The sequence below is a fragment of the Chanodichthys erythropterus genome, chromosome 24, assembly GCF_024489055.1.
Source record: "Chanodichthys erythropterus isolate Z2021 chromosome 24, ASM2448905v1, whole genome shotgun sequence".
NCBI lineage: Eukaryota > Metazoa > Chordata > Actinopteri > Cypriniformes > Xenocyprididae > Chanodichthys > Chanodichthys erythropterus.
In genome coordinates this window covers 28008983-28153161 of record NC_090244.1, presented here as the reverse complement: position 1 = coordinate 28153161, position 144179 = coordinate 28008983, and the positions used below count along the sequence as shown (strand labels likewise).

The 144179-nt window shown below is 37.6% G+C and overlaps 7 protein-coding genes across 13 annotated transcripts; 3 read left to right on the top strand and 4 right to left on the bottom strand.

The window, feature by feature from the left end:
- The first annotated feature begins 910 nt into the window (after positions 1-910).
- On the top strand, positions 911-4578 carry LOC137015218 (GTPase IMAP family member 2-like). The gene is made up of 3 exons (XM_067380023.1): positions 911-1924; positions 2019-2075; positions 2672-4578. Exons 1-3 carry the CDS (start codon positions 1912-1914, stop codon positions 3490-3492), a joined length of 891 nt encoding a protein of 296 aa, XP_067236124.1. The 5' UTR covers positions 911-1911; the 3' UTR covers positions 3493-4578.
- Positions 4579-10636: 6058 nt separating this feature from the next.
- urahb (urate (5-hydroxyiso-) hydrolase b) lies at positions 10637-18668 on the bottom strand. 2 transcript variants are annotated; one of them, XM_067380025.1, is made up of 6 exons: positions 18473-18668; positions 17423-17523; positions 17194-17259; positions 16621-16768; positions 11062-11197; positions 10637-10979 (listed from the first exon to the last, which is right to left on the bottom strand). In XM_067380025.1, exons 4-6 carry the CDS (start codon positions 16755-16757, stop codon positions 10890-10892), a joined length of 363 nt encoding a protein of 120 aa, XP_067236126.1. In that variant the 5' UTR covers positions 16758-16768; positions 17194-17259; positions 17423-17523; positions 18473-18668; the 3' UTR covers positions 10637-10889. The 2 variants fall into 2 exon arrangements, with proteins under 2 accessions (XP_067236126.1, XP_067236125.1); XM_067380024.1 differs by lacking the exon at positions 18473-18668 and having other exon boundaries at positions 17423-17742.
- Positions 18669-33425: 14757 nt separating this feature from the next.
- On the bottom strand, positions 33426-66560 carry si:dkey-234i14.2 (RNA-binding Raly-like protein). Of its 3 annotated transcripts, none has more exons than XM_067380438.1 (8): positions 66484-66560; positions 65480-65697; positions 63250-63354; positions 49267-49430; positions 44199-44312; positions 43810-43949; positions 34319-34367; positions 33426-34232 (listed from the first exon to the last, which is right to left on the bottom strand). In XM_067380438.1, exons 3-7 carry the CDS (start codon positions 63315-63317, stop codon positions 34332-34334), a joined length of 522 nt encoding a protein of 173 aa, XP_067236539.1. In that variant the 5' UTR covers positions 63318-63354; positions 65480-65697; positions 66484-66560; the 3' UTR covers positions 33426-34232; positions 34319-34331. The 3 variants fall into 3 exon arrangements, with proteins under 3 accessions (XP_067236539.1, XP_067236537.1, XP_067236540.1); XM_067380436.1 differs by having other exon boundaries at positions 66320-66548; XM_067380439.1 differs by lacking the exon at positions 43810-43949 and having other exon boundaries at positions 66320-66548.
- A 121-nt stretch (positions 66561-66681) lies between these two features.
- Positions 66682-69258, top strand: LOC137014823 (fibulin-7-like). Its single transcript, XM_067379337.1, has 3 exons — positions 66682-66799; positions 68705-68864; positions 69005-69258. The coding sequence occupies exons 1-3, from the start codon at positions 66737-66739 to the stop codon at positions 69256-69258; spliced, it is 477 nt and encodes a 158-aa protein (XP_067235438.1). The 5' UTR covers positions 66682-66736.
- Positions 69259-70614: 1356 nt separating this feature from the next.
- Positions 70615-119326, bottom strand: glg1a (golgi glycoprotein 1a). 4 transcript variants are annotated; one of them, XM_067379142.1, is made up of 28 exons: positions 119006-119326; positions 110877-110906; positions 106424-106510; positions 106106-106321; positions 102373-102576; positions 102224-102295; positions 100469-100655; positions 100175-100386; positions 99151-99272; positions 98693-98794; positions 97293-97446; positions 97116-97160; positions 95367-95504; positions 92927-93013; positions 92715-92777; positions 92501-92614; positions 92328-92416; positions 92083-92200; positions 91904-91996; positions 91689-91826; positions 90554-90677; positions 88804-88946; positions 88617-88718; positions 88433-88540; positions 88216-88336; positions 88036-88142; positions 85691-85854; positions 70615-70732 (listed from the first exon to the last, which is right to left on the bottom strand). In XM_067379142.1, the coding sequence occupies exons 1-28, from the start codon at positions 119315-119317 to the stop codon at positions 70642-70644; spliced, it is 3543 nt and encodes a 1180-aa protein (XP_067235243.1). In that variant the 5' UTR covers positions 119318-119326; the 3' UTR covers positions 70615-70641. The 4 variants fall into 4 exon arrangements, with proteins under 4 accessions (XP_067235243.1, XP_067235246.1, XP_067235244.1 ...); XM_067379143.1 differs by lacking the exon at positions 70615-70732 and adding an exon at positions 83281-83921; XM_067379145.1 differs by lacking the exon at positions 97116-97160 and having other exon boundaries at positions 70616-70732.
- Positions 70739-76395, top strand: si:dkey-234i14.3 (fibulin-7-like). The gene is made up of 3 exons (XM_067379147.1): positions 70739-72252; positions 73838-73973; positions 74939-76395. Exons 1-3 carry the CDS (start codon positions 72102-72104, stop codon positions 75297-75299), a joined length of 648 nt encoding a protein of 215 aa, XP_067235248.1. The 5' UTR covers positions 70739-72101; the 3' UTR covers positions 75300-76395.
- A 1730-nt stretch (positions 119327-121056) lies between the features above and the next one.
- Positions 121057-137998, bottom strand: rfwd3 (ring finger and WD repeat domain 3). The gene is made up of 13 exons (XM_067379452.1): positions 137822-137998; positions 134765-134944; positions 134330-134541; positions 131558-131631; positions 131223-131435; positions 125858-125949; positions 125661-125775; positions 124693-124906; positions 124464-124614; positions 124191-124367; positions 123859-124073; positions 123360-123577; positions 121057-121460 (listed from the first exon to the last, which is right to left on the bottom strand). Exons 2-13 carry the CDS (start codon positions 134929-134931, stop codon positions 121317-121319), a joined length of 1992 nt encoding a protein of 663 aa, XP_067235553.1. The 5' UTR covers positions 134932-134944; positions 137822-137998; the 3' UTR covers positions 121057-121316.
- Positions 137999-144179: the final 6181 nt, after the last annotated feature.

The window sequence follows — 144179 nt, the reverse complement described above, 5'->3', positions numbered from 1 at the left end:
ATTATTTCTGAAAATAAACAGCAGCTGAATATAAAACCTCTGTTGTTAATTGTAATCTCTAATATTGTAGTGTACCAAATGAAAGGGTTCCCTGTATAGTTTGTTACTGTCACAGTTCCCTCGTCTCCAGAACTCCATTTCCCATGATCCTCTTGTCTCCTCACCACTTCCCTCGTCATCTCCTCATCATCACTGATCACCTGTTCCTGATCATCATCACTTCCTATATAATGGACTCACTCCCTTCACTCCTTGTCTGTCCTAAATGTTATATGGTAGTGTTTGCTTGTTGTCTCCTCGTTGTGTCAATAAAAACCCATCTATTGTGGAAATCTGTAAACGCCTCATCTCTACAACAGCAAACCGTAACAGTTACATTATTTAGGAGAGAATTTATTTTTTCCTTAAGAAAAACCAAACTATCGGTATCTGTATTGCTAGTTTTTGTGATATTTAGTACATCTTAGTCTCTATTTGTTTTTACAAATGTATTTTTTAATTTATTTGAAAAAGCAGCACTTTTTCTTCTCAGGTTGGAAAATATAGAAATCTGTATTTTCACATTCTTGCTTTAAAGGATTAGTTCATGTTCAAATAAAATTTTCCTGATAACTTACTCACCCCCCTGTCATCCAAGATGTCATTTCTTTTCGACTGAAGAAAGAAGGATATGGACATCTTGGATAACATGGGGGTGAGTAAATTATCAGGAAAATTTAATTTGAACATGAACTAATCATTTAACATCCCTGTTGTGACCTAGTCATTAAAAGAGTAATTTAGATAAATCCAAACCTTGACACACAATTTTATGAATGGAACTTTATTAAGTTTTTATTTATTATTTAAAGAACTTTGTATAAGATACAGATGCGTTCCCAAAGCATCATTGACACAGTGTCTCGTTCTTTTCACAGGGAACTATGGTTACAGTTGTAAACAGAGATGCTCTTCGTAAGTTGAATACAGAAGGCGGTCTGGCAGAAGATATTTTACTTCATAGCTTGTTAAATATGGATATTTTCTTACACAAACACATCGCGTCACTTCAGAAGGCCTTCATTAAGCCCCCGGAGCCGTGTGGATACGTTCATGATGGATGGAGGCACTTCAAAACATGCACTGCCATTATAAAGCTTGGGAGCATCAGGGTGATTATTAATATAACTCAGATTGTATTTGTCTGAAAGAAGAAAGTCATATACACCTAGATGGCTTGAGGGTGAGTAAATCATGGGGTAATTTTCATTTTTAAGTGAACTAATCCTTTAATGGATCCAGTAAACATTTAAGTTAACCTGTTGGATATAGTGTTTACTTCCTTTTTTTTTCAAAATAAATAAATAAATAAATATTTGTGAAAAATACTGTAATATGATTACAGAATGAAGAAGCTGCCATCTGTTTAATTTAGCGATTAGTTTTTAATTCATTTTCCTTTTTTTTTCTAATTTATAAAATATTAATTCGAATAAATATAAAGTATTTATATCGGCTTTAAATCTGCCATCGGCCATCAAAAAAAACATGCATGTGTTTTCTTCAGTTGCAGAACATTTTGCCATCATACTATTTGGGTTAAAAACAGGAACAAAAAGTTAACATACAGCCCTGACTTTGCCCCTGTCCTGTTTTCCCCTACGTGGTGGTTGTTGTTGCCATTTTTGTTTTATGTATTTATTTATTTTTTTATTTTGAATAAAATAGAGCCCATTACAAATTCTGCATTTCCTCACTCTCTCTGCGCCCACACCGGACACATCTGCTACTGTACTTCCTGTTGATATAATGAAACTAGACATTTTGACAGTAAGCTAGGGCAGAACATCGGTGAGCGTTTAACAAGATCTATAACATATTTGATTGACTGATCAACATTTACAACTGAAAAATCGCGAAAACAATTCCAAAATGAGTGATACAGGTAAATATTTTAAATTGTTCTTAAGTAACATGAAAATGCAATAATAATATTAATAATAATAAAAACTTTAAACAATGTTTTGTTTTTTTCTCAGAGGCATTACTGTCAAATGACAATTCCAGAAGGACATATTACTCAAATTTTAAATCCCGTAAGTACTTTAACTTTTCCCCCACATTTTGTTTCTGAAAGTGATATCAGCAAGTCTTAAAGCTTCTAACATGTTTCAGTTTGGTCGGACTTTCATTGTGCAATACTGTGTACAACAAGATATAGATTGACTCCACAAAACTGTACAAATTTCTTTGGTAATCTATTCTAAAGTCTGGTTATCAGTCAACATTTCAATTTCAGAAAAAATCAATTTCTGAAGAATATCTACTCTTAAACAACACTCATACAAAGTATTGACTTTTTAGTATTGAAATTGATTTTTTGGATTTGATTATTTTTTTTAGTATTCTTCCAGGATTATGAAAAATTGCTTTTCTCGTTTGTAAGTAGCTTTGGCTAAATGAAAAACTGTTGACACAGAAAAACATATGATAACCTTAATTATTAAGATCCTAAATTATATTAAAAAAAACAGCCTTTGTGCATTTTAAATAAAGCACTGTATTATTAATTGCTTTGATGCAACTTCGTAATTTTCCAAACTCTCCAAATAAGGCAAATGTGTCAACTTTCCACCTGCTGTTAGGGACAAATCCTATTTGAAATATATGATATGATATTCTTGATTTGCAGTGTCTGAGGTAAGGATTATTTTGATGGGTAAGACAGGAACAGGGAAGAGTGCGACAGGAAACACCATCCTGGGACAGAAAGCGTTTACGGCAGAGGCTTCACCTGAACAAGTTACAAGGATGCCCAGCAAAAAATCTGCAAATCGAGGAAGAAAGATCTATGTAATTGACATGCCAGGTTTTTGTGGATCAGTGACTAAAGAAGACATGCAGAACCAGACACAGAAGTGTGTTGAACTGTCTGTTCCTGGTCCTCATGTGTTTCTGCTGGTGATCAATCTGGGTACAAGATACACGGAGGAGGACGTGAACACGGTAAAACTGATTCAGGAGAACTTTGGAGAAGATGCTACACGTTACACCATCGTTCTGTTCACTCACGCTGATCAGCTGAAATGTAAAACTTTGCAACAGTATGTAGGAGAAAGCCAACATCTAAGGAAACTTACCAACAGCTGTGGTGGCAGATATCATGCATTCGATAATGAAGACACGATGAACCCCACTCAGGTCACTGAACTGATGAAGAAGATTGACACAATGATAGCGGAAAACGGAGGAGACCATTACACTAATAAAATGTTTGAAGAAGCTCAAAAAAAGATGAAAGCAGAAAAGATGAAAAAAACAGCAATAGATGTTGCAGCTGGAGTTGGATCAGTTGTAGGAACAGGAGCAGTAGTAGCAGGAGGTGTTGTCCTGGGAGTAACGGAGGCCGTGCTTGCACCTGTAGTTTTAATTGGAGCTGGAGCTGCTGTTGTGGGAATGGGTGTGAAACATGCTGTGAAAAAAATTCAACAAACCAGAAAGAAAATGAATTAGTTATTCCTGTTTTTATTATTGTTTTATTCTTTTAGTTTGAACATATCCACAAACAGGTATAATATAATATTTTTTTATTTGACTAATTGCTTATTATTAATTGTTATGATTTTGCTCTCCTGTGTTTATTATTAATAAGGAGGCATTTAAACTGTGAATTTATCTACAAGGACGTCAACAACTTTAATGAATCAAAAATAACCAAAACCTTAAGTCTATTATTACTAGTTTTCCAAGTGAGACACTTTTACAATTGCTTTCTCGCTTTCTTATGAACAATTCAGGTGTGTAATACAAGACTTGTTGCAGCTACTGTATTTAGTCTTTGTAAAATTAAGTATGTTTACTAATTATTACACATCATCTCTAGGTTATCATAAGCTAAATCATTTTAATAATGTTAGAATTTCAACATCAAATCTAGGTTGCTTAGGTGGTGCATCCAAAAGGCTCAATATTCATAATCATGCATTTTATTCATATTAATCATTTAATCGTTTATGGCTTATGATTGATCAATATTATCTTTGATTTCATATATTCATGTAATCCTACTTCAAATATTAATCATTATCATATATTCAAGTATTTACTCCTTATTGTTACTCATTTGTGTTTTTTTTTTTTTTTTTTTTAATTTTTCATCTTCTCAAGGTATTATTGTTTGAGAGTATGCTTGCTATATTCAGTAGTTCCAGTAGTTGTTTCAATGTGAAAAGTTGTTAACACGTTTGTGCTTAATATTGGACGCCTGTCAAGTACTGCAGAGAAGCGATAATGTTCTCAGAATTTGTTTGTCATTTGAACTTAACATACCTTTTTATCAAAATATGTCTGTTTTTCCATTTCTGCAGACATGAGATAATGCAAGATCTGCAATATTCTCTTAAAGGTGTCAAAACAACACCCTCTGTATCTATTTTCATCTGTCTTTGACATTTGACCAGCCACTTTTTTTGTTCTTTCTTTGATACTCTAATCTTCACAATCTTAATCTGTTAGATACAATACTAATATATAATGTTATTTTAAACTAGTGTTCACTTGATTAATTTGTTTGTCTCTATATTTTTTAATTTTTACTTAATAAATGAAATTATTCCTTATTCAAATTTGATCTCTGACATAATCATTGCTGGACTGCCTGGATCTCATTTCATCATTATATTTCTGTGACGAGCAGGGCGGGCGAGAGCCGTGAGGGAACGGCGCGAGGCCGGTGACGCGAGTGATAATGAGCGTCACCTGCGAGGCGTGCCGGCCTCGAGTCTCTCACGGAGGAGCTCCGGAGGCATAAAAGGAGGAGCGACATCAGTGAAGGACGAGAGAGGACCAGGCCTGGACTTTATTTTATGCCTCCGGAGCTCCTCCGTGAGAGACTCGAGGCCGGCACGCCTCGCAGGTGACGCTCATTATCACTCGCGTCACCGGCCTCGCGCCGTTCCCTCACGGCTCTCGCCCGCCCTGCTCGTCACAATTTCATTTTAAGTTTTATTATTTCTATATCTAATCAGCTTCTCGTCAGCCATTTGTGAAAAAAACAAAACAAACAAACAAAAAAACAGCAAGATCTTGTCTTTTGTCAGTTGTAGGTTTAGTTCTGTCATACAACAAGAAAATAAGGTTTGTCTATAACCTCTATAATTTCTCAGGTTGTTGTGCATGCAATAACCATGTAATGTTGTTTTTCTTTTAAACCCAAACAGAAAGTATACAGTAGTCTGAATTACAGGAACAGACCTGGTTTACAAGAAAGGGTGGTCTGCAGACCTCAAGGCAACCAATAAAAGAAAAACTGAAACCTCATTTAGGAAAGATATTTACATGTGTTCATGTTTGTCCACACAGAAATGATGAATGGTTTCTACATTGCATATTTGATTTTATATTAGTCTAATATAGCAAACATTTTCAGTAATTAAAAATTACATTAAAAATGAAAAGACAGCTTTACCAAAGATGCATTGTTGTTAAGTTTATTTTTTAACCTAATTGAATTAATTTATTACATGCGATAAACACAGAGACATATTTTAGTTATATATAAATTTGATAATTTCAGAATACTGCCTTAAACAAATGAGGCATAAAGATAACTCAATATATAATGAGTCATTAAATTGCTTGTAAAAATGTAGCCTATTACATCTATTTATGCCATTTTAATTGAGGTCTATAATTTATTAGCTGGCGATTGACTGTATTTTTAATTAGGCTACTTTCATTTCACAAATGTTTTGGTTCTCGTGCATAATGTTTTTTTGACACCATTTACAATTTGGATAAAATGGTGTTGTAGTACAATCAGAGTTCATGGGGAAGGAAGGGGACAGGGTCAGCTTTTAACTGCTGACTGAGCTTTATTCAATAAATCAAAAATGTCCAACAGAAAAACTGTGCAACGCACAACACCAAAAACAAATAATCCACAATGGGCTTCACTCCAGCAGTGTTGTCGTGCACCAGCGGCTCAGTCAGCAGTTCCCCTCTCTCTCACACACTCCTGCTTCTCGCTGCGTTTTATCCTGTCTCCGCGCCAATTACCGGAATGAGAAACAGGTGTTACTGCTGGACTCTTCTATTACTCCCATTTCAAGCATTGCCCCTAATTCCACCTGGACCACCTTTTTCTTGTGTTCAGGCAACCTATACGGCCGGCTGCGAACCACCACGCCCGGCTCCGTCTCGATGTGGTGCTGAATGAGGTCTGTACAACCCGGTAGGGGAGAAAACACGTCAGCAAACTCTGCTTGCAACTTAGTCAAATCAGTGAGCTGGGAGGGCGAGAGGTTGCATAATCTACAATGACTAATGCAAAGCGATGCCCTCTCGCTGATCGCTCTAATGGCCCGATGAGGTCCATACCAATTATTTTGAAGGGGACCTGCATTAATGGGAGTGGGCGCAAAGGCGCTTTTGGGGTGGCCGGTGGATTTACCAACTGACATTCACAACAAGACGCGCACCACCTGTACACATTCTGGTGAATGCCCGGCCAAAAAAATGAGGTCATGAGGCGATTTAGTGTTGCCGTTTGTCCTAAATGCCCAGCCATTGGATTAGAATGAGACACTTGGAAAAGCATTTCCCTGCGGCTCTTTGGAACTAACAATTGGGTCGTATCCTCCTTTGTCTGAGTGTCTTGGGTCACTCGATACAACCTATCTTTTATGATCGCAAAATATGGATAAGAAAACGGACGTCCAGGCTGGAGAGCATCGATGGTACTGACCTTTTCAAATGCGTGTTTTAGCATCTCGTCGTGAGACTGCTCCAGGAGATCCGAAAAATATCCGAAAGAATAAGCCTTCCGATTTCACTCTGTTCCCCTGAAGCTGAACTCACTGGCCCCTGATCAGTCTCTCCCACCTGCACTCACACCTCCTTATCCAGCGATTTTTTTCCCCAAGAGGCATCCGAGCATAAACACCCCAATAATTTATTAAATGCGGGCAAATTCCTTCCCAAAATTATCGGATGCCGGAGAATTGAATAATGATGGGCACTAACGGATATTTCACCACATCCCCGTGCGCACACCGCACCTTAAACAAGCGGCCTGTATCCAATGCCCCGGACGAAATCAGGCTTTGGTGAACAGAGGTTTGGTTATATCCTGAGTCCACCAAAGCCTGATAGGTACCCCCCTTGATACTCACAGGTATTTGGTACCAGCCAGCTTGACCAGGGGCAGCCTGCGGGTCGTCCGGGACCCGGATCATTGTCCCGACCTCCATCACTGGACACCTATCCACATTTCGGTGCTCTCATGTGCCGGTTGCATCTGGCTTCTGAAGTTGAGTTAAAGAAGAGAAAGTCGCAAATTACTGTATGAAGGCCCATTTTTATTTTTATACCTTGTTTAGCCCAGCCTATGTAAACCCTGTTCACTCAATCATTCTCTGTGAAGTCTTGAAGTCTTTGTGCACCACCACCACAACACACACACACATACACACACAAACACCAAGCTCCAATGGCCACGGTGCTTGGCTCAGCATGATTGCCAGCATGTCCTGTTCTGATGGTCGCAAGCCCTGTATTTTCTGTACCTTCCCATCCTGTGGTTTCCCTACCAGAGCCTGCTCACGACATGGCCGCTGCACCTGTGTCATCAGCCAAGATGGCCACCATGCCAGAGTCATCAGCCAAGATGACCGCCCCACCAGGGCCTCCAACTATTATGGCCGCCATGCCAAAGCCTCCAGCCACCATGGCCACCACACCAGAGTCTCCAGCCTTCACGGACACTACGCCAGAGTCTCCAGGCTTCACGGACACTACGCCAGAGTCTCCAGGCTTCACGGGTGCCCCGACCGAATCTTCAGCCATCATGGACGCCACGTCAGTTCTCCCGGTCATCATGAATGTTGTACATGAAGCTATTATGGCAGCTCCTAGGCATGAGACTGGCTTAGAGTCTACAGGACATACCGCTGATGTCGGTGCGAGGAGCTGGTATCTCTGCAGTGGTATCAAATCTGGTAGTCGCAGAGGTGGTCCCACTAGCAATTGCACTCCACATAACGGTGATGACTATTTGGTGTGTTTGGGCTGTGCACTGCATTGCAGTTCAAGAGTCCGCTCCAGCCCTTGAGTCTGCTCCAGAACCAGCTTCAGTCCATGAGTCCACTCCAGAGATTGCTCCTCTCCCAGAGCCGAGCCTCATGACCTATGAACTTCCTGTCTGCCTTGAAACAACCACAGAGGTCACCCCTGAGTTCCCTGTCTGCCCTGATGTGACCATAGAGGTCATCCCTGAGTTTCCTGCCTGCCTCGACGCGACCACAGAGGTCGTATCTGAACTTCCTGTCTGCCTCGACGTGACCGCAGAGGTCGTATCTGAACTTCCTGTCTGCCTCGACGTGACCGCAGAGGTCGTATATGAACTTCATGTTGCCCTGATGTGACCGCAGAGGTCGTACATGAACTTCCTGTCTGCCTTGACGTGACTGCAGAAGTTGAACATGAACTTCTGGTCAACTTCACCTCTGTGATTTGTGTTTAAGTCTTGTCTGATCAGCTGTGGTGGTCTCCAGTTCTGCCAGATCTGCCCTGGGGGTCTTCGGCTACACTGTGGTTGACATCAGCTCCACCTTGGTGGTCATCTGCTCCACCGTGGGGATCTTCAAGTCCATCTGCACTGCTGTGGTGGTTGTCTGCTCCGTCGTGGGGTCTTTATGCTCTTCTTTGCTGCTATGGTGGTCTCCAGCATCACTAAGGCGGTCTTCAGCCTGCGCCGCCATGGCATTTTCACTTCTTTTACTTCAATGAAAAGTTACATTTTTGTGATTTTTTTTTTTAAATAAAAGATTAAAGGGATAGTTCACCCAAAAATGAAAATTTGATGTTTATCTGCTTACCCCCAGGGCATCCAAGATGTAGAGGACTTTTTTTCTTCAGTCGAACGCAAATTATGATTTTTAACTGCAACCGCTGCCGTCTGTCAGTCAAACAATAGCAGTGATTGGGAACTTCAACTATAACAGTAAATAAAACTTGCTTAGACAAATCAAAATTAAACCCTGCGGCTCGTGACGACACATTAATGTCCTAAGACACGAAACGATCGGTTTGTGCGAGAAACCGAACATTATTTATATAATTTTTACCTCTAATACGCCACTATGTCCAACTGCGTTCAGCTTCCGGCTAGTGAGGTCTGATCGCGCTCTGACAACGGAAGTGATGTCTCGCGCTCATTGAAGTATATGGGCGAGACATCACTTCCGTCATCACAACGCGTTTTTTGACCTCACTAACAGGAAGCTATCCCTTTAAAAGGAGTAACAATGCAGATAAATTTTTACATGCTTCTTTGTTCACAGTTTCCTGCAGTTAAACAAACTTTACATTCCATTCCCTATATTTTAACTATATTTAAACCCAGACGCATAATAACATTCAAATGTGCATTAGGCCATCTTTCTGTCTTGTTTCTGCGAAGTAACTAATTTAAGTTAGCTGCGATTGTTAACTGATCCCTCTGGCATACATGGAAACTAAGAATAGTGTGATGAAGCTTAAAGGGAAAAATAAGAACTCAACCTCCAAGGTGATTACAGAAGAGATGGAATTTGATTATCCTTTCGCTGTTGATAATGGTTCTGATTCACATATCGAGGTAGACCATCAATATCACCAAAAACGTCCCGATATTACCCTGTCTGACAGCCCCAGTCTCAAAATTGTACATAACTCTGATCTAGATACGCCTGTGAAACCTCAACAAAATAATTATCTAGGTGAAATTTCCCCGATGGAATTGCAATCCAAAATTAAGGAAAATGGAAAAATGATTACCAGAAACACTGTGAGCTTTGAGGGCCTTAAGAAATCAATTGACTTTGTGTTTGAAGAAGTAAACACATTGAAAACAGACATGAAAAGCTGTACAACTACCGTGAACCTAAACAGCACAAAAATCCATGAATTTGCGCAAAGACTTAACGATGCTGAATGCTACCAGTGGAGATGGAACCTCCGTCTGTACAGAAATGCAATGTCACTGAAACTCTCAAGATCCAGAAGGGTACTAAAGACATATTTAAAACAGTTCATGCGACTGCAGTGGTTCAATATTAATATTATAGTGACGAGAATACTTTAGTGCACCAAAATAACAAAACAACGACTTTTCAACAATATAGTGATGGGCCGATTTCAAAACACTGCTTCAGAGCTTTGCGAATCTAATCAGTGATTCAGAGCACCAAAATCACGTGATTTCAGCAGTTTAGCCGTTTGATAGGAGATCCGAATCACTGATTCGATTCGTAAAGCGCTGAAGCAGTGTTTTACTATACAAGTCGTTATTTTGTTTTTGTTTTTTTGGCGCACCGAAAATATTTTTTTCGCTTTATACCATTGAACCACTGTACTCACATGAACGGATTTAAATATGTTTTTAGTACATTAAACGATCTTGAGAGAGGAAATGTCATTGCTCCCTATGGAGGCCTCACGGAGCCATCGGATTTCATCAAAAATATCTTAATTTATGTTCTGAAGATGAACGAAGGTCTTACAGGTGTGGAACGACATGAGGGAGAGTAATTAATGACAGAATTTTCATTTTTGGGTGAACTTACCCTTTAAAAAAAGTCATTTGAATATATTCAAACCTTGACACAACTAAAGGAATAGAATTTTATATTGTTTTTATTTCAGTTTTCTTTTTTTTTTTTTTTAAAGCACTGTGACAATAATAAAAATGTTTATTTTTGGTCATTCAAAAGAATATTGAACAAACAACAACAGTTTGAATTTCAGATAATTGCACTGGGGTGTTTAAGTCGAGGGCTGCTGCTTGAGGTGATTTCTTGTATCCATTCACATGCTTGAAACTCCAGCACAGTTTGGCGAGTGCAGTGTTAGTGTTTATCGGCGGCTGCTCTCTAGCTCCCTCTGTAGGTGCTGTACGAGTATCTGCTCACCAGCAGCGGCACATGAAAGCTCTGATCAGCATCGCTCACAGTGAAGACAATCTGAATGAAGAAGAAATAAAGACATTTCTTACATTTACACTGTGTAAATACAATCAGTTCACTATAAGTATTTCCTACAAACCTCAACATATGGGTAAAAGCTGGACTGTCCCAAACTCTCCCAGTACTGGCCCGTCTCGAAGCGAATCTTGTACATTCCTGGAGTGAAGGCATCGCTGGTTATTAGTCCTGGACAGCGGCCGTCCTCATTTGTGTTTCTGAAATAACCAATGACTCAGTATTTAACAATGACATATTTGCAGGGTTTCGTTTTTAAACCTCTCAAAATTTGACCCAAACAACTTTGGGCAGTTCCAATGGTAACAGATTTCACATCACTGTAACAATAATGTAAACATTTTTATATATTATATATATATATATATATATATATATATATATATATATATATATATATATATATATATATATATATATATATATATATATATATATATATATATATATATATATATATATAGAGAGAGAGAGAGAGAGAGAGAGAAGACTTGTTTATTTCAATGGAGTGTTAGCATTAGCATGTTAGCTAGGGTGACCAGACACCCCTGTTTTCTGCAGATAGTTCTGGTTTTTGGTGTCCTGTCCCGACTGAGCATGTCCCTGTCCCTGGAAACATCCTTGCTTTATAGTTCCACCCATTGTTTCTGGAAAACCTTTGAAAAGCCATCCATTTTACTCATCCTCCAAAGAAGAGAGACACATGGCATAAGAGGAAAGCACATTTTAGACAATGGCCCATTTTTCCCTTTCAAAGTAAAATTTCTATGATCAAGGTTTTTTGATTGTAGTGTCTGAACAATTATAGACAAGTTTGTAAACATTTTACACATGTTTCCTTGCTTTAGCAGGCTACACAATGAGTCTATACAGTTAGCATAATGTTAGCTCTTAACTGCTGGATCATGCTAGTTTTTCAAACTTGTGGGTCCGGGGTGATTTGTGCCAGAGGGCCTGGGTTAAGTTGGGTTAATCACCCTCACGTATGATTATTTTCAACATATTATTAATTTGTAATTGTACATTGTACTCTTACATTTTAGCAGTTAAACTATGTGACATGCTTGATTTTAGACCAAAACCCATCATGCCACACACTTATAAAACGCACTTTCTGAAGATGAAAAGCATGAAATGGTCCAATGTAGTGATGTGTCGTTCTTGAACGATTTGTTCATTTTGAACGAATCTTTAATGTGACTCGGGAAGAACGAGTCGTCTCGGGGGGTGATTCGTTCAGTCGCGCATGTGCAATATTCTACAGGTTATGTACTGCTAGTAGTAGTTCACCTGATGATTCAATTGATTAGTTCATTTCATGAGTCTTTTGGGTTTTGAGTCGTTCCTTAATCACGTGACAGACCCATACGCTATGCTGTGTGACCCAAGCACATTATATTTATTAGTAAATAACGTTAACTCTCCAGTTTTGTTTGAGTTTGTGTTACAACTGTTAAAGCTGAAGTTATCATAACCTTGATGTCTTAAACTAACATTAATAATTCAAATTCAAAATGTTATTTGCTTTTAATTTATGTCATTATGTCCTTTTTGAGCAATCTTCTTATACATATATTAGACTAATATGTCAAGTCTGACTAGGAAAAGCAATTATTATAACAGCAAACTCAAAATTGGAGTAAAAATGAACAAACTAGGCTATAAATACTTTGTATCGTAGGCTTGGATTATTATATTATTATATAGCCTAGTGTTTATTTACAGATAGACAGTCAAAAAGATAAATTAATCAATATGTTATTTATAACAGGGCTTTATTTATTTATAATAACACACCACAGATCCTCAAGAAACAGTAACAAAAACAGTGACAGAAATATCAGAAATAGCGTATGGGTCTGTCACGTGTTTAAGGAACGACTCAAAACCCGAAAGACTCATAAAAAAGAACTAATCAGTTCTCTTTCCGGCTCAGACTGCATTGGTTTAGCATGGGACTGCCTGTCACGTCATTAAGGAATGACTTAAACCCGAAGACTTGTCAGACAAGAGGTGAGGTGAGCTTAATCAGCTTGTCATAAACTGAAGACCCAGGTAAAGAATGAATTAATCATTTCTGAATCTTATAGCATTGTAGTTTTGTATTGTTTGTAGTGGGATCAACGTTTACATAAGTAGTAGATGTGTTGGGGAAGTAACACGTAACATTTTAATTACATTTTGCTAAAATGAACGAAATGACTCAAAAAAAGATTCGTTCATTTTGTTGAACGAGACTCAAAAGTCCGAGTCAGTAAAATGATCTGAACTTCCCATCACTAGTCCAATGTTGTGCAAAAGGCATGAAAACAACTAATATTATGTGAAAACTGAATGGAGATTATTGAATTATCATAAGATTTGTGAGTGATTTAGAGCACAGCAGAACTCGGTCAGATAAAGGCTTATTAATGAAAGTTCCTGTCAAAAAAAATGTATTGTTTTAAAAGGGCAGCTATAAAAAAGCCAGTGTTGAGCAGCAAAAAGGTATTTTCATCTTCAGAAAGATCTTTCTTCCTCCCCATATTGCATGATAACTGTGACTTGCTTAATAATGTGGAACAACCTCTAAGTAGGGTTTCCATAGATCTGGCAAACTATTTTGTCTGAGATTGATACCAGTTATAAGACATGGATAAATAAACAAACAAACATTTTCTTAGAAAAACTAAAATCTGAATGTTTATTCTACTGAAATATTACTGATATGTCACTTGCACAATAATTTGGAACGCAGTGAATGATTAATAAAAAGGCATTTAACACATTTTCTTATTGTATTGAACATTTAAATTTTCACAAAATTTGAAAATATTGTATAGGGGAAAGTGGGGTGAGTTGTGCCCGTTTTTACTCAAAGTGACTTTAAAGTGAGGCCATGGCAGTAATGCCTTCAACTTAAGAATGTACATATATTTCAGGATGTGGTGCATCCCTGAGAACAATAACTTTGGATCTGTGATAAATTGTTTCAGAAATATAGCTTTTGGAAAAAAAGTGGTCTCGTGGCACAACTTGCCCCTGGTGCTGGGTAAGTTGTGCCTTTGGGGAGAATACGTAAGTGTAATTTGTGCCAGTCATTTCTGAAGTAAAACAGAACATTTTAATGTTATGAACTGTAATGCTATATGAAATCAAGACAAATTCAATACAAAACTACTCATTTAAGGTTTATTTAGATATTGTCACCCTATTAAACTGTTGAAATAGGCTAAGTCATATTTTGTAGTTTTTGGGAAAACACAAAAAACTTAAATACACAATATATGATATTTGTGAACATTTCAGGCAGAAAGGCTTTGGCAATAGATGCCTGTTGACATAAATAGAACGCTGTCTGTCAGTAACATATAAGAATACGCCACGTTCCAAATTATTGTGCAAGTGACATATCAGTAAGATTTTAGTAGAATAAACATTCAGATTTTAGTTTTTCTAAGAAAATGTATGTTTGTTTGTTTATTTATCCATGTCTTTTTAGATATCAATCTCAGACAAAATAATTTGCCAGATCTATGGAAACCCTACTTAGAGGTTGTTCCACATTATTAAGCAAGTCACAGTTCTCATGCAATATGGGGAGGAAGAAATATCTTTCTGAAGATGAAAAGCATGAAATGGTCCAATGTTGTGCAAAAGGCATGAAAACAACTAATATTGTGTGAAACTGAATGGAGATTATTGAATTATCATAAAATTTGTGAGTGATTTAGAGCACAGCAGAACTCGGTTCTCAAACTCAAATTGCTGCACGCAAAAAAAATAAATCAATCAAATGCACATACAAAGTTTAAAAAATCTGTGTTTGTGTGTGTACAGTATGTGCGTACTCTTCTTATAATGAAATTAGTGTCTTGAGCTCTGTACGCTGACTCTCGCGTACGCGTAAAAAATGAAGTATACTTTGGCCTTCAGGCTGAAGGAGATGTAAATTCATGGCTGTACATTAGAGGGCACAGCTCAAACAAACCTGGACCACAGAAGAAGTAAGGTTAAATACATAAAGTATATTTCTGCATTAAAAATTTTTAACTGTTGCAGGTTTGCGTAATATTCTGAGATTGCATTTCACTGTTTTTATACATTTTGAGGAATACTGTGTTTTTGTGTAAGTGAGATGGGTAATGAGTTATTTTACTAGTTACTTAAAACAATCTGATTGTAACTGATCGTCACTTGTAATTTGTTACCACCAACTTGACTTGACTTGCCGATATTCGGTAATGCGATAAATCGCGATAATGAATATGCACGATATTGTAATCGTCGGCACTTCAGAATACCGTAAATAATAATTTATTACCAATTATTAATTTTTTATAAGGCAATTAAGAATATTTTACCCATCAATCGTATAAAATGCACAACACCACTGTATTCTGCGTCAAAAAGACACGCGCTCAGATGTAAACAATCCCAACGTGCACGAGAAGCACATGGCGGAACGAGTGAAGGGGACGAGCTGAATGAAAGTGCGCGTTCACTCTCTGACAGCAGAGGGCGCTGATGGAACAGCAGCATGCAGCGGTTACCACGGAAACTGTGCAAACAAAGTAACTGCGCTAGTGAAGTTTTTAAAATGCTTCAAACAGCCATTCATTTTTTTGTAATCTGTGTTGTTCATCAAAGCACCAAATACTGAATACTTAAAAAAGACTTAAAAGCATATTTATTTTCAAACCTAAACATTTTTATATTTTAATCTGGACTACAACATGCCCTAATGATTAGAAATGTTCTGATTATTTGTTATTATTCAGTAAAACTTTGAAAACATACAGCTTCATTAGTTAACATGTTAATTCATTATCACTAAACTGACAATAAAAATACTTATAAACTATTAATTATTATTAATTAATGTTAATTTCTTAGTTACTATTTAATAACATTACTAAAATCAAAATAACTTATTTAATAGATCTGAGATAAAACTAACAATGATCAGTTGTGTTTCTAAACTAACATTAACAAAAAATAACACTTTCTGTAACAAATGTAGTTATTGCTCAATCTTAGTTAATGCTTAAACAGAGTAAAGTGTTATCTGTTCTTTTGCATTTTAATTGTTTGAAAATTTCAGTCAGAGTTGTTTTTGTTTTATTACAAAAAGAGTTCTTAAACCTGTTAAACTGACAAAAATGGTTTTGCAACTTATTTTATTATCGTGATAATACCGTATACCGTGATAAAAGCTTAATCAATTAATCGCAACATGAAAATTTGATACCGTCACATGCCTACCCCCAACACTTTCTCTGTGCAGGATACAGGCAATGCTTTTTAATTATTTATTTATTTGGCCAAACATATTAGAGATTTGTAGCAGTTTTGACATCGGGAGCCACAACAAAGTAGTATTAATTGTATGAATGTTCAGTGGCTGTTTTAAAGGTGACGTGTAATTTTGACACCATAATACCACCAAACAGAATCACCAAAAATAATGACTGTTTTCGAACAGGTTTTCCGAACAAGAAAATCCCCCCCTTCTGCAATTGTTTGACCAAACAGCTAGTCCCGCCCCAGACTCACATCACTGGTTGAGCCAGTGTAACTGTGTCAGGCTGGTCGAGATGTTCAGACATTCAAAAACATCCAAAACTGACACGCGTCGACTCACCCCACGGTTATGAGGCTCCAGATGGTCATGCGGGGGTCCAGGCGGTGTAGACTGAGGGCCATTCGTGCCGCTGGGACCCCGTCCCCGGTGTTCAACACATGTGTAGTGAGGGGACCGCTGCCTTTCACTGAACCCATCGCTGTGAACCCTACAATACACAGGACAATGGCCCATTTGATTCATTTCAATTAAAAAAATTACACATTTACTATAATGTTATTTAAAAAATTAGAAAAAAGAAACAAACGCACTACCGTCTGAGGTGCCAGTCAGGAGAGATGAATTCAAATGTATATATATATATATATATATATAAAAAAAAATAATAATAAAAAAATAATAATAATAAATTATATATATATATATATATATATATATATATATATATATATATATATATATATATATTTTTTTTTTTTTATATATACATTTAAAAAATTCGACCATGTACTGGCAACTTCCACATCTTTACTTTGGAGATGTTAAATATGAAGCACGGTTAAAATGACACAACTCACTGCTTTCTTACATCAGTCTTTTCTAACAGAATCACAGAAGATAGTAAGATCTTACCTGTTATGAAGTCAGTGTCATCTGGCTGTGTGTCTCCGTTTATATGAGGATGATCTGAACTCGTCACTGTTTGATTAGTTTCAATGAGTTAATCAACAAAACAAACCAGAGTAAGCACACTCAGGGTTAATATTTAAGCGAAAGGGTCTTAAAAAGTTTCGGTATCACAAACCTTTGGATTATAAAGTACCAAAAAACAAAGACTAAATATCTGAATCTACAATCCTACCTTGAAGTCTTCTACATATACAGGAAAGGTGGAAGAACCGAGCTGAAATCCTGTTAGAGGGCAGATGGACTTTGACCTCTAGTAACTTGTTTGATTTGGTTCTTTAGATGAGTGGAAAAACAAGAAGGTTAACGCTAGCCACAATGACAAAACAGCTTGAATCGATGGGTTCAGTCTTTACAGACCCAGAGCTACACTTTATTCCAGTAAGAACATTACTTCAGGATTTAGCATTAAGCTTTGTATTAGAAGAATACCACTAGTATTTTCGAATTAGCGTGCTTTCCCCCTTCATATCAGCCCGAGATGAGAGATTTATGCATTTTTATTCTGTAAAAAAGCCTCCCATTACGCAAAAATCGTCATTTTGCGTCATCGGAGGCTTTTTTGGCCAGAGGCTTAAAACTACAGCCAGTAATAGCAAGTAGTTCCGCATTTTTTCACCACGCCCATACATATGTGCGTTTGAGGTTACTCACGGACCTAGATCAAAGATTTTATCAAAAGTGGGTGTCAATTATATTTTTAAGCTTATTAACATTATTTGTTATAGTCTGCACTACATCAGTGGTTCATCTCGCAAATTTATCGGTCTCTGCAGTCATCTCAACCAATACAGCAACAGGCTTTTGTGGTAACGTACGATACATTTAGACTAACTCAATTTTACAGAACAGAGGCTTTACTTTGATAACAGTCAACTTATATGCAACATATGTAATTGTCTATCTAACGTTACTTTGCAGTTTTACTGCTACCTACAACACGACATACCGTGTTATCAGTCTAGTATCAGCGAATACGCTTAGTACCAGATGCCCAGGCTGTTCGTCCTCTGGGAAAGTGAATATAGATGGTATCGCGGTGATTCTCTTCATTGCAAGGATATTTGGTTCGTCCTCGTGCTTGAAATGGAGACTACATATTCTGCGTTTTTTTATGTTTTCTATATAACGGTGTCATCTCCAAACTTCGGGTGTTTGATGGCCCGCAGCCACTGTTTACATCGCTCCACATCTTTAACTTAATCGGAAAATGATGGAAACTTACTTGTCCTTTCCTGGTTTTGGGAGTACATCCAGGTACAAAGCAATTTAGCACCATTTCGCTGTAAATGTATGAACTAACTCTATAGAATTAATATGTAACAAAGCAAGCCTAGTTGTTTGAATTTTCCTGGTAATAGAGACAGAGCGTCACGCGTCATAATCTGAAGACCACGCCCACCGGGGGGGAAAACAATCCAACCGTCTCCATTGAGTTTGTATTGCGTGAGGCTGCCTCTTTGTCTGACTTATTACAAAAAACAGAACAATGTCTAAAAGCTGCTGTGTGACAAGGTGCACAGCTAACAAGCTAAAAAACCCAGAAATAAGTTTCTATAAGCTGTCGATCCAAAAAAATTAAAGTTTAAGGACATAAAAGTGGATACATGCAGTGAGCGCAAATGGTCATAATTACTTTAAGAAATACACTGGAGGGGGTCGTAATCGGCGACAACATATGCTACACTAACAAAAACAAACCATTCATTATTTTTTACCATGTCAAAGAATTATTTCACCTGTCATCGATTACGTTCCCCTCCAATGCATTTCTTATAGTAATATGACCCGCTGCTCTCTGTCTCACTGCCTGTATCCACTTTTGTGTCCTTAAACATTCGTTTTTTGGGGTCGACAGCTTATAAAAACTTATTTCTGGGTTTTTTAAGTTTGTTAGCTGTACACCTTGTCACACAGCAGCTTTTAGACTGTGTTCTGTTTTTTGTAATAAGTCAGAAAAGACAAGGAGGCAGCCTCACGCAATACAAACTCAATGGAGACGGTTGGATTGTTTCCCCCCCGGTTGGCGTGGCTTTCAGAGTGACATAAATGCGCTCTGTCTCTATGCCGCCTGTAACCGATAGGCGTGGTTTGGGCGTGGCCTCGCAAGGGCAGCAAAACAAGTGCATTCTGGGAGTTGTTGTCTTTCATCCACATTATTGAAAAATACATTTTCTGCCTTTTGTCAGTCTAGAAAGCTCTAAATTCAAAAATAATTTCACATTTCTACTACATAAATGACCAATTTTAAATACACATTCATCTTTCCAGGGGTGAAGTACCCCTTTAACTAACATTATTACACTACAGAGTGCTCAACTACGGTGGCCCAGTAGTGCAGCAGAACGGAATTAAGCCACAACACAACGAAATCGCCACAACACAACGGAAACGAGCCACAAAACGACGAAATCGCCGCAACACAACGGAAATGCTCCCGACCATTAGTGGGCAGTTAGTTTCCGGAAACGGGCAATTGCTCGCATGCGTTTTCATCATAGACAGTAAAAGAAATGGAACTCATTGAGACAATTGAAGCCCATTTTTAGCGATTTTTAGCACTTCCGTTTCTGACGCGCAGACTCACACTAAGCATGATGACGTCCGCAACCTGTCTGACAGATGTAAATCTTCTAGTAGCTGTGCGTGCAAACTGCCATCGTTAATCGTGCAGAGACGGCGAGCTTGAGCGGGGAGTTCTTTGGCGTGAGTGAGCAGGAGTAAGTATTCTGATTAATTAGTTTGTATAGTATTTTTAAAATGTAACGCCAGTACGCCATATTAAGTTAATGCATACTATTGTCTGCGAGCTTCTCCTCCTGTCTGTACGGTTATTTCTCTACTGTGCGACAGAGAGTCGAGTGGTTATGATGCAATCGTTAGCCTACTTTTACAAAAACTGTTTCTACGGGGCCATAATGTAACATAGAAGGTAATGGAGCCCTTTATACATTGTCGTGTATCTTTAGAAATAAATAATGGACAAATGGAGTCTTTAAACGCCTCAGATGTAAAGTTATTCACTGTCAAAGTGACGCCAAAATGAATGGGAGTCAATGGGGATGCTAACGCAAGTGAAGTTCTGCTACAAGATGGCGGCACCCGGCCGACTTCAACTTCCGGTCGACTTCCTTGGGCACTGGTTTTCATGGGTCTGGATCGGTCTGGATGCTTTTAACACGGATACGAAGATACTGTGAATATGTAATCTTGAGGAAGACCGGAAAGAACCATTTTGTAGGGTGGTGAGTTACAGCAGCTATATTGTGAATGTAGTTGAATGGCTTCAGGATCTGAGTATGATGGTTGGGATCCCGAAAGGGATATGGAATGGCAGAAGTTAGCTAATAAGCGTAAGAAGAAAAAGAGTAATGGATCAGGAACAGAAACAGATGATACAGTGAAAAGAGTGAGAGGAAATGATATTGGAACATCTGTCTGTGATCCTCAATTCAAAGTGACTTTCGAAGCTAATTTTCATCTGACCTCGATGGCTAAGGCGATTGAAAAGGAGGTAGGAAAGGTCAAGTTTGCAAAGTACTTGAACAACAAACGAATTCTAATTCACGCTGTTAACAAAGTTCAGCAAGAGAAAATTCTTAAGATGCAAACGCTGGACCGGAAGAATGTTAAGACATACATCCCTGGAACAACAGCTAGACTAAGAGGAGTTATATCGGGAGTTCCATTATCTGTTACTATGGATGAAATCAAGTTGGAACTGAAAGGGGGAAAAGTTAAAGATGTAAAAAGACTAATCAATAAAAAGAATGGAAACAAAACTGAAACTCTGTCAGTCATGATTGAATTTGAAGATAAAATGCCAAGTAAAGTTATGCTGGGATTTTTCAGCTACTCAGTAAAAGATTATATTCCTCCAATTATACAATGTTTTAAATGTCAACGTCTGGGACACATTGCTAGCCAGTGTAAGGGTAAAGAAAGATGTGCTAGATGTGGAGGTCAACATGAATATGGGAAATGTGAGAAAGATACCCCTGTGAAATGCTGTAATTGTGGTGAACAACATAGTGCAGCTTACAAAGGAAGCAAGAAACAAATTCAGGCCAAAGAAGCTCAGAAAATTAAAATCTTGAATAATGTTTCTTTTGCAGAAGCTCTAAAGAAAGTATCAGATGTAACCAAGACTAAACAAAATGATGGTGACAAACCTGTAAAAGCAGGTAAAGAAAAAGAAAAGGTAACAGGAATTCAAGGGCCAATGGTAGAACAATCTCATCAATGCAAAATCAAAAAAGAGACACTGTTAGTGGATAGAACAAAGTTTGTTGCTTTCATATGTAAAGAAGTATATGTAGGAATCGAGCAGAATGACAGAGATGAAAGAATTGAAACAGTAATTGAAGCAGCAAAGAAATACTTAGGAATTTCTAGTATGGAAACTAAGACTATATTTGAAATGATGAACCCACTAAATTATGACTCAAGTAGTGAATAAAAGTGGAGCTGAGTACCTTACATTGGAACTCTAGGAGTCTAATTGCAAATGGACAGGAATTTAAAAAGTTTATATGTGATTTAGAAGAAAAACCTGATGTGATCTGTATAAAAGAGACTTGGTTAAGACCACAGTTAAACTTAGTTTTAATAGGATATAATTCAATCCGTCAAGACAGAGTTAATAAAAAAGGAGGGGGATGTGCTACATTTATAAAAGAAGGATTAGCTTTCAGGAGAATTTATTCTCCGGATAAGTTTGAATGTATAGTTATAGAAATATGCAATAAACAGAATTCAACTTTTATAATTAATCTTTATAATCCATGTAAAGAAATGATGGTTAATGGTTAATGCTCATAATAGTGTATGGGGTAGTGATCATACAGATAGTAATGGAGTAATAATAGAAGAATTAATGGATTCACGAAGATTGGTTTGTCTCAATGATGGAAAAGGTACTAGAATTGATATGTTAAGAAACAAAATGTCTAGGATAGACCTTACTTTGGTATCATCTCACTTTGCCAGTTCAAGTGAATGGAAAGTTTGCTCAGAAAATCTAGGTAGTGATCATTTTCCAATTTTATGTAAAGTCAATGTTGAAGTGTACAGACAAAAAGGTGATAATGTATATAAATGGTGTTTCTCTATAAAGCAAAATTGGATGATTTTAAAGAATGTTGCAGAAAAGAAGCTCAATTTTTGAGTGGTAGTGTAGATATTTGTGCAAATAAAGTAACTTCAATTCTTTTAAGTGCTGCAGCTGAATTCATTCCTAAAAAAGTAATAACTCAAAATAAGAAATTAGTTCCATGGTGGAATGATGAATGCTCTTTATCAATTAAAGAAAGAAATCAAGCATTCAAAAATTTCAGGAAAAATATGAGTTTAGATAATTTAGTAGAATATAAAAGGAAAGCAGCTATAGTGAGAAGAACTGTTAAATCAGCTAAAAGATATGCATGGAGAGACTTCTGTTCAATAGAGAAACAGACTAAGGTGAGGTATGGAATATGGTTAAGAAAATGTGTGGGAAAAGAGTTTATAAAACAATTCCAGTACTTTCGAACGGGGACGAAATTGCTGTTACAGAAAAGGAAAAAGCTGATTTACTAGGATAAGTTTTTCAGGAATACATAGTGGTAGTCACCTCACTGATTGTCATAAGGAAAAGAAAGTAGAAATGTTAAGAGAAAATAGGCAGTTACTTAATAAAAAGATAGATGGTAATTCCCCTATGGATTTGGAATTTAATATGATGGAACTAAAAAGAGCCATTATAGGAACAAAAAATTCAGCTCCAGGACAAGATCAACTGAGTTATATAATGTTTCATAATCTACCAGATGAGGTATTAAAGATCATTCTAGAACTATTCAACAAAATTTGGAGAGAAGGTGAAGTGCCTATATGTGGAAAAGAGCAATTATTATGCCAATTCAAAAACCAGGGAAGGATCCTGGAAATCCTGAAAACTATAGGCCAATTAGCCTTTCGCCGAGCCCCGCCCCCCTTAGTTACTGTTGCTTTGTCCGACAAGCCGTGGCGCTGTCACTCCACACAGAGTGGAAAATACATCGCGGAACAAAGAGGATACTGACCACACATCGACAGACAAGACAGAGCAGGTTACTTATGATATTAAACAAAGTCCCAGCTTTCAAACCGTGTAGTTATTAAAGAAATTCAAACAATAAAAACTGTTTTGTTGCTCTTTAATGTGTCGTGAACATGGTCGTGACAGATTGCTGTAGATCCTCAGCTCAACCGCTCGTAAAAACCGATCATCTCTTCATATTAGTCCATGGACATGAGAATGAATGTTGTTTCAAACGCGGAAAGACGTCAATACACACCATTTTTCAAGTTTAACTCCACCGAGGTTAATCTTTTAACTACTGGCTGCTTTGTCGGACAAAATGGCGGATGCAGCGTTCTGATTGGTTAGATCGCTTGTCAATCAAACTCTCGGCGAAAGGTCAATTGCGTTAACATCAAATCTTTGCAAATGGATGGAGAAAATGATAGTTAAAAGATTAAGGTATTTTCTAGAAAAAACAGGGATAATTAACAGAAATCAATGTGAATTTCGAAAAGGTAGGTCAACTACAGATGCTTTAGTTAAAATAAGCAATGAAATAGAAAAGACAATTAGTATGAAGGAAGTAATGATGACAGTGTATTTCGATATAGAAAAAGCATACGATACTATGTGGAGAGAAGGGTTATTAATAAAGATGAACAATCTAGGAATAAGTGGAAGACTCTTTAATTGGATAAAAAGTTTTTTAACAAATAGGTCGATTATGGTAAAAGTAGGATCTGAATTTTCTGATATTTTTAATATTAATAATGGTGTTCCTCAAGGTAGTGTGGTCAGTCCTATCCTATTCAATATTATGATTAATGATATGTTTAATGATACAGGATCGGGGATTCAATCAGCCCTTTATGCTGATGATGGAGTAATTTGGTAAAGAGGTAAAAATATTAAGTATGTTAATAACAAAGTGCAGGAAGAAGTCTTATAATTTTTAAAATTTCACAAACTAAATCATGCTATATGATATTCACAAAAAAGAAATTAAATTATGTAACAATATTGGAATTATATAATGAAAATATAGAAAAAGTTTAAAATTTTCAATATTTGGGATTATGGATGAAAAATATTCATGGAGGAAGCATATTGAAAATATTGAAACAAAGTGTAAAAAAGTTTTAAATCTTATGAGATGTTTATCTGGCATGGAATGGGGAGCAGAAAGGGAAGCTCTTTTAAGTATAGGGCTCTGTTGAGATCAACGTTAGATTATGGATGCATGATATATGGAGCTGCAGCCAAAACTAATTTAGAGAAATTAGACAGAATACAACATAGAGCATTAAGAATTAGTATAGGTGCAATGAAAACTCCTATTAATGCATTATTGGTGGAATGTAATGAAACTCCTTTAGACTTAAGACGGAATAAATTAGCCCTTGCTTATTGGTTACAAATACAGGATGAGAAACATTTTTCATCTTCAGTGATTAAAAAAATGTTGGGAGTATGAGTAGACTATAGGTAAAGGATTCGGTTGGAACATATGTAAGAAAGCTGTAGAGTATGATATTAACAAATTAGAGTTTATTACAGAAAATATTATAAGTAGAATTCCACCATGGGATATTCCCAGAGCCCATGGTTAACTTAGAATTAATTAAAAAGAAAAAGGAATGGTTAGAGAATGGAAAGGAAAATATTTGCAATGATTACATGAGTAAAAAATATTATGGATATTTAGGAATTTTTACAGATGGCTCTAAAGATCCAGGTAATGGGCATGTAGGAGTGGGCATTGATATTCCAGAACTCAAAGTAAAGATCAATAAAAGAATATCCAATCATGTCTGTGTGTATACAGCTGAACTAGTGGCAGTTTCTCTGGGTTCAATGGGAGGAGGAAGTTAAACCTGACAGAGTGATAATATATTCTGACTCAGCAGCAATATTACAGACTCTTATTACTAGTAAAACAACTAGAGAAGATATTTTAATAGAAATGTATACAGCATTGTTAAATTTAGAAAGATTGCAAATAGATGTCAGTTTTCTTGGATACCTGCACATAAAGGAATTTTAGGTAATGAGGAAGCTGATAAATTAGCAAAAAAAGCTCTAAATCTTACTGACAAAATTGAGATTTCTCTTGGAAAAAATGAAGGTAAAGCTATAATAAAAAGGAATATTGACAGAAAATGGCAAAAAAACATTGGATTTAGACAATAAAGGAAGAGAATATTACAGAGTTCAAAAATCAATTAAAGTTACAACATTTAATAGTAGAATTGAAGAGAGGAAATAATTTATCCAAGACTACGGTTGGGTCACACAAGACTTAATAATACATTATTTCTTATGAGTAAAATAAACTCAGATAAATGTGAGGTATGTAACTGTAAAGAAAATGTTGAACATGTTTTAATAAATTGTAGGGAATTTCAGGAAGAAAGGAGTAAATTTAAAGAATGTATTATTAAAATAGGGAGGGAATGGGATATAAGTAGTATTTTAGAAACGGGTATAGGTAAAAGAATTTAAAAAGATAATTGAAGCCATGAATTTACACACTCCAATGTAGTAGGTGGCAGTATGCACCTTAGCGATGGTCTGTAACGCGCCATAAAACTGAACGAAGAAGAAGAAGAAGACTGTGAATATGTAGAAAAAATATCAAATTGTATGTTTAATTTTAGCGCTGTTAATCACTTTAACACAACTATATTTGCCCTGTGCATTACCATATAAGTACTGTCTACATGCCAAGTAGTAAGTCACTGCAATTTTGTGTTGTTAAATTTTATTTCAGAAGAAATAAAATTCTGAGTCTGAATGCAGTTTCTGGTTCTTCCCTGAAGTTAGTGATTTTTTACAGATCCCAATGTATTGTCCATTTTGTGGCGCTACACTGGAAAGCTGTCCTGCTTTTTGCAGTGCATGTGGTAAAAACATAACATTTCTAAAAGATAAAGTTCCTGATGGAAATGAGCCAAGCACAAGTGCAGGTACATAGCGAGGCTGTTGCTATATTGTTTTGGAACAAAATATCTGCTTGGTGAACGAGTATAATGTGAGAGATTTCTATATGTCACTGTGTTCAAAGCAGGAAAATCAGAAAGAAATGCACTGGATTCCTTCATGAAGTTCAGAGAAAGAGAGGAAAACCTTCTTTACTAAGAAATGTCAGGAATCTAGGAAGGATTAAAAAAAAAAAAAACAGTGAAGGTATCTTCATACGCACAATAGGGGTGACTATTTCAACTTAAGTTACATTTCATAATTACTTTAAGTTAAAGGACAGTTAGCAACATTAGCACCTTGTTTCCTATGGGATTCAGTGCAGTTGCTAGGTATCAACTAGTTTCAAAACATGATTATTCATTTAATCTTTCAGTTTTATTTTCATAAAATAAAGTTTTTAATAAACATTTGTTAAATAGCCACATGCCCCAAGTTAAAGCCTATTTTAAAGCACATTTTTTTATTTAATCTTTTCATTTATGTTGCAGTTCTGTGGAGACATAATGGTGTTCTGAAGCCTATGAGAGGGAGGACCCTGCCTCTTGAAGTTCAACCTAATTGGTCATCTGAGCAACTGTTAACAGCTGCTGAAAAGAAAGTCAAAGATTTTAATCAGGACATGGGAGAGGGTCCCTGTGTTTTGCTGTACCCAGACGGTTCAGAGGTGAAAAACATTCCAGGAACAAACACCCCATTCAAACTACAGCTGTACAAAGAGGCACTTGGAAAGGCTTCCCAAAGAATAACACTGTTCGTCTGCACAGGTCAAGATTTTTCAGCCTTTAATTTAAAGTAAATCTTACAAAGACATATGTATAAAATACTGTTTACATGAATGGGTTTAAATCAAAGTGAATTGCTTACGTTCATATTGGTTTGAAGACTGTAGTGGAGATTCTTCTAGCGAAGACAGTGAAGTGCAAGTAAAATCTACTCAAACAGTCCACATTATGAGAGTGACACTTTGGTGGGCATGTCTCCTAACATAAATATAACATTTAATTGTAACTCATTTTAACATGTGGCTTGTGTTTTTTATGCAGATGTGGGATGATCCAGATGAAGCAAGCACACCAAAGGCAAGAAGCACATCAGACAGGTATTATTTTAGCATAGTTAACAGGGCATTCTTTGGAGGTTAGGAGTAGAGTAGTTTAAATTAATTTATTGTTGTTATTTTTCAGACCTTCTAATCTCTCTCTGCCTTTTTTTGGACAAAGTAAGTTTATAATTTATGTTCATACCATGCAGTTACTTTGTTAGAACAAATGAAAAATGTACTCTGTCTTATGGGTTTTGTTGAAGGTCAGTTATAGTGTTTTTGTTTGTTTGTTTGCTTTTTTAAATTTCTAACAAATCCAGGAAACAGGAAAATCAAATGTCCAAGAACACACACAAAAGTGCTACACATAAGCTTATTGTTTTATCTGATCTTGTTTGGCTTCCAGATTTAGGGATGGGCTTTCCACCTTAGATGTCATCCATGCCCTGGAATGACATCCAAGTGTATTCAGACCCTACATGAAACTAAAACCTGAATCATTGGAGGCTGTCTTCAAGGCTCAGCGAAGATGGTAGCACCAGACAACAAGAAGAAACTAGGATTCTAGGTTATTGGAGAGACTATCTGTTTGACTCTGGAGGTAAAGGATTGAACATCACTTTTTATTGTTGTTGTGTACATATTTCATAATATTCCATTTTTTCTTTTCTTTTTTCAGAACAAGAAACTGGAGTTTTCCTCCAGGACATCCTGATGTTTGCTACAGGACTGGATTCACTGCCTCCTTCAACAATTCTGCCTCAGCCCCGACTGAGTTTTGAGTGGACTTCTAAATTTCCCATTGCCAGCACCTGTGCCAAAAACTATGAAGAGTTCAAAAATGCAATGGACTTTGGTATCCAAAACTCACCTGGTTTTGGATTGCACTGAGCAGAGCAATGTAAATGTTAAGGGATATCTATCCCTTTAACAGTTTGTTCCAAATAACAAACGTTTCTGAACTAACCAGAGTTTAAATGCGGGCCATGTTCTTTAAAGTTATATAGTTCTCCACACCAGTTTCCCAAGTGTGAGGTGCAGTCAGATTTCTTTGAGCATGTAGTTCTTCAAAGTTTGCCTGAAGCTGTTCATCTCCACAAGTACTAATAGTCGGTTCAAGTGGTCCAAGTCTTCCTGTGAGACACGAAATCCACATTCTCTCCCATTAAACCTTTGAGAAAAAGAGGAAAATGTGTCTACCATTGTATTGTTTGGTGTGAAAATTCAAGGCACAGTACTGAGAGCAATAAAAGGTTAAATTGTATTAAATTCTGAATTTTATTTTTGGCTCAAAATAACACTGTACTAAACCTCATGTCAATCCAAAGTTGAATGACTTTCTTCTGTGGAATAGAATGTTAGCCCCAATCTCTTTTCACTTTACGGAAGAGCATTGAATAAAAGTAAAGTGTGAGTGAGACTAACAATATGTATATTATTTCTATTTTGTGTTACATGGAAGAAAGCAAGCCTCATGGCTTTTGAACAACATTAGGGTGAGTACATGATGGCAGATTTTGAGGTTTTGTGTCATTTTAACAATTCCATTGTAAAATGCAAGTAAGTTTAACATTTAATATAGTCATATACCAAGCTGTGTGGAAGAGCATACATTGCATCTGGTTTACCAGAAGGACAGCGAGACTGTTTAACTGTCCTAATGGTGAGTGTTCCAAATTTCTTTGCATTCATCAAGGTCCATCTGCAGCACACTTAAAAACACAAAACGCACAAAGCATATATGCTCATGACTGCCATTAAAGAGTTGTTTCTCTTTCAAGTCATTTAGAAGATCCATCCAGAACTGAGACCTGTGTAAATAATCCAACAATATTAACATCCCTTTTAGACATTTTAGGGCCTGGTTTCACAGACAGGGTTTAGATTAAGCCAGAATTAGGCCTTAGTTTAATTAGGACATTTAAGTAGAGACAAAACAATGGTACTGACATATTTTAAGATACTTCAGAGCCAGTTGCTTTCAATTAAAACAGCTCAAACATAAATTTGAGCCTGGAATTAGAACACGTTTTAATTGAACATTTCCAACTTTAAAATTCAGCAAGAAAAGTAATATTAAATATAACCCCAAAACATCATGACTGTAGACTATACCTTTGTTTTCTGAAGTATGACCACCAGCTTTCAATTCGTTGGTTTGTGGTTGAGGAGCCATACATATGGCTTGAAGCTCCTGCAAGGTCATCTGTGTGGATTGATCTCAGAGAACAGTGGATAGTTCCATTTTCAGTTCCACAGTCTGTGCGAAGAAGATTTGGTATGACCCCAAATTCAGTAGCACACTGTAGGTAATGATGAGCTATAATATCTGGGTTGTTATTGCTAGCTCCACAAACTAACCACATCACTTTGCGGGAGTAACCATCAATGCAGCCACTTATAGCCAAACCGTATGGTTTTAATTTGTCATAGCCATCAATATGCCAAACATGATTTGGCCCCAAAGAATGGTAAACCCTTCTCACAAATCTTCTTCTTGAGCGTTGTTCAATACCTAATGGGTCAAGGTCTGCCATCATAAGCATTACATCTTGCCTTCTCTTACCGTAAGATTGTGTTTTTGGCGTAGGGTCTGGCACATTGTGCGGTAACCATAATGCTGTCCAGAACCATTCAACTCTGCAATAATAGCTGTCCGGACATTGTCCAAAGGCAAGTAGTTTTTTCGTTTGTACAAAGACAGTCTGTTCAATTTTTTTTTTTCAGGGTACGAAGGCTCATTTTAATGTTGTGCTTCGATTCCAAGAAATCCACAATGACACTGTAACTGTGTCCATCTCCGAAGTACTTTAGAAGAAGATCATTCTCAGAAACATGGATTGATGACTCTAACCATCAATAAAGAATAAAACATAGCATTAATATGTTTTAAAGGACATAATGTAATTGGACACACTCAAGCTTTCAATACATAATAGAAAGGGTATTATTGAGTTAAAATTTTAACTGGTAGAACCACCTGCCTCAAAGAATTCAGTTAATAAAAAGTATGCTACAATAACATTAACTTATGTTTTAGATACACACTAGACTTTAGGTTGTAAATGTTCTAATATTTAATGATTATTTGTGCATTTGAGCCCAGTGTTCAAAACGTGTGTATAAATTACATCCGATCACATGATCAAGCTGAATTCATACACAGGTCTACTTACCACGTTGAACTTCAGCCAAAAACTGGACATTAGAACCACACGAGCCACAAAAGGCTATAATAATCCCCAGATCATTTCCACAAAATGGACAAAACATGCCAGCCTATAAAAACAACGGTTGAAATTAAACATTTATCTGACTATCAGGCATTAATGAAACAAAAGCAGATCTAAGTTGTCCAAATCGAAAGTAATTTATCTTTTGAATGTTTTATGAATCGATACATTAAGGTAATCAGGATATCCAAACATTCAATAAAACATATTTTGTTCATTTAAATATTATTACACATAGCCCTATTATGCTCACATTACTTACATAGAGAGAATCTCTTCGTGTCCTGGGGGGAGATCGGCTTTTCAGTCCCGACACTGCCCTCTAGTGGTCGGAGCATTTCCGTTGTGTTGCGACCTATGGTTGCGACTTCATTCCGTTGTGTTGTGGGGATTTCGTTTTGTTGTGGTGATTCCGTTGTGTTGCGACTTCATTCCGTTGTGTTGTGGGGATTTCGTTTTGTTATGGTGATTCCGTTGTGTTGTGAGGATTTTGTTGTGTTGCGACTTCATTCCGTTGTGTTGTGGGGATTCCGTTGTGTTGTGAGGATTTTGTTGTGTTGCGACTTCATTCCGTTGTGTTGTGGGGATTCCGTTGTGTTGTGGGAATTCCGTTGTGTTGTGAGGATTCCGTTGTGTTGCGACTTCATTCCGTTGTGTTGTGGGAATTCCGTTGTGTTGTGAGGATTTTGTTGTGTTGCGACTTCATTCCGTTGTGTTGTGGGGATTCCGTTGTGTTGTGGGAATTCCGTTGTGTTGTGAGGATTCCGTTGTGTTGTGGGGATTCCGTTGTGTTGTGGGAATTCCGTTGTGTTGTGGGAATTCCGTTGTGTTGTGGGAATTCCGTTGTGTTGTGAGGATTTCGTTGTGTTGCGACTTCATTCCGTTGTGTTGTGGGGATTCCGTTGTGTTGTGGGAATTCCGTTGTGTTGTGAGGATTTCGTTGTGTTGCGACTTCATTCCGTTGTGTTGTGGGGATTTGTTTGTGTTGCGACTTCATTCCGTTGTGTTGTGGGGATTCCGTTGTGTTGTGGGAATTCCGTTGTGTTGTGGGAATTCCGTTGTGTTGTGAGGATTTCGTTGTGTTGCGACTTCATTCCGTTGTGTTGTGGGGATTCCGTTGTGTTGTGGGAATTCCGTTGTGTTGTGAGGATTTCGTTGTGTTGCGACTTCATTCCGTTGTGTTGTGGGGATTCCGTTGTGTTGCGACTTCATTCCGTTGTGTTGTGGGGATTCCGTTGTGTTGTGGGGATTCCGTTGTGTTGTGGGGATTCCGTTGTGTTGTGAGGATTCCGTTGTGTTGTGGGGATTCCGTTGTGTTGTGGGAATTCCGTTGTGTTGTGGGAATTCCGTTGTGTTGTGGGGATTCCGTTGTGTTGTGAGGATTTCGTTGTGTTGTGAGGATTTCGTTGTGTTGTGGGGATTCCGTTGTGAGGATTTCGTTGTGTTGCGACTTCATTCCGTTGTGTTGTGGGGATTTGTTTGTGTTGCGACTTCATTCCGTTGTGTTGTGGGGATTCCGTTGTGTTGTGGGAATTACGTTGTGTTGTGAGGATTTCGTTGTGTTGCGACTTCATTCCGTTGTGGGGATTCCGTTGTGTTGTGGGAATTCCATTGTGTTGTGGGAATTCCGTTGTGTTGTGAGGATTTCGTTGTGTTGCGACTTCATTCCGTTGTGTTGTGGGGATTCCGTTGTGTTGCGACTTCATTCCGTTGTGTTGTGGGGATTCTGTTGTGTTGTGGGGATTCCGTTGTGTTGTGGGAATTCCGTTGTGTTGTGGGGATTCTGTTGTGTTGTGGGGATTCTGTTGTGTTGTGGGAATTCCGTTGTGTTGTGGGGATTCCGTTGTGTTGTGGGAATTCCGTTGTGTTGTGAGGATTTCGTTGTGTTGTGGGAATTCCGTTGTGTTGTGGGAATTCCGTTGTGAGGATTTTGTTGTGTTGCGACTTCATTCCGTTGTGTTGTGGGGATTCCGTTGTGTTGTGGGAATTCTGTTGTGTTGTGAGGATTCCGTTGTGTTGTGGGGAGTCCGTTGTGTTGTGGGAATTCCGTTGTGTTGTGGGAATTCCGTTGTGAGGATTTCGTTGTGTTGCGACTTAATTCCGTTGTGTTGTGGGAATTCCGTTGTGTTGTGAGGATTCCGTTGTGTTGTGGGGATTCCGTTGTGTTGTGGGAATTCCGTTGTGTTGTGGGAATTCCGTTGTGTTGTGAGGATTTCGTTGTGTTGCGACTTCATTCCGTTGTGTTGTGGGGATTCCGTTGTGTTGTGGGAATTCCGTTGTGTTGTGAGGATTCCGTTGTGTTGTGAGGATTCCGTTGTGTTGTGGGGATTCCGTTGTGTTGTGGGAATTCCGTTGTGTTGTGGGAATTCCGTTGTGTTGTGAGGATTTCGTTGTGTTGCGACTTCATTCCGTTGTGTTGTGGGGATTCCGTTGTGTTGCGACTTCATTCCGTTGTGTTGTGGGAATTCTGTTGTGGGGATTCTGTTGTGTTGTGGGGATTCTGTTGTGTTGTGGGAATTCCGTTGTGTTGTGAGGATTTCGTTGTGTTGTGAACTTATGTTTGCTTTTTTTAATTCCGTTGTGCTGTGCACTACTATGCCACCGTACTCAACAGATCATTAGCTAAAAAGTTAACAAGTAGTTAAAATGTAATGAAGATTGGAGTTATATCATCTCTTAGAGTGCCTTCAGGTGCAAAACCCTGAAAATTGTACAGATAATGGCTTTTAAAACTTTAAAAATAATTAAAACATTTTACTCATTAAAATTATATTCAGGCAAAAACAGTTTGAGTCTTTTAGACAGCATACTGTACATGAATGTATTTTTATTTGTTGGTGAATACATTCAGAATTGTGTGATACAAACAAATGTGGCATTCCATAATATTTTACGTAATCACAGATATATATTTAGAAAGATACACAAGCATGCAGCGGGAAACCGCTTTACCATGTTATGCCTTATTTCAAAGAAAGGTTTTGGTAAGAGCATGGATGTTGCTAGACTTTTACGCACAAAAAATTCATATGCTGACCATAAGGTCATAAAACTAAATTAGCCAGACTGATTAATGAGCAGATAATACATGACATTTGAGTTAAAATAAGTGTTTAATGTACATCTCGTTTTAAATCGTAAATCTCACATATGTCAAATAAATATACATAATTTAATTACTTTTAATATATCAGGGTCATCACTTCATATAGATATATTTAGATATCGTTATTGGCATCAGCCATTTAATAACCCATAACAATTGTGTACAACCATAAAATTATGTATGTAGGATATTTGCAATAACATGGTGTTTGTCTGTGTTTCCATCACCTTCAGGATCATCATATCAGTAATTGAAAAAAACATCATATGGTCAAATAAGTCATAAAATCATCTGCAGCATTTGACAACAAACATATTAGTTTAGACAGCTGCTCCTGAACTGGATTCAAACCAGATTCAAAGACTTCAAGCAGAAATCAATAATCGTGAATTGAGTTGCAGCATCAGTCATAACTGAACTACTGAACTCATAATGAAACAAGCTGATATCATTGAGTTTACAAGATGACCGTTTCAGCGGATCCAAGCATCTCTCCTTCTATTTCATGGCCCTTTTCTTTACACCATCATTATAGTTCCTGTGGCTTTCCCCAAAGATCTTGGCAACTGAATTTGGAGTCTGTGAGAAAGAGCAACAGAACACTTAGAAAAAACATCAGTTTCATACAGTTTATTTAAAACAAATAGTTACAGGTTCCAGCTTACCTGAAATCTGTCTTTACATGTAGAACAAATCTGGTTCATTGTCACTGACCTAGCAAACACACACATGAATACATGTTAAACAGATTACAAATAAATAAATGAATCAAAAACACTTAACCCATAAAAGTATAAAAGTTACATCTAAAAAAAAATCTGGATACTCAGGACATTCATTGCTTTTATTTTTAAATAATTTTGTTAGTATTATTTAAATACATGCTCTATACTTGGAAACACATGTAATTTACCTGTGCTCAGCATGAGGTCACAATGTAAAATTGCCAATCAAAGTGTTTTAAAATGCAACAAATTCAAAAATATATATTTAAATTTAAAGGCGGAGATCTGTAATATATCAAACAATACAAAAAAGTAAGTCTTGAATTATATTTTCCATTAAAAATTGCCTATCAAAGTGTGTGTCCTCACTTTGCGTCAACTCCGTCAGGATTTTAAATAATTCTGAATAAATCAGGCGATGTCATGGTCATCTTCAACTCTGAGGAGCACTATTACTGCTCACTGTGGATCTCACAGTAGGGCACATAGTCCTGGAAGTTTTATATATATATATTTTGTTTTATTTTATACATGTTGAAGTCTCTGCGGTCATAGCTTTAACATGTCAACTTCGTCAACCTGGTGGAATAGTATCTGTAAATAGTTGTGGGATAAATCTCACCATTTTTGATATGTTTATTAAGGCAGCTACATCTAAAAAAGAAAACAAAATTTATCCACTGTACAACATGTGGTTACGGTGGAAAAAAACTCAATTTTGTTAACTCCATCAGACGTCAACTCCGTCAGGTTTTATGTCTGATGGTTGACAAATGCTCTCAAAAAGTCTATATTATGTGATTTAATATGATTTTTTGGATATAGAGAATTCTTCTAAAGTTGTTTCATGATTCTATTTACATATACTGTATATTTGGCCCCAGCTGGACCTTTGTCAACTCCATCATTATTTGTCAACTCCATCATTGTCAACTCCATCAGTATTTGTCAACTCCATCATTATTGTCAACTCCATCATTACTGCCAACTCCTTCATTACTGCCAACTCCGTCAGTATTTTTCAACTCCTTCATTACTGTCAACTCCGTCATTACTTTCAACTCCATCAGTAATTGTCAACTCCTTAATTACTGCCAACTCCGTCAGTATTTGTCATCTTTGTCAGTGTGTGTCAACTCCTTCATTACTGTCAACTCCGTCAGTATTTGTCAACTCCGTCATTACTGTCAACTCCGTCAGTATTTGTCAACTCCGTCATTACTGTCAACTCCGTCAGTATTTGTCAACTCCGTCATTACTGTCAACTCCTTCATTACTGTCAACTCCGTCAGTATTTGTCAACTCCTTCATTACTGTCAACTTCGTCAGTATTTGTCAACTCCTTCATTACTGTCAACTCCGTCAGTATTTGTCAACTCCTTCATTACTGCCAACTCCATCAGTATTTGTCAACTCCTTCATTACTGCCAACTCCGTCTGTATTTGTCAACTCCATCATTACTGTCAACTCCATCAGTAGTTGTCAACTCCTTCATTACTGTCAACTTCATCAGTATTTGTCAACTCCTTCATTACTGCCAACTCCGTCAGTATTTGTCAACTCTGTCATTATTTGCCAACTCCGTCAGTATTTGTCAACTCCTTCATTACTGTCAACTCCGTCAGTATTTGTCAACTCCGTCATTACTGTCAACTCCTTCATTACTGTCAACTCCGTCATTACTGTCAACTCCGTCAGTATTTGTCAACTCCTTCATTACTGTCAACTCCATCAGTATTTGTCAACTCCATCATTACTGTCAACTCCGTCAGTATTTGTCAACTCCGTCATTATTGTCAACTCCGTCAGTATTTGTCAACTCCTTCATTACTGCCAACTCCGTCAGTATTTGTCAACTCTGTCATTATTGTCAACTCCATCATTACTGTCAACTCCGTCAGTATTTGTCAACTCCGTCATTATTGTCAACTCCATCATTACTGTCAACTCCATCAGTAGTTGTCAACTCCATCAGTATTTGTCAACTCCTTCGTTACTGCCAACTCCGTCATTACTGCCAACTCCGTCAGTATTTGTCAACTCCTTGATTACTGTCAACTCCATCAGTATTTGTCAACTCCTTCATTACTGCCAACTCCGTCAGTATTTGTCAACTCCGTCATTATTGTAAACTCCATCATTACTGTCAACTCCTTCATTACTGTCAACTCCATTAGTATTTGTCAACTCCTTCATTACTGCCAACTCCATCAGTATTTGTCAACTCCGTCATTATTGTCAACTCCATCAGTATTTGTCAACTCCTTCATTACTGCCAACTCCGTCAGTATTTGTCAACTCCGTCATTATTGTCAACTCCTTCATTACTGTCAACTCCGTCATTATTGTCAACTCCTTCATTACTGTCAACTCCATCAGTATTTGTCAACTCCTTCATTACTGCCAACTCCATCATTACTGTCAACTCCATCAGTATTTGTCAACTCCTTCATTACTGCCAACTCCGTCAGTATTTGTCAACTCTGTCATTATTGTCAACTCCATCATTACTGTCAACTCCATCAGTAGTTGTCAACTCCTTCATTACTGCCAACTCCGTCAGTATTTGTCAACTCTGTCATTATTGTCAACTCCATCATTACTGTCAACTCCATCAGTAGTTGTCAACTCCATCAGTATTTGTCAACTCCTTCATTACTGTCAACTCCATCAGTATTTGTCAACTCCTTCATTACTGTCAACTCCATCAGTATTTGTCAACTCCTTCATTACTGTCAACTCCGTCAGTATTTGTCAACTCCGTCATTATTGTCAACTCCATCAGTATTTGTCAACTCCTTCATTACTGTCAACTCCTTCATTACTGTCAACTCCTTCATTACTGCCAACTCCATCAGTATTTGTCAACTCCGTCATTATTGTCAACTCCATCAGTATTTGTCAACTCCTTCATTACTGTCAACTCCATCAGTATTTGTCAACTCCTTCATTACTGCCAACTCCGTCAGTATTTGTCAACTCCGTCATTATTGTCAACTCCATCATTACTGTCAACTCCGTCATTATTGTCAACTCCATCAGTATTTGTCAACTCCATCATTACTGTCAACTCCATCAGTATTTGTCAACTCCTTCATTACTGTCAACTCCGTCAGTATTTGTCAACTCCGTCATTATTGTCAACTCCGTCAGTATTTGTCAACTCCATCATTACTGTCAACTCCATCAGTAGTTGTCAACTCCATCAGTATTTGTCAACTCCTTCATTACTGCCAACTCCGTCATTACTGCCAACTCCGTCAGTATTTGTCAACTCCGTCATTACTGCCAACTCCGTCAGTATTTGTCAACTCCGTCATTATTGTCAACTCCTTCATTACTGTCAACTCCGTCATTATTGTCAACTCCTTGATTACTGTCAACTCCATCAGTATTTGTCAACTCCTTCATTACTGCCAACTCCGTCAGTATTTGTCAACTCCGTCATTATTGTAAACTCCATCATTACTGTCAACTCCATCAGTAGTCGTCAACTCCTTCATTACTGTCAACTCCATCAGTATTTGTCAACTCCTTCATTACTGCCAACTCCGTCAGTATTTGTCAACTCCGTCATTATTGTCAACTCCATCAGTATTTGTCAACTCCTTCATTACTGCCAACTCCGTCAGTATTTGTCAACTCCGTCATTATTGTCAACTCCATCATTACTGTCAACTCCATCAGTAGTTGTCAACTCCTTCATTACTGTCAACTCCATCAGTATTTGTCAACTCCTTCATTACTGTCAACTCCATCAGTATTTGTCAACTCCTTCATTACTGTCAACTCCATCAGTATTTGTCAACTCCTTCATTACTGTCAACTCCATCAGTATTTGTCAACTCCTTCATTACCGTCAACTCCGTCAGTATTTGTCAACTCCGTCATTATTGTCAACTCCATCAGTATTTGTCAACTCCATCATTACTGTCAACTCCGTCATTATTGTCAACTCCGTCAGTATTTGTCAACTCCGTCATTATTGTCAACTCCATCAGTATTTGTCAACTCCATCATTACTGTCAACTCCGTCATTATTGTCAACTCCATCATTATTGTCAACTCCATCAGTATTTGTCAACTCCTTCATTACCGTCAACTCCGTCATTATTGTCAACTCCATCAGTATTTGTCAACTCCATCATTACTGTCAACTCCGTCATTATTGTCAACTCCATCATTACTGTCAACTCCGTCAGTATTTGTCAACTCCGTCATTATTGTCAACTCCATCATTACTGTCAACTCCGTCAGTATTTGTCAACTCCGTCATTATTGTCAACTCCATCATTACTGTCAACTCCGTCAGTATTTGTCAACTCCTTCATTACTGCCAACTCCGTCAGTATTTGTCATCTTTGTCAGTGTTTGTCAACTCCATCATTACTGTCAACTCCGTCAGTATTTGTCAACTCCTTCATTATTGTCAACTCCATCATTACTGTCAACTCCGTCAGTATTTGTCAACTCCGTCATTATTGTCAACTCCATCAGTATTTGTCAACTCCATCATTACTGTCAACTCCGTCATTATTGTCAACTCCATCATTACTGTCAACTCCGTCAGTATTTGTCAACTCCGTCATTATTGTCAACTCCATCAGTATGTCAACTCCATCATTACTGTCAACTCCGTCAGTATTTGTCAACTCCGTCATTATTGTCAACTCCATCATTACTGTCAACTCCGTCAGTATTTGTCAACTCCTTCATTACTGCCAACTCCGTCAGTATTTGTCATCTTTGTCAGTGTTTGTCAACTCCATCATTACTGCCAACTCCGTCAGTATTTGTCAACTCTGTCATTATTGTCAACTCCATCATTACTGTCAACTCCGTCAGTATTTGTCAACTCCGTCATTATTGTCAACTCCATCATTACTGTCAACTCCATCAGTAGTTGTCAACTCCATCAGTATTTGTCAACTCCTTCATTACTGCCAACTCCGTCATTACTGCCAACTCCGTCAGTATTTGTCAACTCCGTCATTACTGCCAACTCCGTCAGTATTTGTCAACTCCGTCATTATTGTCAACTCCTTCATTACTGTCAACTCCGTCATTATTGTCAACTCCTTGATTACTGTCAACTCCATCAGTATTTGTCAACTCCTTCATTACTGCCAACTCCGTCAGTATTTGTCAACTCCGTCATTATTGTAAACTCCATCATTACTGTCAACTCCATCAGTAGTTGTCAACTCCTTCATTACTGTCAACTCCATCAGTATTTGTCAACTCCTTCATTACTGCCAACTCCGTCAGTATTTGTCAACTCCGTCATTATTGTCAACTCCATCAGTATTTGTCAACTCCTTCATTACTGCCAACTCCGTCATTGTTGTCAACTCCATCATTACTGTCAACTCCATCAGTAGTTGTCAACTCCTTCATTACTGTCAACTCCATCAGTATTTGTCAACTCCTTCATTACTGTCAACTCCATCAGTATTTGTCAACTCCTTCATTACTGTCAACTCCATCAGTATTTGTCAACTCCTTCATTACCGTCAACTCCGTCAGTATTTGTCAACTCCGTCATTATTGTCAACTCCATCAGTATTTGTCAACTCCATCATTACTGTCAACTCCGTCAGTATTGTCAACTCCGTCATTATTGTCAACTCCGTCAGTATTTGTCAACTCCGTCATTATTGTCAACTCCATCAGTATTTGTCAACTCCATCATTACTGTCAACTCCGTCAGTATTTGTCAACTCCGTCATTATTGTCAACTCCATCATTACTGTCAACTCCATCAGTATTTGTCAACTCCTTCATTACCGTCAACTCCGTCAGTATTTGTCAACTCCTTCATTACCGTCAACTCCGTCAGTATTTGTCAACTCCGTCATTCTTGTCAACTCCATCAGTATTTGTCAACTCCGTCAGTATTTGTCAACTCCGTCATTATTGTCAACTCCATCATTACTGTCAACTCCGTCAGTAGTTGTCAACTCCGTCATTATTGTCAACTCCATCAGTATTTGTCAACTCCATCATTACTGTCAACTCCGTCATTATTGTCAACTCCATCATTACTGTCAACTCCGTCAGTATTTGTCAACTCCGTCATTATTGTCAACTCCATCAGTATTTGTCAACTCCATCATTACTGTCAACTCCGTCAGTATTTGTCAACTCCGTCATTATTGTCAACTCCTTCATTACTGCCAACTCCGTCAGTATTTGTCAACTCTGTCATTATTGTCAACTCCGTCATTATTGTCAACTCCATCATTACTGTCAACTCCGTCAGTAGTTGTCAACTCCGTCATTATTGTCAACTCCATCAGTATTTGTCAACTCCATCATTACTGTCAACTCCGTCATTATTGTCAACTCCATCATTACTGTCAACTCCGTCAGTATTTGTCAACTCCGTCATTATTGTCAACTCCATCAGTATTTGTCAACTCCATCATTACTGTCAACTCCGTCAGTATTTGTCAACTCCGTCATTATTGTCAACTCCTTCATTACTGCCAACTCCGTCAGTATTTGTCAACTCTGTCATTATTGTCAACTCCATCATTACTGTCAACTCCGTCAGTATTTGTCAACTCCGTCATTACTGTCAACTCCGTCAGTATTTGTCAACTCCGTCATTATTGTCAACTCCATCATTACTGTCAACTCCGTCAGTATTTGTCAACTCCGTCATTACTGTCAACTCCGTCAGTATTTGTCAACTCCGTCATTATTGTCAACTCCATCATTACTGTCAACTCCGTCAGTATTTGTCAACTCCTTCATTACTGCCAACTCCGTCAGTATTTGTCAACTCTGTCATTATTGTCAACTCCATCATTACTGTCAACTCCGTCAGTATTTGTCAACTCCATCATTACTGTCAACTCCGTCAGTATTTGTCAACTCCGTCATTATTGTCAACTCCATCATTACTGTCAACTCCGTCAGTATTTGTCAACTCCTTCATTACTGCCAACTCCGTCAGTATTTGTCAACTCTGTCATTATTGTCAACTCCATCATTACTGTCAACTCCGTCAGTATTTGTCAACTCCGTCATTATTGTCAACTCCATCAGTATTTGTCAACTCCATCATTACTGTCAACTCCATCAGTATTTGTCAACTCCTTCATTACTGTCAACTCCGTCAGTATTTGTCAACTCCGTCATTATTGTCAACTCCATCAGTATTTGTCAACTCCATCATTACTGTCAACTCCGTCAGTATTTGTCAACTCCATCATTACTGTCAACTCCATCAGTATTTGTCAACTCCTTCATTACTGTCAACTCTGTCAGTATTTGTCAACTCCGTCATTATTGTCAACTCCATCAGTATTTGTCAACTCCATCATTACTGTCAACTCCGTCATTATTGTCAACTCCATCATTACTGTCAACTCCGTCATTATTGTCAACTCCTTAATTACTGCCAACTCCGTCAGTATTTGTCAACTCTGTCATTATTGTCAACTCCATCATTACTGTCAACTCCATCATTACTGTCAACTCCGTCAGTATTTGTCAACTCCTTCATTACTGCCAACTCCGTCAGTATTTGTCAACTCCGTCATTATTGTCAACTCCATCATTACTGTCAACTCTGTCAGTATTTGTCAACTCCTTCATTACTGTCAACTCCGTCAGTATTTGTCAACTCCGTCATTATTGTCAACTCCATCATTACTGTCAACTCTGTCAGTATTTGTCAACTCCGTCATTATTGTCAACTCCATCATTACTGTCAACTCTGTCAGTATTTGTCAACTCCTTCATTACTGTCAACTCCGTCAGTATTTGTCAACTCCTTCATTACTGCCAACTCTGTCAGTATTTAATCTAATCCTTTAATGTTCTTTCTACACCTGTAAAAAAATTAAATACTCCATATTTAAATATGAATCCTGCATGTCTGTGTGTCTCTGAAATGAATGATGCAGAAGTGCAGTTTCATTTATCTAACAAACACACACACACACACACACACACACACACACACACACACACACACACACACACACACACACACACACACACATTGTAGCACGTGTGATGCTTGCTGTGTTTTCATCCTGTTGCCTCACTATATGAGGACATGAATGCATTTAACCAGTTCATTTGAGAAAAACTATCGTCATATCATAAAGACACAGAAACTCAAAGCTCTCGGCAAGCCGTCAAAATAAAAGTTTGATTTAACTTGACAGAAACATATTACTGTTGTACAGTAGAATTTTGATGTTTCAATGTAATAATAAAACTAACACTAATAGACCTAATAATAATAATAAAAATATAGTTTTAATTAAGGAACAATCTCCTTTTTCTTTCATGTTTTAATTTTAACTGTAAACCTCTGTTTAATTTCATGAATAAGATAAATTAAATTAATGTTATGTATTTATTTTATTGCTAGAAAAATTTAAATTCACAACAGAATTTCTGAAACAACAAAACATTTCATAAAAATACATTTTCTAATTAATATATTTTGTTGTTTTTAAGAATTCAATTAATTAGACATTCTTTTTGTTTTGTTTTGTGAAACTTTTAATAAATTGTTGATGAATTGGATAAGTTTCATTATTTAAATTACTTAGACATGCTTTTTGATTACAAAAATGTATTTTAACCATTAAAATCGAGTCCAAAAATATTAAAATGGAAAAAAATTAATCCAGAAAAATTAAAACTGAAAAAAACAGAATTTGGAAAAAAATAAAATGGAATTTGAAAAATTTTTTTTTTAAATGGATTTCATATGGGACCTATTTATATTTTGTATTTTTGTATTGTATTTTTCTTTATTTCTATGGGTGTAAAAAAAACAACAACAACAACAAAAAAACATTATATTGTATTATTCTTTTTTCAATTCATTGTGTTAAAATATTAAAACATCAACTGAACTACATGATATCATGTCTGATTTACCTAAGAACATATGTGTTTAATATTAAAAAGGAGGGTAGAGAATTAAGGAATGTAGGAACTGGATTGTTCATCATAACCCTAACTCAAGAAAAAAAAAAAAAAAACTGAACACAATTACTACATAACTGAAAACTTTACACTGTTGTTGGATGGATCAAATTAAAATAGCATGCTTTTTAATGCGTCTGACGAGCTGACACAAATTAAGATCTGAAGTGAATAATTGTACATTTTTAGAAAAAAACATTTTCAGAAAAACCTTTTCCCTTACATGGTTCATTAGCTGAGACCTTTATCTACAAATATAACAGTTTAAAAATAATGAATTATTAAATAATAAAAACTAACTTCTAAAACAGGTTTTGTCCCTTATCTCAAGAATCTGTGAGTAAATTTATAAAAATGCAGATGAAATTTTGGGTATAATTGATTTAATCACATTGTTCCTCAGTGTCTGAGTAAGAGTTGAGCATCAGCTGTGTGCGAGTGTGTGAGAGTGTGCGTGTGTGTGTGTGTTTACATGCTGTCTGTCTTCATCACTGCTGTCTGCTGTCTGTGGGCTCTGCATCTCTCTGTCTGTCCTCGAGGGAGGGGAGCTACCAGACGAATCGTCCGCACTGCTCACAGAACCGTGGAGCGGAGAGAACGCCACACCGTCTCCTGAGATTCACACACACACACACACACACACACACACACACACACACACACACACACACACACACACACACACACACACACACACACACATAAGAGTGCTAAATGACATCAAACAGGATCAAGGACAGAGACAAGGTACCAGTCTCTTTGGACATCCCACTTGCCCAAACTTTGAGACATTACATCACAAATATGAGACAGTTCATGATCCACTATTGCACTCTTATGATGAAAGAATGAGTGTTTTACCGGACAGCTCTTGGTTTTGAGAGTCCATCTGCTCCAGACTGTCCAGCAGCTCGTCTATCTGTGATTTAATCACTGTCAGTTCTTTCTTAATGCACATCAGCTCCTCCATTCTTACTGTGGAGAGAGAAGGACAGGGTTACAGTTGGTCAGTTCAGCATATACAGTGAACTGAAAAATATGATGGAAAAAAAGAAAAGAAACTTAAAGTTGAAGTTTGATATTTCAAAAAAATAAAAATAATGGATTCAAGTCATTGGAGCCATCGGGTGCATTCACGTCATGCAGGAATAACTGTAATTATGACATTTCAGCTTATAAAATGAGTGTTCTGGAATTTTCGGAATGCTCCGACTTATACCACATGACTGCTGCAACATCGCAAATTGCAATGGCTTCAGCAATAAAGTGTAGTTAATATGTCTTTTTGATAATTCCAATAATTGACTATTGGCAATGCTTATTAATGCAATATTAATCTAAAATAAACAGTTTAAAATAGCCTCCACAGAGTTGGATAACTAATGTCCAATGTCCTGCTAAGCTAAATAAATGTTAACATTTTATTCAATAACATATTTGCATAATGACTGTTACTTGTATTGTGGTTTTGTTTACTGATTACTCAAATTATACAGATTCATTTTGGCATTAATAGTGTTAAAAACCTAAATGTCCTCATGTTAAGGACATAAACAGCACCAAGTGGAACTTCTGGGTTTGCAACTTGTATTTACATTAATTACGACATAGTGTGAATGAACCCATTGGTCTGACAAATGGTCCCTCTCCAAACTTAAGGCATTGGGAAGAAAACAGTTACACCAATATACACCAGGGCTGTAACCACCATAGGCATTGAAAGGGACATGTCCTGCCCAATATATGATATTTCTTAATGCAGCTCTCCATTACGCACTGCTCTATTTGTTGTTAGGATGCCAGACAGTTTAAAAAGTGAAATTTTTAAGCTGGTCTTCCTCAGCGCTCTAACAGCGCTTGTCAATGTAAAAAAAATGGCCAATTAAATCAAAGAAGGCGGGGCTTACTATTTACTGAAGACGAGTGCGAATTCCAACGCAACGCTTTTAGTTTTTACAGTGATAGAGCATGTGCATGATAAGATATAAGTAGCTAAACATTTTATATTTATATTATGTTTTACAATGGATATGTTGAATTGAATTTGGATTGAAAATATGGTATTTAAATGATGTCATTCATAACTAAATGTGACGAAACAAGAAATGTTTTTTTTTTTTTTAATATTAGACATACAAACTAGTGAATGTGTACATATTTTTCCAAATAAAATATTATTTGCAAACAGTTTAAATGGATTACTTACTGTACCACAACTATAGGCTACAGTGCTTCCCACAGGTTTGAAATATACTTGCGGTGGTAGCCGGTAAAAAATGATCCTATTATCCTAAAATGGTCAACTATATGTGACAAACAAATAAAGTGTGAATTTTAACAGTATTTTTATTTATTGAAATACTATGAAATGTATACTATTACATTTAATTACATACTAATATTATGCATTATTATGCATTGTAAATTATGCAAAATTACAGCATTTAAATGGTTCACCTTTTCCTATGTTCTCCTTGCTGTCATATCGTGTCTCTCTCAGTGAATGGGACACAGATTTTACTAGTATAATTTATATAATGAATGATATATGTGTCAAATAATGTTCTTAGTCTTTTCTTCCTGTGGGGGAGACTACCATAATTTACAATGAATTAAATCAAATTAAATACAATTTATTGTGTAACCAAAATACCAATAATGGCCAAAAGAAAAAGAAAAAACTTAGCGAAATTAAAACTGATAACTTTTAACTATAAAAAGGCCAGAATACACTGGGACTCTTATTTTGAAATGTCTGTACTATTGCAAGCTGGTCCTTCAGATTCTTACAACCGTATAAAACATTTTATATAAAGGCCATAAATAAGACTTTGTAATAATTCATTAACTTGAGTTCATTAGCAATCGCTTGGCATAAATCTGCGCTTTTCATTGATTGAGAATCACTTTGAAGCAGTTTTGCGCGAGCTTGTAGAATGTGCAACAGCGCCCCCTTGTGACTTTGCAAAATGCAGCGCCTGTGGGAATGTAAGCAGGAGTAACAGTTCTGATGCACACGTAACGAGCAGGTATGAAACGACTAGTAAATCGATCGCGGATGGTTTCATTATCTTGCACGGACATAAAAGTATAAGAGGATAAAAATAATAAAAGCAAAAATGTGTCTCTAAATATACTTGGGCAGCCGTTATTATTCCTGGGCGGCCCGCCCAAGTAAAGTCTATGGGTCTCATTCATGAAACATTCATAAATATACGAGTAAATATTTGAGTGATTTGCGCGTAAAGAGACTTTCCCGAAAACTCTTCTCCTGATTCACAAATACTTCGTAAACCTCAGAAGTGATAGTGAAATGTGTGTGTTAATGAATTCCAATCAGTCGTAAATGGGATGCACGTGCACGCTCATTCTCAATTACCATAAATCCCGCCCATTAAATCCGACTGACAACTATATATGGGCATCATATTATGACACCAAACGAAGGATTTTGGACATTTTATAGGAAACAATTTCCATAACAAATAAGGGGCCATTAGTTTGCCCAACCGTATTGAAATCTATCCATTATTTGATTAAAGTGCTCCGTTTGCAGATGCTATTACTGGCTCTCACAATAAAAGTAAAAAGAAAAAATGTATGTAATTACTATATATAATATTTTTTCAAAATGCTGTGTAAATATGTACCTTATTAAGGTGAATTAAAATGCAGCCATTAATGAGCAAAACGTTCAGATGTTAAACGCACTATTTACGCGTGACTGGGAGCAGGTGTAGATTTCTTTCGTACCAACTAACATTTGAAAAATACGAACCTTTTAATGAATCCAAAAATTTATGCCAGAACCACTTTACACACGATTTACACAAAGAATCGTTTTGCTCGTGTTTCATGAATGAGACCCAATGTGTGGAAAGCACTGGGCTATAAATAATGAATAATTGATTAAGTGTCCTGGAAAGGCGCTATATAAATACAACGTATTATTATTATTATTATAAATAGACCTGGAACTTTCTTTACCATTCTTATTTCTTCTTTATTTCCTTAAATCCCTTTTAATCTTTCAATTATTTAATTTCTTTAAATAAAATGTATAATATAATGTCATGGTTACGGCCTTGTGTCAGGCCAAACATACTGGCACCACTATTGAGCAGAAATTACATACCGCAGCTTTTAAATTAAGACATATAAGATGTAGCCTACCAGTTTAGTGCACATTTAAGCAATTATCCTAACTTCCACAAATCTATAAATTGGCTAAAAATCCACACAAAAGTATTATTCTTTACTTCTTACAGAGTCTAGGTCTTTCATAGAGACAGATATGATTTCTATTTGTGATATCTGTGAGTGACATCCCTCAGAATAGCATAAGGTGTTTTTTGTTTTGTTTTTATGATCAAGTGTATAATTTCTGTGCCAGTAGCAACAACAAACAAACTGCAAAGAGGTTTCCCAGCTGTCCTTTTCTGTCCCACCCCCCACCTGTCATTGGTTGGACAAACATGTAGCCCCGCCCCAAACTCACACTATTGGTTGGGCCACAATTGGAGTGTTTTTACTGTTTAGCATAAAAATAACTTACTTATATATAGTATATAAGTAGAGCCAAAGTCAAATGGCTGGACTTTCAAAAGACAAATAAGGAGATGTTTCAGGGATTAATTCATTCCCTGTACATGCCCAGATATCAGCAACTCTTCTAATGTCTCTAATGATGGAAACTTAGATTGGACCTCTTTTGCACAGCGTGATAATACTACACAAACACCCCTCCAATCCCAGCTGGATAAAAAAAACCTCATTCCAGCTCAGCAGCAGCCATTAAAAAGCGGTTTGACCTCCCAGCTACAAAGGCAAACTCATTCTACTGTGATCTGCTGGCAGTAAAAACTATTAGGGCTTGTAATAAAGCACTATAAACGCTTCTTATTGGTTATGCACTATTAATTTGCTATAATTGCTTTTTGTGATAGGCTAGGTTTGATTACTGAGGGAGTAGTCCTATATCGGAGGGAGGATTTTAATGAAGAAACCATCTGGAGTTCGACAGCAGAGGTCCATGCATGCATGTAGATATACACGCTCACAAAAACACACACGCGCACAATTATATATGCAACATATACCAATACAAAACACTGTAATCACTGCAGACATGCTGACATTATCATGAGATACGAATGCAGACACACTTGGCCAATGCATTGCAACTGTTGTGCCTTTTTACATAATGTGCATTCTTGCATTACAATGATAAACTCCAGTACTCAAGGGGGCGATGGAGTTGCCTTAAAATTGCAGAGCTTGCTATACTGACAGTTTAACTAACTTTGATTTGCTCAGCAAATCATCCATTTTACACCATGCTAGTGACTAGTTTAGACATGGCTGAATTCCTATCAAAACAGGAAGTTTAGATTGTGCATAACATAAACAGCCATTTAGATTTAGTATATGTTGCTATTATTAGTAAAATTCACATTCTTAAGAGCATGTTATTGGACATAAAATTGCATATTCCCCTTAGTGTGAGATGATGTCTTCAATATTTTCAGCCCTTTTTTCACAATATTCCTAATTTCAATAATTCATACGCAGATTAAAGGGGCAGGGCCTTGTTGAGTTAGTTGTGTCTTGAAACTGGCAGTTGGGGATGGGACATTTGCCAAGTATGCTAGAATCGCTTGACCAATCACAATATAGCTGTTCAGCTGACCAATCAGAGCATATTTAGCTTTTCAGAAGGAGGGGCTTCATAGAGACAGGAACTAAACTGAGCGTTACTGACAGATTGGGAAGAGAGGAGCTGCAAAAATGGAGAATATGAGGAATATAAGGAAAATAATAAACATCCAAGCATGAAAATCTGTTCTAGTAGAGCCCAAAAAACAACATCAAGACTTTGTAAAAGGGCATATGGCCTCTTTAAGCTTTGAAAGATGTCAGTGCTTCTTACGCTGGTTTCCTCTGCTCCTGGACTTGTGTTTGCTCTGAGGTTTTTCTCTGCTTTGCCGCAGGGCTGCGGAAGATGACGAGGGAGATGAACATGTCCGTCCAAATGGCGTAAAGTCACACGGGATGGTCGTCACAGAGATCGGAACATGTTGATAATCGAAAACCCTGAAAATGAAAACCAGATCAGTGAAACTGAAAGAAATAGTAAGATCGTGAAAAGATTTTCTTTCACGACGCTATAAATTCTGATTCACAAGGCATGGTTATTATTGGCAGGCCCTGGCCTACTTCCTGTTCTGTGACTCAGGAACATCACAGCTAATTATGCATGCCAGCCGCGGCCTCGGCATGATACATACATTAGCGGCATGCCACTTTACTGATCACTCTACGGCTCCAACTTCATACGCTCTGTCACATCCTCGGCATGCTGCGAACGTCTCCGGCAAAACTTGGCTACAAAGAGCTTTCTCAAAAATTGCAACGCTTTTATTTAAAGATTAGCAGTGTCTATGAAATAGGAGACTTTTCCCATTATGCCCTGGGGCCTAGCGGTTTGTGACCGGAGAGAGATATCAGCAGATGAGAGATTGGGAGAAATCTGCTGCTAGTGTCAAGAGCGTGATGGAGCATGCAATTAAGAAAACGGGGTAGGATAGAGCGAAAGATGAGACCAGACAGAAATAGAGACATAAGCAGGGCCACATGGAATCTGCAACTAAAGAAAATGTTGCAGATTTCAGCTGCAGAATCTCTTTTGTATAATAATCCATATTAATCCAGCATAATTACAAGAATACTTTCGACTGTGTTTTAAAGCGAAAAGAAGTAGCCCTTGAGAAACAAGAGGGAATGGAATTGGGACACAAAGCAGGCTGGAATCAAACCTCAGATTTCCATGTGAGCTTCACAGCTTGACCCGTCTGGAGCATGTGCGCTAACCAACCGCTAGGCCATGGATCCATAACTGCATATTGCTGAAGTGCTAATACATTCTGTTTTCTCCCTCTCTCTCAGTGAAGGAAATGGGATCACACGCCACACGGAGAGGTCTCTTAAAACTAATGAGATTTTGTTCTAAAGTGACAGGCTGATCTCTCAGACAAGCTTCATTATCCAGAGTTCAGTCGCTGTCTGACGGCTCACAGGGAGAGAGCGCGCGCCAGACGCATCTGAATCAAACGCTTCACTGTATGCCATTTTATCAACGCTCATTCATGTACATCTGGACAGATATCAGCTTTCATTTTATTGCAAAGCTGTTCAATAAATTGTAGAACAGCAGGAGCCATAAAGAAGGGCAATGATATCTCTCTTTATGAGTTTTAGCTTTATAAAAAAAAATTGAATTGGCACGAAACATTCTGATCTATTATTGTATCTTGCAGAAATTGTTTGCTGCAACATTAGCACATCTGTTTGTTGTTGACTAAATTTGCTATGTAAATCATTGCAGGAAAGAAGTTGTTAAATGGCGCACTGGGACAAATTCATTGAATGGACAGCGCTGGATATTGGGACGTGTTGTAAATGTGAAACTACTCACTTGTCCTTCATGTGTTTGACATGATTGATTCTCTCCCTGAGGTAATTCAGATTGATTAATTCAGATTGAGTGTGCACACAGGGGGAAAGAGGTTTCGCTGAAATGAATCGGGATCACAGAAGCGGGATGGAGGTTAATGGAGTGGAAGGAAATCTTTTGCTATTTCAGCACAGTTAAAAATCAAAACATGGCCATTTCAGATGAACAGGAAAATAATGACAAGCCCCAGAAGTGAAATACACTGCTGCATCCACATAACTGAAATCTGTAAACGCTATTGGATTTGGATGCATGAGCAGGCCTTACAATATGACCTGAGAGATCATAAATAATCATTTATATTAGTATCACAATATGGAGAATTGACTCAAACATTCCTGCTGAGCTTTGGTAATGTACCGACTGTACATGGATGAAAAACACATTTTGTTTTGAAGCAGATAAGGTACCAAATAGTTAAGCAATTCGTTAACAATTCACAATAATGTTCTATTTGTTAACATTAGTTAATGCAGTACCTAACATGAAATAACAATAAACTACTTAAGTACTTAATTTCTACAAATACTTTTTACATTTCATGTACAATTTAACTTTAATGTAAAGAAATATGAAATAACAATAAACAATATTATAATATAAGTAATAATATATAATATAAGTGTTATTAGCCATTCTTTATCAACATTCCTCTCTACAGAACATTGATTCTAAAACAGTAGAATGTGACGGATTGATGGGTTGGTTGGTGGTTGGCTGGCTGATTGAATGAATAGCCAGTAGGTTAATTGGTAGAGTGACCGAATGACTGATAGATTAATTGGTTGGTTGATTGGCTGGCTGGCTGGTAGTTTGAAAGAACAGGTTGATTGGTTGACTGACTGACTAATTGATTGGTTGGCTTTTTCTGGTTAGTTGGCTTGATGTTTGTCTGTCTGGCTGGCTGGTTGATAGAACAGTCAACATGTTGATTAGTAGACTGACTTACTAACAAATAGATTGATTGGTTAATTGGCTGGCTGGTTGGTTCATTGATAGAACAATCTGTATGTTGATTGGTAGACTGATTAATTGATTGGTTTGATAATTAGGGTCGTTCACGTGGCCTCATAATTCCTGTAGTTACGAGATTCTAGCTTGTAAAAAGCGTTCATGTCCTCGTACAGCTCGTAATTACAGCTTGTAAGCTAGGTGTTTTCTGTTAGCTCCCACATGTACCACGTGGCCGCTGTACCACCTGACCGCTGTAGATTCATTTAGGTGTTGATAGTGGTGCCATGGAAACACATAATTCCCAGTCCAAGGACAAGGCAGTGACAAGATGGAACTAAACCAGCCCATCACAGAGCAAATGGTACAAATGTAAAAATCTTGTAATGACTTGCATTAATTTCATATTTATCACTACAATATGCATACTCATATATGAACAATATAGAGCATTCCTGTTCGGTTTCTCTAGCAGAAAGTGTCAAAAAATTGCTTATAACGTTCATTAAGCCATTACATTTCATTAAGCCCTTTTTACATGTACACGAGGGTCAGCGTACAGTGTGACTCGTATGCGTACACAGGCGTTCAACGCATGCAGTTTTGAGCAATCTCTTGCCACGAGTTACAACCCATGTAAATATATTTGTATTCTTTCATGCTAGAGTTGTACAAATGAGGATACTTTCTAATCTCTTTGCACAATCTGTCACCTATGTAGGCCTCCATTTTCACTGTAGCTTGCATGTGTTCCGCTCTGTTCTGTTTATGCAGTTTTTCTGACTACCTTGACTACCATGTGCAAACTGTGCTTACAAAGTACACGCAGTTACAAAAATCTGGCGGTGTGCTAACAGTACGCGCATACTCTTCTGATGATGAAATTCATGTGATGCACACTGTACACTGACCCTCGCATACACGCAGGGACGGACTGGGACTAAAAAACGGCCCTGGACTTTGACTAGGCCCGGCCCAAAGCAATCGGCGTGCGGAAACTCAACAAAAAAAACAATAACGCCTGGCATGAGTGTCACAAGACTTTAATTGTGGCTCATGATACTATACCATCCAAATTATAGCAATAGCACTGATATTGACTAGATGTTGTGTTAAAAGCATATTAGATTAACTTGAATATTCATATAGCAGGGGTCTCAAACTCAAATTGTCGGGGGGCCGTTTCTGTGATTGACACCTCATAATGGCCATATTATCCTTCAAGCGCAAAAAAGCGCAACATTTCAGAAATTTTCATTTCCTTTGCATTATTTCTCATTTAGCCTACTTCAAATTTCATTAGGCCTACTAAAATATTTTTTATACCTATACTATAAATATCTTATTTACCATACTAAATGGAAACAGCAGTGTCTCTCTCATTGTTACAGAGTGTAATAAAATTATATAATACTATTACTAATATAATACTATTAATTGAAATAGTCTGGTACGACTTCTCACATCCAACAAGATATATGGAATAAAAAATCAGTAATTTAGGAACAAAACCAGCAACACTTGTGGCGTGGAGGGGTCAGAAATAAAAAAAACAAAAAACAAAACTGGAGCTAGCCTATATATCAACTTTATTTTGCCAAAATTGTTACATACATTATTAGTTTTATTAGTGGAAGTATTTTCCCTTACTTTATGTTAGCTTACATAACATTAAAATTTTGCACTGAACAACATTGTACTGAACAAATACAATCCCTGAATAAATTTGTACACTTTGTTTCTTGACAGACACCTGCAGCGCTTGTGCTCACACAGCTGGGCCACATTTGTCCAAGATGCCATTTGAGCATCGGACGTGTTTTGGTGGTTTAAATCGGCGCTCGTGACTTAAAGTCGAGTGCTTTTACTGTAATTTAGGCAAGCGTGCTCATAATAGAAGCGGTTGAGAGCGCAGCTCATGGTTGCATAGCAACGACAGACGCCACTGGAGCGAAAGCGCATTGGAAAGGAGAATGCGGCGCGGCCGCTTATGTGACGCAATATGTGAATGCCCCTTAGAACGGCGACTTTTTCTTTGCATATCAGATAGGTAGCAACTAGAGAATAATAATAATAATAATAATAATAATAATTTAGCGGGCCGGATTATTTTTATTTTTGAGATCAGTTGCGGGGTGGGTAGAGGTGGTGGGCGTGCCGTAAATGACCCGCGGGCCGGCAGTTTGAGACCACTGATCTATTGTCTTTGCTGCTTACTTGCCGGCCACGGCCAGTACAGCTGGCATCCAACTTAACCCTAAATCAGGCAACGTGACTCACGAGTCACATAGTTTTTATTGTCTTTTTTGGGGCATAAGAACAATTTTTTTATTAAATCCTTTTATCATTTATCAATGCCTGGTCTGTCTCAAGTATGCTGGTCACATGATTTGCTTCAAGTTTTCAGTGATCTATTAGTAAGCCTGATCTAAATCCAACATGGCTGCCAGTGGTGGAGAACATTCAGATTTTGAAGTAGATAATTATATATTAAACTTACTTTTCTTTTGGAAAAAAAATTATATTACTGCTAACATTAATTCTGAACATTGTCTTAGGGTGCTGAAGAAAAAAAAATTGTCATATGTTGTTTATGTTGTTATTTAGCATGTTTTGAAATGTATGTGACTCCTGAGTCACGTTGCCTGTTTAGGGTATAAAAAAGGGATTAACCCTAAGAGTGGAAAAGTCTAAGGTAACCATATTAAAAAAAACTGTTGCTCCCTTTTTGAGAATATACATAACACTACACTAAATTTAAATGGTTGTAATTTAAGAATGTTTTAGACATAAGTTTGGTCTTGTTTTTTTTTTGTTTTTTTTTTAAAGAAAAAGTAACTTCAAAAAAATGATTATATTTACTGTAAATCAAATGTACTCTACAGTCCAGTCCAAAAGTTTGGAACCACTAAGATTTTTAATGTTTTTAAAAGAAGTTTCGTCTGCTCACCAAGGCTACATTTATTTAATTAAAAATACAGTAAAAAACAGTAATATTGTGAAATATTATCACAATTTAAAATAACTGTTTTCTATTATAATATATTTCACAAAGTAATTTATTCCTGTGATGCAAAGCTGAATTTTCAGCATCATTACTCCAGTCTTCAGTGTCACATGATCCTTCAGAAATCATTCTAATATGCTGATTTGCTGCTCAAGAAACATTTAATGTGTACAATTGTACAAAATATTTGTGAACAATATTTTTTTTCAGGATTATTTGATGAATAGAAAGTTGAAAAGAACAGTGTTTATCTGAAATCTAATCTTTTGTAACATTATAAATGTCTTTACTGCCACTTTTGATTGATTTAATGCATCCTTGCTGAATAAAAGTATTCATTTCTTTCATTTATTTTCAAAAAAATAAAAATAAAAATTCTTACTGACCCCAAACTTTTGAACGGTAGTGTATAATGCTACAGAAGCTTTGTATTTCAGATAAATGCTGTTCTTTTGAACTTTCTATTCATCAAGGAATCCTGAAAAAAAAAGTACACAACTGTTTTCAACATTGAAAATAATCATAAATGTTTCTTGAGCAGCAAATCAGCATATTAGAATGATTTCTGAAGGATCATGTGACACTGAAGACTGGAGTAACGATGCTGAAAATTCAGCTTTGCATCACAGGAATAAATTACTTTGTCAAATATATTTAAATAGTACAAAGTTATTTTAAATTGTAATAATATTTCACAATATTACTGTTTTTACTGTATTTTTAATTAAATAAATGTAGCCTTGGTGAGCAGATGAAACTTCTTTTAAAAACATTAAAAATCTTAGTGGTTCCAAACTTTTGGACTGTACTGTAAATATTTTATATAAAATGTATATTTTACAAAATAATTTTTACTCTAAAATTACTATCAAATCAAAGTCATATGTCTAACCAATTTGTGTTCTAAATTTTAATTTAATATCACAAAATGTAACTTCCCATGAGATTTTAGGCGTTGTACCAAAAATAGCCACTGGGTGTTTTTTTTAATGCATTCTCCTGGATCAAATTTATACATTTCAGTCTCAATATCAAAAATCAGTTGGCAGATGGGACAGTGAGACTCAGAACTTTCCAATGATATGTGTTTTGTCAAGATTAGAATTTTTTTTTTTTTTATAAAGTAATTCAAATAAATTGTGTAATACAAAACCTGACACCACCCACTAGGTGAGGAGCTTGCTAAAAGAAATTAAAGTACCATTTTTATGGTAAAGCGAGGTCCGATTTCAAAATGGTTTTCTCAGGCTGAATCTTGAGTTCGTAAGCTTTTGAATGATATATAATTTGTCAACATTACATCAGGTAAAGTATAGGATATAATTGTTTTAAGCATGCAGTGGCAAGTAGGCCAGTAACAGTTAACAGATTAATGACTTGGTCCTTTTTTTATACCCTAATCAGGCAACGTGACCTGGGAGTCACAACTCATAAAATCCAAAATATATCAAATATTTCAAAAATTCTTTTGGATATGTTTTACTTAAGCTCAGATGATATAAAAAAATCATGAAAATAATTTTTGCTTATCATTTTCCACTCTTGCCTGTTTAAGGGTTAAAGGTGCATTGCTGCCACCTACAGTACTGGAGTGTGAAACAGATTAGTGAGGGGAAAAAAAACAGATGATGACTGCGTGCGTGGCGGGTGGTGGCCCGCCGGCCGTCCTGGAGTACCGGCCGTTCTGTGATTCTCCAGATCACACAGATGGCCAGTCCGCCCCTGCGTACACGTAAAAATTAAAGTATACTTTGGGCTTTTTTGTAACCGTGTGTACTTTGTACACACAGGTCGCACATACGTATTCCTTTTTTTTTTGTATTAATTAGTTCCACAGTAGTGGCCACAAGGTGGCAGCCATGCCCTGGGGCGTTAATTCACAAGGTAGTCGAAGAAAAAAACACAAACAGAACACATGCAAGCTACAGCGACAATGGAGGCCTACATAGACGAGAGCTTGTGCGATGAGGTTAGAAAGTACCCTCATTTGTACAACTCTAGCATGAAAGAATACAAACATGTTTATATGGGTTGTAACTCGTGGCAAGAGATTGCTCAAAACTGCATTGAACGCTTGTGTATGCGTACGAGTCAAATGAAGTATACTTTGCAAGGTTGTGCATTTGACTGTGCGCGTACACTAGAAACAAAGTATACTCTGGGCTAAAGTCTCCATCACTCAAATGGACATATACCATTAACTGAGAACCATAACCATATAATTTATTTATACTTGTGCAGCTTGAAATACAAAATAAATGTGATACATTCATTGTGTTGTTGAGCGATCACCTGTGTGTTTTTGCTTTGCTCTTAATTTGAAAGTGTTGTTCAAATAGTATATTGGTCCTATTCCACTGTTTTATGGGCCTTACAGTTTTCCCTGGATCCAACACAGTCCAGATAGATTCTCTGATCCACAGATAGGGAGCAGTAAATGACTTTGCCTTGGAGGGCTACGGTGATTGAGGGAGATATACATTAGACTGCAGTGGGATCAGAGCGGGTCAGATTGCCGCTCTAAGCTGCAGGATAAAAGAGTCTTACGATACTGACATCCAGCTCTTAAAATAACCTGCTCTCAGCTGCAGATCTGAGCCACAAACACTGAACCTGCAAAGCCAAACATCACTATTACTGTTGCTCATATTAAGTGACCATAAACCATAAACCTAAGTATTAAAATTCATTGCGAAACTTGTCCCACACCGTTTGTGCTACAGACAGGAATGATGCCTCAGATAATGTGGCTGCTTGATAAGAGCTGTGTTATTACTTTTGTAATCAATCAGACAGATTTTTTTCCTGCCAGATAATAATGCAAGCAAAAAATACCATAAACCTGCATTTACTGAGAGACCCAACCACATCTAAATACAAGAGAATCGTAAAGATGTGTGTGGGCTCTTATAACTTGGGCCACACATAACACCATGGCAACTGCATAGCAACACCCTAGCAACCACCCACAACACCTTGAAAACCACTTAGCAACATGCCAAAAACACTTGGAACACAATAGAAACCGCATAGCAACGCCCTGGCAACCACCGAAAAACCCTGAATACCACTTAGCAACATGCTAAAACACTTGGAACACAATAGCGCCTGCATAGCAATGCACTGGAAACCACCCACAACACTGGCAACTGCATAATTACATGCTAAAACACATTCTGAACACCTTAGCAACTGTATATCATCACCATGGCAGCCAATCACAACACCCTGGAAATGCATAGCATAACTGCATCTAGTTTAAATTATGATTATCATAAACTTTATTTCATCATAAAAAAAAAAAAATAAATAAATAAATAAATAAAATTTCTGGCATAATTTATTTATTTATTTTGGAGGCAGTGCTGTATGATATGGAAACTTGTAATAAAAAAATGTAAGTAAAAAAATATATAAAAAGGTAATTGCGACTTTTTATTTGACAATTATGTTTTTTTCCCCCAGAACTCCCCCTCCCCCTTTTTTTTATTTGCATGCGGTCAGGTGAGGATTAAAATACAGAATTGTTAGATGTAAATTTAGAATTCCAAGAAAAAAAGTCAGAATTGTGAGCTAAAAAGTTGCAGTTACCTTTTTTATATTTTTATTCCATGGCAGAAATAAGCTTCCTTACATATGACAGAATTTAATCAAAGACAGATTTTAACTAATATTTATACGTATTTGAATATGTTAACTGATGTCAAAATAGTATGATAAAAATACTAATGCTAAAAATAACAGATATTAAACAGTTTATTATGCTAAACAACTCACTGCATGACAGAATTGGCTTTAGTCAAAACTAAAAATTGCTATAATAATAGATAATAAGAAAATCTAAAAATATAACATGATATGAACTTATATGAACTCCAGTATTCTCTATTGCTGCATCCAAATTCATTCAGCTATTCCTTACAACATGCAAATACTTTATGTTGCTAAAGGTTTTCAAATGTTCACTCACTGACTTATGTGGATGGCAGAAAAGATTTTAAAATGAGCGCCAAGAAATAACTTTTTATTGTTTATTCAAAGTAATCCCTTGTGAATAATTTTATTGCTCTCTCATATGCTTCCAAATGGAAGAAAATGGGATTGTTAGCTAGAGGCAACATTGTGCACAGTAGAGGGTTAAATTTAGATATTTGTTATGGCACACACACATCTCCAAACCAAAAAGAGCGGCCACTGGAGAGCCCGTTCTTTGCCACACTAATGCATGCTGCCAAATGTGTTTGAGAGGTTTTTTCTTTACAACGGGATGCATGGCCCTGCGGGAGGGCGTTTAAAATGCAGATGGAATCCAGGGGTTGTGTTGAATCTCAGCGCACACTAATGCAGCAACAACAACCCACTGCCGAACCTGACCGCAGGCAATAACCAATGAGACGTCAGATCTTCTGATGAGATTGAAATAGAGAAGAAAGTTCCTGATGTGTGAAAACACTTAACAAGAGGCAAATAAGCCAAGCTGTGTGAGTCATACGGAGCCCAGAGCCAAGAGAGGAGACGCCAGTCAAAGCCGCCCTGTAACATTATGCAGATAAGCGGAGTAAATTCCTGCCGCGTGTGTGAGAGTGTGTGTTTAAGTGCTGCTGGATGCTTAGGAAGGTAAATGAGATTAAATGGACTGTGAAACGGCATTATAGACCTTGTACTTTTTTAAAGTGCATTATGGGTAGATAAAGGACATTCAATTTAGTCTGCAGGACTCATCATAGATGCTTGTATACTTGAGTGCGGCTAGTCTGTAAAAAAGTCACTGCCATGACTATCATGCTAGCAGGTCATTGCTATGCAGTTGATAAAATGTTCTGACCCAAGTCTCTATAACATACTGGTCCTTGCAAGTCTGATAGACACCTTTCTAATCAGAACCAGCATTAACTTCTTGAGCCGTTTGAGCTACAGTAACTCGTCAGATTGATCGGACCACACGGGCCAGCCTTCACTCCACACGTGCATCAATGAGCCTCTGCCGTCCATGACCCTGTCGCCGGTTCACCACTGTTCCTTCCTTGGACCCCTTTTGATAGATATTGACCACTGCAGACTGAGAACACCCCACAAGAGCTGCAGTTTTGGAGATGCTCTGACCCAGTCTTCTAGCCATCACAATTTGGACCTTGTTAAACTCGCTCAAATCCTTACACTTGCCCATTTTTCCTGCTTCTAACACATCAACTTTGAGGACAAAATGTTCACTTGCTGCCTTATATATCAACCCACTAACAGGTGCCGTGATGAAGAGAGAATCATTGTTATTCACTTCACCTGTCAGTGATCATAATGTTATGCCTGATTGGTGTGTGTATATATAGAGAGAAAGAGAAAGAGAATGAGATTTTGCAATATTGTTTCTCTATATGTAATTAACATGTAAATCAATAGTTTTATATTTCTCCACCATTGATTGTCATCCACAATGCGTCATGGGATTGTAGTTTTTTCTCTCTCATTAATGTCGTTAAGTACTCAAAATGACTGAAAAACCAAATTCTAATTTAAATATTACTAATATTCTAATTATACTCAAATTTGAAAGGAATAATTTCAGTTAGGGGGAAAAAGTTTTTGCCTTGTCTCCTGAAGCCACAAGAGGGCGCAATGAGCAAAATATTAATTCACTGCATTAAATTGTTTATTCAAAGCAATGAAATAGCATGATAACTTTTACACTAAAATTTATAAATCAAATATAATTTAATAAATTACATAAACAATTATGAACAAAACAGCATCTTGTATTAATGCCTAGCTTAATACAAAGAGCTGAAGCGCCGAGTATTTTGTTTTGCAGTGCAGTGGAATGAAAAAACAAAGTCTCCAGACATGTTTTTTAAAACTTCTTTTAACTTTACATGGCTTTCTAAACATGCGCTCTCTGTTGAGACGCGACTGCAACAGTCAAAGATGTCCATCTAGTGCTTGTTTATATAGAAAACAATGGAAAAGTGGCACAGACAATGTGTTCCGTTTGAACAACTTGGTTATGGTTTTAATGTAACCAAGATCTTCTCCATTTTGAGCTTCTCTATTTCTGTTGTGCAATGTTTCGAATGACCAACACAGCAGTGCCACATCAAATGGGTTCAACTGGATAGGCTAAGAAAAACGCAACTCTTACATCATGTTCACATCTCCTGTGTCTGCCTAAAATACGAATGCACCTTTTTTTGTATTCAAATGTGGATTTTTATTTTAAATTCAAATTTTAATTTGACAACCCTATTAAGAGCATAAGTCTTACTTTCAAATACATTTGTGCTTCAGATCATCTTGTTGCTGTCTGGATTGACACTTTAACGAAAACTTTTGATTTTTGTAAGGCAAGGATTTAAAAATGCCTCACAAATCTAACTGTCCAGTCTAGCTCATAACTCAGAACCAGTGGGAATACATTATTTTTTTAATAATAAAATTTTCTTAATGTTTAACAATGCTTCGATAATTATTTTAAATGTGATTTGTTTTGTCATGCATAGGTACTCTATCCTAATATTAATAAGTATATGCTAATTTGTCTCTTCAGTTACGTCACACCAGTAGTGTTATGTTCTTTTCCGCACAATAAAGATCCAACATATGAGGAATACTTTTAGCTGTGTTGCTATGTGTCATGACTCATGAGCAGTGTTTCTCAACTGGTGGGTCTCGACCCAAAAGTGGCTCATGAAGTGCCTGAGAAATACGCGCTGTCCTGATTCAGTATCTGCGGTCAGATGATATGTTGTCAGGCTATATGTCAGTGTCATTATGCTAACACTATTTCCGTAGCTTGTTACGAAACAAAAAGTCTCTCACCTCAGAAAACCAAACTTTCCTGTGCTGTCAGACATCATACTGTGCTCGTAGTGTGCACTTATCAATTACACGCGTATCAAACAGCGACAATGATTTTGTCCTCCATTGTTTCGGATTTCTGCCTCCTCTCGCTATGTCGTAATCACGTCACTACTAGAGCAAGCTCCTGATTGGTTAACACGCCAAAGTTCAGATTTTTTTTTAACGCGTTAAGCGTGTCAAACGCCCGGAATGCTCAATTCACGCCGCCTCATTCACGCGAATAGCACCGCAAGATGTCTATTCGTGTCTTTGCATTGACTTTACATGAAAATCACTCGCGCTTAATGCTTTATTCGTGTCTGGTGTGAACGCACCATTAATGTTATGAATAATCTGGTGTGTTCCAAAACAATGACAAAATTCGCATTTAGGAGATATAAGCATTCACAACTTACAGTCTCTAACTTCCGCTAAAATGGATCACGGATTTTCATCACATCACCACGGACTTCAGTTTCTCATCATATCTTCTGTCTAATCAAATGCTGTCTAGAATCTGAAGTCCCTTTTGATAAAAGGGGAGGGACTTCTAGATATATCCCGCCCTGTCTTCCTGTTTCATTGGAAATTACGGCAACACAGTGAATAAAGCTTTGCTTTCCAAGGCACTTCAGTGGGTCTTTAAATGACTGTGGCTGCTCCTGCCAACTTACCAAGTTTATTGTATTAAAAAAACTGCTGGTATGGAACTGCTAGATTTATTCATCAGTATTAGTGATATTCGTACAATTTATGTGCATGTTAAGTGGGACAGTACTTGTGTGTGTGTCAACAATTTTTGTGAAATAAATTTGCTTGATATTTTAAAAAACATTATTAAAAACATAATATTTTTATATTTTATATATATATATTTTGTTAAGGAATTTTATTTATATATATAAAGTTTATTTATATATATATATAAAGTAATAAGTCCTAAAGAAGTGGGTCGTGACTTAATGACCAAGGAAATATGTGGGTCCCACGGCCAAACCAATTGATAACCACTGGTCTAGAGCGAATGCAAGTGTCTCGCTTATAATAAATCAATCCAACATTTTTTGACATGACATTCCACAACTATTTGAGGCTGTTCACACTAGACACATTTAAATGAAATGTTACAAACTGTAAATTTTGTTTTTCTGAACGAGTGCATGATGATGTTGTATTGAAACGTCCATTGTAGCGCGTTGCATTACAATGCCCCGTTTGCTTTGACGTGTTCATGACCTATTTAATCTTTATCCTACATTCTTCATCTTTAGTCATGGGCGTTTATAGTGCCATGCAGAGAGCAGTCCATCAATTTTTTTTCCTTCCAAATTAAGCAGGTTGAAAAACATGGGGTGATGTGAATTATTCCGGCCCACCCACACTTTTAGAGGCCCACCCATCATCCACTTTCTGCATCAGAACAAAGCTTACTGTCAAATACACCCGAAAATGGATGTTGGCGAAGAATGAAAGAAGATGTAGAGACAAGAGAATAATGAAGATGAGAAAATCACAGTGACACAATGTCAAAAATATGAAAAATATATATGTGTTCATGATGTGAGTTGTGAAATATGCCTGTGAGAAAAGAGAAATGTGTGTGGATGTACCTGTAAGGCTCGTTTCGAGGTCGCTTCATACCAGGTCTCTGTTTGGAGCTTCGCAAAACACCCGTCATGCTTTTGTCTAAATAAGAAAGACGGCACAAGTGCGCACTGAAAGAAAAACAACAACGAGCTGAATAATACAACAGCACTCCTTCTGTCACAGCGACATACGCTGCTTCACACTTAATGTTCACAGACTGTCTCTCTCTGAATATCAAGAAACAGAAGAGGTGAAAATGTTGTGCTATCAGGGTGTTAGAATGGAGAAAACAGACATACAATATCTTTTTAGAGACAATGGAAATATATTTAAAGAAACACAAGCTCATTATTTCATTGTCAGTGCGTACACAAATGACACTGTTACCCAACATCTGTTGCTTGGTTAGAGTTAATCATCTGTGTTTCAAGATTAATATATCTGTCACATGGTGAACACTACTCAATGCACTTTCACTGCAAATGCATCATTGTCCTAGTGATATAGGCCATTTAACAAGTAATGACTACAATAAAACACCTGGAGTGTTTAGCCTATACACTTTTTAGTTTGTAAAGATGAAATAATACACATTAGTAGAAAAGCAGTGGCTAAATCATCAGATCACTGCAGAAAGTCACTGTCCAGTAGTCTGATGTTACTCTCTATATATGTGGATTATTATATATGACATTTTTATACAGTGAGGTGTCTGATCTGAACACTACAACATTACTTATGCTGGTGTAACCCAGTGATCGCAGTGTTGATATTCTTAACTAAAAATAAAAATAAAACCAAAATCCAGTAACACTTTATAATAAAGTGTAATTAGTTAACAATAGTTAACGCATGATCTAACATTAACTAACAAAAAGCAATACATTTGTTACTATTCTTTTTAAATGTTAGTTAATAAAAACATTCATTGTTCATTGTTGGTTCATGTCAGCTCAGGTCCGCTAAATTATATTAACAAATACAAATTAATACGTTTAGAAGTATTTGTCATTGTTAGTTCATGTTGGTTAATGTAGTTAAAAATCATGTTAACAAATGGAGTCTTATTATACCGTTTTAACAATTTGTTTTGCGTTCCCAACTGAAATAAGCAGAAATAAAATATAAATATCTGATGAAAAATGTAAACTTTTTTAAGTTTAAATTTTTCATCAGATATTTATATTAATACCTGATGAAATTAATATATTAATATTATATTAAAACATTAATACGTTTTTTAACTTATACAGATTTTCCAGTTTATAAATGTATTAAAAATGTATAAACTGAAAATAGATATAAAATTATAAATACATTTAAAAATGAAATAAAATAGTTTGAAGTTGAAGTACTAAAAGTACATTGTAAAAAAAGAGAAAAATAAATAAATAAATATATGAGTGTTACATAAATATATTTACCAATTAACTGTACTGTTAATTTTCTGGCAGGTCATTATCTATTAAGTTTACGGACATTGCCTTTAACCTTAAAAAAATACAATGCAAAATTCGTAAATTCAAAATATTTGTAAAACACCTGTGAAAAATCAATACGGAAAATCCCTTTATGTTAACCTTATGTACATCGTGCCCTTTTTTACTAAATCACAACAAAAAAATAAATAAAATAAATAAATAAAACAAATATATATATATATATATACATATATATATATTTTTTTTTTAACCCAAAACTAATTAAATTACTAAAAATTAAAATGATATATTAGGAAAAATGAAATAAAATAATAACCTGAAAATATAAAGAAAAAAAGCTAATTAAAAATATGAATAAATATTATAATATTTATTAAATAATACAAACATAACATAGTGATTTAGTCAGGTGAATCTCACGAATAAATATCCAGGTCTTTTTTCACCCCAACATCAAACACAAAAATAAGTAAAATGAATACAGTAATTAAAATCATCCCATCTGGACACTTTTTGATAAATCAGTAAAAATTTAAAATCAGTATAGCAAATCATGATAATAAATACTTACAGTTGAAATGTTTAATTCTCATGATAATTTCACGACGCTAAAAAGACTTCATATTCTTATGCAAAACATACTCGTTTTTCCATTTTCATGAATGTAGTAATGAAAGCATTATATCTGTATGTATAATTATATAATTTTTCCACATGACATAACTGGACTCATAATACCAACTCACACATGATTTCAACTTCCTGTAAAATGCAGATGAGAATGAGGATGACACAAAAAGCTCATACTTACACTGAAGACTGCGATGCTGGCTTCTCATAGAGTCATTACAGGGTTATATTCTGCTCATCCTGCTCACAGATTCCCTCGAAATGCTCTCTGTGCCTGTCTAACCTCAGAGAGAGAGAGGCAGAGGGAGCTCTTACTATGGAGTTAAAGGCTTATACACTGGGGGTCGAACCATTTGTGAGCACATCACATTCAAAGGGGCTGCTGGACTGATCCATTTCCTGCAGGAGAGAGAATGGGAGAAATACAGACGAGAAAAAAAAATGAAAGTTGTAAAGCTAAAATTCAGCTGAGACCTCATAAATCACTGTCTGCTCAGCGTTGGAGAGCGCGCGCTCACGCATACACGCACGCGCGCGCCGTTTGACCATTCAAGCAGCCTCTGTTCTTTCATTAGCGTTTGCCACATTTCCTCCAGGCGCCCTTATTAAGGAAATCAATGAAACGATAACTTAATATAAAACTGTCCGTTCCCGTTTTAACATGATACAGCTGACTGGTTCTTTTCTTGTTATTCAGGGAGCTTTAAATCCATTCCCTCGAGTTTCCCGCCTAATGTGAGAGGATGACAGATGAAAAACTAACTTTAGCTTTGCGCTCCAGCCATTCGAGACTCCGGGTGAAATCACGCTTATAAAATGCTGATGATGTAAAACTGTCGTGGGTTTGGGATTTAAAAAGCCTTCGTCTGTGACAGCTGTGATTTCTGAGAAACACATTTCAGATGATTAATGAACGGCTGGATTTCTGTGAAAAAATATAAAGTTTGACAATAGTTCAGTCTATAACTGAAACTATTCGATAAATGAAGAAAAAATAAAAACCCTGACATCGTTTACTCACCGTCACGTGACTTTCTGTCAAGTTCAAACCAGAGCCGTTGGAACAACAAGAGTCATAAATGGGCCACTTTTAAGGTAATTTCTGTCAACTTTATCGTCTGCTTCAAAAGGCAACCTGCTTTACATTTAATTTGGTAAGGTATGCCAACCCTTGCCTAACGTTACCTGGCTTTTTTATCTTTGACGGACGGTTGAGTTCTCTCAGATGCGCGTTCGCGTGCAGATGTGAGCGCGCTCTCGAGTCGCTGCTTGATCTGAGCGCGAGAGATGAAGGGCGGGTTGAAAACATCTAAAAACAAGCAAAGACAGCATAGATATTCAGTCAGGACAGGATTTGAACACAACCAAACTGGGATAACAACACTAATCTCGAGTTTTCTGACATTCACTCAGGATTTTGAGGAATTTTGTTGTAAGAATGAAGGTGGTATTTTTTTTCGTGGTCTTTTTTACAAGCCATCTCTTCACATCTCATGGGCAGGTATGTGGCTTTAAAACAACATCAACATAAACGGAAAACGATCTTGAAAAAGTTTTTACAAATAATTCTCTAAAATCATGAGATTTTCTATTGGGCTTCGATATTGTGTGTTTAGTGTATTTAAAATGTATTGATGTGTTTAATGTATTTGTATTCATTAATTATAATAATATACTAGGCCTATATATATTTTTTTTTCATTTAATGTTTTTAATAATAATATTTTAACATATTTTATAATAAATATTATACATTTTATTTTATTAGTATTAATATAATAATGAATGTAAATATAATAAAAATGGTCTTTTAATTTTTCATTTCATTTATTTATTTATTTAAACAGGGACAGTGTAAAATATACATTAAACCTTAAAAAGGCGAGATGCATTTTACCAGGTTGTAGCACTTGTGCTAATTTACACCTGCAGTCCCTGGACAGGCTGATGTAAACAAATCAAGCTAATAATACATTTATCCCAAAACAACATTAAAATAATCACACACTGCATTCATTCTACAACACACATTTACAAATACACTCTCACATATACATCAAATATACTTAACATTTTAAATCTACATTATACAATAGTGTATTAATGAGTTTAGTAATAATTACAAAGTTCCTGTTTATAAAAAAATTGCAAAGCTCTCTCATAAACATGCTTCACACTTGCAAAACATCTTCCAGCTCAGTCTGCAAATATGGAATATTCTTTCACACTGAGAAACCACGGTGGTGTTTGCCTTTGGTTTTAACACCAGGCTATTATAATTTCCCAAAACACAGACTAGATCTAGTCCAAGACTTAACCAGATTTGCAGTGGTCAGTCGAAATGACAGGGTCATTAAGCTCTGAAAAGCCTTAACTTTGTTTCGAATGGACTCTGGATTCTTCTGTAAAATGCACATGAAAACATAAATTTATATTGTGTGTATGTTGTATGTATATGTGTGTGTATACATATATATATATATATATATATATATATATATATATATATATATATACACTGCCCTCCAAAAGTTTGGAAACGCCCTAGAAAAGTAGGGTTTTGGACAATATTGTCATGTATCCTTTTTAATTTGTGATAATTTTGCACTGATAAGGGACAACACAAACTACGAAAACATATTTTATTATATAAACAGTTTATACATAGAAAAAAACTTACATTTTTGAAAAATATTTCAAATATTTTGAAATATCCAGCATTAGCAGCTATCTGACCTAAACTGGGTTCTGATTGGTTCATTGTATTCTAAACTTAATTGGCAATCAATTGTTGAAGCTATTAAGCTGTGCTGACCCATATATCTTTTACAAACCTGGGCCAAGTTTAAACCAGTAACCAGCATCACAGCATGTCTGACTTTGACATGTATATATTGCCATTACTATGTAATCAAAATGAAAATTATTATTGCTGGTCTTCAATGATAGTGTCAAGTAATGTATTTGCACCAAAAAATGATAAGGATTTATGCTGGTATAGTCCAAAACCACACTTTGCCAGGGGTATTATCTTTTGAGGCGTCCGGTGTACACAACTCTTCCGCTTCCACATGCTGCACCACATGGCCTCATCTACTTTGTTGCGTGTTCCCGGGGGCGTGTTTTGCAGGGTTTATGATGTCACCAACCCGGGAAGAAGCTCGTTGTAGTCCAAACCAGTCGTTTTTGTAGGCATTAAACTGCCATAACTTTAAAAGACAATATCTCCGTTGAAGTTGCATTGAACTTTCAGCGCTGTAACTTTGCAGATACTGTTTATGCTCCAGCAGCAACATTACACACTAACTAAAGTTAAACAATTGAAATCGCATTGAACCACCCCTTTAATGAACTAAGACATCCTCATTTGTTGTGGTGTTGTGTGTTTCTGTGACTGATTGCTCAGGACTGTCAGAGCGGACAGGACGTGCTGAACGCTCTTCAGCAGGTGCAGAAGCTCCTCTCGGCTCATGAGACGTCCTTCCTACAGAGTCTGCGGAGCCTCCGCAAGAAACTCGGCCTGCTGCAGAACAGCACAGTTAAACACAGCAAAGCCAGCAGCACAGGTCAGCAAACGCAGATCATAAGAGCTCATCACAGTCGTTTTAAACCATGTTATCATGATCTTAACCAGTCAACATGTCAGTGTTGAAGTACAGGCTGCACGCTGATGTAAATCTGTAGGCACTGCTTGTCTTGTTCCCAGCATCAGACTGTCCTCCACCAAAGCCGCTGGCTAATGGCCGGATCCTCGGGCGTGTATTTAAGTCGGGCCATGAGGTCCACTACCTGTGCAGTCCTGGCTTTCAGCTGATGGGGCCGGAAACCAGAGTCTGCCTGGAGTCCCAGAGCTGGAGCGGAGCACAGCCGTCCTGCAAGTGTACGAGTCTGATGCTCTCAGACCACCACATACATGATCCATCTATGACTGCAAAATTAGAATTAAAGGCACAATATTAGGATTTTTGGATTACCACTAGATCACTGTTATATATTTTGTTGACTTGTGTATTTACAGTATCCCAAATGTTTCCAAGAATGTTTAAATGCAGAGAAATAAGCAACTTTAACCAACACGGGCTGTGTCCATGCGTCGCCAATCAATGACATCATACCCACGTTACCCTCGATTTCTGGTTTTATTTTATAGAAACCATGGAAACACCAAAGATGCTTATATATATTATGAGTTTTATTAGACAGATGAGCAACTGTTTGGATACATTCATCAACAGAAAACGAATTATGTTATATAGCTCAACACAGTAAGTCTTATAGTTTAAATCTCGTTTTCTTGATTTATCACGAGTACCATATTTTACTATATATATTTCAATAAAAAGATAAAAAAAATTAAAGAATAAATATAAATGAGATTAACTAAATAAATGAATGAATGAATTGATTAAAATAAAAAAAAATCTTTGTTAAATAAATTCATTTAATAAATTTAATCAATTTGATTTAAATAAATAATGTAAAAAATGTATACATTTGATTTAATTTAAAAATAAATAAATGAATAAAACACATCTATCTTTACTGTCTAATAGTACAGTGAGAGAAAAAAAGGCACAGTGATATTTTACACATTTATAATATAAATTTTCCTCAGAATTGGGTCTTTATATGTAAAAAAAACATATAACTGGTATCTAAAAGATTGAAAGATTGAAAAGTCCTTGACTAGAGTTATATAAGTTGAACAAATGTTCAGTGTAAATCGTTTGTGAACCTCTTGGGTAATTTGTTGCATTCAATTTAATGTAACAATTTATGGCTCATTCATGAGATTTAAGCTAAACAATTTTGCATAAATTCTTAGAAAACCCTCTTGCATAAAGAGTTGCATTCAAATAAACATACAAAGTATGCTTAATTTATGAAGCACCAGCTGAGCAAAATAGTGTAAATTCTTTGTAAAATGTTTTTCAAAAACCATCACATTGAATTCAACAATTAAAGCCTCATTTATAAAACATGAGCAGAAAAAATTCTTGTAATTCCTTCATAAAACCTTTGGCAGTAATTGCAGTGTAACAATGTACACATCATTCATGAAAGAATTTCTAAATTAATCAGAAAATCTTTTTCAAAAATGTTTGCATTCAGTTATACAGATATACTCAGATATACAACAGTATGACACGCTGAACGGACTGTTCTTCCATCAGGACCTTGCTGTCACACTAGATGTGGTGTCTGCCCTGACTGAAGTCTTAAAGGTCAAAGGTCATTGTATAAGCATGTAATGTTTTGTGTCCTCTCAGTTGTAGACACTACTGTAAACAATGATGCATCTGCTGCTATATCAGCATCTCCCTCATCCTCTCATGACCCTGCCTATGTGAGGCCGTCCCGCTGCATTGAGTTTCTGGGCTCCAGCCACTGTACCTGTGAGCCGGGGTTCAGCATCTCCAGCCACAGCAGCACACTGTGCACAGGTGAGACACACACACACACACACACATATGAAGAACACCCTTTAGAATTTCATGGATTTACATATCAGAACATAATAAAAATCATCTGGTCTTTAGCAGGTCTTAAATTTAAGTAAATACAAACTCCGACATGACATATCACACCGTGTCATTGTTTATTTAACAAAAATAAAGCCAAAATTGAACAGCCATTGGTGACAAACTAAGGACACCATAAGATTCAGTTGTTTGTAGAGCCACTTTTAGCAGCAACAACTTCAAGAAATCATTTTCTGTCTCAATCTATGAGTCTCTCACATCTTTCTGGAATAATTTTGGCCCGTTCTTCTTTACACCATTGCTTCAGTTCATTGAGGTTTGTAGGTACTTATGGGAAGATTGGTGTCTGTTTTGAATGTCTTCCTCTTAAGAATAATCTTCCTCACTGTTTGGAAATGGCTTTGTAACCCTTCCCAGCATTGTGTTAACACACAACTGAAGTCTCCAGACCAGCAAACTGACAAATCTTCTGCTTTTATAGAGGTGATCACACTTGCTGATTGATTAATCAAAGACATTTGATTAACAGTGCCTGACTGATACTTACACTCTTCATTCATAAGGAAACAATAAAGGTGTCCTTAGTTTGTCACCCATTGACCATTTTGGCCTAGTTTTTGTTAAATAAACAATGATATGGTGTGATATGTCATGTGTTGTTGTTCATCTGAGGTTGTATCTGCGAAAGCATCAAAACAAATTGTAAAATAGGCGGTATATTTATAACTGAGTCACATATTTGAGGTCAAAATAACTACATTCTCGCCTAAAAAACTCTTAAAACTACATTCCATGAGTATTTTGTAAAAAAAAAAGATATGGTGGATTTGCTTGACCGTCAGAACAGTCGCCCCAAGCGGAGTGATACAAACGGTCCAGTGCTAATACTGAGGGAATATCACATGGCTCAGCCAATCAGATTCGAGAACCAGAAAGAACTGTTGTATAAACACAAGATAATTGGATTAACATATTAGAGGATTACTGACTTTAAAAATGTGTGTGTGTGTAATAATGAAATCAGCTAGTTCCAGTAATTCATCAGTGTTGTTACCGACTCTCATTGCCAGTGATAAAAGAGCATGTCAGCCATTGGTCAATTAAATGTATTTTTAAAATGCTAAATTATTCAGTGTGATCATGTATGAAATGAGACAGAACAGAATTTAATTAATATAGCATGGTAGGTTTGATGTATGATTAATGAGTTTAATTTTTGAAGAGTTTTCAGATGCGAATGCCACAGCAGTTGTATTATGACAGCTCAGAGATTTCAGCTATGTCTCACCTAAAGCAGCGCTGTGATTGTGTGTTGTACGTATGTGTTTTTCAGACATTGACGAATGCGAGCTCTTCCGCCTAACTCATCCTGGCCGTCTTTGTTTGCACACCTGTGTGAATACAGCTGGAAGTTTCCATTGCCAGTGTCCCGCCGGTTACAGTCTGGGCCGAGATAGCAGGAGCTGCCATGGTCTGTTCAATATCAAACCTGCATTATCATCTGCTGCTTTGTAAAAGTTCTTTAAAATCGTCTTAATCATATGACAGAGGGTCTGATTCATAATCTAGTGAGCTGCCTTTCTCTGTGCTGCTCACATAGGCAGCATCCTAAATGCAACATTCCTCATTAGACATTGAATGATTAACGTCGCTCTACATAAATATCAGTTCCACACGCCACATAAATATCACTTTTCTCTTGAAGCACAGGGGACTCACAACAGTAGGCAAAAATCCCATTCACTGAGGTAACAAAAATAATGTACATACCAAATTCCCTGTGGAGAACTACATTACCCATAATCCTGGGGAGATATTCACCAATCAGAGAAGACGTTTCCATGGAAGTTCAAAAATCATGGCAAAATAAGTCGTTAGTTTCCCTACACTTGCAAACTACTTATTTAATTGTGTATATATAAGAATCTTTATGGATAAAATGAGTAAAATTCTTCTTTATTTTGAATGTGTAAAAATTAATGTGTAAAATTCACCCCCCAAAAAAACTATACTATAAGATGAATCACTTTACAAACATTTCGATGCAGAAAAAAAAAAGTAAAAATAATCAAAGACTAACAATCAACTAAATATGCAGACAAAATATGAAACTACTGCATTTTTATGCAACTTTATTAGTATAAAATAATTTTGATTTTGATTTTTTTAAATGTAGATATACAAAAGTATATAAGTAGTTTGCAAATTTAGGAAGACTAACAACTTATTTTGCCATGATTTATCTCTGATTAGTGAATCTCTCCAGGATTATGGGTAATGTAGTTCTCCACAGGGAATTTGGCATACAAAGTGGACTTAAACCAAAGTCCCTCACTCGGCGGCCATCTTTGAAACTCTCGAGCATCCAAGTGCAGCTCCTATCTCTTTGAATGGGGAAACATCAAATTCTTCAAAGTTGTTTGCCAAGCTTTTGATTAAATTTCATATTTGAAATCATCAATGAAATCTGACAACAATTGTCTCATCTTTTTTTTCCGAATTGCTTGAATCATGACAAAAAACCTGTATTTTAGGATCAAGCTAACGCTCATGCACAGACCTAAATGCGTGACTCTTGTGCCTCATTTCAGAGGCACGCATCTGACTGTTTCTGTAGAAACCGGAACTTCTAATGGCCCCCGGAGCGATGCAATGACTTTACCAATCGGCGATTGGCTCTTATTTAGAAGGCGGGACTTATTCCGCCATATTGCGTGTTGCACTTTCTCCCATTCAAAACAATACAAGTAACGTGTCTTGTGTTATTCTATAGTCTTTGCTTAAACACAGCAAATGAGATCCTTACAAGGCATTCTGGGAATACATGTTGCCTTAGGTTTTGCCCAAAAGAAGGTGAACGTCATCTTGATACTGTGCCTTAAAATGCTGTCTTGGTAGAAAGCTCACTAGGATTTAGAACAAAGCTAGACTGTCCAAGATATGAGTCAACTAACTTTAAAAAAAAAAAAAAAGGAAAAAAGTGAATCTTTATTTACATAGTAGACAAAAGGAAATAACCTTTAAAAATAGTTGTTTTTATCATGTGCTTTCTGTAGACATTGACGAGTGTGCGAGGGAGACCCATAACTGCAGCAGCGAGCAGGTGTGTGTGAATACATTCGGAGGTCATCGCTGTGAGCAGGTGGACTGTCCTCACTTCCGCAACGCCACCTACATCAAAACTTCACCGCTGTAAGTTACAGCATCAGCACTGTCGTTTGCGTTAGCACTGATCTCAGAGGTTGCTGTTTTCAAGAGCAGTCAGTAGGATCCTATGCCAGAGCAAGTCTGAAAAAAATTACAGAAGTCACCAAAACAACAACAAAAAATGTTATATCAAACAATTAATTCACAGGATGTATAAAGAGGTGCTCTAAGCGATGTCGCGCGTTTTTAGGCCAAAACATTTTTTTGTCACATACAACAAACATTTCCTCACTATCCGCTAGCTGCCTGTCCCCTGAACACACTGTAGAAAAACGCGGTCCCTGTAGTCGCCACAAGCTCCGAAAACGGCAATAAAAACAAACTGGTGCAGCCTGGACCACGAATCATAATAAACACGCTCCAGCCAATAACCAACAAGAATGATTTTAAATGCGCGTTCATGAGTGTTTCAGGAAGCACGGAGGGGAGGAGGAGGAGGAGGAGGAGGAGGAGGAGGGAGGGTCTAGCTAGCCTCTTTTTTGTTTGACAACACTTTGAACATCAACAGGAAGTTACTCCACCCAGGATCACTTAGAGCACCTTTATATGCAATGGTTTATCACTTGTTTCTGCTGCTTCTTCACCTGTTTTGATCCAGATTCTGTATTCTGATTCTGAAGGTGCGTAATAGCGCCCCTTACCGTATAACAGTGAAAACACAGATTGCTGAAAAATTGTCAATGATGGCAGTAGCGTTGTTTCACAAATGACATAAAATTTTGTCAATGGCATGGAAAGAATTAAACTAGTTCAAAAGAGTACAAAGTGTTTTATCAACGCTGGTGTCTATTGTCGTCATTCCGATTTATCTTCCACTTCTTTTTTGCTCCAAAGCTACATTTTTGATTTACTGCCCTGTGCAGATCAACTCTCTTTATTTTCAAGACATAATTTCAGGTTAAAGTTTGGTCTGGCTATCCACTGCCCTCTCTGGTTTCTCTTCCACCCAGGCGTTGTGACCGTAACCCTTGCGTCCAAGGAGATGGTGTCTGTCTGCAGGCCCCGGTCTCCATTAACTTCCACTTCATGTCGGTGGTTTCCAATATGTCAGCGCCCACTGTTCTCTTCCGTTTGTCGGCGGCCCGAGTCCTGGGTGATGCACTGCGCTTTGGCCTGCTGGGGAAGCGGGGACTGCAGCATTTCAGTGTCCAGCGCGCAAGCAGACAGACCGGACAGCTGGTGCTGATGAACCCTGTCCAGGGCCCAGCCACGCTAGACGTCGACATTGAGATGAGTGAAATGGAAAGAAAGGTGCTGCTGGGGCGATATGTTACGAAAGTCACTGTCTTCGTGTCACCATACAGCTTTTGAGACGCAGAGGGCGGACTGACGGTGATGTGAAATCATTCACAGGCCAGATACTGGGGACTATCCCTGCCGAGGAGAGATAGAGGAGCTATTATACTGTTCCTGAGGTGACAATTTGTGAGGACAAAAGAAAACTCACAAATGTTCGGAGTAATTTAAGTCCTCAGAAAAAGGGAAAAATCCTTCCATTTGGACCAAAGTATTTATGCAGTGCTGAAGTTAATTAAGAGCATGACATGCAATTTTGAAATGTGGAAAAAATCCGTAAAATAAGGAATTTAAGGACATGGGAAATAAGGAAGTCAAATACAATAAAATAAAAGGATAAATATATTAAAATGTAACTTTAAAGTTGGTTTTATGAAAAACATTTTCAAGAAAAGCACATCTTGTTGTAACATCAAGTAAAAAAAAAAAAAATGCAGTTATCTTTATACTATGAATGTGTTTATTTTTAAAAACATTTTAAGGCAAAACTTTTTTTAATTATGTAATTTAGTACGTTTTTGGAGAGTTGCACCACATGACATTGAAACAAACTGCTTCACTACATATTTTTACAAAATAAAAATGTCTTCTTAAGGTCATTTCTTCAAATATTTCAGTCTTTTAATGAGCCTTTAATGATCTCCACCTTGACATTTTTACATTAAAGGGTTAGTTCATCTAAAATGAAAATTCTGTCATTTATTACTCACCCTCTTGTCATTCCAAACCCATAAGATTTTCGTTCATCTTCGGAGCACAAATTAGTCAGAGCTTTCTGTCTCTCCATAGACAGCTAACCACTTTGATGCTTCAAAAAGTTCATAAAGCAATCATAAAACTAGACCATATGAACTGAGTGGTTTAGTCCGAACTTTAAGAGACTCAGACAATTTATATAAACAGATTTAATTTAGTTTTCATTCACATATAAACATTGATAAGTGAACATAAACAGAAGCTCAAGAACCTACTTGACGCACAAAAGCAAACTCTTTTACAGAAGCTCAGTGCAACGTCCTCGTTGGTTCTTGCCGGAGCTCAAACGTGCTGCGTAACACGAGAATGAACCTCGTTGGTCCTTGCTGAAGCTCAAACGTGCTGCGTAACGAGAATGAACCTCATTGGTTCTTGCTGAAGCTCAAACGTGCTGCGTAACGAGAATGAACCTCATTGGTTCTTGCTGAAGCTCAAACGTGCTGCGTAACACACGAGAATGAACCTCGTTGGTTCTTGCTGAAGCTCAAACGTGCTGCGTAACACGAGAATGAACCTCATTGGTTCTTGCTGAAGCTCAAACGTGCTGCGTAACACGAGAATGAACCTCATTGGTACTTGCTGAAGCTCAAACGTGCTGCGTAACACGAGAATGAACCTCGTTGGTTCTTGCTGAAGCTCAAACGTGCTGCGTAACGAGAATGAACCTCATTGGTTCTTGCTGAAGCTCAAACGTGCTGCGTAACACACGAGAATGAACCTCAGTGGTTCTTGCTGAAGCTCAAACGTGCTGCGTAACATGAGAATGAACCTCAATGGTTCTTGCTGAAGCTCAAACGTGCTGCGTAACACACGAGAATGAACCTCAGTGGTTCTTGCTGAAGCTCAAACGTGCTGCGTAACATGAGAATGAACCTCATTGGTTCTTGCTGAAGCTCAAACGTGCTGCGTAACGAGAATGAACCTCATTGGTTCTTGCTGAAGCTCAAACGTGCTGCGTAACACACGAGAATGAACCTCATTGGTTCTTGCTGAAGCTCAAACGTGCTGCGTAACATGAGAATGAACCTCAATGGTTCTTGCTGAAGCTAAAACGTGCTGCGTAACATGAGAATGAACCTCAATGGTTCTTGCTGAAGCTCAAACGTGCTGCGTAACACACAAGAATGAACCTCATTGGTTCTTGCAGAAGCTCAAACATGCTGCGTAACACGAGAATGAACCTCATTGGTTCTTGCAGAAGCTCAAACGTGCTGCGTAACACACGAGAATGAACCTCATTGGTTCTTGCTGAAGCTCAAACGTGCTGCGTAACATGAGAATGAACCTCAATGGTTCTTGCTGAAGCTAAAACGTGCTGCGTAACATGAGAATGAACCTCAATGGTTCTTGCTGAAGCTCAAACGTGCTGCGTAACACACAAGAATGAACCTCATTGGTTCTTGCAGAAGCTCAAACATGCTGCGTAACACGAGAATGAACCTCATTGGTTCTTGCAGAAGCTCAAACATGCTGCGTAACACACGAGAATGAACCTCATTGGTTCTTGCAGAAGCTCAAACATGCTGCATAACACGAGAATGAACCTCATTGGTTCTTGCTGAAGCTCAAACGTGCTGCGTAACGAGAATGAACCTCATTGGTTCTTGCTGAAGCTCAAACGTGCTGCGTAACACACGAGAATTAACCTCATTGGTTCTTGCTGAAGCTCAAACGTGCTGCGTAACACACGAGAATGAACCTCATTGGTTCTTGCTGAAGCTCAAACGTGCTGCGTAACACGAGAATGAACCTCATTGGTTCTTGCTGAAGCTCAAACGTGCTGCGTAACGAGAATGAACCTCAATGGTTCTTGCTGAAGCTCAAACGTGCTGCGTAACACAAGAATGAACCTCATTGGTTCTTGCAGAAGCTCAAACATGCTGCGTAACACGAGAATGAACCTCATTGGTTCTTGCAGAAGCTCAAACGTGCTGCGTAACACACGAGAATGAACCTCATTGGTTCTTGCTGAAGCTCAAACGTGCTGCGTAACACGAGAATGAACCTCATTGGTTCTTGCTGAAGCTCAAACGTGCTGCGTAACGAGAATGAACCTCAATGGTTCTTGCTGAAGCTCAAACGTGCTGCATAACACGAGAATGAACCTCAATGGTTCTTGCTGAAGCTCAAACGTGCTGCGTAACATGAGAATGAACCTCATTGGTTCTTGCTGAAGCTCAAACGTGCTGCGTAACACACAAGAATGAACCTCATTGGTTCTTGCTGAAGCTAAAACGTGCTGCGTAACACGAGAATGAACCTCAATGGTTCTTGCTGAAGCTCAAACGTGCTGCATAACACGAGAATGAACCTCAATGGTTCTTGCTGAAGCTCAAACGTGCTGCATAACACGAGAATGAACCTCAATGGTTCTTGCTGAAGCTCAAACGTGCTGCATAACACGAGAATGAACCTCAATGGTTCTTGCTGAAGCTCAAACGTGCTGCGTAACATGAGAATGAACCTCATTGGTTCTTGCTGAAGCTCAAACGTGCTGCTTAACACACAAGAATGAACCTCAATGGTTCTTGCTGAAGCTCAAACGTGCTGCGTAACATGAGAATGAACCTCATTGGTTCTTGCTGAAGCTCAAACGTGCTGCGTAACACACAAGAATGAACCTCATTGGTTCTTGCTGAAGCTCAAACGTGCTGCGTAACACACGAGAATGAACCTCATTGGTTCTTGCTGAAGCTCAAACGTGCTGCGTAACACACGAGAATGAACCTCATTGGTTCTTGCTGAAGCTCAAACGTGCTGCGTAACACACAAGAATGAACCTCACTGGTTCTTGCTGAAGCTCAAACGTGCTGCGTAACACACGAGAATGAACCTCATTGGTTCTTGCTGAAGCTCAAACGTGCTGCGTAACACACGAGAATGAACCTCATTGGTTCTTGCTGAAGCTCAAACGTGCTGCGTAACACGAGAATGAACCTCAATGGTTCTTGCTGAAGCTAAAACGTGCTGCGTAACACGAGAATGAACCTCATTGGTTCTTGCTGAAGCTCAAACGTGCTGCGTAACACGAGAATGAACCTCATTGGTTCTTGCTGAAGCTAAAACGTGCTGCGTAACACACAAGAATGAACCTCATTGGTTCTTGCAGAAGCTCAAACATGCTGCGTAACACGAGAATGAACCTCATTGGTTCTTGCAGAAGCTCAAACGTGCTGCGTAACACACAAGAATGAACCTCATTGGTTCTTGCTGAAGCTCAAACGTGCTGCGTAACACACGAGAATGAACCTCATTGGTTCTTGCTGAAGCTCAAACGTGCTGCGTAACACACGAGAATGAACCTCATTGGTTCTTGCTGAAGCTCAAACGTGCTGCGTAACACACGAGAATGAACCTCATTGGTTCTTGCTGAAGCTCAAACGTGCTGCGTAACACGAGAATGAACCTCAATGGTTCTTGCTGAAGCTAAAACGTGCTGCGTAACACGAGAATGAACCTCATTGGTTCTTGCTGAAGCTAAAACGTGCTGCGTAACACACAAGAATGAACCTCATTGGTTCTTGCAGAAGCTCAAACATGCTGCGTAACACACGAGAATGAACCTCATTGGTTCTTGCAGAAGCTCAAACATGCTGCGTAACACGAGAATGAACCTCATTGGTTCTTGCAGAAGCTCAAACGTGCTGCGTAACACACGAGAATGAACCTCATTGGTTCTTGCTGAAGCTCAAACGTGCTGCGTAACACGAGAATGAACCTCATTGGTTCTTGCTGAAGCTAAAACGTGCTGCGTAACACACAAGAATGAACCTCATTGGTTCTTGCAGAAGCTCAAACATGCTGCGTAACACGAGAATGAACCTCATTGGTTCTTGCAGAAGCTCAAACGTGCTGCGTAACACACAAGAATGAACCTCATTGGTTCTTGCTGAAGCTCAAACGTGCTGCGTAACACACGAGAATGAACCTCATTGGTTCTTGCTGAAGCTCAAACGTGCTGCGTAACACACGAGAATGAACCTCATTGGTTCTTGCTGAAGCTCAAACGTGCTGCGTAACACACGAGAATGAACCTCATTGGTTCTTGCTGAAGCTCAAACGTGCTGCGTAACACGAGAATGAACCTCAATGGTTCTTGCTGAAGCTAAAACGTGCTGCGTAACACGAGAATGAACCTCATTGGTTCTTGCTGAAGCTAAAACGTGCTGCGTAACACACTAGAATGAACATCATTGGTTCTTGCAGAAGCTCAAACATGCTGCGTAACACACGAGAATGAACCTCATTGGTTCTTGCAGAAGCTCAAACATGCTGCGTAACACACGAGAATGAACCTCATTGGTTCTTGCTGAAGCTCAAACATGCTGCGTAACACACGAGAATGAACCTCATTGGTTCTTGCAGAAGCTCAAACATGCTGCGCAACACGAGAATGAACCTCATTGGTTCTTGCAGAAGCTCAAACGTGCTGCGTAACACACGAGAATGAACCTCATTGGTTCTTGCTGAAGCTCAAACATGCTGCGTAACACACGAGAATGAACCTCATTGGTTCTTGCAGAAGCTCAAACATGCTGCGCAACACGAGAATGAACCTCATTGGTTCTTGCAGAAGCTCAAACGTGCTGCGTAACACACGAGAATGAACCTCATTGGTTCTTGCAGAAGCTCAAACGTGCTGCATAACACACGAGAATGAACCTCTTTGGTTCTTGCTGAAGCTCAAACGTGCTGCGTAACACAAGAATGAACCTCATTGGTTCTTGCAGAAGCTCAAACATGCTGCGTAACACGAGAATGAACCTCAATGGTTCTTGCTGAAGCTCAAACGTGCTGCGTAACACACAAGAATGAACCTCATTGGTTCTTGCTGAAGCTCAAACATGCTGCGTAACACACGAGAATGAACCTCAATGGTTCTTGCTGAAGCTCAAACGTGCTGCGTAACAAGAATGAACCTCAATGGTTCTTGCTGAAGTTCAAACATGCTGCGTAACACAAGAATGAACCTCATTGGTTCTTGCTGAAGTTCAAACATGCTGCGTAACACAAGAATGAACCTCAATGGTTCTTGCTGAAGTTCAAACATGCTGCGTAACACACAAGAATGAACCTCATTGGTTCTTGCAGAAGCTCAAACATGCTGCGTAACACACGAGAATGAACCTCAATGGTTCTTGCAGAAGCTCAAACGTGCTGCGTAACACAAGAATGAACCTCATTGGTTCTTGCAGAAGCTCAAACATGCTGCGTAACACACGAGAATGAACCTCATTGGTTCTTGCTGAAGCTCAAACGTGCTGCGTAACACGAGAATGAACCTCATTGGTTCTTGCTGAAGCTCAAACGTGCTGCGTAACACACAAGAATGAACCTCATTGGTTCTTGCTGAAGCTCAAACGTGCTGCGTAACACGAGAATGAACCTCATTGGTTCTTGTTGAAGCTCAAACGTGCTGCGTAACACGAGAATGAACCTAATTGGTTCTTGCTGAAGCTCAAACGTGCTGCGTAACACAAGAATGAACCTCACTGGTTCTTGATGAAGCTCAAACATGCTGCGTAACACACGAGAATGAACCTCATTGGTTCTTGCTGAAGCTCAAACGTGCTGCGTAACACACGAGAATGAACCTCATTGGTTCTTGCAGAAGCTCAAACGTGCTGCGTAACACACGAGAATGAACCTCATTGGTTCTTGCAGAAGCTCAAACGTGCTGCGTAACACAAGAATGAACCTCACTGGTTCTTGATGAAGCTCAAACATGCTGCGTAACACACGACAATGAACCTCATTGGTTCTTGCTGAAGCTCAAACGTGCTGCGTAACACGAGAATGAACCTAATTGGTTCTTGCTGAAGCTCAAACGTGCTGCGTAACACAAGAATGAACCTCATTGGTTCTTGCACATCAAGCGAACATCCTTGAGCTTCAGTTTACCATACCTGATGTTTGCGTGATGACCATTTATATGTGAATAAAAGTCTGTTCATCATATAAATAGGCCGCCTCTCTTCAGAAAATTTGGACTAAACCACTCAATTCATATGGATTCGTTTTCTGATGTCTTTATGAACTTTTTGAAGCATCAAAGAAGTATTTGTGAGACTGTCAATGGAGGGACAGAAATCTCTGATGTCTCATTTCTGGGTGGACTAACCCTTTAAGCCATTCATTCAATTTCAATTCAGAAACTTCTTCACAGAGAATTTAAAGTGGAATAAATTCATAGATCCATAAAAAGTGGCATGTCATTGACTCTTCTAAAGAGAGAACCAGAAAAAAATGTTTCAAAAGCAGTTTCCTTTGAAAGAATAAATAAGATTAATCCCCCCCCCCACAAGTACTCATTTTTATCTCGTCACCACAGAGCAGATGTGGCTCCGCTGAAGTACCAACACAAAAGTGAAATGTTTGTCGTACAAAGTCGAGGTTCAGAAACAGGCTGAAGGGAATGTCGCACCTCAGTGTCGTTTGGCCACACGAGACGACCCAGCCACGGTCTCGACACTCCTGACCTTTACTGTGTGAGGAGGAGGATATATAAAGACACTCGCACACAGACCACAAAGACGCCAACACCCAAATAAAGATTCCCACTTGTTATTTTCAAGTTTAAACAGGACAAAATACAGCAGATACAAACCATCAGATCAATTTTATTAACAACGGTCCAATTCGACTTGTACAGAACAAACCAAGAAAAATGCCAAAAGAAAAGAGTAGTTATTGTGTTATATCTGTATCGTACACAGCTTGATCAGATTCCAGGAGAAATAGTTTTCATAATAAATTTGCGCACGTAAAGTAAATACAAAAACAGTTCGTCATTTTTCATTTGATAATTTCTATGTCATATATCAGCTTGACAGACAGGAAGCAGTGGTTGTGAATGACGGCGGTGAGCAGATGAAACACTCACACATTTTCCAGTGATAGTTTAACTCGTTCAAAAATAATGTGAAAACACGCCAAGAAAAAAAAAAAAAAAAAAAAAATGCACCCAGCCGTCGACACAGCCATATACTGTTTTAAGAAAATCACCTTATAATTGATACAAACTACTTGCAGGTTGTGTTCTCAAAGGAATATTAAATTTTGATTGGCTTGGTCAGATACTTTCTCAAATCTATTATATATATATATATATATATATATATATATATATATATATATATATATATATATATATATATATATATATATATATATATATATATATATATATATATATATATATATATATATATATATATATATATATATATATATAAGTATCTGACCAAGCCAATCAAAATTAAGCAAAAATGATTATCGATTAGATGCTCCAAAAATTGCTTAGCTTGTTTTAGGGTGAAATATGAACTAGACACGCATTTAAAAATTAAATATAACGAAGTCCAAATGGACAATGGTTTAAATGAAATATCATACAACTAATACACAAACACCACAGTTTAAGTAATTTGTATCAATATCTACCAATTAAAAACAGATTGTTGAAAGAGATGATTTACAGACGGAGAAGATGAAGGACCTTGTTTCTTTGCTGCAAGTGTATTAAAACAACTACTGTGAGGGAAGAGCTGTACTGGTTCATCACTTTGAATGAAAGCATAAAGGATTTGGCTGAAATCAATCTTTGCAGGAAACCCAGATCACAGTCATGAACTGAAGCATTTATAAGCAGGAATATGAAAAGCACACGAAGCTAAAAAGCCATGAAGCGCATCAGCTTTTGATTTAAAGATCTTTCCCAATGTGGATACATTCAATGTGCGGCCAAAAACGGATACAGAAGCATATTAATCACAAGCCATTTGATCTGGTTTGAATAAAAGCGGCTATTTTTGTTAGTGAATGGGTATGTATCCTTTCCTGTTCTTGCTTATAGGAGCAACCCATGGCTGATCAAGGCTTCTGCAAAGAAAAGAAGAAATGCCAAAGTTAAGGCAGAGTTTGTGAGACCCACAATCCTCTATTAAAATCATACAGCTATTTACAGTACGGACAGTACAGCATTATGACATGGATTCAGATTATTAAAGCACAGCTTGAATGCACAAACACTATAACCAAAGTCCACTTTAATGTCATTTTGTACAAAAGCATACAAATATAACAATAATACAAAATCCAAATTAATTTAAAAGGCAGAGATGCACAGGGACTGTAAGATTACAGCTCTGTTATGCTTTAATTAGTATAATGTCACTCCAGAGAGTGAAATTTAGTGTCAATGGAGTAAAAATATGGGGGTTTATGCATTAAAGCCTTCAGTGATTCAGAGTAAAGAATTTAGAAGCTACGAATCTAGTCGAGTAGCAAGTTAGTCGACAATAACTGGTGGAAAAACTCAACAAAAATCAATGGCTGCGAATGGAAAAACGATAAAGATAAAGCTGAAACTGTGGCAATTATGGACAGCTCTGAGCTTAAAATGTTGTTTTCAAGCCACAGAGGAGATGGACCGACTGTCAAGAGAGCTTATTTCAAAAAACGTGTACAAAACAAAGAGCTTAAAACCAACAATTCCCCTAAAACCGGCCTAGACGTGTCTGGAATCCCAATGACATACGAGCAAGGCATTGAGAGAAGATGTAATAAAATGACATCTACAATGTGGGTGAATGGTCAAAACGTGACTTCGATCGACAGAACACTCTCTGTATGGATGTGTTTCAGAATGGCACAATGAAAACACGAATCAAGCTCAGACGAGGCGATCGTACCACAGCCATCATGAACAGCCTGACGTCTTAATGCGGCCAGTATAAACACGTAGTGCAGAATCAACCGTCGCCCTCAGATTTGCCATATTGCCATTTGGATGTTTCTCATCCATTTTCTACACTCAGGACTGTAAATCTTGTGGCTCAGTTTAGACCAGTTCTCTGGTGTGAACACTTCATGACGCAGAAACCCTCCCCTACTGAAATAAACCAACCGAAAGACAAAATAAGCAAATATTTATAGCCCCTGCTGCAAAGAAAGATGGGTAAAAAGAATGTTCTCAGTGACATGAAGAAAAATAAACAAGAAGCCCATGATAAAACCAAAAACAGTCAGTCACACAAAACAAACACAAGTTCTCTCACTCGGACGGGCAAAAAGGCACAAACACGCATTCGTTCAATCGCTCCATCTTTGTCAATATGCACATCTTCAGTAAACAGGCCGTTTCCTAAAACATGGACGTCAAAAACTGCGCTCAACAATCCCTGCAAACGAAAGGAAAACAAAAGCAAAACCTCCTGCGCATCCAAAACATCCGAGCGTCAACAAATAAATAAAAATGTTTAGCTGGAAAGCGAAACAAAGTCTTTGTGATATTAGTTGAAGGAAGCTGATTGGAGGTCAGAAAGGATGCTTGCAGGGTCCGCGGCAGGCAGGTTTACTCGGAGAAGCAGGTGACGATGTAGGACAAGCACAGTCAGGAAAAAAAAAAAAAAAAAAATAGTGTGTGTGTAGCAATTAAAACTGGGTCCCTATGTGGCCGTCGGTGGCACCACGAAAATGCACACACAGCACGAGTCTAAACACCCGCCCCCCTCCGTCAAGTTTGCTTCAGCAACCCCAGTGTCCTTCCCCGGCCCAGGACGGAGAGCGGCGCGTATGGGGCGCGATGGGCTGTTCGCCCTGCAGGGGGAGCGGAAACACCCTTCCCCCGCCCTGCACCCCCTCTCTACCTGTCCTTCAACTCCTGCGTCACGCGCTTGGTGATGCGGCCGCACAGCAGGCCCATGAGGAAGAGCAGCGCCACGCACATCGCCAGCATGCTCAGGATGTAGGTCTTGGCAGGAGACGTGAAAACCTGCCCGGCCAGGTCGGAGAAACCTTCTGCTGGCGCCACCTATTGAGGACAGAGAAACAACACTGTGCTCGTGAAACTTCCCTGAAACCAGTGTTAATTTCACGGACGAAAACGGGACTAACTAAATAAAAGTGCATTTTGAATGACTAAAACTATGACTAAAATCTACTTTAATTTTCGTCAACGAATAAAAATGAGACGAAAATGAAATGATGATTTGGGAAGATATCCAGTCAGGACTGATGTCCTGTGTGGAAGATGCGCACATTTGAAGTGTAATGTTCTGATCTAACCGCGGGAAACACGGCGCTGTTGCGCGCTCTACAGGCTCGTGCAGCAGCACATCTGACTGCTGCGCAATTAATGAATAGCGCACATTTATGCCAAGCGATTGCTAATAAGCTAATGTTGATGAATTATGACAATGTTTTGTTACAATGGTAATATGTTTTAGACAGTTGTAAGAATGCATATTTTATCACCCTCGTCTTTACTTAAATGAGCAGCCATGACTGCAGACATTTCAGAATAACTGTGTATTTCGGGATGGTTTATAATTACTATTTTTTCCTGGTCATTATTGTTATTTTGTTTACACAAACTGTATTTAATTTAATTTCTATTTAATTCATAGTAAACTACTGTATCTTCTGTCACAGGAAGGAAAGACTAAGAACATTATTTGACACATTATTCAATATATTTTACAAGTACAAGGGTTATTATAAATAACTAAACCTAAAACCAAAGAAATCTTCATTACTTGACAAACGTTAACTGAAATAAAAAAATAAATATATAAAAATAATGTGAACTTATTTAATTTCATGTAGTTCCTAAGCTTTAGCTTAACCTGAGGTATTAAAATGAATAAATAAAAACACAGACATTTAAGAGCAAAAACTAAAAGACAAACACACACACAAAAAAAAAACTAAAATTTTAACTAAAATTACAATAAAAGCAGAAAAACTAAAAATCAAATCTAATTAAAATTTAAACGAAAACTATAATAGTGCCTGAAAAGTGTGTCAATCCCTGAAAAGTACCGAATTTTGCTCTATCGTGTCTTTTTGCACTTGAACGGTCAAAAACTGTTCACTATGGCAAGCAAAGTACAGTTGGGTGAACAAACAGTTTAGGGGATATCAGATGTACCTCTATTAGTGTATTAGATCTGTGTATTGTTAGAGAAATGCTTTATGCATTACAATTTAACTAAATTAGATTTTAGTCGACTAAATCTACGTTCGCTGAATTCTGGGTTTATATCTTAAATTGCCGCTTCAGTCAGCACGATCTCCTGAGACACTAATAATTCATTAATAAGGGCGGTTTTCTTGTACAAAAGTAAATATTTTAAGTTAAATGTACATGTAAAAAAGACAAGATTCTAACAATGTCAAGATCAAATGCCTGACACGGTATTTTCACAGTCTACAGTATTTAAAATAGCATATATGCATTAGTTATATTCTCAATTTAATTTACAAAGCAATTCCTGCACAGATTTTAGGTTAACTATAGTCTATAGAAGAGACTAGGATTAGTGTGTGCATTTTTTTACAGTGTGTTCAAACCGCCCCTATGTCTATGGTGTCGACTCGCAAGAATCGCAGCGGGGCGGGGGCGTGGCATCACGATGGTCTCTGGTGATGATATCGTCCGTCGGCACAACCCTAGTCTATTTTATGTACAAATTACTCCAAATTTATGAATATTTTATGAATGAGGTTTATTGTTCGTAAAATTATTCTTGTGTAAAATGCAATGCATTAATGCAAGATTTTTTAAAATGTAAATAGTTTGTTAAACCATTCAGATGTAAATTTGCGTATTGATTAAAATATAGAATAAAAGTTGTGTAAATTGTTTCTTTTAAATTAAACGCAACAATTTATGCAAAATTTAAGCAAATTATTCAGAAAACCATTCTGAGGTCAAATTTTCATAATGATTATATATAAGCTTCATAATAATAGCTATTTGTTTAAGTTAATGGTTATATACACATGCAAACAGCCTTATAATTTAGCCATATCTTAGAAAGCAGCATGATGCTGCTTACTTTTTGGAACATTTTTTTGCAACATGTTACAATATTACAGATCACCATTGATATTATGGAACAATAATATTGTTCAGCTTCTGACTGAAAGCAAGTCCCCCCCCCCCAATTTTTTGGGGGTTGGTCTTGTGTGTGCATATGGGATTGCTCACCTTGGCGGCGTAACTCCACATATCAATGCGGTCCTGTAATCTCTTCTTACACTCAGGCTGGAGTCTCACACGCTTATCTTGGAGAGCCTCCATTAGACAGGACATCTCTGCACAAACACAGGGCGGTAATTGACATCTATACATTTTAATTGGCATCAAATCACTTCCAGAATGACTCACGTCTTCCTCTGCCCGGCGGGATAGCAGCACACTGGTGCTTAATGTCCAGCGCGCAGGCTGTGTGCAGAACTGGATCCACAAAGATATCTGCCTTGCTCTCCTTCAGGATGTTGAGCACCTCCTACAGCGTGAACAGAGCGTAAGACACAACGTCAGCAAGCGAACAAGCAACTTCCCATTAGGTGGATGGAAACTTTGGTTGGAAACATAGTCTTACCTTTTTACAGCCCTCATGGCTGATCTTCAGCAGGTTGTATTTTAAACACTCCTCCACCTGACCCGTCTGCTCCTGCGCCGCTACTTCCTCCGCACAGAGCCGCGGGATCTGGCCACACAGTCATCATTAGTCATTCAGGACCAAAACATCTCCACGTACGTCATATTAAGATGGCGAACGTTACCTCCTCACTGCACTGAAGCTGCAGCTGCGGGTCGAGCCTGTAGTCCAGCGCCGACTCCTGCAGAATGACGCTGATCTGGCCCTCACAGTCTGGAGAGAGACGCTGGAGACACAAAGACAATCTGTTATATGAAACACTGCTGCTTTGCCATCGATTCGTCACACTCACAGCGATTACAGGTACGAACCTGGTCTGCGTATTTGAGTTTGAGGCAGGAGATGACCTGTCCCTCCAGCTCGTTGTCGTCTCTGGCTTTGTTCAGAATGTTCTGGCAAAACTTGGGGATGTCAGCTTTGCAAGCCTTTCTCAGCACAGGGTTCAGGCGATAATCTAGAACAGAGAAGTTAGACTTTATTGATGGAATGAGGTTCTTTGATTCATCTGCTGCTTTAAAACATCAAGTGCTTTACACATATAAAAAAGGTACAAGCTGGTGTCTCTCACTTTTTATTGCAATAATGGCACATCATATTAAAATTGTGGCACCCTCAAAGTGACAATTTCAACCCTTTTTCAATTATGGTGGGAAAACAAGTACATTACAGTTAATGTAATTCAGTTCACTGCAGCTGTCAAACTCAACCATTCACACCCGTTACTAATGCTACTGTATGAACAATGATCAAACAAACATTTCCTTTCAATTCATGTATCATAAGGGCTGTTTATAAATACATTTAGAGTATATACTGTTTCAAGACATCTCCCAAATTTTAATAACCTCTTCAATTAATTACAAATCAACATTTAGTCCCAAACTAGCCAGCACCTTCAGAGTGAAAGATCAATTTAGGCAAAACCTACAGCCCTGTTACTTTCAACTCTGTTACATTTTAGCAAAATATATTACATTTTTATTCAATGGTTATAGAAAAATGTTACCAGAAAATGTTTAATACTAGGTTTTGAAACAATTTCAAGAAATCTCCCATTTTTTTTTTTTTTTGTAGCAGGGCTGAAAAAAACAAAAAAAAAGGTAACAGGGTTGAAAAAAACCCCTTGCTTAAATTAACTACAAGCCAACACTGAGTCTCAAAATAACCAGCCCCTTCAGAGTGAAAGCGCAATATAGGCAAAACCTTCAACCCTGTTACTCGCAACTCTGTTACCCATTTCAAATTTAATATCAAATGATTTAAATTATATGTATTTAATGATTGCTAATAGAAAAATAAAAAAGGGTAACTATATATAATGACCCATTAGTTAACATTATTTTGTGCATTAACCAACAATGAACAATACATGTTACAACATTCAATATTTTTTGCTGATATTATAAAAAAAAAAAAATACAATTGTTCATTATTAGTTCATGTTAACTAAGATTAATAGTTAACTAAAAGGTAACAACAATGGTTAAGACATCTACCAAATGTAGATGTCTCATCTTTCTTCTCCGCTCATAAAATAACTACTTTGATCTGATGAGTTTAACACATTTTACTGGAAAAAAAAAAAAAAAATTACATAAAAAACAAATATTGATAATGTCATGTTAATACTACGCACACATTAAAATTATAAATAATCCAGCACCAATAACTGGTTGACACAGCAGGTGGCAGTATTGCTCCTTAACTCTGGATGATGTTGATGATACAGTCTGTAGTTACTACTGCTGCACAAGATCATGCAGGAGATGACAGACGAAAGCGTGACACTGCTCCCAGAAAAAGTTAAGCTCGCCAATGTGGGAGTTTTCTGGATTCCGTAAAAAAGACGGAGTGGTAGAAGTAGGTGATGGTTACAAACTCTTTCTCCGCCTTCTTACGCTCATATTTTGAGTGTTTCTATATCAAAAATAATTTGGGCCATGATAATTTAGTTAAAGCTGGTTCCCCGTTTCACCAACTCTTATTTTAAGACAAATACGTGAGTGATGAAAGAACAGCTAGTCTCTGAGTATGTCTGTGTGCGTGTAGTGGTGGTTGTACCTGTGTTCTGGGTGATCTGTCTCTTGGTAATCATTTGTTTGCATTTAGGGTCCATTAGCTCGCTGTTCTTGTTTTGTTTGAGACACTGTAGCAGGTTCTTTGCATCTGTATCGCTGCAGAAACGCTGAAAAATATAACAGAACAAAGAATTAATTAAAAAAAGATTATAATGTTCTTCATTATATTGAACCAAACAATGTCAAGCCAATATTAAATGTTAGGGTCTTTACATTAGTCTGCAGGGTTGTTAAAATCAAATTTAAGACTTTTTGAGACCTGCACAAATAAAACGAATGCTTTATGAGTTGGGTAGAACAATTCAAACCATAAAATGACTGTAAAAAACATGATTTAAACAACTTATTTTTTTTTAATTTCAGCTTTGAAACCATTTTAAAGAAAAGGATCAATTACAAATTACAAAAGTAACTATAGTTATATTCATTTAAAAAATGATATATACTCGGGCCAAAAATTGGACTGAATGTGTGTGTGTTGTAAATTTAAACTGGTTGATGGAAAATAAGCAAATGTGCATTCTTAATATGTAAACAATTCAGATAAGGTATCTAGAATTATTTACGGAGCAGATAAAATGCCTAAAAATCAGTCATTTTGACTCCCTTTTCTTTAAAATGGCTTATAGAATGAAATGCGAAGTTTATCATTTTATAAAATCATTATATAATGTAGGCCTACATGTTAGCAGATAGTCACTAAATCAAAATGTTTATTATTTTAAAATCTGGACATCATCGTTAACGTTATTATTTTAATGTTTATGCAAACAAAAAGTGCACAGTGTTGCTAATTGCATTTGTCATTTGTTGGTTTTAAATGATAAACTTTAAATATAAATACTTTTTGAACATTGAACACATTTTAACAATACATATCATTCTGGTCATAATCATCATGATATAAAATGTTCATACCATTTAATCTCTAATATATATACCACATCCTAAATGTTTAGATTGTTTAAATGCTTATTCTCCAAATTTAAAACCTCTTGAAATGATTAAGACTTTTCTAATACCATTTAATATATTCAAGACTTTTTATGGCCTTCAATTAGTGAAACTGAATTTAAGCAGGGACTCTGTTTTATGATGTAACCGATGAGGTTTCGCACCCGGATCATCTGCTTGCAGACTCTCATGAGCTGGAAGTCGAGCTCTGGGTCCATCATTTCCGTCTCCTGCAGCCTGAAGACCTTCTGATGGCACTGCGGGGTCAGGTGCTTCTTGCTTTCTTTCAGACACTCGATCACCTGAACACAAACAAACACACAGATTAGCAGATCATTAGAGTTCGAGTCAGGCAGCTTGAGATGTGATGATGATTTACCTGAGCGTTTCCGAACACCACGTTCTGACAGTGCTGCTTGATGTCCTGCCGACAGCTCTCGTACAGATCCGGCTCCAGACGAATGTCTTCCGACTGTAAGACACACAATCACAAATATCAAAGCTCCACTGGATATAAAAACGTTACAAAATATTAGACATGTTCAAATATGCACTGACCATCTCCAGTTCTTCCACTCGGAGCTGCTTGCGACATTTCATGGAAACTCGCTGGTCTTTGACCTCCTGTAAAGTGTCGTTCCTTACTGTGGTACTCAGACAGATCACCACATCCACCCTGGAAAACAGACCATCAAAACCTTCCCATCATGCTTTAGTTATAATTACATTCACCTCTTGCGTAGCTTTTTGCCAACGTCATGTTATCAATACATGATACAAAAACACAACAGCGATGAACTCACTTCTTCTTGATGTTGGGGCACAGTTTGAGCACGTCCTCCTTGCAGGCCATCTTGAACTTGTACGAGAAGCGAAAGTCCTTCATCTGGATCTGAGGATGAGAATGAGAAACGGACAGTTGCCATAATAGTAGTATTGGAAAGGAAGAGAGAGAGCGTGTGATCGACAGACGTACCAGTTGGAAGTGCGTGACTCCCACGGTGCATTTCTCATTCATTTCCTTCTGGTGCTTATTGGCAACGAGACACTCCATCAGGTCCCCTGTGTCTATCTGATTATCGGCCACGTCCTACCAGAGAGAGAGAGAGAGAGAGAGAGAGAGAGAGATGATGAAAGAGAGCAAGCTGGTGCGTCACTCTCCCTCTTTAAAGTAGCGATTAGTGACTTACATGACAGTAGGACTGGATCACAGGCTCGCAGGCTCGAATCAACAACGCCTCGATCTGAATGTCCTGGAAAACCAGACGCACAGAAATCAGTCCAAACCCACAGCAGACGTCTCGCGTCCAGCAGAAAACAATAGCAACGAAATATAGAAACTGAGGCTTCTTAATTTCAGAGCAAAACAGCAGTAAAACATCACAAAAGCATATTTTTGTACCTCAGACTCCAATTCTGTGAGGTTTCCCACCACATCCCTGCAGTTAGGGACCAGATCCTCTAAATGATCCTGCAAGCAATCCAATTCCTGACACACACAAAACACACACTGACTAATGTTCATGTCTGTGAATTTAACATTCAAACCGTCTCCGCAGCTCGCACCGTCAGTGAATAAAGAACATTTGTTGGTGTCATTTTGTAGAGCATTACGTGTTTTTGAAAGCATTATCTGATATAAAATGAATGTAGTAATCCACTCTCAGAAGTTGATCTTTCTTGTGTCCAATATTTAAAAAAATTCTAATCATACAAAAAAAAAAAAAAGTAACACTTTACAATAAGGTGCCGTTAGCTCAGGTACACATTACAACAGATACAACTTACATATTGAAATTAACACTGACTAACATTAACAAATGCTGTAGAAGTATGGTAGTTCATGTTACTAATGTAGTAACAAATTGAACCTGAAGTATTATTAATAAATAAATAAACAAGAATGCAAAAAAATAAATAAAATAAAATAAAAAATACTAAACTAATTGGCATGATCAAATGACGCCAATGTAATATTTAGCTGCATCTCCATGCTCAATCCTGTTACCACTAGGGTTGCAAAGGGGTGGAAACTTTCCGGAAAATTTCCATGGGAAGTTAAGATGAGGAATACCCTGCGAATATTTCAAGTTGGACACTTAACAAGAATTTACAGGAATCAAAGGGGATTAATTGGAAATTTGACAATTTATACAAACTTTATCATATACAAACATAAACATTTAGTTTGGTCATAAGCAGACATGGATGTAAACTTCTTCTTAAAATAACATTTTTACAGCATAATCATAGTTGGAGATCTATTGGCTGTAACTGCTGAAGCTGAGGTCAACAGACTTCATAAACTTGGGACTCACTGGCTAAATGACTAAAGAAGATAAATTAGTTCTGAGATAAAGGCTAACAGCACGTTAGCAACAATCTGGGGCTTTTGGTCACATACTAGTTATAAACAGCTAACGTGACCAGTGAGGTTCAGTCTTGTTCTGTACTGTGCACTTGGATTATTTAGTTTTCTGTCGCTTGACTTTGTCCATCAGAAAAGTGTTTGAGCATAGAGCGGTACTCAATGATGTCTTTTTTTTTATATATATGGCATTACACTTGTGCGGACCACAAATGTACACTGAATTATTAGATTAGTGTCATTTCTTTTCCAGGATTTTTATAGCCCCCAAACTTTAAAACAGTGTATACATTTAATTTTAAAGGGGACCTATAATGTCTCTTTCACAAGATGTAAAATAAGTCTCTGGTGTCTCCAGAATGTGTCTGTGAAGTTTCAGCTCAAAATCCCCCACAGATCATTTATTATAGCTTGTCAAATTTGCCCCTATTTGGGTGTGAACAAAAACACGCCGTTTTTGTGTGTGTCCCTTTAAATGTAAATGAGCTGCTGCTTTCCAGAAGAGGGCGGAGCTTTAACAGCTCAACAACAACAAAGCTGGAGAATCTCACGCAGCCGAAATGAGGATTGTCAGTAACGGTGTTCAGCCTTACATTGTTCAAACCGGAGTCAGACACTGATGGAGAGACTCAGGAAGAAGTTACAACTTTTAGACGTTTCTGAATGGTTAGTGGATAAATTGATGTAGTTGCTGTGGAGTTGATTCAACTCATCCACTAGCATGTGCCGTCATGTTCATCTTTGTGTTGAATTGTCCCTTGTTTGTGAAGCAGTCCGGTGTAAAATGCCGGCATGACAACAACACTACTACAAATAAATCTGGTTGTTTCAACCAAGATTATGCTGCAAGATTCAACTACATTTAAGTTCCCTGTTATAGGCTAACCTGCAATTTTGCAAATTTCCAGTTTTCCCATGGAAAGTTTCTATCTTTGAAAATTCCCAGAATTTTGCAACAGTAGTTACCACACGATTCCCCCATTACAAACAAGTAACATTCCTTGAAACTGAGACGCACAGGAAGAAACATCACTGTCTTTTTCAGCATGCTTCAGGAAGAATCCAATCTCATTCACTTTTCACAAACACTGTTCTGCTGGCAGCATTCACCAATCTCAAGCATTCAACCCTGTTACCACAGTTATTTTAGGAAAAATGATCAAACAGATACTTTAATTTATGAAAATATACGTTCAACAAGTCCTACTGCCTCTATTGTGTGAGAGCTTAATGTAGGGTAGATATACAGCCTTGTTACATGTAACCCTGTTAATCTGGTGTAGTTTGTGTTTGTTTTCTTATAATTTATACTTGTTAATTTCATAAAGTGTGTCTTTAAGTTAAGTGTATTTAAATGTTTATAGCTAGGACATGCATTTTGACACGACCTGCGTTTTAGTAACAGCTGCAAAAACTGTAAATCTTTCACAGCATGTGAAAAGTGACAGTTATAGTGTGAAATAAGTTATTTAACCTGTCCAGTTTCAGTCTTCTCACTGCACCACTTCCCGAGGTCCGTCATGCACCGCTGCTGCAGCTCTGGGTCCAGCTTCACATCCAGGGCCCGCTGGTGGAGGATCCGCTGAACCTCCGTCTTACAGTCTCGAGACAACTACAGATCGACTAATGCATTAGCACAGATTTATACACATACACCTGAGCTAACAAACAGACCCACAACCCTTCAATCTCACACACACAAAAACACACAGTGTGTCAGTTCCAGATTCAGCTAAATTACTAAAAACAGCAATCTGTGTGTGTGTGTGTGACACGTTACCATGAAAGTTAAACAAAAATGTCTGTTTTTTTAGATTAGTGTGTAAAGAGACCTCCCAAGACCCACATCATTGGAGTTAATTTCCTGTCAATCACTACTAATCATTTCAAGCCCACAACATCAATTAATGTGATTTCAGTCTTGGTAAAGGAAGAAGACTTTGATTTGTCCCTGCTAATTTGCTGAAAGCATGCGTTTGTAGCCTAAACAAGTTTACTCAAGAGAGAATGAACATCACCAGGCCTGTCAAGAGCATAACAAGGTCATATTTTACAACAAAATAAATATATATACACATTTTATGTTTTGATACCGTTAATATTTTCTGCACTATGACATTATTTTATATAAAAATGAAATAATGATAATAATATATAGTGAAATAATATATATATATATATATATATATATATATATATATATATTATATTATATTATATTATATTATATTATATATATAAATATAATATAATATAATATAATATATAATATAATATAATATAATATAATATAATATAATATAATATAATATAATATATTATATATATATATATATATAATATAATATATTATATTATATTATATATATATATATATATATATATATATATATATATATATATATATATATATATATATATATATATATATATATATATATATATATATATATATATATATATATATATATATATATATATATATATATATATATATAGAACCTTAAGTGCAGCAGAAATGTTTTTGTAACCTTGGCCAGATTTGTGCCTTGCCACAATTCTGTCTCTGAGCTCTTCAGGCAGTTCCTTTGACCTCATGATTCTCATTTGCTCTGACATGCACTGTGAGCTGCAAGGTCTTATATAGACAGGTGTGTGGCTTTCCTAATCAAGTCCAATCAGTATAAATCAAACACAGCTGGACTCAAATGAAGGTGTAGAACCATCTCAAGTGTGATCAGAAGAAATGGACAGCACCTGAGTTAAATATATGAGTGTCACAGCAAAGGGTCTGAATACTTAGGACCATGTGATATTTCAGTTTTTCTTTTTTAATAAATCTGCAAAAATATCAACAATTCTGTGTTTTTCTGTCAATATGGGGTGCTGTGTGTACATTAATGAGGAAAAAAAAATAACTTAAATGATTTTAGCAAATGGCTGCAATATAAAAGAATAAAAATACTTTCCGTACCCACTGTATATGTGATGTGTGACGTGTGTATGGTGAGGTTTTGTCCTCTTGAATCACAGTAATGACAATTAAGGGAGGGTGCTTAATTCACATGAAAATAATGTATCAGTGCATAAAATGGTACATAAACAGGCCAAACTGTTTGAATACTAAATTCTTAGTTTTTTTGTTTTGAGTGTGAAATGCAACCTAGACATGTTCTTGACAGGATTGTGAGATTCAGCTCTTTAAGGAATCAGAGATACTTACATCCCAACTCACTTCCGAATCTACTTCAGAAGTTTCTGATGAACCCTATGGTTGCATTTAGGAAGCCTCAGGTGAGCTACTGTTTCAAGTGTCAATATCCTATTGTCTGATATTTATTTAAGTTCTCAACTCAAAAGTTAGTGTATTTAGTGTAAGATGGAAGAGTGTTAGTCGTACCCGTCGTCCTTGCATCTCAGTGCGGTAGGCGTGTCGGTACAGACAGGAGAAGACGGCTCCGGGCGGCATGAACTCGCTGGTCTCATTCCAGCCATGAGTGTGACAGATGCGGGCAGCGTCATTCTGACACTTTTTGTACAGAATGGGGTCCAGTCTGTAACCACAACCACAGGAAATATCTGAGGAAATGTCAACTCATGTTCAGTTATGACACGTATATGAACAGGAACAGTTTTTGAGATCATAATCTGATATAAAATGAACCCAACCTGGACCTTCTCAAGAAAAGCAAACACCAAACAAAATAAAATATCAAAATAAAAAAAACAAACAAAAAAAAACAAGACCTTGTAAACAAAATCCAACCATAACAAAAAAGCCAGAAAAATATAAATTGGATAAATTGAGAATTATGATTTTTTTTTGTATAAAATAGATCTTGATTCTGATTAGACAACCGACTTTTAGGGCAAAAACACATGTAATTTATTAGAGGTTCTGACAACACTGTTAATTGATGCAGTCTATTTAAAAATATTTAAATTTAATTTAAATATATTATTTAAAAAATGGTTTGAGTGAATGATTCAATGACTCACTCATTAAGACTTCACTTGTTTCATTGCTGGATGATCAGTGTTTTAAACAAATCTCCTGAATGAATTATTCAGTGGGAAACATTTCACTTGTTGCACACTTCAGTCACTTGTTGCCACCTACTGGTGTAATGTAAATATTACAATCTTTATTTAAAGGGTCAAGTTTCTTTCACAAGGTGATTTACTCTATTTTTATCGCTACTGTAGACATCAGTGTTTATATTCGAACTATAAACTTTTATTCCAGTACTTCAGTGATAATCTGAATTATTGTAAGACAGAAATACTGATACTGTGAGGTTGACTCTTTGTGAAGCCGTCTCATATCTTACATGACAACTGCTCTCTCTGGATCAGAACGCAGATAGGAATGTTCCGGTGTGATTTTGTCAAAGGTTTAATAGACAGAGCCGAATCGCTGTCACTAAGGAATGGGATCGCATGAGTGTTTGAATCGAGATCGCTTCTTTTAATGATTAATTGTGCAGCTCTACTTTAAACTAACTGGCATTATCAAATATTGCCACCGTAATATTTAGCAGTCTCTCCATTTTGTGCTCAGTCATGTTACCACATGATTCTCACATTACAAACAAGTCACATTCCTTAAAACTGTGACACACAGGAAGTTCCATCACTGGATTCTGCCTGAAGAAGCATGGTGAAAAAGATAAATAAGGAAGTACTTCAAGTGTGTGAAAGTTACATAAAGTTTTGGTCAGTGGATTTTGTCAATATTAAAAATTGTGGAATTTTAGTATTTATTAAAAAAAAAAAAACCTCTTTAGGTTTGTGACTCACTTCCAGTCTCTGGAGATGAAGTACTGCAGCTCCAGCAGTCTGTGTTCACAGTCTTCAACCATCTTATCAGTGTACAGATGCTCCATCAGACAGGACAGGATCCTACACACACACACACAAATACCCCTGTTCAGGCTGGACTACACACTTAAATACGAACAAACAAGATCAATCAACATGCAGGAAAGTTTATGGTAAAACTGGTTTGGTCAGATTTAAAATTGGTCAGAGTTACTAATGCAGTGTCATATCCAGTGCCTGAGACAACGAAGCAGGCCTTGCTACAAAACCAAAAATATCCAAAACATCCCAAATATTAAAAAAGCACCTATTTGTTCAGTTTAACATTAATGTTTGTAATGAAGAGTACATGATGTCTTTTTTTGTCTTTGGATGAACTTGTTCAGGGAGCTTCAGCAGAAATCATCTCTCCACACCGTTAACTCAAGCGCACTCACATGGGGTCTCCGTTTCGGATGTGTTTGCAGGCGGTCTGGATGACGGACTCACAGGCCTCGTTCAGAGCGCGGTCGATGCGATAGTCGGCCCCGGGGTCTGTTTCCTGAATCAGCGTCTGGATCTGATGGGACACGGACAGTTGTGAAAGTCATTCATCACAGCCGCTGCATTATTTAACATGAATGTCACAACTTCATTCCTGATTTAAATGAATTTGGCCTCATCACAGGAAGTACTGAAACACAGACTGTTGGTTATATTTATTCTCTCAGTTTTATGCATTTTTTTTTTTTTTTTTTTTTTTATCAGAATAAGCAATAAACAATATTTTAACTAAACAGCCACTCCAAAGTATATTCAAAATGTTTAATGCAAGAAGTAAAAAAACTACAATGTAGATAAAAATGTTTTGTACCCTTTTTTCCATTGTTAAACTAACACAAGGAACAATTCATTTTTATTAATATGTCCCAATTAAACAACATCATATAATCATATATATGTATAACATATATGATTATTATTTTACAACAGCAATTTTCCATCCATTTATTTCTAAACAACTATCAACTGCAGCACAGTAGGGCCTTCTCAAACAGAAACAATTTTACTACTACAGAGACATTTCCTGTCAGCGTGTTATTTGAGCCGGCTTTGCTTTTCTGATGAGCATGAGCGGTTTCATGAGAGGATCGTTTGCTCGGGCTGTGAGCGACCATCACACTGTGCAGTGATAATGGCTAGAGCGAGAGTGAAACCTGAGTGACGGGGAAGCATATATTTTTGGCAAAAAAACAATGACTTTTGGAGGCTGAAATTTTGGTGCACCCCTAGTTAAGAGTTTGTAAAGTGACATAATGGAGAAAATATCACTTGTGTTAACCTGCTGAGTGGGCAGTTATCCTGAAAAATGCACTAATATCAGGCATGACATTCCGTCCTGTCGCTAATAATGAATGTATCAGAGATGTTCAATATAATCAACCAGACCAACAAGCGTGCACAACAAGCACTTAAACTCACAGCTTTCTGGCAGTGGCCTTCCATGATGGCTTTGTCCCGGAACACCCTCATGAGGCAGTGCAGGGTCCGGCCCTTGTGGTGCAGGCCAGAGCAGTGCGTGTCAATCTCCCCTCGGCAATGCAGCACGATCTCTGGACTGAGGGAGTAATCTTCCATCAGCATCCGCCTGTAGTCCAGCATCTCTCCCTGACACTCGCCGCTCACGGTTTGACCTGCGAGAGAGAGAGTAGGAAACCAAAGCTGTAGGGGGCAGAATCTGTGTCCGTCCACTTCACTTCACGTCACATCACTTACCGCGATGTACGGCGGCCTCCAGACACAGCAGCAGGTACGAGAGCTTGGCCTCTCGCGCTCGTGGCATCGCCGTGTCCATGTTGCAGCGGTATTTACGCAGGTCCGGTTTGCAGGCTTTAGCCAGTGAGTAGCTGACTTTGTAGTCCTGAGCTATTAGCTTCTGACGAGTGGAAAGAGCGTCCTTGCACTGCACATGACACAGATACGCGTTAGCAGAAGAACTTAACTGGAAAAAGATGTTTTTCATTTTAACTGCTAGAGAAAGTAAAAAAGATGAAATTATGGACAAAAAAGGGAAATGTATAGAGAAAGGACACGAGTCAGACTTAAACTCATATTTCCCATATGAGCACCACAGTTCAACACTCAACATGTGCAACCAGTTTAAAATGAAACAATGCACACCTTGCAGCAGGGTTATTATAGTTCACCAAAACCTCATAAAACACTTCTGTAACTTGAAATAATGTTTTGCCGCTAGACGTCTCTTATTCATAACAATAACACAGATGTAGCTTGATGACGGCGCGTGGAATCATGGGAGTTGTCATGTTCACCTCCACTTCCACTTTATGGGGTTAAATTTGCCGACGGAACCTGATAATGAACAACTGTAGCTTATGTATGTGCAAAACAAACAACTTGCTAGACACTAGCAGTCCAGAGATTGTCGGCTTTGACACTACAACTTCAGCAGTTTTTAAGGAAGTGCTGGTTTCTACCGACAGCTGATGGCAGGGGGGATATGACATCATTGACAGGCGACGCAATGACATGGGCCGTATCACATTTCTCTGAATTTAAACATTGTTGGAACCATTTTGGACAACATAAGTACACAAGTCAATAAAATATAAAACACTGTTCTAGTGTTTTTCGGATAGTTTATTGCAAAAAACCTTTAAATAAAAACTGAAATAAAATATAAATAAAAACATGTTTTCAGCTAGTTGCCAAAGCAACATTTCTCATTTTAATTTAGTTTTTAATTTAACTTGATGTACTAATAAAAAAAAAAAAAATAAAACCTATATAGACATTTAAAAAAAAACTAAAAATTATAAAAAACACAAAATTACTCAAATTAAAAATACATAAATTATATAAAAATAAACAATACATATAAATAAACTAATTCAAAATATTAATAACTAAAATTGTAATAATATCTTAATGATATTAAAATAACCCTGCCCAGTGGGGCTGTCACAATATCAGATTTCCCCTACATGATTATCACAGCCAAAATAATTCACAATTATCAAAATATTTATCAAACTTATGAAATATATTAAGATGAAATTTCACTATCTACTGCATTGGAGTGTCAAGCAGATAATGCTGCTGAATTATTAACAATTGTACTGTATATGTAGTATTAACACAATATCAATTTCTCATTGGTTTATTGCAACAGCCCTAATAACTAGCAATTTTAATATTTTAAGAGTCAGTGTTATTTCAGTATTATATACTATTGTATTTATTAATGTTTGAATTAGCTTTTATATTTCTGTATAGCTTTATATAATTATAGCTTTATAACTGTATTTTATTTCAACTTTATTTCAAACACTGAAAACAATTTTAATAGTTTTAGTTAACATGGCAACCCTGGTCTGAGTCAAGGGTAAAACTACTGAATCTTTGGCTAAAAGGTGTTTATAAAGAAGGAAGAGGAAGAGGAAGACTGTGCTGAGGGTGTTTGGGTCAGGGCCACGGGTCTCAACTTGTAAACGAATAAAGCAAACATACTTTGTCTGACATGCTCTCCTCATACTTGTGGTTGAACAGACATTTGTAGACCTTTCCCTCTCCGGCTAGAGTCTAAAAATGAACAAAGCAAACCATTAGCATGCAGAAATCCACATAGCTTGAGTGAGCATGGCAGGATTGTGGCTTACGTTTTCACAGAAGCGCTCGCGGTCTTCCCGGCAGGAGAAGTAGAGGTGGCGGTCCAGGTGGAAGTCGTCGGAAGAGAGTTCGGCCACGCGCATGATGGCCTTCTTACAGTCCTCTCTGATGGTGTAGTGACCCGGCTGCTCCTCAGCTTCACTCACCAGGCCTTTCTCCAGACATGAGATCACTTCTCCTTGAGAGTGGATATCCTGAGGGGTGGAGGACGAGCATGTGCATGTCAGAACAGAGAACCACAGGACACGTGCGATCTAACATTTGCCTGCATCTCTAGAACTGCAGCTGTGAATCTCAAAACAGATGCTGATTGAACTGATGCCTTCCAATCAGTTGACAGCTCCAGTAACAATCATACATTTGTCCTAAACAAAACAGCTGACCACGTGTCACATTGAGATTTTCCATTGTCATTCATTCACCCTCATGTCGTTCTATATTAAATCTGCTCATCATATAAAGCGACCGTGTCTATTCAGAAGACTCGGATTAACCCGCTCAATTCATACAGATTATTGTTATGACGTCTTTATGAACTGTTTTAAAGCGAGTTTTGGGTGAATGGACTGTCAATGGATGGACAGAAATCTCTCAGGTTTCATTAAAAATATCTTTGAGATGACAAAGTTGTGTAAATTATGACAATTTTAATTTTTGGGTGAACTAAAGTGGAGTTTAAATTTGGGGCAGCTGGTCAAATGAGACAAAACCAATTTTTGAAGCTTAACGAATCTTTTTGTTTCGAATCAGTGGTTCGGATCGTGTAAACAAAGCCTTGTTTACTAAAATCACTTTAGCGCTCCGAACCACTGATTCGAAACAAAAGATTCGTAAAGCAGTTTTGAAATCGGCCATCACTAGATATTGTTGAAAAGTCTTCATTTTGTTTTTTTGGCGCACAAAAATATTCTTGTGGCTTTATAATATTAATATTGAATCACTGTACTCACATGAACTGATTTAAATATGTTTTTAGTAAATTTATGGATCTTGAGAGAGGAAATGTCATTGCTGTCTATGGAGGCCTCACTGAGCCATCGGATTTCAACTAAAATATCTTAATTTGTGTTCTGAAGATGAACGAAGGTCTTACGGGTGTGGAACGACATGAGGGTGAGTAATTAATGATAGAAATGTAATTTTTGGGTGAACTAACCCTTTAATTAGAATATTTGCCTCTCATCAAGATGTTTAGCAACTTCTCCATTGCCCGGGTTGCGTAAAGCACGTCAAGTTTCTCCCTTAAGTATGAGATTAAAGGCATGACTTGATATTATCTCTTAACTGTTTCCCTTTAGAGAACTGTTTAAGTGTTTCACAACAGCGACCCAGGTTTTGCCGTTACAAAATTCTGTTGTTGCCATGGACACATTATTTGTTAATACAGAAAGGGTATGCTACACACGTAATTTGATCAATGTTTATGTGAATTAAACGCTTAAATTAAAACATTTATCATATAAAAACGGCCGATCAGGTCTCGTTAGAAGACTTGGACTGAACCTGCACACTCTGTGTAACACTTAAGGTAAAATTACACTTAAAGGGTTAGTTCAACCTAAAATGAAAATTCTGTCATTAATTTCTCACCTTCATGTCGTTCCACACCCGTAAGACCTTCATTCATCTTCAGAACACAAACTAAGATATTTTTGATGAAATCTGATGACTCAGTAAGGCCTCCATTGACGGCAAAATAATTAACACTTTCAATGCCCGAAAACAGAAGACATATTTAAATCAGTTCATGTGACTGCAGTGGTTCAACCTTAATATTATAAAGCGACGAGAATACTTTGTGAGCCAAAAAAACAAAAAACAAAACAAAATAACTTTATTCAACAATATCTAGCGATGGGCGATGCTTCGTGAAGCTGTACGAATCTTTTGTTTCGAATCAGTGGTTCGGAGCGCGTATCAAACTGGCAAAATCACACCCCCCAGTGGTGAACCATTGAAAGTTTAGCCTCGTTTACTGAAATCACATGACTTCGGCAGTTTGATACATGCCCTGAACCACTGATTCAAAAAGTGTTTTGTGTTTTGAAATCTGCAATCTCTAGATATTGTTGAATAAAGTTAGAATAAAGTATATCTAGTATATCTAAAGAATAAAGTATTCTCGTCGCTTCATAACATTAAGGTTGAACCACTGTAGTCACATGAACTGTTTTAAATATGTCTTTAGTAGCTTTCTGGGCATTGCTGGCAATGCAGGCCTCACGGAGCCATCGTATTTTATCAAAAATATCTTAATTTATGTTCTGAAGATGAATGAAGGTCTTAAGGGTGTGGAACGACAAGAGGGTGAGTAATTAATGACAGAATTTTCATTTTTGGGTGAACTAACGCTTTTTAGGTGCTTTATGCAACCAGACACAGACATCCTTCTATTTCAGAAAACAAATGAAAGCAACCAAAACTTTTTTTTTTTTTGTGGTTGCATACGCAAGTTGTATTAACTTTTGACAAAGTGGTCACTGCACACACAAGCATTATCCGACTCTGCTCCTCTCGACCTCTTTTCCTGCATTTTTCAGTTAATTTCTTGCAACAACTTTTGGTACATGATAAAAGCTCCATTTGGTTTCTCAGTTTGATTAAATAGAGCAACCATAAATGACAAAAAAACACACGCCTTTCATAGTGCTTCTCTATGTAGAAAATCACTTCCTTCCCTCGATGCCTGCATTTCGTGTCGTCATGTGCAAACAACCTGTTGTACTGGTCAGATCAAGTCAAAGCATTGCGTAGCATAACATCTAGACCAGGTGTGTCCAGACTCAGGCCTGGAGGGCCACTGACCTGCAGAGTTTCGCTCCAACCAGCTCCAAAACACCTGCCTGTAAGTTTCTAGTATGTCTAGTTAGACTTTGAATAGCTGGTTAAGGTGTGTTTAATTAGGGTTGGAGCTAAAGTCTGCAGGACGGTGGCCCTCCTTTGGACGGTTTGGACACTCCTGATCTAGACAGACTCTGAGCAGTGAAACATATGCAACTAAGATTATTCAATAAACTCTGCTCTTTCATTATCGTCACTTCATCTCATGCTTCTGCTGTTCTCTAGCTTTCTCAGTCAAACTCTCAGGCTGATAGAAGACATATCTTCTGGCAAGGATTCAGCATCCGTGGCTGAATCTGATATTTCTGACGTGGAGACCAATCCGAACTAACATTCTGGCATGATTTAACTAACATAACCAGTAAATGACCTATATTAAAATTCTATTATAAATAAACACTAAAAACTAAAATCCATCGTTTTAAATGCTGCAAGAGAATTTAAGCATCACAACATTATAATGTACCGTATGAAAAATGGATATTAATTTTGATTCACTAAAGATTAGCTACTTTTAACAGCGTAATTAAATTTATTACATTTTAGTTCAATTTAAATTGAGTGTTAAAAGTGTTAATTTGTGGCGGAACTGTTTTATGAAGCATGTTAAAAAACAAGTTTAAAGAACAGTTGCACAGATGTATAACATTTTAATCTGTAAAAAGAATGTGTTCGTAATCTTGGAATGTAAGTGTTTGTTAAGTTCTGTATTTGACACTTAATGTAACAAAAACTTGCAGAGATGCTATCAATACTGCTGCCGTTTTGTTATCAGAGAGATTCAAAGAGGAAGTACTGGTTTAAAAAACGGGTTACACCCTTACTATTAAAGCTTTTGTTCATTCTGCAGCTTTAAGTTACCCACAGTGCATCTTTGTTTACCTTCTCTCCTGTGTTGACGCTTCCACAGTGCAGTTTGTTGATGTCCTCCTTGCACTTGTCCATGAAGCCGCAGATCAGCCGGTAATCGCTGAACACTATACTGGTCATCTTGGTGATGTACTGGTTACACTGGTACTCTGAGATATTGGTGCGGTGATCGACTAAACACGACACCAGGTAACCCTTCCCACGTTCCTCAGCGGCACACTCCTTAATCTTGGGACGAAAAACGATTTAAAAAAAAAAAAAGGTTCATAATGACTTTGTGGTAGAGTTTGTGATAAAAGTTTTTCTTTGCCACTTGCTTGTATAACTCACCCCATTGATGGTCGTCTTGCACACCTCAATGGCCACAGACTCAAACTTTGGATCAGTTGTCAGATTCAGCTTGTAGTTCCACAGCAGCTAAAAGAAAGGGGACATGTTTTAATTGCCACACATCTTAATATTACAGTATTGAATTACTTTCAATCCTTTTTTACCATGAGCAATAACAGCACTAAAAATTTTTTTTATATTTTTGTTATTTAATATTCATTGTATTACTTGTAATTATATTATTAAAGGATTAGTTCACTTTAAAATTAAAATGACCCCAAGCTTTACTCACCCTCAAGCCATCCTAGGCGTATATGACTTTCTATCTGATGAACACAATCTGAATTATATCCAGGGTTCCCACTCTTTCATGAACACCAGATTCAAGGACTTTTTAAAGCACCATCTATTTTATAATCAAGCACCTATCAAATTCACATCACATACGGAGCGTCATGAAAGACCTCTTACAATACTTAACATTTTAATCCTCCTATTGCATTTGCATCCATTTTAACTCAGAAGAGGTACAGAATCATTTGTACATTCATTTTGGAAATATATATCAAAACTGTTTGCAGCTTTCTTATCCCTAATGTTAACAATTATTCCATACTAGTTTTCCATACTGGTTTTCATTTTTTATGAATCATTTCTTGAGTAAAAACATTATAATATAGAGAGAATATTATAAAGATACATTTTGCAATGGAGTGAAAAAAAAGGATTATATGGATCGTATTTGTTGCTTAAAGTCAGAATATATATAGAAAAAAAGTCAGAATTGAGAGATATAAATGAGCAATTCTGAAAAAAGAAAAAAAAAAAGAATTGCAAATTATATATCACAAATTATATATCAAAGTTTCATGTTAAAGCTACTGTATTAAAGAAATTGGAGGAAAAAAGAAAAGGAAATTGTGTCATTATTTACCCACCATAGAAGTTGTTTAAAACCTGAATACATTTCTTCTGTTGAACATACAAGTTTTTTTTGAAGAAAGTGGGTAACCAAACAGCTGGTCCCCAGTGAGTTCCATAGTAGGAAAGAAAATACTATGGATGTCAATGGGTACTAGCAAGTGTTTGGTAACCCACGTTCTTCAAAATATGATCTATTGTGTTCAGCACAAGACAGAAATTAATACAGATTTGGAACAACTTTAAAGTGAGTAAATAAAGACAGAATTTTCATTTTTGGTTGAACTACCCCTTTAAAGACAAGTCGCAGCATTTGTTGTCTGTCCTTTTAAGGCTCTTGCTCGCATTTAATATATTGACATGCATTCGATTCTCTCTCAACTGCTTACTTTAACTTTACACTTAACCAATGGTGTAAATCTTGTGTGTATTTTGTATTAGCAGAATAAGATGAGAATGACAACTTTGTCCAGCAAATGCAGTGTTTGACAGGCTTTTAGAGTGTGCACACTTCGGGTGTATTGTTCAGAAAAGCAGGTGTCAGATCAGCACGCAGATAAAATGTTTAAATGGCAAGGCTTTAAAACTCATGCAAATAATAAACTTTTGTGAATAACTGCAGTGTTCTGTGAGTAGAACTCTCCTGCTGTGTTAACATGTGATTTGAATGTATGTCACTTTGTACTACACAGTATTTTGAGACAGACGCACCAGGACTGCAACTGACAGAAAGCACTATAGCACGATACAACAATATTTCTTCAAAAGCAGATCGTGGAACCCTTTTAATCATCCATGATCAAAATCGCACACACCTATACATTTTTTTTTATTTCGGACACAGCAAGTGTCACAGCTCAAATGTCCAAACCCCGCCTAATAATAAGCAAGAGGAAGTACCGCAATGGAAAACACTCAGAAACTGATTGTAAAATAATATTCCAAAACAAATATACTAGGACTAAGAGGGGCGTCTTATAATATAGTTGCTGGTCATATTATTAGAATATCATCAAAAAGTTGGTTTATTTCACTAATTCCATTCAAAAAGTGAAAGTTGTATATTATACTCTTTCATTACACACAGACTGATATATCTCAAATGTTTATTTATTTGAATTTTGATGATTATAACTGACAACTAAGGAAAATCCCAAATTCAATATCTCAGAAAATTAGAATATTGTGAAAAGGTTCAATACTGAAGACACCTGGTGCCACACTCTAATCAGCTAATTAGCTCAAAACACCTGCAAAGGCCTTTAAATGGACTCTCAGTCTAGTTCTGTAGGCTACACAATCATGGGGAAGACTGCTGACTTGACAGTTGTCCAAAAGACGACCATTGACACCTTGCACAAGGAGGGAAAGACACAAAAGGTCATTGCAAAAGAGGCTGTCTGTTCACAGAGCTCTGTGTCCAAGCACATTAATAGAGAGGCGAAGGGAAGGAAAAGATCTGGTAGAAAAAAAGTGTACAAGCAATAGGGATAACCGCACCCTGGAGAGGATTGTGAAACAAAACCCATTCAAAAATGTGGGAGAGATTCACAAAGAGTGGACTGCAGCTGGAGTCAGTGCTTCAAGAACCACTACACACAGACGTATGCAAGACATGGGTTTCAACTGTCGCATTCCTTGTGTCAAGCCACTCGAGCAACAGACAGTGTCAGAAGCGTCTAAAGACAAAAAGGACCGGACTGCTGCTGAGTGGTCCAAAGTTATGTTCTCTGATGAAAGTAAATTTAGCATTTCCTTTGGAAATCAGGGTCCCAGAGTCTGGAGGAAGAGAGTAGAGGCACACAATCCACGTTGCTTGAGGTCCAGTGTAAAGTTTCCACAATCAGTGATGGTTTGCCATGTCATCTGCTGGTGTTGGTCCACTGTGTTTTCTGAGGTCCAAGGTCAATGCAGCCGTATACCAGGAAGTTTTAGAGCACTTAATGCTTCCTGCTGCTGACCAACTTTATGGAGATGCAGATTTCATTTTCCAACAGGACTTGGCACCTGCACACAGTGCCAAAGCTTCCAGTACCTGGTTTAAGGACCATGGTATCCCTGTTCTTAATTGGCCAGCAAACTCACCTGACCTTAACCCCATAGAAAATCTATAGGGTATTGTGAAGAGGAAGATGTGATATGCCAGACCCAACAATGCAGAAGAGCTGAAGGCCACTATCAGAGCAGGGCTCTCATATCACCTGAGCAGTGCCACAGACTGATGGACTCCATGCCACGCCGCATTGCTGCAGTAATTCAGGCAAAAGGAGCCCCAACTAAGTACTGAGTGCTGTACATACTTTTCATGTTCTTGTCTTTTGTGATTTTCCTTAGTTGTCAGTTATAATCATCAAAATTAAAAGAAAAACATTTGAAATATATCAGTCTGTGTGTAATGAATGAATATAATATACAAGTTTCACTTTCAGAATGGAATTAGTGAAATAAACCAACTTTTTGATGATATTCTAATTATATGTCCAGCACCTGTAAATTCACAAAATTTATTTCAAATTTAATTCAAGCACTTTCAAGGACCAATACTTGTTTTCAAGTACTTTCCAGGCCTTGAATTCATGTGTCCGAAATCCAAGTACTTTCAAGGGGCATGGGAACCCTGTATATTAATAAATATCCTGATGCATCCAAGCTTTATAATGATAGTGAATGGGATCAACGAGTATGAAGCTGAAGAAAGTGCATCCATCCATCATAAACGTACTCCACATGGCTCCAGGAAATAAGAAAGTCCTTCTGAAGCGAAGCAATGTAAATATCCATATTTAACCAGTTAAAATATCTAGCTTCCGCCAGACCGCCTTCAGCATTCAACTTATTAAGAAAGCATAACTGACGAAGTAGGACGTAGCATAACCTTTTTGAACTGAGAGAGTTTTACACTTTCTTTATAAGTTGAATACGGAAGGCGGTCTGGCGGAAGCTAGATATTTCACTTCATAACTTGTTAAATATGGATATTTTTTTACACAATTGAATCACTTTGCTTCAGAAGGCCTTCATTAACCCCCTGGAGCTGTGTGGAGTACGTTTATGATGGATGGATGTGGATTGAGACACTTTCTTCAGTTCATACTCACTGATCCCGTTCACTATCATTATAAAGCTTGGATCCGTTAGGATATTTATTAATATAACTCTGATGGTGCTCATCAGAAAGAAGAAAGTTATATACAGATAGGATGGCTTGAGGGTGAGTAAAGCTTGGGCTAATTTTTATTTGAACGTGAACAAATCCTTTAATAACTTAAAATAATAAACTTTATCAATGAGTCATTAGGCTAACTTAAAAAAAAAAGTTTGTTCTGTTAAAACAAACCACACACACACAAAAAAAAAAACAAAAAAAAACAAATCCCCCCTCCCCCCCAAAAATAAATAAATAAAAATAAATAAATTCAAACAAAACCAAGCAAAACCAAATCCAAAACAAATTCTTTTATATGGTTCAATGTTTGTTTGTCAGTTCAATGTCCAGGAAGAAAAGCAACAGAAGTAGTGTGTAAAGACTTACATGATTGCAGTCTGCACCGATCTCCGTGTCCTAAAGAGAGATTTAAAAAAAAAAATAATAATAAATTACAAGTGTTCACAGACAAAAGTAATGTGCAAGAGTACATGATTTTCAAGATTCAAGATTTTCAAGGCCTGAATAATTAGGCTGGTTTCTGGTTCACCTGACCCTGACCATTTAAGGGCATTTTAAACATATTTCTTGCGTTCACAAACAGGTCGGAGGAGCACAGCTATATAACCAAATGCAGTGTCTCGAAGTGCGTTTTTAAAACTGCTTTTAACTTCACACTGTCTTAACACTTGTTATAGATTGTTCAAAGTAGGAGAGTTTAACCTGCTAGCGTTCCACTGTATCGCTCGCGGGACACATACCTTTCAAAAGAGACCAAAACCATGCATACACTCCAAATGATTCAAGAACAGCATGTGCACTAGTGCTTCAAAGGGGTTCAATTTAAAGACTCAAGAACAGAAAGTTTTACCATGCAAACTAAGCTAAAGCTACGCTTAATATCAAAGTTAAAAAAAAGAAGAAGAAAAACAGTAGTTGCAGTTGTTGGACAACTCATCTAATGTTATGGCCCATCCTAAGTAAGTAGTGTCTCAAGTATTGACTGTTGCTAGTGCTGTATTTACTTTAAGGCTTACAAAGTGTATTTGCGTTGATTTGTGACCCCGGGGAGAGGAGAGGTGCAAATTAAAACTAGATGCAAACAGATAACGACTCAGGCCTCGCACTCTTCCTGTTGCACATCCTGTGTGGACTGCTAATATTTGACATGTGATAATCTGACTGAGTCAAAGGATAAGTGTAGGACCATATAAAACTGCTGATAAAAGTTAAACATTTTTAAACAATTAAACATTTCAACTTAAATTACACTTTAGGCTCTTATTAACTTTAGATTTAGAAAGATTAAACAATATAGTGAAATAAAATCAACATACATCGATAAAGTAATAATAAAACTTTTGCTTTTTTAGCCTACCAAAACCCACATTGCAAACTGGTGGATGTACATTATATGGGCCATAGCAGCATTATTTCACTTTCTCCTGGAGACTCAAATGTATGTGTAAATACTGTGACTCTCAATGAACAAAAGCACACTGTTGAAGACCAACATACTAAAATATGACCAACACGCTGGTCATTTGCATCTCAAATAAACATACAACTTTCAGTTTTGTACCATTATGACTCTCTTCCTCGTGCCATTCACAGAAGGAAACAAAAAGTTAAGCTTTACAGCAATGTTTGTCATAATCCCTCACACATTAGTCAAACGTAAATGCTTAGTCAGCTGTCATGTTGCAAAATACTGTCCTTGTTCATGCCAGAGTCACTGCAATTGCTGAAGAATGAGAAAAATATTTTTAAAAAATGAAAGCTATTTGACGAATCTGAAATAACGCAGCAACGTGAAGAATTAAAGAGAAGTTCAAAATCTATAGAAACAGAGAAACTATGTCATCAATGGCAGCTTAAAGGCATTTTAATTACCTTTTATTCCTCCGCTAATAAAATTGCTCTTTGTGATGCGAAATGTCAACAGCACTGAGAGCCAAAAAGTGATCAACATAACAGTAGGGTCTCCCTAACCATGATGACTTGATACTGATCTTTATTTGAACAGCTGAGAACAAGCCCAGACAGAGAGCGTCCTCGACATAGCACAGGACAGCTGTTAACGGCCTGCTGCAAATATCAAGCATGTAATTCTTGATTCCCATGGGGTGAAGCCTTGATAAGTGTCACAATGTTACTAAAAACAGCATCTAAATCCAATTAAAGACAGAGAAACCTGCTTTGACCCCAGTCTGTGCTGAGAGCATCTTAGCCCTTGATTGTTGCAACGGGGTTTATCAATGCTAAAAGGATTTAAAGAAACTCAAATACAGAGCTTCTCTGTGTAATAATGCTGCATTTGCCATATCTAATTCAAGTGAAAACAAAACAATGTTTATAACCCTGTATGATCACGACAAGATATCAGGAAACAACACATACTGCTTACAGACCAGAAAATCACTGTTAGAGGACACAATCTTGACCGTTGTCCCCTCAACATCATATGAATGGTCTGGCGACAAGATCTTTCCTCCAGCTGTGTCAGGCTTTTATTTTAGAAAGCAGCATTTTTAAAAAGCCACCAGGGCCTTTTGCCTCCGGCAGATTATAAATAATGGAGGTAAACAAACTGTCTCCATTCAGTCTTTATTTTATTTATAAGAAACAATGAGGAACATTGTAGAGCTAAATAATTGGCTTTACTGCAAGAATGTGCACTGACAGTGTATTTTCTATAAGAAGAGAAAGTCTCGATTCAGTTATGAAGACATAGTAAACTCCCTGATATCTTTATGACATGCAATCATTCGGCAATAAAATGAAAAACAGAAAGAACATGAGCTAGATCAAAGTAGCGACCCAAAATAACCTACCATGACAACAATGAACAGCCAAGAAATAACCTGTAATGTGATGAACAGCTGAGAAATAACCTGTCCTGCAATGTGATGAACAGCTGAGAAATAACTGGTCCTGCAATGTGATGAACAGCTGAGAAATAACCTGCAATGTGATGAACAGCTGAGAAATAACTGGTCCTGCAATGTGATGAACAGCTGAGAAATAACCTGCAATGTGATGAACAGCTGAGAAATAACCGGTCCTGCAATGTGATGAACAGCTAAGAAATAACCTGTAATGTGATGAACAGCTGAGAAATAACCTGTCCTGCAATGTGATGAACAGCTGAGAAATAACTTGTCCTGCAATGTGATGAACAGCTGAGAAATAACTTGTCCTGCAATGTGATGAACAGCTGAGAAATAACTGGTCCTGCAATGTGATGAACAGCTGAGAAATAACTGGTCCTGCAATGTGATGAACAGCTGAGAAATAACTGGTCCTGCAATGTGATGAACAGCTGAGAAATAACTGGTCCTGCAATGTGATGAACAGCTGAGAAATAACTGGTCCTGCAATGTGATGAACAGCTGAGAAATAACTGGTCCTGCAATGTGATGAACAGCTGAGAAATAACCGGTCCTGCAATGTGATGAACAGCTGAGAAATAACCGGTCCTGCAATGTGATGAACAGCTGAGAAATAACCGGTCCTGCAATGTGATGAACAGCTGAGAAATAACCGGTCCTGCAATGTGATGAACAGCTGAGAAATAACCGGTCCTGCAATGTGATGAACAGCTGAGAAATAACCGGTCCTGCAATGTGATGAACAGCTGAGAAATAACCGGTCCTGCAATGTGATGAACAGCTGAGAAATAACCGGTCCTGCAATGTGATGAACAGCTGAGAAATAACCGGTCCTGCAATGTGATGAACAGCTGAGAAATAACCGGTCCTGCAATGTGATGAACAGCTGAGAAATAACCGGTCCTGCAATGTGATGAACAGCTGAGAAATAACCGGTCCTGCAATGTGATGAACAGCTGAGAAATAACCGGTCCTGCAATGTGATGAACAGCTGAGAAATAACCGGTCCTGCAATGTGATGAACAGCTGAGAAATAACCTGCAATGTGATGAACAGCTGAGAAATAACTGGTCCTGCAATGTGATGAACAGCTAAGAAATAACTGGTCCTGCAATGTGATGAACAGCTGAGAAATAACTGGTCCTGCAATGTGATGAACAGCTAAGAAATAACTGGTCCTGCAATGTGATGAACAGCTGAGAAATAACCGGTCCTGCAATGTGATGAACAGCTGAGAAATAACCGGTCCTGCAATGTGATGAACAGCTGAGAAATAACCGGTCCTGCAATGTGATGAACAGCTGAGAAATAACCGGTCCTGCAATGTGATGAACAGCTGAGAAATAACCGGTCCTGCAATGTGATGAACAGCTGAGAAATAACCGGTCCTGCAATGTGATGAACAGCTGAGAAATAACCGGTCCTGCAATGTGATGAACAGCTGAGAAATAACCGGTCCTGCAATGTGATGAACAGCTGAGAAATAACCGGTCCTGCAATGTGATGAACAGCTGAGAAATAACCGGTCCTGCAATGTGATGAACAGCTGAGAAATAACTGGTCCTGCAATGTGATGAACAGCTGAGAAATAACTGGTCCTGCAATGTGATGAACAGCTGAGAAATAACTGGTCCTGCAATGTGATGAACAGCTAAGAAATAACTGGTCCTGCAATGTGATGAACAGCTGAGAAATAACTGGTCCTGCAATGTGATGAACAGCTGAGAAATAACTGGTCCTGCAATGTGATGAACAGCTAAGAAATAACTGGTCCTGCAATGTGATGAACAGCTGAGAAATAACCGGTCCTGCAATGTGATGAACAGCTGAGAAATAACCGGTCCTGCAATGTGATGAACAGCTGAGAAATAACTGGTCCTGCAATGTGATGAACAGCTGAGAAATAACCGGTCCTGCAATGTGATGAACAGCTGAGAAATAACCGGTCCTGCAATGTGATGAACAGCTGAGAAATAACCTGTCCTGCAATGTGATGAACAGCTGAGAAATAACCGGTCCTGCAATGTGATGAACAGCTGAGAAATAACCTGTCCTGCAATGTGATGAACAGCTGAGAAATAACCGGTCCTGCAATGTGATGAACAGCTGAGAAATAACCGGTCCTGCAATGTGATGAACAGCTGAGAAATAACCGGTCCTGCAATGTGATGAACAGCTGAGAAATAACTGGTCCTGCAATGTGATGAACAGCTGAGAAATAACCGGTCCTGCAATGTGATGAACAGCTGAGAAATAACCGGTCCTGCAATGTGATGAACAGCTGAGAAATAACCGGTCCTGCAATGTGATGAACAGCTGAGAAATAACCGGTCCTGCAATGTGATGAACAGCTGAGAAATAACCTGTCCTGCAATGTGATGAACAGCTGAGAAATAACCGGTCCTGCAATGTGATGAACAGCTGAGAAATAACCTGTCCTGCAATGTGATGAACAGCTAAGAAATAACCGGTCCTGCAATGTGATGAACAGCTGAGAAATAACCGGTCCTGCAATGTGATGAACAGCTGAGAAATAACCGGTCCTGCAATGTGATGAACAGCTGAGAAATAACCTGTCCTGCAATGTGATGAACAGCTGAGAAATAACTGGTCCTGCAATGTGATGAACAGCTGAGAAATAACTGGTCCTGCAATGTGATGAACAGCTGAGAAATAACTGGTCCTGCAATGTGATGAACAGCTGAGAAATAACTGGTCCTGCAATGTGATGAACAGCTGAGAAATAACTGGTCCTGCAATGTGATGAACAGCTGAGAAATAACTGGTCCTGCAATGTGATGAACAGCTGAGAAATAACTGGTCCTGCAATGTGATGAACAGCTGAGAAATAACTGGTCCTGCAATGTGATGAACAGCTGAGAAATAACTGGTCCTGCAATGTGATGAACAGCTGAGAAATAACTGGTACTGCAATGTGATGAACAGCTGAGAAATAACTGGTCCTGCAATGTGATGAACAGCTGAGAAATAACTGGTCCTGCAATGTGATGAACAGCTGAGAAATAACTGGTCCTGCAATGTGATGAACAGCTGAGAAATAACTGGTCCTGCAATGTGATGAACAGCTGAGAAATAACTGGTCCTGCAATGTGATGAACAGCTGAGAAATAACTGGTCCTGCAATGTGATGAACAGCTGAGAAATAACTGGTCCTGCAATGTGATGAACAGCTGAGAAATAACTGGTCCTGCAATGTGATGAACAGCTGAGAAATAACTGGTCCTGCAATGTGATGAACAGCTGAGAAATAACTGGTCCTGCAATGTGATGAACAGCCAAAGAAATAACTTGCAATAATTTGATGTACAGCCATAAGGGGCTTTTGCACCGAAGGAAGTATTTGCTAATTACCTATAAATGGGCGGAAGTACCCACTTTTTGTTGTGTTCGCACCACAGGAACTGGGAACATTTTTAGTTCTAGGAAAAGCCTTTTGGGGGGACTAAATTAGCTCCTATTTCAGAGTAGGGTCTAACCCAGCACAACAGGAACTACCAGTGGCATAAAAGAATGCTGAACGCATGCGAAACACTGAAACCCTCCGTTTTTAAAAAGCTGTGCAAACACAGTTTATAACCTATATATTTACCCCACGAACATGAAAAGCAGCTATAGACAGACCGACGTTAATGTCCGGGCTCTTCTCAACCTTTACGCCGCTAAGGAGTTAAATACCACGTCACTTTGAGGGGATCAAGCGAAACATGATTGTGTATTTCTGCTCAGCTAGCAACACTGTTTACATTCTTTGTTTAACAGTTCTCTCTAATAACGAATGAGATAGGATTGTTAAACAGATCGTAATCTAACGAAGACAGAGAATGAGCGCCATGTGCTCGGACTCTGGCTAAGCCATTCTCAGCACTGTCAAAATAAAAGTCCCACACAATAACCAGAGTGGCAGGAAGTAAGTGGCGGCTTACGTCACTTCAGTTCCAACTGAGCTCTTAAGAGGACTGCCTTGGTGGCTAGTTCCTATACGACCCGGTGCGAAAGCCCCTACAGACCCACCAACAACAGGCACTGGCTGCACAATCCAATACGAAACCAGAACCAACACCAATCCCACAATCAACACAAGTAAGAGGATACCCAGTTCTGCCAGTTAAGAGTCAATCAACAAATGTTCTTAGGAGTGAAAGTGTTGTTTGTGTAATCAGTAACTAAGAACTAACTACACGACTCACATTACACAAACCCTGATCTGACCAAACACTCCCAATGAATAGGACACTTCAGAAGCATTATTATAAAAGGATCTTATTGCTCCCACGTTTGTGATCATGCAATGATTGCAACGGTTTTATTGATTCAAAAGTCAGTGCTGTTTCACCAATGTCTAATCTTTGATCCACAAATGGCAGTATTCACAAATCTATTTGTTAAATGAACTCTCTACAAATTAAGTCCCTAAAACAGCGCACAACCAGTCAGTCAAGTCTAACAACAAAAGCACCAGGTCTCTGCAGCAGAAAGGCAGTATATCTCATGTAACTTGAACATCCGCAAATACTGTGAAGAAAGAGTTAAGATGTTTCAACCTACAGACTCTGCTAACAGGTGACAGTGCATTTTCCTGGGAAGAGAGTGTGCATGATGCAAAGAGGCTCAGACTAGAATCTAATCAAATAGTACACTGGCAAACGATTGGCGAAATATCGGTCATTTTGTGATTATCGGTATCGGTGATAACAGCGGCCATCGAAAGTCGCCATGAAACATACAAGGCGACGGATCGTTTTTTCGGTATTGTGACGTAAATGCGAGTGTAATGCATTATGCAAAAAGAAGAAAAAGTAGGGCGGGGACTTGCTTCAATGCATCAGTTCGGTTGTTGATTGGATGTTGAAATGTGGGCGTGGCTGTCATGGAAGGGCGGTGTTTAAGGGCATTAAATGATTGGAGAAGTCCAGCATACGTCACCAGAGCGAAGATCTTACGGTGAAAACGACAGACAAGTTATTAAATATTACACTGTCTTTTTTAAATTATGCGTAAAGGATCAAACATTTGAAATACATTGATTTTCATTTACGAAATAAATTAGGTAAATGTTCATTTCATGCCAACTTTAACAGAAGTCATTCCACTCATAATTTGCTGGCATTAGATATTTTACCACCCCGTTTTAAATATTGGTATTCGTCATAAAAACATCTGAGAGAGCGCGTGACGTCATAGCGGACTAAACACCGCATACTTGGCGTATCGGTGAGTACTAGGCAGCTTATAACGGGTTGAGGCACGGCTACAAACAGGAAACGCATCTTCCCCCCTCTATTAATCATGATAACCAGTTTTTGAAACCTTCAACCCCCCCAAAAAACATGCACGTATGTGACATTCAGAGGCCTTTTCCTGCCATGTCTGGTTTCTATATATATTACCAAATATATTCTCATGTCAGCCCTGCTTACGTCAATATCTATATAATTTGTATGATCTGTAACTTATGAATGTCGCAAAACCGCACAAAGACTCTGCAGGTCCAGATGTGTGTTGTTATAACGCACTATGTAGACTGATGATCAGTCGATTCTGCACTGTATGTGGCTTAAATCGCAGACGCTGCATATAAAAACAGCCTCGGCTTGGTTTTCTTACGTCTTTTCGGTCCTGCAGGCACTCCAGCACGGCCAGGTTGTTGTTCCAGGAGTGTTTGGGGCAGATCCGGCTCACGTCCTCCCGACAGGCCGCCTCCTCTGCGAGCTTCCAGCCGCCGCTGCGACGAACCGACGAGGCCCCCTCCAACGCCATTGCTTTCGCTTCTCCCGCTGGATTTTTACCTCTTTCGCTATTGTCTGCGGGATTATCACTGTCTCCGTGAACTGATTTGGTTCCACGAGCAGAACAAATCGAGCCGGAGATGAATATCAACAGCAGCAGCAGCCGCTGCACACGTCTACACGCCGCCATCTTCGCTGAGCGAAATTACGAAACCTACTACGGCGAAGAAGGTGTTCATGAATATTAATCAGCATACGCTGACGTCACTCGCAGGCTTCCTGAAAGTCCTAGTCTGGCTTATTAATATTCATAAGCTAAATCCTGCACACTGTAGTAGGATTCGTCAGTTCTCTGTGGAAGTAGTGCGGAATTACGGTATTAAAACAGCACACCGATCGAGTCTGACACTGGCCACGTAGACTACATACACTTCATCATCATTAGATGAAAGGAAGATAAGAGAGGGAATTAGCATTAAACAGGGACTTCAGAAATGGGCGGGATTCAGAGGCCCGGACCTGAGTATTTTAATATTTAAACTTAATCAAACAACTATAAGTTTATTGCTGGTATTATGCAGGTGTAAATCATGTTGAACGCTGTTGCTGTAATTCATAATATGTTGATGTCACCTAGTAAGTGTTGTTTATCTCAGCGTTGTTTTAGGATGGGCCAATCACAATCGTTTGTGATTACTGGAAAATATTTATTTTAAGTAATTGTATCGAGATTTCTTGTGTTGAATTTACATTTTATGTCAGAAAATATTTCTGAAAATAACATTTAAATTTCTTTATAATTTATAGAGCAAATGTATCTTCAAAAAAATAAAAATAATAATAATAAAAACAAGGCAGAATGCGCCCCCTGGAGGAAGACATTTATTTCCTACAGGGAATTTTAGTTTTATAAATTTTTATCTTTATTCTGCAGGTTTGTTAATGTATCATTCGCCTAGTTTATAGGACATTTTATACCTAAAAATAAACGTGAAAACGTTTTTGTTTTTCTGTCTGTTGATTGCTTTCTGATTTATCTAGGGATAAAAGATAAATCCAAAAGCCCCTTCTATAAACACCTTCAATACTTCACCTTAATAACATGATAATAAAATGAAGTGATAATTTTCAACCTGGGTTTGTTCAATGTACATTTGTTTTTTGGAAATATATGCAAATAAGTGCATATTTAATTAGATTACACCTCATTTGCATTTTTAAACTGGGGATAAGATGGTGATGCTTACATTTTTACCCTGTTCACCTGTGGTGTCTTGCCTTAACTGATATTCAGTTTACTATAGTAAAAAAAAAAAACTTTTAAAGGATTAGTTCACTTTCAAATAAAATTTTCCTGATAATTTACTTTATGTCATCCAAGATGTTCATGTCCTTTCTTCAGTCGAAAAGAAATGAAGGTTTTTGAGGAAAACATTCCAGGATTATTCTCCTTATAGTGGACTTCACTGGGGTTCGACGGGTTGAAGGTCAAAATTACAGTTTCAGTGCAGCTTCAAAGGGCTTTAAACGATACCAGACGAGGAATAAGAGTCTTATCTAGAGAAACCATCTGCCATTTTCTAAAAAAAAATACAAATGTATATGCTTTATGGTATCTGGTATTGTTTAAAGCCCTTTGAAGCTGCACTGAAACTGCAATTTTGACCTTCAACCGTCTGGAGGCCATTGAAGTCCACTATAAGGAGAATAATCCTGGAATGTTTTCATCAAAAACCTTAATTTCTTTTCGACTGAAGAAAGAAAGACATGAACATCTTGGATGACATGGGGGTGAGTAAATCATCAGGAAAAAATTAATTACCAAAAAGTTAACCACTGAAAATGCACTGTTTTTTCCTAATGATTTTAATGTTCCAGTCCCTTAAGGTGTTTAAGTTCTCACAAACTGTCAAAGTATGTAGGCATTTATTTTAATAAAGTAATAAAACAACACTTACATATATACAATGAGAGTAGTGAACAATGATCACTCAACTAAAACATTAAGAAAGCACTGATTTACACTTTTAAACAAAACATTTATATAAAGAAAACAACAAAAACAAAAAAACAGGCTTTCGGTATAAAACATGCACACAGTGAATGGACAGTCTCAGATCAGCAGCAGCCACGCATTTGGTTTCTGTATGATGATTATTCAGATGTTCGTTTGAAGGTTTCTCTGAGTCTCACTCCCACTTATAGACCTTCAGCATCTTCTCGGTCAGAGAGGCCAGATAGCTGCTCTGGTTGACCTGGAAAGGACAGATGTCCAGCACAGGGAGATCTGCGGGCATTTTCTGCAGCAGAGCACCAGTACCAGCATCCCAGACCTGCAGAAATCAGTCAATGTTAGTCAAAGTGCATTAAAGTCACCATCAAACTGATGCACAAACATCAACTTCCTTATGTACTGTTGTTTCCGCAATTAAATAAAAATAAATGAAAAAATAGGTAATTGCGACTTTTTATAAACAGAATCTCTCACAATTCTGACTTTTTTCTCACAATCATGACTTACAATTCTGACTTTTTTCCTCGCAATTACAAGTTTCTCACAATTCTGACTTTTTTCTCGCAATCATGAGTTTCTCACAATTCTGACTTTTTTCTCGCAATCACGATTTTCTCACAATTCTGACTTTTTTCTCGCAATTACGAGTTTCTCACAATTCTGACTTTTTTCTCGCAATCACGAGTTTCTCACAATTCTGACTTTTTTCTCGCAATTACGAGTTTCTCACAATTCTGACTTTTTTCTCGCAATTACGAGTTCTCAAAATTCTGACTCTCACAATTACGAGTTTCTCACAATTCTGACTTTCTCGCAATTACGAGTTACTCACAATTTTGTCTTTTTTCCCCTCACAATTACGGCTCACAATTCTGACTTTTTTCTCACAATCACGACTTACAATTCTGACTTTTTTCTCGCAATTACGAGTTTCTCACAATTCTGACTTTATTCTTGCAATTACGAGTTTCTCACTATTGACTTTTTTTCGCAATTACGAGTTTCTCACAATTCTGACTTTTTTCTCTCAATTACGAGTTTCTCACAATTCTGACTTTTTTCTCGCAATTACGAGTTTCTCACAATTCTGACTTTTTTCTTGCAATTACGAGTTTCTCACTATTGACTTTTTTTCGCAATTACGACTCACAATTCTGACTTTTTTCTCTCACAATTACGAGTTTCTCACAATTCTGACTTTTTTCTCGCAATTACGACTCACAATTCTTTCTCGCAATTACGAGTTCTCAAAATTCTGACTCTCACAATTACGAGTTTATCACAATTGTGACTTTTTCCTCGCAATTACGAGTTTCTCACAATTCTGACTCTCACAATTACGAGTTTCTCACAATTCTGACTCTCACAATTACGAGTTTCTCACAATTCTGACTTTCTCGCAATTACGAGTTTCTCACAATTCTGACTCTCACAATTACGAGTTTCTCACAATTCTGACTCTCACAATTACGAGTTTCTCACAATTCTGACTCTCACAATTACGAGTTTCTCACAATTCTGACTCTCACAATTACGAGTTTCTCACAATTCTGACTTTCTCGCAATTACGAGTTACTCACAATTTTGACTTTTTCCCCTCACAATTACAAGTTCCTCACAATTGACTTTTTCTCGCAATTACAGCTCAATTCTGACTTTTTTCCTCACAATTACGACTCACAATTCTTTTTTTCTCACAATTACGAGTTTCTCACAATACTGACTTTTTTCTCACATTTACGACTCACAATTCTGAGTTTCTCGCAATTACGAGTTTCTCACAATTCTGACTCTCACAATTATGATTTCTCACAATTCTTACTCTTTTCTCACAATTAGGACTCACAATTCTGAATTTCTCGCAATTACGACACACAATTCTTTTTTTCTCACAATTACGAGTTTCTCACAATACTGACTTTTTTCTCACATTTACGACTCACAATTCTGAGTTTCTCGCAATTACGAGTTTCTCACAATTCTGACTCTCACAATTATGATTTCTCACAATTCTTACTCTTTTCTCACAATTAGGACTCACAATTCTGAATTTCTCGCAATTACGACACACAATCCTGACTTTTTCCCCTCACAATTACGAGTTTATATCTCACAAAAGGGAACCATACATATGTGATGTGTAACCAAATGAAACAGGATATTCAATGAGAAAAAGGAGCACAGAGCTGCAGTGACGGGATGAAGAGCGGTTCCTCACCATGGTGGAGTTGCTGGCCTCGTCTCCAGCACACACTAGCGTGGCTCCCTCTCCGGCTGGACTCTTGAAGACTCTGTTCTTGGTGAGTAACTTGCAGGAGGATCCAGCGGTGAAGGTCTGGACGGGTGAGCAAGAACAGACGGGCGTCTGGTTGCTGTCTGTCTGAGGCGTCCGGCTCAGCTCCATTAAAACACAGCGCAGAGACGGGTTTGTACGACCTGGACGGCACAAAACCACATGACGTCAATGCTTTTAAAGATGCAACAAATCAAAAACATTAAATAAAACAATTAAATTGAATCCAGATAACCTAAAAAATAGGAATGTATATTATAAATGACTACATGATATAAATGAAAGCAAATAATATCAGGGTTATTTTTAAAATATATAAAATTTGACAAAACTGTAATAATCTATACAAGCAGCAATCATATTACTGATCAGCCATGATTAAGAAGCACGGTACTTGAGCATTAGAGCAGAGTTCGTTCTGTACCTGGTCTGTATGTGACGAGGCAGTGTCTGCTCTCAGGCTCCACCTGTATGTCAGTGCAGTTGCCGGACTCTAGAGGCAGAATGTGAGGTATGTACGTGGTTCCCTCTATGTGCTCCCAGAAGCATCCGCCCTCCAGCGTGCCAGCGATGAGGCCGCCACAGGGGAATGTGCTGGACGCGGCGCGCGGGATGTAGGAAAGAGACACCACCGGACAGCTACAATGACCAAAGGACACAATATCATCAACATATTTCCTCCACTGTTTGTACAGGACACAATACTAACATCATGCAACAGTTTCACCTAGACACAACAATAAACTTGAAGCTGACCTGGAGCGCAGTGGCGCCAGCTCCCGGACGTGAGTGCTGGTGTCCCGCGTGTCGTACACCAGCACAGAGCCGTTGCTGAGACCAGCGTAAATGTAGTTGTTGTTGTCGTGGCACCAGCAGCAGCTCCACACAGGTCTGCCCGTGTTGTAGGCCTGCACCACCGTGTTAGTCATCAAACTGTGAAGAAAACCTACATGAAGCGATTTGTTGCATCTTACATATTTTGCAACAGAATACGTAAAATGAACGCAGAGTTTCTAGTCAGTTTCTCACCTGGTGAGCTTGATTGTGCTGTCGAAGGCCGCAGACAGCAGTAAACTGTCCTGGTGTTGGCTGAAGGCGAGTCCTCTGATCTGTTTGGTGTGGATGGGGATGTACTGACTCGGCTTGAGAGTCGCAGTGCTGATCATCTTCACGCCGAAACCTGAGGGAGCGGCAGACAATCACGGTTACATAAACAATGCAGAACAAATTCAGCACGTGGAACGGCTCAAATTCCCACCTGGTAACAAGGTGGCATGTGTAGATGGCTGAGACGCCAGCAGACACCCGAGAGGCTCGCAGTAGGATAAAACCCGACTGCTGCCTGTTTGAGACACCAGCAGTGCCTTAGAGAAGACATAATGGCCCGCACTGGACGAGTCCTGCCTCTGGGAGGAGAGAGACGATCCCTGAGACGAGCCGAAAGACGCCTGAGCTTTCCACCTCCTCAACTCCTGCAGAGAACAAACACGGATCAGGAATGAACAACAGCAGCAGCCTGACGCCACCATACAGATGAAGATTATAATGGGTGGATCTCATTTGTTGGCAATAAATTGAATAAAAACATATTATATATAATAAAAACATACATACATATATATATATATATATATATATATAAAAAAAGCCACCCCACTGTTTAGGTACCCACAGGGTTTAGTGGAAAAACTTATTTGTCCATACAGTGATAGTCAATGGGGTCCAAAATTGGGTTTTTGACTTTCCTTGTATGGACCCCCCCCCAAAATAAAATATATATATATTTTTTGTATGTTTGTATGTTTGTTTTCCCACAGAAATTAATACTACCAAAATGTGATATTATCATTTTTCATTCTGCTATCTTTATTAAAAGCGCTAATTTTATCAGGGACAAAAATGTGCATTAAAAAAAACTAAACATTAAACCATCAAGCTTTAATTTTGATGTGATGCCAGCATACGGATGCATGTGCTGTCGGTTTCAGAGTGAAACTCTTCTCTTTGCATGCGGGCAGCTTGTGCAGCACTGCATCATGGGATACACGCATGTTTGTGAGCAGTGCCAATCTGGTGCCACAAGCGCATTTATTTATTTACTGAAATCACACTAAAAAAGGCATATCACGATATGCAGATGTCGTGTAGCCGTAATACAGAGCTGCTCCATATAACTAATATTAACACAAAAGAACAGTACAGAGTACCTCCTGAAACGATACACACCTCGACCTCTCTGCGCAGTCGTACATTTTCATCGGCCACGAGCTGCAGCTGTTGACGACACTGAGCGACTTCCAGCTGCTCCATCCGACGTGACCCCTGCTCCAGCTCTAGACGACTGAGCACAATCACAACCAATCAGCACAAGCACATTCTGGACACAATGAACACTGAAAGAGCAGAGCCAGTGATAAACGCACCTCTTCAGCCGCACCTCCTCTGTGTTGTCCAGCGCTTTCAGTCTCCGTGCGTAGAGAAAGATGATGTGACCACGTTTGGCTGGCTTATTACACTGAGGATAAAACCAGTGTGATTAATGGCAGATTTCATTACAAACATTCTCATCAAATAGTGCCAAAGTCAATACTGGGTGCTATTTTACTGGCTTTTTATGAGTGAAAGGAGTGCTGTGTGTCTACAATATTTGATAAATTGCACAGAAAGATTTTTTTCAAGCTTAAATATATTAATGGGTTAGTTCACCCAAAGAATGAAAATTCTGTCATTATTACTCACCCTCATGTCGTTTCACACCCGTAAGACCTTTGTTAATCTTCGTAATGCAAATAGAGATATTTTAGTTGAAATCCAATGACTTGAAATCGGCCATCACCAAATAAGTCATTATTTTGTTTTTTTTGGTGCACCAAAAATATTCTTGTGGCTTTATAATATTAATATTGAGCCACTGAACTCACATGAACTGATTTAAATATGTTTTTAGTACATTAATGGATCTTGAGAGAGGAAATGTCATTGCTCCCTATGAAGGCCTCACTGAGCCATCGGATTTCAACTAAAATATCTTAATTAGTGTTCCGAAGATTAACAAAGGTCTTATGGGTGTGGAACGGCATGAGGGTGAGTAATTAATAACATTTTCATTTTTGGGTGAACTAACCCTTTAAAATCAAATTGAATTATAAAGCTTTTTAAATATAATAATAAAAATAATAAAATAAAAATGTTAAATATTTCATGTGATTGTAGATTGTCAAAAGTACAGATTTCAGTACCAATCAGTACTAAAATCGGTACTTTTGACAACTTCAAACCATTCAAGCACAAAGACAACTTGCACGCCGTTTTCTACATCCAAAACGTGCACACAGAAAGCTGCCTCTCATACTGTATAGTGCGCAATACAAAATTCTCTTCACATCTTTTTGCACTTGAACGGACAAATACGCACAAAAATATGTCAAAATATTCTCGTAAACAGTCCGTTATGTCTTAAGTGAATGTAAACAGTTGACAAAGAAAACACATGTAACAGTATATTGGATCCATGCAGCTCTTAAAGTGACAGCAGCCTAATATTCCTGCTGCAATCTCTATAAAAATGTTAAAACAAAGTTTCACCTGTTGTTCTTGACTCAATACATTTTGTAACTATATTGCAGTGCTTTCCACACATAGACTTTACTTGGGCGGGCCGCCCACATATAATAACGGCCGCCCAAGTATATTTGGAGACACATTTTTGCTTTTATTATTTTTATCCTCTTATACTTTTATATCCGCGCTATAGATAAAGATAATGAAACCATCCGTGATTGATAAACTAGTCGTTTCATACCTGCTCGTTACGTGCGCGTCAGAACTGTTTACTCCCGCTTACATTCCCACAGGCGCTGGGAAAAGGGGGCGCTGTTGCGCGTTCTACAAGCTCTCGCAACAGCGCTTCAGACTGCTTCAAAGTGATTCTCAATCAATGAAAAGCGCAGATTTATGCCAAGCGATTGCTAACGAACTCAAGTTAATGAATTATTACAAAGTCTACTTTATGGCCTTTATATAAAACATTTTATACAGTTGTAAGAATCTGAAGGATTGTCTGCAATAGTACAGACATTTCAAAATAAGAGTACCTGTGTATTTCTGGCTTGTTTATAATTTAAAGTCACACGCTAGGTTTTTTCTTTTTCTTTTGGGTATTATTGGTATTTTGGTTACACAATAAATTGTATTTAATTTGATTTAATTCATAGTAAATTATTATAGTCTCCCCCACAGGAAGAAAAGACTAAGAACATTACTTGACACATATATTATTCATTTTATAAATTTTACTAATAAAATCTGTGTCCCATTCACTGAGAGAGACACTATATGACAGCAAGGAGAACATAGGAAATGTGAACCATTTAAATGCTGTAATTTTGCATAATTTACAATGCATAATAATGCATAATATTAGTATTTAATTAAAATTAATTTAAATAAATAAAAATACTGTTAAAAATCACACATTATTTGTTTGTCACATATAGTAGACCATTTTTGTGCCGTGGGTAATAGGAGGATTTTTCGCCCGGCTACCACCGCAAGTATATTTCAAACCTGTGGGAAGCACTGTATTTGTAATGTATATTTTATTTATAAAGTGCAGTGTTATTTTACATTTCATTACAGTTTCTGTACCTTAATACCTGAAAATGTATTTTTGTACTCGTTCCATTGCTGACGTACTCCAAGCACTCGCAATACTTCTCAAAGGACAAATGGATTTGTAATGATCGTTTTGTCGTGTGCAGTGTAGACAGCTTAGGCCTGGGCGATAAAACGGTATCGATATTTATCGACGGTACATCTTAATCGATAACGATAGAAAAAATGTTCGATATAGTTTCACTTAAAGGTACAATATGTAAATTTTTTGCAGTAGAATATCCAAAAACCACTAGGCTAGTGTTATATATTTTGTCCAGCTGATTACTAACAATATCTCTAATGTTTTCAACTACTTGTAAATCATGAGAAATTTCCCATTCTAAACAGTGACACGGGGCAGTGCAGTCGCCTGTCAATGACGTCAGTTACCTTTGTTACCGCCTTTACTGACGTAGAAACCACATGACAACAGTGCCGTGGACAAATGCGGAAGTAGTGTCTAGCGTCCAGCAAACCACTAGCTTGCTTCAAGCAGTTCCTTATTTACTTCTTGCACGTTTTATGGTGGATTATGGAACATAATTACTGTTTACCATCTGCCGCTGGTTCTGTCGACAAGGACAGCTCCCGTAAACTCATGACCGGAAAAGCGGAAGCAACGCCAGCGACTGTGTCATAATAAAAGTTCCGCTGCTCGTGAGGCGTGTGTTGATCAATCGCTCCAGCTCCTCGTTCAGCTCCACAACACTCGCTCCTGCTCTGCTTCATACTACAGTAACGTTAATAATCGCATCCATGAACATGAGTTCTTCCTGACTCCAATCCCTATTCTTTTGCACCGTCCGTTGAGATGGAGACCACATGTCCCAAGTTTCCGCTCTAAAACTTGGCGTCATCAAACTACGCCTTTGTTTTGAATAGGCTTCTAGCGACCTCTAGCAGAAAAAATATCACAAATTGTACCTTTAAATGCGTTAAAATGTAAACAGACATGAAGTTCGGTTGGATGAACAACTCTCAAGCTTGCTCCGTCCCCGGATCACAAACAGACGCGCTACGAGTGACACGCAAACAAACTGCTGTGGAGTTCAGATCTGCAATTGCCACGTGAAATCAGAACACACGACACATGAAATGAATGCTGTGCCTACCGGCGACGAGGAGATTGTGAATAAAAAAGGACATAGCTTGTCAGTGTGGCAGTTTCATGGTTTTCCTTACATCTCACAGTTGATCTACTTCAAAGTAAAAATACAAAAATAAACAGCAGTGTTTTCAATCACACAGTCTCTTTACTTCTGTGCTACAAATATTCAGGTTAGTGATCGACCGATATTGATTTTTTATAACCGATACCGATTATTTGCATGTTTATGTACCCGATAACCGATATGCAGAACCGATATTTATTAACTGTTATACTTCTGTTTTTGACAATTATTACAACACAAATGAGCTGAACAAACCATTTTATTTATAACAATCACTCCCTCCTTGCATAAAAAAAAAAAACTTTACTGAATAATATGTATTCAGTAAAGTAATGTAAATATAATGTAAATGTAATATTAGCTGGAATATATAACATTGTCAGGAAAGTAACAAACAAAACAGCATACATCATTGCATTTTCCAACTAGTGTTATTAATTATTATGTTTTGTCGGTCTAGATCATGAAATGCTTTCTGACAAAGTGCTGTAACTTATCTATGCATTTACACAAAACTATAAATTGGGCTACTCAACCGCGATCGCGTGTGGAGATACTAAATAAATTCCACAGAGCTGCATTTATTTAGATTTGTATTAACTAAATAATGGTTATGTAGTAAATCAAATGATTATATAATCTAATAAAGTTAAACAGCACTTGCCAGTTGGCATTTTATGATCTAAATTTAATCTAACGTTAAATCATGAAATGCCAACTGACAAAGTGCTGTTTGACTATAACTTAATCAACCGCGATCGCGCATGGAGATAATAAATAATTAATTTCCACAAAGCGGTAGGCTATATTTATATGTGTATTAGCGAAATAATTGTTATGTAGTAAATGATAATATAATCTAGTGTGTTTAAACAAGATAATCTTGTCAAAAGTTTCATTCAGTGGCCGTGCTTAAGCCTCCTGATCATCCGTCAGTTGCTAAGCAATATGAACAAACTTTTTCTTCTAGACTAACGGTGAGCAAATACAACAGATAGAGAATTAAATTCAGCGCTTTTATTTTCAACATGCACTCATTCACGTCTGTTTTATTTAATTCATGTAAAGTTACGTCTTTATTGGGGCAGGACATGACGAATTACACTACGTGACTCAATGAGTTCGTCTCAATTGTTTAGAAACATGCTGCATAAATTAACTATATCAGGAATTTATGTCTCAGATCTCATTTGTGCATGTCTGTTATGTTAAATAAAGTTGATTAATTAAAGCAAACCAAGTAGAACATATACTTTACCTGTGCACTGAGTTGTTGTTGACTGATCTCCTCAGACAGAGGAAGTCTCAAAACGGCCACAAGATGGCGCCGTAAATCGGCGAATCCGATATTACAAAACCGATACCCGATTATGGAAAAATGCTTAAATATCGGTAAACAGATACATCGGTCGATCACTAATTCAGGTTATCACAGAAGTATTGAGATAAGTTTATAGTTCAGATTACACACTAATGTCTATGTTATCGATAAAAAAAGAAGAGCAAATCAGCTTTTGAAAGAAAATTGAACGCACTGAAAATGACACATTTATCGATTACATTGTTTCACCAACAGGTGGCAACACGTCACTGTTAAAAAATGTATTTGATGTTGAATCTTCATTCAGCAGATTCTTTCAAATACACTGATTCATCCAGTAATGAAACAAGAGTATTTATGAACGTGTCACTGAATCATACATCCCAACAGATTTTTTTTTTTAAATAATTAATTCAAATATATTTAAAAATTTTAAAATAGACTGCAGCACTTAATATTTTGTCAGAACCTCTAAATTACATGTTGTTATTTAGTTAACATGTATCGCCCAGCCCTAAGACAGCTTCTAGCTGGTGTAGACATTGTGTAAGGATCTTTACAGCCAATCTAAATACTTTTGACAAATAATAAATACTAGATGAAGATCTTTAATGTTCATTGAGTGAAAGTGAAACTCACCTGTGGACATTTATTTCCTCCGCCCGTCAACCAGCGGGAAATGCAGATGTAGCCAAACAGGTGACCACAGCGCAGAGCAGCCAAGCGGTGGTCTCCGGCCGTGGTCCAGGGCTCGAAACAGATGGAGCAGGTCTCGCCCTCTCCCTCGTCGGCTTCAGCCTCTTCGGCGGGAGACGCAGCAGCTTCAGTGGGATCCACTGACTCTGACGCAGCCTATGAAGACAAAAAAAAGGTAAGAGAGTCAACAATCCACTTCCATGACAATGCATCATAGAGCTCTGATGTTTTTCTATAGACACGAGCGTTCAGGACTGAATATAAGCCTCTCAAATCACCTCCGTCTCTTGCCTCGGCTCTTCTGCTTGAGCTTCTGTGCTCGTCCCTTCAGGCTCTGGAGGAACACTGGGCCCTGCGACACACAAAAACACACGGTTTCATTTCACATGACTAATCATAACAAAGGGCATTTAAATACTGGAGTCTTAAAGGTACAGTAGCAAAAAAGGGCTTAATCAGAATAGGGGCGGAAAGTAATCAAAAGTTCTCAAAGTAACAATTTTCATGACTGATTAGTAGAGTTTGATCTCCCATTTACATTCTGTAATTATAAATGTTATAAATTCAAAGTTATGCAATTAGTTTGACCAGAAAATCTTTGGCCCACGCAACAGGGACAGGAAATGTTTTGAAATATGTTTTGGAACTGTAAGATTGGTGCATCCATTTTTAATTTTTTCATAAAAGAAACAAATACAGTAGTAGGCAAATGTGACATCCGGGGGGATATTTGTAATAATAATCCTACAAACCTTTAAAATGAGGAAAATATTTTAGATTTTATAAAAATAAATAAATATGAGGGAAGATCAAAACACTAAACTTGGCGAAGGTATTTATCTGACAAAAAAACATTTGGCAAAAAGACAAACTACAGCTACAGGTTTGATTTTACAATGCAAAAAAAAAAAGCATAGAAACAAAAAGCTGACAGGAAAAGCAAACAATGACAACAATCAGTTATTAATATTTTGCTAGTACTCTCTTGTTTTTGCATGTGTTCATAATTTCTTTGTATGACAGTCTGGCTAAAAATCACATCTGCACAATTTGTCATGTTTTATTGTGTTATCACAAATAAAACTCCAAGCATAATGCAATATGATACACATACGCAATACAAATTCTTTTACATGTTTTTTAATAATATTTGAATAAAGGGTGAGGATGAAGTTTTGTTTTATTTGTATGTTTTTGGTTTTTTTTTTAAAAGCCAAAATTGCTAAAGATTACACTCAAAAGTTTTATGAAATTATTGGCGTTTTTAAAAAATTAACTTGAAGTGACAGCTAGAGGAGGGAAAAGACAAACTAAATGTAAAAACAGGGGAACAATTGATTAAACATTCAATTTTTCAGCTGATTTTATCCAATATCGATCATTACAATAAATTAAAAAATAAATTGCTATAATAATTTATTTCTTAGTAACATATGGTGCATCTCTATTTTATATATAATTGTTTAACTAAAGATTGTTTTGACAATTATTTCTAGTATCAAAATTGTTACCAGCAATCCTAGAGGAAAACTGAAAAAAAAAAAACACTTTACAATAACGTTTCATTTGTTAACTTTGATTATTACATTAATTAATTAATTAATATGAACAAACAATGAACAATACTACAGTAATACATAATTTAATAATCTTTATATTAATCTCAACATTTACTAATACATTATTAAGATCAAAAGTTGTATCTGTTGATAAATGTTGTCGAAATGTATTGCTCATGGTTACTTAATTCATTAAAGGGGCCCTAGAGGTGCCTTTTCAAAAGATGTAATATAAGTCTAAGGTGTCCCCTGTACGTGTTTGTGAAGTTTCAGCTCAAAATACCCCATAGATTTTTTTATTCATTTTTTGAACTGCCTATTTTGAGCCATTATTACATATGCACCGATTAAGCGTGTGGCCCCTTTAAATCTCCCGCTCCTCTGCCCCCGCGAGCACTCGACAGCAAACACAAAGTTCACACAGCTAATATAACCCTCAAAATGGATCTTTACAAAGTGTTCATCATGCATACATTGATTCCTGTGAGTATAGTGTTTATTTGGATGTTTACATTTGTTTATGACTGAGTTTGAGGCTGTGGCTAACTGGCTAACACTACACTGTTGGAGAGATTTATAAAGAATGAAGTTGTGTTTATGAATTATACAGACTGCAAGTGTTTAAAAATGAAAATAGCGACGGCTCTTGTCTCCGTGAATACAGTAAGAAACGATGGTAACTTTAACCACATTTAACAGTACATTAGCAACATACTAACGAAACATTTAGAAAGACAATTTACAAATATCACTAAAAATATCATGTTATCATGAATCATGTCAGTTATTATTGCTCCATCTGCCATTTTTCGCTGTTGTTCTTGCTTGCTTACCTAGTCTGATGATTCAGCTGTGCACAGATCCAGACGTTAATACTGGCTGCCCTTGTCTAATGCCTTGAACATGAGCTGGCATATGCAAATATTGGGTGCGTACATATTAATGATCCCGACTGTTACGTAACAGTCAGTGTTATGTTGAGATTCGCCCGTTCTTCTGAAGTCTTTTAAACAAATGAGATTTATATAAGAAGGAGGAAACAATGGAGTTTGAGACTCACCGTATGCCATTTCCATGTACTGAACTCTTGTTATTTAACTATGCCAATATAAATTCAATTTTTCATTCGAGGGCACCTTTAACTAATAAGAAATGAGACCTTATTGTAAAGCCTAACCAAATAATTAACCCTTGTGAGTTCATAAGGAAATTTTTTGTCTTTTTCATTTTTGCCTGTGTTAATGCCAACTGCATTAATGTTGACAGAATTGTGTATTTTTATTGTAATTGTAATATTTCACCCTCATTTCCTTTCATAAATCTGTTTTACATGAGGTACACATAATGGTTTCTTTAAAATGAGACCAAACTGAAACACTTCATGTTTTATGTTTTTGACACAGACAATTTTTATCCTCTAAGGACCTCAGAGCAACTTTTTTTCTAACTGACACACAAGGGTTAGAGAATGCAATGATTTAAAACACGTACCTGAGGAACCGGGCTGAGAGGAGACGTGGGCTGGCAGTAGACCTGTAGCGCTGGACTGATGGGACGTGTGTGTGATGACGGCAGCGGGGCGGCTGGAGGAGGGCGGAGGAGCCGGCTGGTGTGATTGAGCTTCAGCCGTGTGCCGTCTCAGCCGCTCGGACAGCTCTTCTGTGTCCCGTATGAGCGCCTGAAGCTCTTCGCGAGTGCTCAGTCTTGGAAAGAGAAGAGGCATGTAATGATTCCTCACTGCAAGAAAACTACAAGATATTTGTTCACTCTCAAGGTTACATTTCTGTTGCAGGAAAAAGTAAGTGAACCCTCTGCATTTACTACATTTATTATTGATCACAGCTCAAATTTGATGAGCAATTTAAGCAGAAATGCTAAAGAAACTCCTGCAACTGTATCTGGGGGAAAACGTTGCGCTTCTCTTACCCAATTCTCCTCCTCCGCCTCCTCTGGACGGGCCGTTGGACTGGACGCCTGGACCGATCGGCCTGCACAGAAACACCCTCTTCTTCTGTGCTGCTGTCAGATTCAGAGACCACGATCACACCGCCCTCGCCGAGCGGCTGCACGACTTCCACCTCCATATCCTCCATCTTCAGACACGTTCTGCAGGAGACAAACCAGGGTGACGGTCTTCAAGCAGCCTCGATTTCACATCCAAAAATTATCATTTATAATGCTTCACACATGTATTAGGGAAATTCTTGTGGGGCCCCGGCCGCCCCGAATGGTGTCACACACCACATATAGTCATAGAAAAATACCATAAACACTCAAAATCCATCCTGTGAAAATTGTTTTGGAATTGGACATTGGTAACCTTAAAGCTTTCAAAAGGCTCCGCCCCCTAGTGGGCATGTCATGCTTCACATTTTACACAATTTACTACTAAACCATTTAATAATTAAATTGTTTTCTAAACTTGACAAAACACATTTTGCTGGAAATCTCTGAGACTCAAGCTACCATATGTGGTGACCATTTTATGATACTGAGACAAATTAAAGTGTTAGTTCACCCAAAAATGACAGAATCTTAATTTATTACTCCCCCTCATGTCGTTCCACACCTGCAAGACCTTCGTTAATCTTCGGAACACAAATTGAGATATTTTTGTTGAAATCCGATGGCTCCGTGAGGCCTCCACTGGGAGCAATGACACTTTCTCTCTCAAGATCCATTAATGTACTAAAAACTAGGGCTGTGACGAGACAGGCATCTCATGAGACGAGACGAGACTTGAGATTGAGTTCACGAGACAAGATTTTTACACACTATTTTTAAGAAATCCTCAATGGCGAAATACATGACTAGAAAAAATATTCTGCAGGTGTATTTGAAATGTTTTAACTAATCATCTTATAATGAATGTCATTCAGTTCTACTTTCTGAGTGTGAATTATCATATGCAGTAAAAGACAACAATACTCAAGCACTGTAAAAGGTTTTGCCACAAACTCAACTGACTGACTTCTCTTCTGTATGATTTCAGTCTCTTCAGATCTTACTGTACATGATTTATGAGCTTTTGACCTCCTAACTGAACTCCTTTCCACAAACTGATCATAGAAATAAAAACAGTATAAATAAAAATGGTAACACTTTACAATAAGGTCTCATTTATTAACATTAATTTACCAACATCAACTAACAATGAGCAATATATTTATTAATCTTTGTTTATGTTAGTTAATAAAAATAGTCATTCATTGTCATAGTTTACAGTGCATTAACCAATGTTAATAAAATGAAACCTTACTGTTTGTGCTTAATAAGAGTAAGAGAAAACTGTTATTCATTTTTATGGTAACACTGTACAATAAGTGCAACCATAATCACACTTTCTCAATATTCAAAGTGCAAATAAGACCAAATTTTTCTTTGATACAGAGCTGAGAGATGGTTACAACTGCACTGACCAGCCTAAAATAGCTTTCATATTGAGAGATATCTGTATTCATCAGGGAGCCGCTTTCAAAATGCGGGTATTGAGATCACGTTTGAATGCGCGCGCGCGTTTACTTTCACTTTCAGCGATCGCGCGTAACTCTGTAAATATGGAGCAGCGGCGACCGTTATCCAACTGAATTAAATGTTTTTTATTTAAATACAAAGCAAAACGACAGTGGAGGCGTAATGTAAACATAGCGGTGGCATACTCTTTCCTAATCATCCTAACCACTCTGTCATGGCAACATACTTTTCGCCTCAATGAGAAATCTCGTCACATTTTAGTCTCACGAGATCTCGTCACACCCCTACTAAAAACACATTTAAATCAGTTCATGTGAGTACAGTGGTTCAATATTAATATTATAAAGCGACAAGAATATTTTAGGTGCGCGGAAAAAACAAAACAACAACTTATAAAGTGATGGCGGATTTCAAAACACTGCTTCAGAAAGATTCAGAGCGTTATGAATCTTTTCTGTCGAATCGTGATTTAGATCACGTGTCAAACTGCCAACGACTAAAATCACGTGACTTTGGCACTGATTCAATACACTGATTCATTTGTGCTCCGAATCTTCCTGAAGCAGTGTTTTGAAATCGGCCATCACTAAATAACTCGTTTTGTTTTTTCTGACGCACCAAAAATATTCTCGTCGCTTTATAATATTAATATTGAACCCCTGTACTCACATGAACTGATTTAAATATGTTTTTAGTACATTAATGGATCTTGAGAGAGGAAGTGTCATTGCTCCCTATGGATTTCAACTAAAATATCTTCATTTGTGTTCTGAAGATGAACGAAGGTCTTACGGGTGTGGAACGACATGAGGGTAAGTAATAAATGACAATTTTCATTTTTGGACGAACTAGCCCATTAATATAAGTATAAAATAAAAACAATGCTTTAAGTGCTTTAACCTGATAAGCAATAATCTGTCGAGTGTCTTCTCTAAAAAGTGACCAACCCCCATTCATGAATGACAACCATTTAAGTTGGGGTTCATCTTCACGCCTGTGCTCAAAAAGGGGGACGACATTTAACAGGGTAATATTTCATCTCTACATGGCAAAAGCATGTCGCTTCGTACCATAAAAACGACTTGTGGCGCAATTGTCACCCATCTGTGACCAGTTCCACACACGGGATCCTGCTAGTGTAACACTTCCACACAATCATATTTCTAAAATGAACCGTTTGTTATTGCTGACTTTCTATTTTCCTAAAAAAGGGAAGCGAGCAGATTTCACCACACAGGTCTCTCTGACAAACTCTTGCTCGGGTTTGTGGCGCACTGAGTACGGAGAGTGATGTTATGCCAACAACACCTCAGTTAGTGTGCGGGGCGTCCTGCTAGATCGCCTGATAAAGTTTAAATCCTCAAACCACACTGTGATTGTATATATCAGGGTGATCTGAAAGTCAACACCAACTAACATTAGTTCATATATTGCGCTGACAAAACAACCCCAACACTCTTATCACAACATGCTGCTAATGCTGCTAACTACAACACTGACAACACTCACCATGCAGAGCGCCCGGATTGCTCGCTGGGTTTCTTCGTCCGGTCATCAACAAACCAGCTCTCCCGCTTTAACGTTGATCGTGATGCGCTTTCGAATAATTACAAACAAGCTCGATAAATTCGCGATAGGATTTGTGCAGATCTTCGTCGCTGCTGCAAACACAACCGCCAATCTGAAGCTCCGCCCCTCGTTTCGTTCGGGGCTTTGATTGGACAAGAGCGTGTGAGCGCCGCTGACTCATTTCCGGGGAATCGGTTCTTTCAGTGTTTTGTTCATTCCAAAGAACCAGAATCCGGTTGAATAAGAAGCTTAGTTATGTCATTTTGCTGGGCACAACTTAAAATGTAGAATGGTCTAAAAAGTGATGACTGAGGATAATATATGTATGTAAACAATTTTGTCATGCCTTATGGACTGAAGTGCCTTTGCTTAATTTATTTTATTTTACATTTATTTGTATTTATTTTCTTTATCGAATTTGTTTTATGTTCTGCACATAAGTCTCCCAATGAGAGATTTTGTAAATTGTTTGTTGTAAATAAGTGTGTTCAACAATAAAAAAATAAATAAATAATAATTGAATTCAAAAAGTAAGATTCATGATTCAGAACTTCTTTGTTAACTAAAAAGATCCGACTCAACAGGACGTTTTATTCAGGAATAGAGGTAAAATAATTGTTTTAGTTATTTTTAAAGACGTGGCACATTTTATTACCTTAAACATAGCTAAAAAATATATGATATAATGATACTGTTAAAGAACATTGATATAAATAACTTTTGTTAAGGGTTACTGTAGAACTTATTTCACATAATCAGGTAAATAACAACCATATCTTTTTTAAAACTTTGTCAGAATTATTTCCAAAGGCAATACAAAATATAAAATAAAATAAACAAAAAATATATCAAGAGTATCTTTATATTTCAGAATTGTTTCAGAATTATGACTCGAAATTGTATGTGAGTTTATATTTGTGAGAAATTGGTGAATTGTTTCATTGTGAAATAAGAGAATAAGGCCCTTTTTACTCAGTCACTCGAATTGTTGTTTGTGTGTGTGTGTGTGTGTGTGTGTGTGTGTGTCCCATTTCCTCACTCGCCCATAGAGAGGGGGAGATGATAAAACACCCGAGATGGAATGCTGGGTGAAGTGAAACACATGCTTTACAGAAGTGACCGGACATGAGAGGTCAAAACCACCCTGGTGAGTTCAAATATGTAATGTCAAAGATCAAAATGGATCCCTGAGGATACGAAAGCTCATAGGCCAACATATGAACTCCAAATATGAAAGGTCAAAGGCCAAAATGGATCCCTGAGAAGAAGAAGAATACGATAGGTCAAAAGTGGGCATGACGTGGGTGTTCAAGGTCAAAGGTCACCATCATGTATCATAATTACTAACAGGGATGGGCAAAAATACATCAAAATGTATTTTAAAATAAAATACCAAAATACCTTCATTTTAAGTGTATCAAAATAACCTACAAAATACAGCAGCCACACCATGTATCAAAATAAACTACTGTATTTTTGTATTTTAAAAATACTAAAAAATACTTTTACATGACATTTCTTCGCAAACCTTCCATCATTTGGCCTGTTTGATCGATCCCTTCACCATTACACTGACTCTGTTGATTAAGTAAATAATGTTTGATAGCAACAGCTTTTCTCTGCCTGAGTCATGCAATAAATCTGACATATGCAACCAGTTAAAGGCACAATATGTCGGAATTTTAGATTAAAATATCCAAAAACACTAGATCAGTGTTATATATTTTGTTGACTTGTGTACTTACATTATCCAAAATGTTTCCAAGAATGTTTAAATCCAGAGAAATAAGCAATTTTAACCAGGACCGTGTCTGTGCGTCGCCTATCAATGATTCGATTTCCGGTTTTATTTTGTAGAAACCATCAAAGACGCCTTAGTATATTATCATCTACAGAAGTGACCGGACATGAGGGGTCAAAACCACCCTGGGGAGTTCAAATATGTAATGTCAAAGATCAAAATGGATCCCTGAGGATACAAAAGCTCATAGGCCAACATACGAACTCCAAATATGAAAGGTCAAAGGCCAAAATGGATTCCTGAGAGTATGAAAGGTCAAAAGTGGGCATGTCTGGGTGTTCAAGGTCAAAGGTCACCATCATGCATCATAATTACTACTCATTCATTCACACACTCACACACACACACTGCTCCAACGGCTCCTGTCTCCACAATAACACACATAGTCTCAAACCCAAGAGCATTTCACTGTTTTAAGAGCCCTAAAAATACCCAGCTACTTTACTTTTGAATGTCAGTAAGCAGTGAACTTCTCAGCCATAATGGTGTAGTTTCAGCATCTACCAGCAGAGGCTGAGCTGTTCCTGCTAACTAACTATTCTTCTTACAGTCTGCAAAAAATCAAATCAAATAAAAATAAATACATGAATGTATTATAAATGAGCACATACAACGGCAGCAGCTCACGCTGGCGATCTGTTTGATTCATGTGAGCACAGCTGCACGTGTCTTTGTTGGTCTGCAGTGTTTCCTTAGAGAAATTCATGAGGGGCTGTTTTCAGCACAGAGAAACACGCCAGACATCGCCGTTCGCTTCAGGACCTGGCTGTGACATCAGAGGTGCATTTGAACTCCTTAAAATGTCATTAAGTAAGATCATGCGGACTGTGTCTAACATGTCTTGAGAACACTGATAATCCCTACTAATTAGTAGGTGAAAAACAGTATGTGAAATAGTATGCATAAAACAGTGAGTGAATAGTTCCCAGATGACCGACTACTTCCAGCCAGATTCTGAAGTGCGTATCAGATGGCTGTAGCCTGTAGGTCACATGACAATGACAACATGACTAATGTAGTACGTCAGGATTCATTCAATATTTTTTTAAACAGATTTGTTCAAATGAATTACCTACTCAAAGAGTATTCGATTTTGGACGCAGCTAATGAGACGGAGTAGAATTTAGGCCCAGAATCTCCCAGAATGCATTGCAACAAGAAAAAAAGGGAAAAAAGTGAGAGAAATGTTGATTATAATTCATTAGATACCAAAAAAAATACTAATAAAAAATATATTAATTAAAAATTGACACTAACATTTATTAGAAAATTGTTCGTTATCTTAGCAACATGCTAACACTAAACTCACAAAGCCTGCGAGGAGTGCTATTAGTTTGACAAATTGGCAGTGTTGGACATTAGCAGTTAGCAAAGCTATTAGCTTAACTACATTTCTGAGCAGCAAAGTGCTAGCATTGCTACTTTGTTGATCAGACAACCTTTTATTATAAGTAGCAGGGTAGCATTGATGAACTCGTAATGTTACATTTTCCCTGACAATACTTTAGCAATCAAGTTGTGTGTCCTGTCGGCTGTTTAGAATTAGTCTGATTTTAAACCCAGATAACAAGAATATGTAAGAATGTTTTGCTAATGTTCCTAGTTATGAAAATATTAGGTAACACTTTACATTAAGGTTCCCTTTGTAAAGGGTTTATAAAGGTGTTTGTTAATGAGTAATAGGTCATTTACAAATGCATTATAAATCATTAATAATGCAGTTATAACTGCATGAATAAAAAGGCGACTTTAATGCAATACCTGCCAAATAGTGAGCCATTTTTAACTCACATGTTATAAATGCTTAATAAATGTATTTATTAACATATTTAACTCAAAACCAGATTTCTGGTTTATTTTATGATGCAGCAAAAATTGACCATCATAATTAGACTGAAGGTTGTTGTATTTGTGCTTTCTTATTAATATCTCATGACTGCCACTTTTCTTATTATGTTGCTTACCAGAAGTTTTTGTCTTACCCATGATACTCTCCAAAAAGGTCATGATGCCTCTCCACAGCAGTGTATAAAAACAAAATTATTGTTTTTTTAAAGACAAAATTCCAACTTTATTTTGAAAATAAAACAAAAGATAATAACCATAACTTGATTAGATATTAAAGTCTGCGTGAACCGGAAGTTAAGACGTATTTCCAAGTGAAACAGAATATTGAATAGAGGGCAGAGTTTTACTTTAGTGCTCCTTCTTTCCATCTCTCGCACTCCTCCTCTCCATATCTCACTCATAGCAGATGAACGGTTGCAGAAGAGTGGTTTACACGTTTTCAACCCAAGCCGTCAAACTGACGTTATCAGAGAAGGAACGCCATTCCAGACCAGAAGTAACTTTTCAGATTTTGATTAAAGATTACTGCGGCAAACAAGTTTTTTCTGTGTTTTAACTTGCACGGATTCATTGTTCACCACAAGACCAGTAATATGACCAGTAATAATATTAATGTAAAGTGAAAACCTGTGAACCATTTATTAATGAGTTATGAACATTAACAACCTATGAAAGTGAACCTTAATGTAAAGTGAAAACCTGTTAACCATTTATTAATGAGTTATGAACATTAACAACCTATGAAAGTGAACCTTAATGTAAAGTGAAAACCTGTTAACCATTTATTAATGAGTTATGAACATTAACAACCTATGAAAGTGAACCTTAATGTAAAGTGAAAACCTGTTAACCATTTATTAATGAGTTATGAACATTAACAACCTATGAAAGTGAACCTTAATGTAAAGTGAAAACCTGTTAACCATTTATTAATGAGTTATGAACATTAACAACCTATGAAAGTGAACCTTAATGTAAAGTGGAAACCTGTTAACCATTTATTAATGAGTTATGAACATTAACAACCTATGAAAGTGAACCTTAATGTAAAGTGAAAACCTGTTAACCATTTATTAATGAGTTATGAACATTAACAACCTATGAAAGTGAACCTTAATGTAAAGTGAAAACCTGTTAACCATTTATTAATGAGTTATGAACATTAACAACCTATGAAAGTGAACCTTAATGTAAAGTGAAAACCTGTTAACCATTTATTAATGAGTTATGAACATTAACAACCTATGAAAGTGAACCTTAATGTAAAGTGAAAACCTGTTAACCATTTATTAATGAGTTATGAACATTAACAACCTATGAAAGTGAACCTTAATGTAAAGTGGAAACCTGTTAACCATTTATTAATGAGTTATGAACATTAACAACCTATGAAAGTGAACCTTAATGTAAAGTGAAAACGTACTCGGTTACTAACGTAACCTCGGTTCCCTGAGATACGGAACGAGTACTGCGTATGGGGAAAGGTCTCCCTTTTTCCCCGCTGCTGAAGCCTTTTTCAATAACGCAGTGTAACTGCACCGTCATTGGTTCACTCATAGACAAGTTGTTGAACCAATGGCGGCGCGGCATAGCTGCGCGGCCTATGGCGACAAAGCGCGCGAATATTCCCGCCGAAATGGGCGGGGTATAGGGCTATATAAGCAGGCGTTTCGCCATAGGATTTCAGTGTCAATCGACTGAAGCGACGACCCTGAGCCGCAGCCTCGTGGCACGGCAAGTGACGCAGTACTCGTTCCGTATCTCAGGGAACCGAGGTTACGTTAGTAACCGAGTACGTTCCCTTTCGATACTTCACTCGTACTGCGTATGGGGAACGAATTCAACCACGCCGTGCCACGGCTGGGAACGATATAGCTTGCATTTGGCCACCCAGAGGGGGCAAAAAGGACAAGCGGAGGCAAAGCCTAACCGAACCCATGGTTACACTGAAGGAAGATACTTCCTATGGTGGCGTGAAGCGGGACCTGTTGGAAGCCGCTAATCACACCGACAGGACCCGAGCTTGTAAGGTCGGGACATCGAGGTGATAGAACCTGACAAAGGTGGACGGCGAAGACCAGCCGGCCGCCTCACAGATGTCTTGGATGGAAACTCCGTTGGACCAAGCCCACGAGGAAGCCATTCCTCTAGTGGAGTGGGCCCTGACTCCTATGGGGCAATTAGTGCCCAGTGAGGAGTAGCACAGGTTAATAGCATCCACTATCCAACGGGAAATGCGTTGTTTCGAGACCGGAGACCCTTTGGTGCGGCCGCCAAAACAAACAAAGAGCTGATCTGACTGTCTGAAAGACTGTGATCGGTCTATGTAGGTCCTCAATGCCCTGACTGGGCAGAGTAGCTGCAGCTCTGGTTCGTCCGCCGAGGGAGGAAGAGCAGAGAGCGAGATGACCTGAGCTCTAAACGGAGTTGAGAGCACTTTAGGGACGTAGCCATGCCTAGGTTTCAGAACGACCTTAGAGTCACCAGGCCCGAATTCGAGGCACGCACGGTTCACGGAGAGGGCCTGCAAATCGCCAACACGCTTTACCGATGCTAGTGCTAGTAGCAGAGCGGTTTTTAGCGTTAGGGGCCTGAGGTCGGCTGAACCCATTGGTTCAAATGGGGCTCCTTTCAAGGCCCTGAGGACCA

Coding starts and splice junctions, on each gene's coding strand:
- LOC137015218 (XM_067380023.1), top strand. Junction 2,076..2,671: donor TTACTCAAATTTTAAATCCC/GTAAGTACTTTA, acceptor CTTGATTTGCAG/TGTCTGAGGTAAGGATTATT.
- urahb (XM_067380025.1), bottom strand. CDS start 16,757: ATGGGTTCAGTGAAAGGCAGCGGTCCCCTCACTACACATGTGTTGAAC. Junction 11,198..16,620: donor TGGAGCCTCATAACCGTGGG/GTGAGTCGACGC, acceptor TGGTTATTTCAG/AAACACAAATGAGGACGGCC. Junction 10,980..11,061: donor GCTTTTACCCATATGTTGAG/GTTTGTAGGAAA, acceptor TTCTTCATTCAG/ATTGTCTTCACTGTGAGCGA.
- si:dkey-234i14.2 (XM_067380438.1), bottom strand. CDS start 63,317: ATGACGGGTGTTTTGCGAAGCTCCAAACAGAGACCTGGTATGAAGCGA. Junction 49,431..63,249: donor CCTCGAAACGAGCCTTACAG/GTACATCCACAC, acceptor TTTCATTTTCAG/GGTTTTCGATTATCAACATG. Junction 43,950..44,198: donor TCAAAACCAAGAGCTGTCCG/GTAAAACACTCA, acceptor TGTGAATCTCAG/GAGACGGTGTGGCGTTCTCT.
- LOC137014823 (XM_067379337.1), top strand. CDS start 66,737: ATGAAGGTGGTATTTTTTTTCGTGGTCTTTTTTACAAGCCATCTCTTC. Junction 66,800..68,704: donor TCTTCACATCTCATGGGCAG/GTATGTGGCTTT, acceptor CTGATTGCTCAG/GACTGTCAGAGCGGACAGGA. Junction 68,865..69,004: donor CAGCAAAGCCAGCAGCACAG/GTCAGCAAACGC, acceptor TCTTGTTCCCAG/CATCAGACTGTCCTCCACCA.
- si:dkey-234i14.3 (XM_067379147.1), top strand. CDS start 72,102: ATGTGTTTTTCAGACATTGACGAATGCGAGCTCTTCCGCCTAACTCAT. Junction 72,253..73,837: donor AGATAGCAGGAGCTGCCATG/GTCTGTTCAATA, acceptor TGCTTTCTGTAG/ACATTGACGAGTGTGCGAGG. Junction 73,974..74,938: donor TACATCAAAACTTCACCGCT/GTAAGTTACAGC, acceptor TCTTCCACCCAG/GCGTTGTGACCGTAACCCTT.
- glg1a (XM_067379142.1), bottom strand. CDS start 119,317: ATGGCGGCGTGTAGACGTGTGCAGCGGCTGCTGCTGCTGTTGATATTC. Junction 99,273..100,174: donor AAGGCCACTGCCAGAAAGCT/GTGAGTTTAAGT, acceptor GTGTCCCATCAG/ATCCAGACGCTGATTCAGGA. Junction 93,014..95,366: donor AGAAGACTGAAACTGGACAG/GTTAAATAACTT, acceptor TGTGTGTGTCAG/GAATTGGATTGCTTGCAGGA.
- rfwd3 (XM_067379452.1), bottom strand. CDS start 134,931: ATGGAGGATATGGAGGTGGAAGTCGTGCAGCCGCTCGGCGAGGGCGGT. Junction 125,776..125,857: donor GAGGAGGTGCGGCTGAAGAG/GTGCGTTTATCA, acceptor GATTGTGCTCAG/TCGTCTAGAGCTGGAGCAGG. Junction 124,615..124,692: donor ACATGCCACCTTGTTACCAG/GTGGGAATTTGA, acceptor CCGCTCCCTCAG/GTTTCGGCGTGAAGATGATC.